Source organism: Thermobia domestica, chromosome 12 (assembly GCF_964235325.1).
Source record: "Thermobia domestica chromosome 12, izTheDome1.hap1.1, whole genome shotgun sequence".
Lineage (NCBI taxonomy): Eukaryota > Metazoa > Arthropoda > Insecta > Zygentoma > Lepismatidae > Thermobia > Thermobia domestica.
Window position 1 is genome coordinate 100864490 of NC_137465.1, and position 144179 is coordinate 101008668.

The 144179-nt window shown below is 35.7% G+C and overlaps 2 protein-coding genes across 3 annotated transcripts; one reads left to right on the forward strand and one right to left on the reverse strand.

Annotated features, from left to right (window-relative positions):
• Positions 1–19533: 19533 nt before the first annotated feature.
• LOC145666549 (uncharacterized) lies at positions 19534–93002 on the reverse strand. 2 transcript variants are annotated; one of them, XM_081733868.1, is made up of 6 exons: positions 92795–93002; positions 57965–58091; positions 47528–47697; positions 46472–47010; positions 37449–37609; positions 19534–27872 (listed from the first exon to the last, which is right to left on the reverse strand). In XM_081733868.1, the coding sequence occupies exons 2-6, from the start codon at positions 58000–58002 to the stop codon at positions 27752–27754; spliced, it is 1029 nt and encodes a 342-aa protein (XP_081589994.1). In that variant the 5' UTR covers positions 58003–58091; positions 92795–93002; the 3' UTR covers positions 19534–27751. The 2 variants fall into 2 exon arrangements, with proteins under 2 accessions (XP_081589994.1, XP_081589995.1); XM_081733869.1 differs by having other exon boundaries at positions 37449–37594; positions 92795–93000.
• Positions 93003–103536: 10534 nt separating this feature from the next.
• LOC145665760 (uncharacterized) lies at positions 103537–108265 on the forward strand. Its single transcript, XM_081732889.1, has 2 exons — positions 103537–103620; positions 107285–108265. The coding sequence occupies exon 2, from the start codon at positions 107290–107292 to the stop codon at positions 107713–107715; it is 426 nt and encodes a 141-aa protein (XP_081589015.1). The 5' UTR covers positions 103537–103620; positions 107285–107289; the 3' UTR covers positions 107716–108265.
• Positions 108266–144179: the final 35914 nt, after the last annotated feature.

Sequence of the window (144179 nt, forward strand, 5' to 3'; positions counted from 1 at the left end):
GTAAGGTGGAAGGATCTTATGGTTCATCACAAGTATTAATCTTTGTTATGGCTTTACCGCTCTCCTTCTCCTTCGGAAATTAGGTCCTCTAACATACAAAATGGATCCGCCCAGGAGGGTGATTCTATTTTTTTCGAGTACCAGCTGTGTAATTTTAGTACTTGTTGGATTCCACATTCAAAATGATTTTGTAAGTGCTCTGAAAGGGGCCAGGGTACTATGGGGTCAGGCAACTGGTCTAAGGAAACATTAATCAAAGGTTTAAGGTCCAGGATAAACCATTCCTGGCATGCTTCTCTTAAGGCGGCTGCCGTCGGCTCGCCATAAACGAACACCGTGGATCCCATTGGGATCTTGTTTTTAATTTCGCCTAACGCTTCATGTAAATAACATTCTCCTTGGTCATACTCTAGCGACTGGACTTGTTCATAAAGCCATGCGGTAATTTGTTGATCTGGGGTAAGTTGATCATGGGTGATATAGGGTTTTAAAATATAATTTATGGGATCCAACTCTAGTAGCTGTTGGCTAGTCCGTGGGGGCACTATCAAAACTGATAGTTCCTTGTATATTTGAAGTCCGGGCGCTAGTTGAAGGCCTTCCAGCGCGAAGAAATAAGCGGGAGCAATGTGAAAATTGTTCGTTTGGCTTACACTTTCATTTATTTCCGCGTCCTCGCTATCCAGTTGTAGGAATTCCTTTTCTTCCCAGAAATGTGCCATGTCAGAATATAAATTCTATAATTAAAGGGAAAACACAACATTGGACCTTGGTGCCGCCATGGTCGGGTTGCACTTAATCTACCTTATTCTATTTTTAACCTTAACTTATTTATTACCCAAATTTGTCCTTACCTCTATATACTAGCGATTAACTAGTATTGGTCAAACCTGACAAAATGTTCACCAGAAAAAGAAAAATCGGTTATTATTTCTGCTTGTTTGGTGGAACTGAAGGATTATTTTCTTTAGTCTGATTCCTTGTAGTCACTGTCGATTTTTGTGGACCCTGTGAAGTCCGGCCGAAGGTGTTTGGCCTTCCTCCATTTACTTTAGGGTTCCATTTATTCTGTATATCACGGGTGTTTGTTTGCTCTTGTGGGCGGACTGCAGGGGCTTTGTCAGTAAGGGGTGTCCCTGAAATATGAGTTTTAGCCCAACATTGAGCACGCAAGTGCTTCGGTCGTCCACATCTATAGCACTTCAAGGGGCCTCGAGTTGGAGCCTTTTCGACCGAAACAGATTGCAATTTTGAGAATTTGGGTTTTGGGGGTTGAATCTTCCTGGCTATCTGGGTCTTTACTTCTTTTTGTTGTGGCTTAGTGGTGGATGGCAAAGAGATTTGTTCTCGACGCAACTGCGAGCGTACTCGAGCTTTTTCATACCGTTCAAGAGCCAGTTTTACCTCTTCCGGGGTGTCACACCCTTTTTCAATGACATAACTAAGGGCATCAGCCGGTAAACCTCGCAATAAATGCTGGAATTTATCCTCGTCACTCATATGCGGAGAAACACGTTGGCATAGCTTCATCATGGCATAGTAATATTGCGAGTATGTTTCGGTCGGTTTCTTCATTCTATTATGAAGGCTAGCATAACTGTCGGACAATTGATCAGTGTTTCCAAAAGCAGCGCGCAACTTCTGTTCTGCGTCTTCAAATTTAGTTAGGGCTTGTAGTTCATCACAATTTATTTCATAAAAATCGCGTGCAGGACCGTACAAGTAAGCAACAAGGTACTTTATGCAATCAGTATCATTCCATTTATATAACTTCGCGGCCAATTTGAAGGTTTGAAGGAAGTCCTCCAAGGACTCTCCCGGGGTTCCGCCATAGTTATCAATTTTGATGCTAGGAACCTTAGGTGATACAGCCGTAGTATTTGCCGTAGCCATCCTGAAATTATTTCCCCTATATATATATTTTCTAAAGCGTCAAGCAGATAAGCAGTATTTATGAGGGTTTCAGTATAACTTACTTGACCTTATACACTTTACCAGATCGTTTTGGTGTTCAACCAGAAGGTTTGTCTGTTGAAAGAGTAATAACATTTGTAAATTATCATCTTCCAATTACCTTGTTCTTGGGTTTATTGTTGAACCCTTTAGTACTACTGATTAGTACTATCATTACTACCAATAGTATTTATAATTTTACGAGATCCCAATACCACTGGTTAGCGAATTCTTTACACTGTGCTTAACCTATGTTTAACCACCGTAAGGTTTTTACTTATATAATTTGGTTCTGGGTGTAACTTCTTCATGTTTCTGAAGTAAGGAGCTCCTTTTATGGGGAGTATTTTCTAATGGGTGAGGGTGACACATTATAAGCATATGCACACAGGCGGACATATTCCGCCCACTTAGTAGGCTGCTTAGCCGTGTACTTAGTTAGGAAATTTGCAATGACAGAGTTGAATTGCTCACACAGCCCGTTCGTTGACGGTTTAAATGCTGCGGTTCGAACATGTTTAATGTCAAATAAGTCATTCAATTCGGCCATTATCGTTGATAAAAAATTACTTCCTCTATCCGTCAGTACCTCTTTAGGAGGGCCAAAACGCGTGATTAACTCGTCCAACATGGCCCTAGCCACTGTCGGGGCTTTAATATTTCGTAGCGGTACTAATATTGCGAAATGGCTGAGATATTCTATCATAACTAAGATATAGCTGTAGCCTGCGCTACTATGTAGCGGGCCAAAAATATCTAAGCTCCAGCGGGAAAACAATTCCTCTTTTACCGGTAAAGGGTGAAGGAAACCTTGTTTCTTTTCTCTAGGGATGTTCACCCTCTGACATTCGTCACAAGAGCGTACGTATTCCTTAACTATTTTCCCCATGTTGGGAAAATAGTAACGTTCATTCACTTTAGAATAAGTGCGAGAAAATCCCGTATGGCCTCCGCACAGCGGAGACGAATGGGCCTCTTGTAATATGTCGGGAATAGCCTTTTCCGGTATCACTAGTTTCTTATCTTTGTTCATGACTCGATATAACACATCGTCAACTACGACATAGGGTTTTAGAGCACGATCAGTGGGGTTATCTTTCTTCTTCTGTATTAGTTCTCTAATTTTATCGTCCTCTTTTTGCATTGTTTTGATATCTATTTTGGGACATAACACTAGGTTGCACACGTCTGCACAATCTTCTTCTTGACCAAATTTGGAGGGTAACTCATCCTTTAGCGGACATCTTGACAAAAAATCGGCGGTCACGTTATTGCGGCCCCTGATGTGTTCGATTGTGAATTGATAGGGTTGTAAACGAATTGCCCAACGCATAAAACGAGAATTTAGCATCTTATTGTTTCTTAGGTAACATATACCGTGAGCATCAGTCCGCACAATAAAGGGACGGTCAGCCAATAGGAAGTGGAAATGCAAAATTGTCTTAGTAACTCCTAGCGCTTCAAGCTCAACCGTGGAGTAGTTGAGCTCCGCTGGGGACAAAGATTTTGAAAAATAGGCTATTGGGTGTTCTTTGTTATCTTCTTTAATTTGTGCAACGTATCCGCCTATTCCGTCTCGACAGGCATCCGAATAGACTATGGCGTCCTGATTCGGGTCAAAGTGGGCAAGGACCGGAGCAGATATAAGACAAGATTTCAAAGTATCCCATGCTTGTTTCTCTGTTTCTCCAAACTCGAATTTGGCATTCTTTTTAGTCAATGAAATGAGTGGTTTGGCAATAGTAGAAAACCCTTGGACAAAAGCTCTGTAGAATGAACAAAGTCCAATAAAACTACGTATTTCTTTGACTGTAGTAGGGTATGGTACCTTTGCTATAGCTTCCGTTTTTGCGGGATCTACACAAATTCCTCGTCTACCGACGATGTGACCAAGCACAGAGGCTTCTTCGTAACCAAAGTAACATTTCTTAGGGTTGAGTTTTAGGTTGGCCTCCCGGAGTCGAGATAAAATAATTCTCGTTCTTTCTATTAAATCTGAGAAAGAAGGACTAGGACAAACCAAATCGTCTAAATAACAAATTACATACTTCCACATAATGTCACCAAAGATAACGTTCATCATATTTTGAAAAAGAGCCGGGGCCGTGCTTAGTCCGAATGGTAGTCTCAAAAATTCGAATTTTCCACGGCTGCAGATGAATGCAGTCTTCTCTATATCACACGGACGGATTAATAATTGGTTATAACCATTTTGCAAATCGAGCGTATTTATGTATTTGGTACCATTCAGAAATGCTAATATATCATCTATACGCGGCACTGGCGTATAATTGGGCCTTAATATTAAGTTCAGTTTTCTGAAGTCGACACATATACGCGGGGAGCCATCTTTTTTAGTTACTATCACAATTGGTGCAGAATATGGGCTTTGACTTTCTCGGATAATATTGCTATCTAACATTCTCTGAATCTCTGCCGCGACTATCTCTCTCTGTTTTGGTGTTTCTCTATAGGGTGGATGAGAAACAGGTATATCTGTAATGACCTCTAAGGGGCACATAAATTTATCGGTAGCCGCAGTCAGACGAGACTTGTCCCAGGCTACAACGTCCCTAAATTCCATCAATAAGTCCAGTAATTGATTTCTTTCTTCTGGGTTTAAGTTTGGGCCAATATTTAGTGCTTGAGCTAATTCTTCCTTTGTTTGGGGGACTTTCTGGGGTTGTTCAGGGACTTCCACGTCATCTGTTTCATCTTTGTTAGTAAGGTGTATGATCTGATTAACGGCCTGTACGTTATCCTCCGTTTCGTCAGTTAAGGACTCGGCCTGGGGTACAAGTTTCCCTAGATAAAGGTTTTTAGACAAAGATCTGGTTCGATCTGAACTATTGAAAATAGTCAGAGTAATATTTCCATTGTCAGTAAAAACTGGACCTCTCGGGATCAAACAGGAGTGCCAATATCGAATTCCTTTGGACGGTAAGAATTCCCAAATATGCACGTTCCCGGTCGGTGCGGTAATTTCTATGTCATATGAAGCCTTGGACGGCACGCGGACATTTGTCGGAAGATGTACTTTGTAGGTAGTGTACGGATAGATATCAAAAAGTTCGTCGCCTAACCCCAAGGGGTTTGGCACGACCTTTTTCGGACTATGATCCTGGGCAGAACTCTCTAGGTCAGGGAGAGTTGCTGGATTATTTTCACTTCCTTGCGTTATCAATTGTTTTTCTAATGACTCTAACTGACCACTGTCTGATTTTTCCTCTACAGGCTCACGAGGCGCCTGGGAGGCCAGGGGTGGCTTTACAGAGTGTTGGTTCTTTGTGTTATATCTTGTCGCATAAGACGCATTCTCTTCCTTTCTCAGTATAATCTCTGTATCCGAACTATCTGTGGAACTAACTGCAGAAGTTCCACTAGGGCCTGGCTGAGGGTCAAAGTTGGATAGGTTCTTTTCCTCTGTCTCTAAGTCAGGCGAATTGGTAAGTTCCAGCTCAGGAGCACTGGAAGTCACCTTGCTTTTCTTAGTTCGTTTACGTTTTGCATTCCTACGTCTATTGACTTTCCCATTCGTTTTATTCGTAGGCTCCGAGGGAAATTTTGTAGTTTCCCTGGAACACACGAATACGCGGGACGCAATTTCTTCAGTATGAAGTTTTTGTCTCTTATCGGGTACGCTAACAACAGGATTTATGTGATTTCCGGTGACCAATTCTGGAGACGGATCCTTTCTCTTATATGAGAGGTTCCGTTTCCTATAAATTGGTTTGTTTCCATGAGGGGGGACAGAGTAAGCCGTTTGTCCAGCATTACCGTGCTGTCTTGATTGGGAATCATTAAACGATCTTTTTCCTACTGATGGTGGGTATCGTTTAACATGTTTTAAATCTAAGGTATGAATCACACCATGACGATTTCCATATGTACTTTTTGGGACTGTGAACCATAGGTCTTCAACATGATTCCCGTCTTTATCTGCTAATTCCATGTATTTGGAATGAATGGTGGTGACATACTTGTGCAGAAAATCTATCCCCAAAATAACGTCATAGGCGCAAAACTGTGGGTCAACTATAGCTACGTCTAGGAATCTTCGTTTGGTTGTTTTCAAGTGATCCTTAAAGCAACACGCTATTCTCACCACAGGAATGTAATCTGTGGGCTGAGCACCGACGCCGCGAAGTTTCACATAACCCTTCAGTCTTTCAGTTAGTGGAAATTTTGGAGGTAAGAGGGTTTTCGAAGCTATCGAAATTTCAGAGCCAGAATCTATAAGAGCTTGCGCCCAGCGGTCTCCTATTTTTATCTTGACTGTACAAAGCTGCGCCTGCCCATGGCCAAGGCCATAGGTATTTTGGTGAGTGTTCCTATACGTTTTGTAACCCGGTTCTGCTACTACTTCATCTGTGTAACAAGAACTAATCTGTACAAATTCTGGTTGGTGTTGTTCTTTAATGCTAGACCAATCCAAGCGGTCATTTTCCCATATTATGTCATAACCATTCCTTTGACTAACTAATCTTTGCGCTGTGTGAAATTTTCTAAGATATAGTAAGCACTGTTCGAGATCATCGCAATCATCCACTTCAAGCATCAGCTTATTTAGGATGTCTGGCAACAAACTCATTCTAAGTTTACTCATCAATTCACTTTCATTAACCCAACCTCGCAAAAATTTCAAATCCTTTATTAACTTATAAATGAATGCTAAAGTGCTTTCATTGGGTTGTTGTTTTCTTGTATCAACTTCATATTCTAATCTTGCAGTATACTCAATACTAGGAAAAGCCTTTTTAAGTTTTTCCTTCATCTCGCTATAGTTTAAAGGTAAAATGTTTGCTAGGTCTACTAAATAGAAGGAGAAAGCTTCCCCTTTCAGACAATAAGGAAGGTAATTTCCTATCTCTAGGGTTGACCATTCATATATGCTAGCCACTAATTCATATTCTTGCAGGAAAAGCTCCACACACTCATGTCTATTACCAGAGAAGGAGGGAATTTCAACATTTGGATAAATCTTAAAGGCTTGTGGTTTAGCATCAATAGTAGAATTTTGATTGTCACCCTCGGGAGGAGGGTTGCTAACTTTGCCTGTTACTCCTGTATCCGTAAATTTAGGTTTCTCAAAACTATATGGTATAGATGGCTCGGTAACCGGACTAGTTTTAATTTCTTGCTCAGATTTTAAATTTATGTGAGGCTTATCCTCAGGATCTACTTTTAAAAAGGGCGAAAAATTTGATTTTTGCTTATCAGAGGTCTTATTTTCACTGGATGAATGTGCAACGGGCTCATCTTTCCGATCTAAGGACCTGTCTAAAGAAACCGAGGTGTTGAAATTTTCAGAGACGGACCTATAGTCGGTATTAGTTACGCTTCTATTTTCTAACTCGGAGGTTTGTTCTGAACTAAATTCTGAGGTATAAGATCTATCTTGTTCGCTAAATGCTGATTTTTCTGTCTTTTCCCCTTCGCTAAACTCTAATTTCTCCATGGGGGCCATGGGTGTAAATACACTACTAGGTGGCGAAATGAACACTATCTGTAAGGGATTTAACTTTTCCTCTTGTTGGTACTTTTTCATTTCTTTAGTCGCAGGTGATTCACTAGGTTCATTATAGGAGCTAAATTTAGAACTAGTACTAGCTGAAGGTTGTAAACCACTATTCTTAACAGTATCAGTTAGTTTGTTAGACTCTCTTTGGGTTGGAGAGGTTGAGGGATCGTCTCTATTTTCTACTTCATCTAAACAAATTACAGACGCACCAAATTCCGCGTAATCAAAGATTTTGCCAACGTTTTCGTTTATTCTACTCTCAGACCAGGAATCGCTATTTTCTTTTTCTTCTTTCTCAATTTGCTTCTGGTGGTCGGAGCAAACTGAGGGAAAAGCATCACCACTTTTCGTCTCTTCGCCTAACCTCCTCTCAACTGGAGCAGGGGCGACGGGGTCATTTCTCTGGTCAGCGTCCTCTTTGGGAGGGTCTTGGTTCGTTGATCGGGGAGTAGAGACCGTGGGAGGATCCCAATGGTCATATCGGAGTTCTTCTTCGGAGTTCCACAAAGATTTTGACTCAGCCTCCAGGGATGACGCAGGAGAAGACTCCGGGTTGTCGTCTTGTAATTTCGCTATTTCTTCGTTTTGTAATTTCTCTAGTTCGTAACCTAACCAATCGTCTTTCAACGATTCGCCCCCATCTGAATCTGCACTACTAATATCTCCGTTTGACCACCTAACTTTACTAACTACACTGAGTACGTTATCTATACTGTCCAAATATTGCAGTTTCTCTTGGAGAGTAAGGTTATCTTCAAACATGACAGGATTGGTTTGGGTAGCTGTTGTCCGAAGAACCTTAAGTTCACGGTCTGTATCAATTCGGATCATTTTAGGAAACTTTTATTCGGTCTGAACACTAACATCTTTCTTTTGAAAATCGTCAGTCTGTATTTCCATATCAAAATTTCCAACTACATTTTCCTCAGGTAATAAATCTTCAAAGGGGACTGAGGGGTCCGCTTGAAATAAAATACCTAATTTCTCTTCTTCGTCACCTTGGCGACGAACAACTGTGACCTGTACTTTCTTGTTCCGAAGTTGTTTAGTTAAAGGTCGAATTAAGTTTCCTACTGCTGGGGACAGTTCTGGTTGTAATGAATGCTTAATCTGATCTATTAACGCTTTATCGTTAGATTGTGTCAGAGAACGCGATTCATTCTCATTATTTTCGTCAGGGTTCTCAATTTTTGTTTCCCTAGGTTCGGTTCCTATATTTGCATAAATTGGCTCTTTATTCGTGGAAGCCTTGGGTTCGTGACCAATATTTTCATAAATTGGCTCTTTACTCGCTGAAATTCGTGATTCAGTATCTAGATTAGCATACATGGTTCTAGGACCGATCTCGGCATAAACCGTTTCATCACTACCACCAGCATAAAAAGATTGAAAGGTGGGTCTTTGCATTTCTAACGGCGTTCTAGGATCTGACAGTTCGTATTTTATGGGGAAATATAGCGCTACTGGGCTATCCGGTCCTTTAGATACACCAATATCTTTATTTTCTGAACTTAACACTAAGTCACTTAATCTATTTTCCTTATCAGCTAACTTATTATTATCTAAGGGACTTTGGTTCGAGGGGACATCAGGTATTACACCTGCTGTTGTTTCTATCTCAATTGTTGCCTGAGGCCATTCCTGACCTGCAGTTATTAGTTCGGCTATCTCTAGTTCATCTTTTAAATTTACATCATTCACTAGAGTTTTCGGATCTACCCCAGGTGGGGTCTCGTCCGTATCTGAATTTACATATATCGTCCTAGGAGCTGGCATTGGTTTTTCACTTGAACCAGCACTTTGTATTTCTATCTCATTTCTAGTCGGAATAGGGCTAGACGCGGCCAGCGGCGTTAGATCGCAGCCACTCGCTGGTGCGTCTGGGGTTTGCGGACTAGCGGTCGTTGGTTCACGATATCTTGGCTGACTCCACGTATCCAAGTATCTCGGTAATGGATTCTTTTTCCAACGGCCAAATTCAGGAGGAGAATGCCCATGTACTTTTATTTTATTGCACTCAATACAATAGTAATTATTCCACCGATCTAAAATATAACGGTGCTTGCCCGTGGGCGTCTTAGGACAATGGGATTGCCCTAAATCTAATAGCTTGTCTTTTAGTTTCTGCGCGAAACTCATTTTTGATAATAAATCTGTTTTTCTTTCAAGTCAGTGGCCTCTTAAACCAGGGCAGTGGGTAATCAACCTATTTCCTCTGATATGGTAAAAATTTAATCACTGATAGCTACTTCCCTCGGAAATGCTACGTCAAAATTTCTTACGTAGTTTGCGACTTATTATTATTTCAATATCTTTATTTAACTTCCTTTGAACTTGAAATACTCAACTTCCCTTTCTTTATAAATTTTGCTTTACTTTTTTAGAACGGGAAACGGAAAGTGACTAGACAGCTGTTTTTAACAGATAATACCTATTTGTTCACTTATGAGAAGTTTTACTTTTTACTTCTATTCTTTAACTTTTTTTTTTTAAACTTCATTTTTTTTTTAACTACAAAACCTTTTGCTTTTAAATTCACAAGGGGGACTTCGATCATCCAACCATTGGTTCATGCACTTGCATTTTAATTTCAGGTATTGCATTTGCATAAAGGTGAGTTTTAGGCAGTTATTCCCAGGCAGCCGTCGGGCTTGCACCCCTAGTACAGAGGGGCCCTGCTGGACCTGGAGAATAAGATACCTGTGACCCCCAAGCTTTGCATGGGAAAGGATTTTAGACACTTATCGCCAGACAGACTAGTCGAACTTTCATCCCGTAATACGGGCGGTTCTGCTGTCTTAGAGATAAACTGCCTGTGATCCTCCCCAAATAAGTGGTAAAGGTATTAGCCACTTATCGCCGGACAAACTAGTCGAACTTTCATCCCGTAAAACGGGAGGCTCTGTTGACCAGGGATAAACTGACTGTGACCCTACCAAAGCGAGCAGAAGCATAAGCAGACTTAAAGTTTTGCAAGTACATGAGACAAGAGCTGAATTCTGTATTAACACTCGCGTCCCGATTTCCATTTCCCTTACTACACAAGAAACGTCGTGAGGTGAACTGAGTCTTGCTCTGCGGAACCTAGCAACTATTCCGCTGACTTATAACAACTTAAAGCGAGAGAAGTTGAGAATAAAAAATTTTCGTCGCCACTTCACTACATGTGAAATGCACTGTTTAGAGCGGCAAAAAAAAAAATTATATTTGTATATCAGAGTCAAAGGCTGAACGCCGCCCAGGCTAAGCACGCCACTGAACTTTACTGACTCTACATGTTACTGATACACCACTTGACTAGTCAAAAGAAAACTTTCGCGTACACGTTTCACTTTTATCTATTGAAAGCTCTTCGGTAAAAAAAAATCACTCCCGATTTGCTAAAATCGCGTTTTAGGACAACTGAGATAGTAGGTTCCCCTATAAAGTGAATGAGCACCAGAGATTTGTTTAGTGATTCAAGAACACACAGCTGGTTACCCGGCGAACACCGAACACCATAAAATGTTATATATGATGTTTTTTTGTTGTTCTGTTTTTGTTCTGAGATTGGCGTAGCAATTATGTACACTTTCTTTTGTGAAATCGTAATTGAGATCACTTCTTCACTCTCCACCCAGTATTACAAAGTTGGTTCGGAGTCCAACTCCCTTTTAGCCTCGGTTTCGAAAACGTCGTCGGCTTACTGGTTCGAAGATGATGAGAAAATGCACTAAAGTGGTAGAGCTTGGTACTAGAAATCGAAACCCAGGTAACACTTGAAGACTGTGAGTTGAATCTAACTAGGTGGGATAGCTTGACTGAATCAAAGAGACCATTTCACTTTACTTTTTATTAAAAAAAAAATAAAATAAGAATACAGATGAATTTAACAAAATCGGTTACTTGGAGTTACAACTTGGAAGTTTTTCTACATTATTCAAGTGGGAGCACAACCCCATAATACTCAATGTGTGCTAGAAGGTTTTTATGCTAAACCGCGAGTTATCGAAAATAGTAAAGTGTGAACTTTGTACATCGCAACTTGCATTGGCCCGAAAGGAAGAAATGTTAAGTCTCGAAGAGGGAATGTGGTCTCAGATTGATGGGACTTGAAAATAAAACTCATATTGATCACTAAACAATCTCAAAGTGCTCTTCCCGTGTGGAGGGGGAACTTAGAAAAAATTAGCACATACCTGATTTTTCTGACGACCGTCCCTAACCAGAGCGAAGTTCACTGTTAGCCGTCCGTCCGTAGAATCAACCGGTGCGGCAGACAAGCCTCGTTTATAAAGGCGCTTCGTCCCACGCATTTCTGCCTTTTCTGACGTAGCTCGAAGGCGACGTCACGAGCCTCATCGAGCATGGGAGAGACTTCTTCACGCGCATGCTCAATAGTGGTTAAGACTTCTAGTATTTCGATGATTTTTCTCTATCACGCCGGGATTGAAATTCCTATTTTACATTTCTTTTTACAGTTTTTGTTTTATACCTGGTTCTAACTACATAATAGATTTCATATATTTATTGCTCTCGTGATATTCCCTAACTATTGCCTCTAGGACCCAGCTCTGTGATCTGAGTAAAATCAAAGCTAGGGTCATACCACTATCCCATGCGTGTGGTTTGGTGTCAATGAGGCATCAGGTTGATAATTCAATCTGGACCTCACCTGACTCCGTTCTCCCTATTTCTCTTTCCCTTACTGCACACACACTTTGAAACGCGCGGGCGTCTCGCCCTATAATTTGGAGTCCGGCCTAGGACTTCGAGGCACAACTGTGTAACAATATATATATATATATATATATATATATATATATATATATATATATATATATATATATATATATAGAGAGAGAGAGAGAGAGAGAGGAAGTGCGAGTAATTTGGATCCCCAGTTTATTTTTAAACAGAAATTTGTCAATATACACATGTATTGAATACTATTAGAGGAAAACAATTCTTTGTTTATTTGTACAATGTTTGAACACAACAATTTCACTTACGTTGTATTAAGTTTTCAGTTATTTCTTGTTAAATAAAAAATGACGAGTTTTGCCCGTTTGCAAAATGGTCGGATAAAGTGGACCCCCAGATTGTGTATGTGTTTGTGTATTTTACAAAGTGTTGGACAGCTGCTTCATTCGGAATTGTGCACATGGAAATATACACAATAAATATGCCTGTAACTTTTTACCAAATGTACGTACCTTAAAACTATTGCTACCATTGTTTTTCTGCCTAAATTCTAGCCCAAAATCATGCATCATATTCCCCTATTCCTATTTACAAAACTTGGCCTACATTCAAGATGGCGGTTTTCAAAATGGCTGCCGTCAAGGTTCACCTTATCGTATGACTTCCCCTTAGGTATAGTATGTACCCACATTGTTGATATTGACTTTTTATTATTAACAGGCAGTTTACAAGGAATGGTACTGAACGTATTGTGCAACTGTCGACATGGATACACGACATTTCAATCTGCCATTTTGGTTAATTCCATTTCAAAAGCGCAGCTGCTTTTTTGTGTGTGATCTTTCTGTGGGACTTCTTTCCTCTGAGTGAAATTTTACGGTAGGCTTCGATATGAGCTCATTGATACTTCCCTTGTGAGTCAAATCCAAACCTGTAACCCGATATCAATAAACATTTTTTAATTGAATCAAAAAAAAGGTGGAAAACAGAAATCATCACCTTCATCAAATTCATCGCCACCGATTTGAAAACATCAGCCCATCTATCCACAAAAGAAAAAGAAAACAGCATAGGTGCTACTGGACCAGTTGAAAGTTCAAGGTTAGTCTTGTTCCTGTGTACCATTGCATTCCTTGGCAAATCGTGTAATCTATTCAAACACTTAAAACACACATTTCAACAATTTCAACAATTTCTAAAGAAAGTAAATTTCTTAAAACTAACAATGCATTGTTTTCATTTACACATTATACAGCAAACCACAAGGGTTAGGCTGGTTTAAAGTAACTACTCACAACGGAGTGTGGGTAAAATTCGTTCTCTCTCATTGGTATTAAAAAATAAGTAGTTTAGCTCGCTCCTAATTCATACCAAAGAGAGGTGGGACAAAAACACATCCTAAAAGAACAGTGCAGACTATACATGACCTGCAGTATGAAATTATTCCTCACCCACCGTATTCTCTTAACATCTGTTTCACCGATTACCATCTCTTCTCCTGGTGAGAGAAACGTGGGTCCGGTTCCCAACGGAAGCTAATAAGGTTTGGATTCCATGTTTACCTCTAGGTCTTCATCTCATATAGCCTTGCTGTTGATAAAGTTTGAGTACAAAACCTCACGACTGAAATCTCGCGTGGCCGAAACCTTCGCCACCCAAAATCTCGTAAGGCGAGAACTTTGCTGGTCGAGATTTCCTCTAGGACAAACCCTCGCCCTCCAAAATATCGCGAGATGAAGTTTAGCCATAGTGATTTCTTCTGAGTATATGAATTCCTATATGAAGTTTTGTGTGTTGTGTTCGATACTATTCTGATTTTCACTTCGGCAAAACTGCTTCGACACTGTGCTTCGTCCTTTATTTTCGTACTTCAGTGATTATATTCTTGTTTGTGGTTTCATTTTTGGTTTTAACTAGTTCGAATTGTGTTCTGTATGTACTCTTCTACATCCAAGATTCATATAGGAATTCATATAGGCCTATCTTCAAACGTTGGCAACAATGTACATCAAGACGTCACAGTACGTTCTACTCATAATTAATTTTCTAGATATTATGATTTTTGTTCCGTGCCATTTAACAAAACTTCATTTTGTGCTTAGTTGGTAACACTGCATTACATATGATGTTATTGAGCATGCCTGGGGGTACAAAGTTCGCTTATTATACTGTTGTGTAAATGCCATTTTGATTGTTTTAATCATTTTGAAGTTCTTTCTGTGTCAGTGCATCTTTTGCATTGCTATCTTCACATGATTCTAGATCCTTCTTTCCTCTGTATCTCCTATGATTCTGGGTGTCGGCCCGTAAAGCTTTGGATTTCTCACTTTTCTTCACTCCTCTATCGATTGCACATTGTTTGATTGGACAATGGTACTATCAATATAAGATGTTCCCTTGTGAGTACAGTACAAGAGACAAAAAATTATTTCAAATGGTTCAGCCGTTTTCAAAGGATGATGACACAGACAATACAATTTAAATGTGGGGAAAAACTATATAAATTGTCCCCTTAAAAACTGAATGTCCGATAATGCCGTGACGAGTTTCCACTTGTTTTTAATGAGGAATTTATATCCAGAGTTTCACCTTCTTAACTTAAGGGACTCGTAATGTATTAGATTTTTGGCATTAATTTTGAACTCACGGTGGAATTCGCACTCTTACCAAATAACTGGACTAAATTTGATTCCATGGATAATATTCCTTCTAATTTATTTTACGATCATATATCCATTCACTTTGAACCGCCAATTTTCTTCACTTCTAGCGTCTAAATTAAGCATTTTCGGATCACTATTATAAATATTTTCACCTTACAAACTCATATAGCTATATTGTTATGACGAGGTGTTGTCCGTATGAGAGTTTTGGCCCAACGAGATTTGGTCCGGGAAGTTTTCACCAGGCAAGATTTTGGTTGGCGAGATTCTGACAACACGAGATTTCTGGCGGGATGATTTGGCCCCGAGATTTTGTTCATACATATCTCTGAAAGGGACGCTAAGCTCAAATTTAACCAAGCACCTCTTTTGGTATCTTAGTTACTCCTTGGCAGAGAACTTCCCTGGTGTCCAGCAGGTACATAGTGTCATATTTCGGAAATCGAGGACAAACTGATATAAAGAATTAATCACATTAAAGTTACGTAACATACCTCTGTGAAGTAAAATAATAGAAATGACTGGTCCCATATTACTTATAATCAACAGAGTCGTGTTGATAAGTGTGCAGGGTTGTTCTACTTTGCTTTCTTCTGAAGCAATTGGATGGTCACCATGGAAATATAGAAAAAAGGCTTTCGCAAGTTTGATGCTATTCAGAAAACTTGTTTGTATTTGGTCTGTTCAGATCCTTCACAACAAGTTCCTGCACACTGATCAGAGGTAAATTTGCATGTACTAAAACGTCTTTCCGGACCTAATCTTTTCATAGTGCGTTCTAACAGTAATTTTAAGAGAACTTCTGCAGACACGTGTGTAACAAGTATTCCTGGCGAGTAACATTTATCACATTTTACTTTTTATGTGATGATTACGGCTACTATTCACCATTTTGACCTGGTCGCGAATAATGTATTGGTAAGTTGAGAGATTCATGTCCACTATTAAAACAGCAGCCTCTGGAAAGAGTTCAGGTGGCGTTAGGCTTCGAAGAACCGACTGATGGGACTTACTAATCCCAATTCTTCTCTGAAGAGAGGTACTTGAAAGTTCTCTCACAATTAATGCAGAATCCCTCCTTCCTCCTTGTCTCAGTTTCAATTCAATTGTCAACAACAGTTCCTTATGGCTTCTTTTTTCAATCATTCTCTTATTTTACGTTTCGTTAACTTCCGACTACAATCACTACAAGGACTTATGAGGCCTCCCAACATGACCTCTGGATGTACTAGACTGCGATATCATGACGTCATGAAATTTGGTTTCCTTCAAGATAGGAGGCATTGGCTTGTAGAGAATCTTCAAGATGTACTGGTGGTGTCTCCCACTTCAAGTTTGTGACTAAAAGTTCTTTAGTGACGCTTTAACCGAATAGAAGTAGAAACCGCTATAAAGAAATTAAAGAAACACAAATCTCCGGGTGTAGATGAAATTCCGGCTGAGTTAATTTTAGCTACAGGCGAAAAATTGTGGAACAAGATACACAAACTCATTCTCCTCATCCACCACAAGGAAGAATTGCCACAAGAGTGGAAAGAATCAATCATTGTTCCAATTCACAAGAAAGGCGACAAAACTGACTGTAATAATTATCGAGGCATTTCTGTCAACATCCTATAAAATCCTTTCAAATATTTTATTAGCAAGACTGACCCCATACGCAGATGAAATTATTGGAGATTATCAGTGCGGATTTAGACGAAATCGATCAACTATCGACCAAATATTTACCATTCGCCAAATACTAGAAAAAAAAGTGGGAATACAATACCCCGGTACATCAACTATTTATTGATTTTAGAAAGGTGTATGACTCGGTTAGGAGAGAAACATTATAGAACGTTCTTACAGAACTTAGAATACCGAGAAAGCTAATTAGATTAATTAAGATATGTTTGAATGAATCCCAAAGTAAAGTCCGGGTAGGAAAATTTTTGTTCACGAGCTTTCACGTCGAAAATGGCCTGAAACAAGGAGATGCGTTGTCGCCATTATTATTTAACTTCGTTCTGGAATACGCTATAAGGAAAATCAAAGATAGCAACCAGGGCCTACAGTTGAACGGTATTCACCAGGTTATGGTATATGCTGATGATGTAAATTTAATAGGGGACGATAGAAGAACAATAGAAAGAAATGCAGAGATCTTATTAAACGCTTGCAGAGACATGGGTTTAGAAGTAAATTCAGAGAAAACTAAATACATGGAAGTGTGTCGGGACCAGAATACAGCAAATTATGGATGCGTTAAAATATTAAATAATACTTTTGATAAAGTGGATAGTTTCAAATATCTAGGATCAATATTTACAAAGGAAAATCATATTCACGGAGAAATTAAATGTCGACTAAAAGCAGGGAATTCATGTTACTATTCGATTAAAAATCGCTTGTTGTCGCGAATTCTGTCGAAGAGTTTGAAGCTTAAAATATACAAAACGATAATCATGCCTGTTGTTCTGTATGGCTGCGAAACATGGTCACTTACTCTGAGGGAAGAACATAGACTGAAAGTATTTGAGAACAAGATCCTGAGACGAATATTCGGACCCAAGAAGAACGGGAATGGGGAATGACGGAAACTTCATAACGAGGAACTACATAATTTATATGGTTCACCCAACATTGTTTAGGTGGGCGGGTCATGTAGCTAGAATGGAAGAAAGTAGAAACGCTTTCAAAGTCTTGACTGAAAGACCAATCGAAAAACGACCATTAGGAAGACCTAGGCGCAGATGGGAGGACAATATTAAGATGGATCTCGCAGAAATTAGAATACAAAGTAGAAACTGGATGCAGTTAGCTAAGGATAGAAGTCAGTGGAGAGCTTTTGTGAACGCGGCATTGAACCTCCGGGTTCCATAGGCCATAGAGTTAATTTCCATGAGATTGTTCAGTTTCAATTCCCTTACAAATATGTCAATAGGCATAACCTAATTTATATATTAAACAAATAAATCATCCTTCTCTCCCTAGCCAAACTTATGGTTGTGATCGCACTCCTTGCTTAGTATGCTTTTCTAAAGAAAAAAATATGTTTTAATATACTGAAAAGTTAAAAAGCTTAGCTACAGTAATTTGTATTGGCTAGTTTGAAAACAACAACCTTCTCCATTTCACTGATTGTATAACATCTTTGGTAGTAAGACTGCAAAGGATCCGGAATGGTGTGTTGTATCTGTGCTTGTGATTCACCTTTTCCCCTTAACTGGTTATCTAAGTTAGAAGCTGCAACGAAGTGGCTGGACGAGCAAACATACAAAAGCTGCTACACATAGTAAGTACTGTACTTATTTATAGATACGTAGACTAAAGAAAGAACATAAAAATTACTTTATTATTATATTGTTTCAATTCTTATTAATATGAAAATCGTACAAGTAACCTCTATTCTATATGAAAAAAAAAAAAAAAAAATGATATTCGATCCAATGTCAAAATGCTATCGAGTTAGTAGCTTTCACTCCACTCACTCATCCACGGAGACGGAAGTTCATCCTACTTTTTACCATACATTCATGATTTCTAGCCGCAGTGATAGTCTCAGAAGAAGAGTTTATCTGTTTATTTCTATATTTGCATACGAAATCTTGATTACAAGAGCTAATATAAGTTTGGCATACATTTCAGACACTAAGTTTAAATAAATAGATTCAACATTTTAGTCTCTTCCGTTCCCCTATTTCCTTTACTGAAAAATTCTGAATTTCCTTTCACTACTACAAAGAAAATATATTAAAGCATTATTGTCAGGATTCACTCCATCGAGCTTAATTTTGTACTTTCCTTATAGTTTTATTACTTTTAATGTCATTTGGGAACATGGTCATACAAGGGATACTTTTTATCATCTCCACTTACTAATCACTTTGTACCTAGAAGCGGAAGGAAAATGAAAAAGAAAAAAATCGAAAAATTGTGAACTACAATATACGCCCAAGATGTAATGAGCATGGCTGTACTGTATGATTTTATTTCTTGTTTTCCGTAGCATAGCTTTACTTGGCCCTTAAATAATAATAATAATAATAATAATAATAATAATAATAATAATAATAATAATAATAATAATAATAATAAAAACCCTGAGGAAAATGTAAAATAAATGATTAATGTTTTCACGAATTTATTTGACAATCATTATGGTACAAAATATTGCATAAAAGGCCCACATGTAAAAATGGCCCACTTTTCATTCCAGTAATATTTCGTATTTAGTTTACACTGTACAATAGTTTCCAGATCATTGTGAAAGTACGTACACACCTTCCATCAGTTGTAATTATTTGTATGGAACTACAAAATATATGTTTAAGTACAAATTATTATACACAAATGCCTTTAGCTTTTTTCTCCCATTCTTTCAAAAAGAAAAAAAAATCAGCAGTGTAAGCTGTACAAAATGAAAGTCGGAGCAGTTTACATCAATAAAAAAAGAAGTTACCAAATTAATTCATTTAAACTTTTTTGTTTATAATTTACATTTCATTTCGAAAACATTAGTATAATCTAAGTACTTTCTTCTACAGAACTATTTCACCCACATCAGTAATTTTAATCAAATTACTGTGTATTTTACAAACAATTATTACGTTGTTAGAGTGTTTACAGAAGAACGTGATATTTAAAAAAACAAATGATCTAGAGAGAGTACTTAACGCATATATATCTACAACTAAGAACAAACTAATGAGTTAGTCTGCAGCTGCAGTATTATTGATTTTTTTTTTTTTTTTTTTTTTTTAAATATTGATCATGTGTGCCACTGATAATATAACTCTTGTTCTCTTGCACAGATCTTAGAACATCACTTGACGAAACTTTAGAAATTTCAAAAAATGATGCAAATAAATATCTTGTGAATAACAGCAGAACAGAATTCTTAAAATTAACACTTCGCCCAGATGAGAAAAATAAATACTGTGAAATGTTTACATTGGCCATAGTTTTTCTCAAAGAACTAAAAAACTTTGAGCAAAATAGGTTTTGCACAAGAACAGCAAGTCAACATTGTCAATTTAAAAAAAGAAATGAAATGAAATTTTTGAGTTTTACGTCCCACGGTTATGCCGGCTAGGCTAAAGGAGACGGTGAAGATGAGAAATGAATGAAATGATGGAATGAAGAAAGTGAGAGGAAACGGGAGAACCCCGAGGAAACCCACGCACACAGTGTTTGCCCATCACAAAGTTATTTGGCGGGAGCAGGGTTTGAACCCGGGACCCCATGCACCAGACGTGGACGCTCTACCACTGAGCCAACGCGACCCCAATTTAAAAAAGAATTAACTTCACAGTTTCAAAGTCAAATGCTGGATTTGATTTTTCTTTTAAATACATGATTAGTAGTGTACGCAACAAAAATAGTGTATACACTAGTAACAGCTAAACACAAAGCAGTTGTATTTAAATGAAAATGAGGTTCTGTACTATCGAAACAAGATGTATTACCTTAATAGTTACATTTTTAAATGGCTATATCTCAAGCAATAAAATGTTCTCTGCAATTTCAATGTCGACACTGAAAATTTAGTTCCTAGAGTTCTATAGTTTCAATGTAACTAAATTTTAAACCATGGGCAGTTAGTCCACTTTGATATTATTTAATGTTTTTGGGCTGCTGTTGAAAGCGTAACTATTCAGCTTTGATACTATTTCATTTCTGTTGACTGCTCAACTACTTTGCGTACAGCGTAGTGAACAATCTTCTCTCTCTTTTTCTAATGCTTCACTTATGACAAAAAGAGCACATTCCCCTATCTCTAACAACGTAATAATCTTTGCTGCCAACTATTCAACATTTGAAGATTCATGAAATAAAATAATAATAATAATAGCAACAGTACATTACAGCAGCAAGATTTCAATACTTTACAAAATCTTGTACTATATTACAGCATTTGAATAATATTTGTACAGTTTTTCCATTACCTTACAAAGTTAGAAGTGTTAATTCAGATTTTTTTTTAGTTTTACTTGATAAAAAAAAGAAGAAAAAAAAACGTTCTTATAAATCGAATGGCAACATCATCTGAATACAACTAAAACACAAACAGAAAGTAAAGATTACATCTACTAAAGAATGAGTGAATTGTTTCAAGACCAAAGACTTTTAAAGATAAGAGTTTTAAAGGCATTTAGAAGAATTTTATATTGCTCCAAAAAGGACTTAACGTTAAGGCAACAAAATAAAATTCACCTTGATTGATTACGATTTTTCATCCTGCCTTAGTAGTGAGTGTGTCCATATTATATGGTTGAAACAAAGAAATTCTACAGCGGAAATGGAAAATATCACACACACCAAGAAACGGTGCCTGTAAATTAATTCACCCTGCACTCCAGGATGGACACATTACAGGGTTCTGTTCTCTTTCGTTTATTCTCTACTTCTTCTCCTTCCCATCTGTTGAAGCATTTAGCAAAGGCGCTTGTACTGTGTATGATTATATTGTCACTGTTTTCCGTTAAGTAATATATGTATGGATGATGCTCTTAAATTTGGACCAAACTCTTAACTCGGCTCGTATTTGACATGAATTCTTGAAACAAAAGCATAATATAAAACTGCATGTCAAACTTAATGGTACTATTTTGAACTTTCAAATTCGACGAAATATCTAGACCGGACGTCGAATATATAACAAGTGGCAAATTTTGAGCCATATTCGAGTCCGAGACATCCGTTGTCTTCAAAATGACGTTTAAAATATCTTTATATGCAAGCAACCACTTGGTATTCCTTCTAAAATTGACGAACGTGAATTTTGTAATGAATAGTATCGTAATATTGAATTCTAAATAGTCTATTAAATTATGAAATTTTCAGCCTCGGAAAAAAAAAAGGAAGTCCATCCAGATTGGAAGTTACATTTGTAAATGGAATATGGTACTTTTGAATTCAGACTTGGTACATACAAAATAAAATAAGAACCTGGTTTTAAACATTTTCCCATTTCCTTTACCCCTGAGATGACATTAAATATTAGTTCTTTATGTAAAACTTCTTATCACACTTTCAAAGCTGTTTCAAAGCCAAGTCGGAAATATGTTTTAAACAAAAGTTCCTTATTTTCACCATTTAGGACTTACCAGTATTTATTATTTTGACAAAATGCACACTCTTCAACTTTAGAAGACATGGACAGTGAATTATATACTATCCATTACATTTTCAACGTCATTTTGAAGGCAAAGGACATATTTTAGATATAACGTGTACGAAACTTTTTTTTTTTTTTTTTTTTCAAACATTCCGAATCTTAGTCCAAAACTGTCACTTTCCGCTTTTAAAAAATCGACTTCCGTTCTGTTCTGGAAGTTCAAAATACCACTATTAATTCTGGACATGAGATTTTATACACGTACTACAAGTCGAGTTAAAGGCCAGGTGCAAATCAACAGTCTCAATCTATGTATGTACAGTATACTGATCATCGCGACTGGCATTTTAGTAAACAATATCCACTTCAATTGAAGAGTGTATATCAATTAGATTTGGGCATTCATTACAATGTAAATTATATCCAAAACTGAGATATCTGTCCAATCTTAAATTATCACAGCTAAACTCTTTCTATTATATTAATCCCTTCCTCTTCCCCATGTTTTACTGTGTTCATTAAGTAGTAATGGCTTCCCAATATTAAACTTGAATAACACACAAAATGCAACTGAATCGAAAATAATACCGCAACTTCAGAGAAAAACATTTTGACGAAAATGTGCGTTAGTTTAATCGAGACCTAAATGACATATTGAAGTGAAAGACAAAATTCCTTCAATGAATGTCGTAAGCAAAAAGAGTTTCAAATGTGAAATTATACACCTTCTGGGAATAAACGTGTGAAGTTCACGTTCTTTTGCTCGCGACCACACAATACACGTAGAATAAGGAAGTTACTTTTAATAAATATGTTTAATTTGGGAGAACGCGTTTCTTACTACATTCGTTAAGTTTCATAGACATCCGTAATCAAGCTTAGATATCAATTCTCTATCTCTCTGTCTCTTATTTATTGCTTAAGAATTTTGCGTTTTTCTTTATTCAATTGTAATTAATTATTCTCTTTAAATAATTCAAATTACTTAACCTGGTTTGGGCAGATGGTATGAACAAATGTATCCATTAACAAGTGATTATAGTTTACTCATATCACTTTAGTTACGTCGTACAAAAAGCTCACCTAATAGCTGCACGCGTAAAATTAATTTAAGATTATCTCTAGGGTAACTATTAGCTAATGCATAGCCCTATATCTTTGTTACTTTTAAAATACAAGATTAAGAAAGTTTAACGGGGTCAGATAAGAACTCAATTATTAAACAATAAGAAATTACATACGTCTATGAAATTCAGAAAGAAGAAAAAAGCACCAGATATACAGTTCATCGTTTATTCTCAGATTCGGAGCATGAAATATCTAAGAAAAATAAACAACCGCTTACATAACAACAGAATCACACCTACATTTATACTAAAGCGACAATCCGGACTAGAATGGATATGGCCGAACAAACATGTTATACATCTATTTTTTTTCTCAAACAGTTCCTGCAAGTTACATAATCCTATGTGTACAAGATATCTGCAAAACTGGTGGAAATCATTAAACCTCATCAAAACTTAGTAATAAAATTTCAATGCTAACTACTCCAAAGAAATATTAATTTTGAGATGGTTAAGAATCTTTTGAAATTTTCACGTTGCCACATAATTGAACACGCAAACAATTAATCGGAAATACACATACACATATTCTTCATATAACATTGATGGACGGTAATGTACTTCCATCTTTAAGACTCCTACCAACTACTAATCTACTCATATTAGTTCCTGAGTTCTTTTTCTTGTACGTGTCAATTATGTACAGGAACAATCGTCATATGCATACGCACAAACTACCATACAATAAACACACACATACTTTCATACAGACACACACACATACAACGATAAGTAATATAGAGTTATCTACAAGAATATGCAAATATAATGCACCAATGAAAAAATGTTCACTGAGTCGAATAAGAACTTTCGGATATATCATTAAAAGAATTTTAAAATAATAATAATAATAATAATAATAATAATAATACAAACATATACATTATTCCCCATAGAAGAACATATTTCTTTGTGCAAATTGTTGCATATTTATTGAAACAATTCACTCTTTAGATTAGTAGATAAGTGAGAATGCACTATCTTAATATAACGAATTAACGCAATGTAATAATTACACATTTGAGCTGAATAGTTACATGATACAGTTTCCTTTCTACACACAGATCATAGTAGAAAATGAAATTTGTGCTCAGTATTGCTTATAACAAGTGCAATGTCTCAGTTCAGTAAGTAGATAAATTCATCGTTTCTATATTCTCCTTCCTCAAAGCTACTCTAATGTTGCTAATACTCATCCATCTGTAGCTAATAGGAGCGACTTCATTAACTCTTTCCCTAGTCTACATGAAATTTCGCACACTCTAATTGGCCTTGGATTTTCAAGCTCATGCTTCAAAACAATAATAAAACAACGTGAAAACAAGAACATTTTTCATATTTTCCTTGCAATTTATTTATCGAAACTGCAATTCTTTACGCAAATGCAAATGAACAAAAGAAAAAAATCTTATACGTAGTCTCACCACTATCACTTTTTTCTCTTTTCTAGTCATTCGTATCATATTCTGCATTCGTAAGTTAAAAACAAATATGATACTCTACGACATAATAAAGTAAATAAGATTTTTTCAAAGCTACATAAAATACTCGACAGTATGAACTGGTTGTGTTGATATTGCATAGCTTTACGTTGCTGAGAAAAAATAATACTAATACTTTATTTTTTCTTACTTTACCTATAATATTGAATTATAATAAATACATTATCGACTAAAGAAGCCATCTTGAAAATTGTGAAGTTCTTTTAAAAGATGGGTGATTTTTATGACGATATTACTTTTGAAAAAAATATTGTAATGTTCCTTGCTTTGTATTCTCTTTTACATAGGTACTGTACACATTAAATCAGTAATATCAAAATTTCCAGTCAGTAAAACAAAATATGAGAAATGTTTCTCAAAAATATAATTATTTCATACTTTTAGTTTTTCATGAACCCTATCACCATACATGTAATAATCAAGAGAAGTGTTAAATTGTCAGAATTCTTTCAAAACATATTTGGCGATCATGAATCATACGAATTTCTTTTTACAAAAATCTTGATACATTTTCTGATAATAATATATTTACCTTAACATTATTATTATACTATTATTGACTATAGTTATACAATAGTATTCTCGATTCGTTAAATATTTTACATTATTTGTCACTGGAAATTCACTGGGAAAACAATGGAAGAGAATATAAACCATTTCTCTCATTGCAAGGAAGGAATTTAACTTAGCTGAGTGAAATATATATCCAACAAGACCTCAAGATATGTTAAAAATACGTGGTTCTTAAATCTAATGTTCCAGAAACTGACTCTCATTTAAGAAAATGTAGTAATATCGCTTGGCTAATTGTAAGTACTTTTGGGCTTTCATGTCGGTAATTCATACCAAAGATCGAACCTGGCATTTAAATATGTATTATTATTCCAGAAACTCATGAACAAGTGAAATTACAATTTCAATCCAAGGCCAATAAAAGAGTAAAACATACAAGCTTTGCCTTCATCTACCTTATTTTTTCAAATCTATCTATAACATAATTGCATGTTTGACTGCTCGTTTGGCACTTATAGACTCGCTGAACTGAACATAAATAAGAAAAATGTTACAAGAATATGTTTTATATCATCATACATTTCTGATCAGGATTTTTCGTCTTAGTAATGCTCCACAAAACATATTAAAACAATAATACCACTTAAGACTGATATAACCGCTATTAACGAGGAACAAAACTGAACGTAATTTAAATAATCTTTTGCTAACTAGACGCTTGAGATTCCACGATTCTGAACATTGTTTGTACTCACCTCAAGATAAAAATCACAAATATTTTATTCAAATATTTTACGCAACACTACAAACCAAAGTAGAAAACTGATTTAGATGGTCTTTTAATATATCAATAATGTTTATAACAAAAATTTCCGATAAATGGATTCTTTTCCAATTCACAAGCTAAAAATATTTTAGCATCTTGTTTGCTACCATACTTCAATGAAAATTTTTAACTGGCTTCTTTTCATAAGAAAAATTCCAAATTTGAAAAATTTGAAACACCAAACATATACATTAGCAAAGTATTCTAAACAACTGCATATCTTCTAAAGTTTAGCATAGTTAAGATCATGCTTTTCCTCTATGTCTTTTTCATATTCTCTGACGAAGTTTTGAAATATCAAACATTCTAAAAATTCATCGTCTATTAAGAGCCAATCAAATTTAACTTTGATACATACTGACCTACGTACAAAAACTTGAGCTAAAATATAGACATTTTAATTAAAAGATATACGACAGCAACAGTAATTGTTAGGTTTATTTCGAGTGGTTTTCTTTTGTTAGTTTAACCGTATCCCATTGAATTTTCCTTTTATACATCTCTGATGAAGTTTATCGGACAGCAAACTAAGTTAGAGATAGTATTTCGTCTACTACAGAAACTGGTAAAACAGTAACAATGAAACTTGCATTGAATTCATTTGATTGCTTACAATTTTGCATTTCTTTTCTAACTAATGAATACTTATGTACCTTTCCGTTGAGCCTTTAATGCCTTATATTTTTACTTTGCTTCATTAATATACCAGACATAAATTCGGAGTTCTCACTTAGTGAACTTTACTATGAAAACTTTGAATGCAGAAGACACTCAGGTATGTATCTACATTTTAGAATATCTTATTAAAGCAGCTTCTACACAGTACGGAACATTAAAATACCATTTTTTCTTCACTTACGAGACAGTCCTCTTACTGTGATACGAATATCATGAAGGCAAAGCTTGAGAAATACGAAAAATGCAAAAATTCAATTTCAGTTAAATTCCACTCTCGTACACCCCTCTCATTCATTCAAGCACACACACACTTGCACATTTAAAGTCATCCATTTAAAAGAAGGTATTTACATTTTCACAAAACTACTCTCTTATTTACATTTTCATACCATTTTCTGTATGTAAAAGAAAAGATAACAATCCTAAGGTTAGATTAACATTGTTGACATACAAAGCAGAAACACAACTTCTTTATTAGTAGCAAACATACTTCTTTTTTTTTTTTTTTTAATTTGCTTTGATTATGCTTGTTAAAAATAAAATATTAACAGCTTTAATTGTTTGGAATTTTCATGCTGAAAATCATTATTTGGCAAGAATAAACTTCAAAGTTAAAAAAAAAAAAAAAAAATAAGAATAAGAATAATCTGCAGGTTCCGTACACGTGACCTGTTCTACCGACAACAAGGTTCCTTATGACCATGCAACAGGATGGCAAACATAAGCCAATAATCAAGCATCAGTATCAACTTAGTACCGTATGAGCATTCAATACTTATGCTACAATACAAAATTGTTCAAATATTCGCTACCGCTATATACTTCATCCTCAAAACACACCAAAATTAAAAGTTTACATAATGTAAATCAAATGTAATATTACAAGTAGACTTAGTACTTACTACGACGACTCTAGCTGCCTATGTACACCTCTATGGGTCTCGAAAAGTGTTATAACAAACGAAAAAAAAAAAAAAAAAAAACCTAGAAGGATTAGGATTTGTTTTATAAGCAAACTACTGCACTATGCATTTGAAATAAAAAAAAATGCATACGCACGAATCCTAAACCCATCCACCCAAATGTAAACGCACACACACTCTTCTCATGATCAATGCTGCATAGTAAATTATTCCCAGCGGAGATAGCACTGTAAAGTCACAATATACACTAACATATAGCATCATGGCTTGAACTTCACTAACGGGATGTTCTTGGAAGATAAGCACTTGTCACACACCCACTCAGCGTACACTTCAGCAGTCAATAACTGATAGGCAGCTTCCGTTAGCCCGGTACACACACTGAAACACAGAATACCAAATAATTAGGTTTCTCAAGATAAACATAGAATATAACAATTGTGTTTTTAACATTAACTGCGTACGAAAAATTACGACACGCCACTGAAAACATTCTCAGATATTGCTTGTCAGGATAACTTGTGTGCTCGTTTTATGACAGAGAAAATGAACTCCAAACTAATTTCGCAAGACAGAAAAAAAAAACCTCGAAAACTAAGATCGTCATCCTACACCATTATAAACATTGTGATTACAGATTTCTCGTTATTTTCGAACAAAACCATTGCTCTCGTACCAGCATACAAAACTGAATGCTGTTTTTAGTAACTCAGTCTAATTCTTTCAAAGCTGAATTTGTATTTAAACGGGCAATGAAAACAAAAATGAAGGAATCATCATTCCTGATTTTCCTGAAACTATGAGAGAATCTGAGGAAACCCATATTTAAAAAAAAAAAAAAAAAATGTAACCACAAAGCAGTAATTAGGACTTTTTTTTTGGTCAGAAACACCAATTTCAAAAATTCTGAGAATATTACACGAATGTATTTAAAAGAGTATTATATACCCTGAAAAGAAAACACACTATTCTGCTCTCTGAATTTTGTAGTGAAGTTATAAAAAAAATTCGGACCAACGCATTCAATGGTATGGAAAGAAAATTATGAAAACCGAATTGAAATTATATCTAGTCTGGCCACAAATATTGTTAAGGTTCCAGAGTTGCAATACTGTCCATTGTGAGGAGAATGACCGAACCTGGCTGTGAAATGTGCGATGACTCATTATGAGTGTTGCGAAACCCATCCAGACTGAATGGAACGAAGTGATCACGAAAACCGGGTAACGGTGATAGAACTACACTGAATTGGAAATAAGCGACTGAAATTTTCAACTGGCTTTGAAAACTCAAAACGTATTGCTACATCTATGTATACTGGGTGTGTCAAAAGTCCGGGTCATTATAAGATACATAAAAATGGAAAGAGGCAAGTTGATGGAAATACGTGGCTTTTAATTTAAAATGGCGGATTTTAAATCACACCAGTCGTTTGGACTTCGTACTGGTAAGGCACAATAAGTTAACTGAAAAAGCAAAGTATCGAATTATGCAAACTATTCCATCGGAACGTTAAGGACACGAAAAAATTGACTCAAGAAACGTGAACGTTGGTGTGTGAGAAAACCTACTAAAACACCTTGAACCCGTTTCCCAACAATTCTGTATTATTAGTATGGTGAGGACCCAAGGACAACGCTGGACTACTGAACTGACAAATTTAATATAGGGTCTCTTACCAGTGTGGAGCCAAAATGGTTGGTGCAATTGGAAATATTTCACCATTTTAGATTGAAAATCATTTATTTTCAACAACTTTCCATTTTTTTTTTTTTTTTTTTGTATCTTTACTCATATCTGAGTTGGCCTATAGCCCGACTTTTGATAAATCCAGTATATAAAAATTGTAAACATGTTTGACATGCAACTTTCTCCGGATTTGATGATTTTTGGTACATGAATAGACCATGGATTAACTTGGCTTTTTCATTGTATTAGCTTTCTGGAAGAGCGTATTCTAACGCGAGTAGAGGGGATTCAAAAATTTATGCCAAAATTTCAATCTCACGAGCCTGTAAATTTAGAAAGATGAAACTCGGTATATAAAGTCCTCATTAAAAATAAGGAGCCACATTTCCGAGCGTTTCTGAAAATTTCCGTTTTTAAGGGGGTAAAAGTATTTTCTATCGTCTATATATAAATGTGTAATATGTTCCACCATTACTCGGGAACACTTGGAGCGATTTAAACCAAATTTGGTACACACATAAATAGCATGTAGTAAATTAATTCTTGGTTACCATTGTAAATAAAACTCCAACTGACCAAAGCAGTATATATATCTGCTGTATATATTTTCAGTAGCATAGCAGTGATGTATATATATTTTTTAAGATTATATATTTGTGCTACAGTTTCGGCTATGTAACATAGCCTTCCTTAGACACATTATGAGAGACCAATTTTGACACGTAAACTTTTAATGGGCTGTAAAAAGTAAATTTTTAATTAGTGTAGTCACTTCTTCTTTTTGCACATCTGATATAAAACTATTAATTAGGTGTTTGTCACTTACACTTTCTATTCGCTATTGCCCATCTGCTGTTCTCCATTGTACACCTGCTCCAACAGCTCGTGTTGATCCTTTTAATTCTTTCTTTCTATTTTGTCTATCATCTTTTCCCATAATTTATGTATTACAAGCAGGGTGGATTGATTTAAATCAGTCTGATTTAAATCACGATTTAAATTACTTGATTTTTACATAAAAATCGTTGATTTAAATCGAATTTCGAAATAAATTAATTTAAAGTGAAAATACGTAAAATCCAGTTTCCGTTCTGTTATTTCGATTATGGAAGTTAATAATCATAATACAATGAGATTCAAATATACAGTATAGTATGAAAACAAGTGTCATGCAGAGGATTAGGGAAAATCCCGTTTTGAACAGATAACGGAGCAATCCTGCTTTCTTCTTTTCGTAACATTGAGTTTGGGTTTTAAAATCGTTAACTATTCCAACGGGGAAATCACCATCGACATTTAAGACGAAAATTCTTTTTTGTGCGTGTCTGTCTGTTCCCAGATAATAGGGCGTATTTAGAGGGATCCTATCCCCTCTTCATTTTTTTTTTTTTTTTTTTTAATTTTATAACTTTAGGCGAAATTTATGCATTTCATGCCGCAAGCTAGTTCTGAGTTTTTAAAAATAAGCCCCTGCCAAATAGTAACTTTTGTGAAGAAAGTGTCATTTTGATAAACGTTGCTGTACTTTTTCCTTAATACTTAGCCTTTTAAGTTATATCACCTATTTTTAGGTGATAGGGTAGAATTTTCATTATTCGATTAAAAAAAGTATCAATAAGGCCTTTTACTTCGTTTTCTTCAAGACTCGAGGCATTTTAGAACACGTTACATATGCTTTCATGCGTTGAGGCATAGTGTAATGACGTCATAAATTTAAAAAGATATTTTTTGTTATGCGTATTATTATTTTTTGGCGGGTTACATTTTGCATTCAGAAGAATTTTGCACACTCGTTCAGTGCACCCCTTAATAATTTTCAATGTTTTTAGATCTCTGCGTGGAAACAGCGGGGTCCAGAGGGGCAAAAATGTTTTTTAAAAAAGGATATTTTTAACAAAAATAGCTTTTTTCATGATTTTCCCGCCTCAGATGGAGACATACGAATGGTACCGTTTGAAAGGCTGTTCTATTCTGAAGAAAATGATGTACGTACTACGCTCCTAGGATAAATAGGGATGTCTCAGGAAACTGTTACATGATATCCTGTTTTAAACGGGAATCGGGTATTTGGGGAATACTATTTTTCGCGGACTTACTCTTGCACCTACAAGATTGAAATTTTGCACATTTACTCAGCGCACCCCCTCAGTATTTTTCAGATTTGTTTCAGATCTCTGCCTTAAAACAGGCGGAGGGGTCCACAGAGGTAAAAATTTTAAAAAAAGAAGATATTTTTAACAGAAAATTCCATTTTTCGTGATTTAACCGCCTCAAATACATGATGAGATATTTGAAGGGTACCATTTGAAAATTTGTTTTATTCTGAAGAGAATAATGTACAAATCATGATCCTAGGATAAATAGGGATGTCTGAGGAAATTTTTATATTACATCCGGGTCATCTGGGGCATTGTGGGAATGTTCTTAGCTCATTGTTAAATAGTTTCCTCACCCTTACTACTCAAGATAGAAGCTTGAAATTTTGTACACACATTTAGTACACCCCTTAATATTTCCCAGTTGATTTTAAGATCTGTGCGTCAACACAGGGGAATCCAGAGGGGATCAAAATTTAAAAACGCCGATTACTCTCAAAATTTCCCGCTTCGGAAACATGATAGGGAAATGTGAATGTTACCGTTTCAAAAGCTATTCCATTCTAAAGAGAGTGATGTATGTAACATGATCCTACGATAAATAGGGATAATGCTGTAGCTGCTTGACTGAAAGTCTATAATTTACCTTCAAAAAGAACCATAATTTAAAAGGGTTAAGAAACACTGTTTCGGATTGATATAGGTTATCGATTGGGGATAATTCAAAATTCAACCCTAATACTTTAACTTAAATGGCATAATTAGCATTTAATACCAATTCCTAATGCTTTTTCTTCAGTTCGCGACTTGTATTGTACGAGGAGAAAGACCTGATTTAAATAAAAAAAAATCAAGAAAAATGATTATTTAAAAAAAAAAAGATTTTTTCCACCCTGATTACAAGTCCACTAGACCAATTCATCAACTTCTCCTTCCCATATTTCTTAATCCACTGGGCTTATTTCCACTTTCTTATCACACTCCTTTTCTTTCTAATCCTTTTATTTCTTCCCAATCTATCTCATGTCACATTTCTTTAATGTGTTTATATATTGCGTTGTTCTCTTTTTAGTCTGGGATCGTCCATATGTTGTTTTATCCTTTGTTCTAATCTCTTTCCAGTTTCCCCTATGTACTTGATATCGCACTCTTTACAATTAACCTGGCACGCTGCTCCTTCCTCTTCTGATCTTATCTCCTTTTCTTTCTTCTTTCTTTTCTCTCTCACTAAGTCTATTATCCTCTTTTTTTCCTTTCCTCTAAGTTTTAATCCCTTCCTTCCTCAACAGGTTCTTCAAGATCTTCGTTTTCTCGCTCAAACTTTCAATGCCAAACCATCTTTTTTCTTATTTCTCTTTTCTTCCTTTTTTCCTTCTACATCTTCTCTTCTGTATCCGTTTCCCTTTAGTAACCGGCACAGTACTTCTGTCTTCTTTCTTCGTTGCTATCTATCATTTCTATTCTCTTTTTCATGTTCTTTATAAAATTCTTCTTAGTTCCCCTGTCTACGTCACTCCTCTTGTGGCAGTATATCTCGGCATCGCATTCTTTCCTGTACCATCTCGTTTCGAATTTTCCTCCTATTTTCTCTATAGTCATGTCCATGAAGTTGATTTTCCTCTCTTCTTCTATCTCCATTTCTAGCCTAATCAATTTTTCTTCGTCCTCAATTATTTTAATAAATCTCTCAAACTGTCTCTTAGTTTCTTTCCATATTCCAAGGCAATCATCTATATATCTACAAAACAATATAAGCTTTTGTCCTCCTCCTCCTTTTATTTTCTGTTCCCATCTGTTCATTAAAATCTCTGCTAGCACCGAACTCAGTCTCGAACCTATGCTTAGCTCCTCTTTTATTCTCACCAATTTTTCACCAATCATGCATACACTATTCTCCCATATCAGCTTTAGGGCCTTCAACACCTCCTTTTTACATTTTCTTATAATCTTATTTTCCCTGTACTCCCTCTTGATGCTCGGAAACATTGCCTTTACATCAACACTGAACCATATGGTTCTCTCTCTTCTGTCTCCCACTCGTTCTAGAGCACGTTTTACCTCCTATGTGTTTTTCACTCTGCTACTGACCTGTCTTCTTATCTCTTTTGTAATCTGTTTTATTTCTTCTTCCATATGGAAAGGAACTAAGAGACAGTTGCAGAGATTTGTTAAAATAATTGAGGACGAAGAAAAGTTGATTAGGCTAGAAATGGAGATAGAAGAAGAGAGGAAAATCAACTTCATGGACATGACTATAGAGAAAATAGGAGAAAAATTCGAAACGAGATGGTACAGGAAAGAATGCGATGCCGGGATATACTGCCACAAGAGGAGTGACGTAGACAGGGGAACTAAGAAGAATTTTATACAGAACAGAAAAAGGGAACAGAAATGATAGATAGCAACGAAGAAAGAAGGAAAGAAGACATAGAAGTACTGTGCCGGTTACTAAAGGGGAACGGATACAGAAGAGAAGATTTAGAAGGAAAAAAGGGAAGAAAAGAGGAAGAAGCAGAGAAAGAAGAAAAAAGATGGTTTGGCATTGAAAGTTTGAGCGAGAAAACGGAGATCCTGAAGAACCTGTTGAGGAAGGAAGGGATTAAAACTTACAGAAAAGGAGAAAAGATGATAATAGACTTAGTGAGAGAGAAAAGAAAGAAGAAAGAAAAGGAGATAAGATCAGAAGAGGAAGGAGTAGTGTACCAGGTTAATTGTAAAGAGTGCGATATCAAGTACATAGGGGAAACTGGAAAGAGATTAGAACAAAGGATAAAACAACATATGGGCGATCCCGGACTAAAAAGAGAACAACGCAATATATAAACACATTAAAGAAATGGGACATGAGATAGATTGGGAAGGAATAAAAGGATTAGAAAGAAAAGGAGTGTGATAAGAAAGTGGAAATAAGCCCAGTGGATTAAGAAATATGGGAAGAAGAAGTTGATGAATTGGTCTAGTGGACTTGTAATACATGAATTATGGGAAAAGATGATAGACAAAATAGAAAGAAAGAATTAAAAGGATCAACACGAGCTGTTGGAGCAGGTGTACAATGGAGAACAGCAGATGGGCAATAGCGAATAGAACGTGTAAGTGGCAAACACCTGATTAATAGTTTCATATCAGGTGTGCAAAAAGAGAAAGTGACTACACTAATTAAAAATTTACTTTTTACAGCCCATTAAAAGTTTACGTTTTGTAAAGAGAAGTGGGCGTGTCTTGCATTCAGATTGTATATAAGCTGTCAAAATTGGTCTCTCATAATGTGTCTGAGTAAGGCTATGTTACATAGCCGAAACTGTAACACAAATATATAATCCCTATATATATATATACTGCTTTGGTTAGTTGGAGTTTTATTTGCAATGTTGAATTTTCCAAAGCTGCAATGAATAATTTACAAGTTGGTTACCATTGTATTTCCCCATGCCCTTCATATGACCTACAATCTAAAAGAGAATACTGTGAAGTAAGACTAGCATTCCTAGCGGGTGGGAAGGAGTGACATGTAAAAATAATCCAAAACGGCATATATTTTAGTGTCTGAATCATAGCTCTCGAATCCCTGAGATGAATAGTACACTCCTGATGTTATTGTAAGTCTAACTTCAGTCCCCTGTGAGGTAACCGATTTCAATGTCGAATCCATAATTTTCGGGATGATTGAGATAAATAGTAACAGTTTAAGTTCGAGTTCAGCCCCCAGTGGGGTAAATCATCCCTATCTTCTTTCGGGTAGGGGTGGAAATGGTGACATGTAAAAATAATCGAAAACAATATATATTAATTTCGAATCCATAGTTTTCGGGGTCGATGTGATGAATAGTGACACTCTCGATTCCGTTTTCGTCCAAGTTCATCCGTCATTGGCATGGGGAGTGGCGAGAAGTGTTGAAAATCAAAATGTCCAACATGCTCGAGATTATTGTCGAATTCATAGCTTTTGGAGTCAAGGAAAGAGTGTGACATGTCTGAAGTGACCTTTGGAGCATATTACCCACCTCAAACTTGGTTTCTAGCATGTCACTTTGATTAAAGGAGTGTTAGTCGTTTCAAAATTTATGCCAAAAGTAGAGAATCCTGTGGATTTTTGCCATTACATTTTCACTGAAACGCATATCCTAAGGGAAAAGGGAATTATAATATTTTCCGTATAAAGAATGGCCATTTCAGCCAGTGAAATATACACAACTGCAGTAGCATGTTGTAAAACTATTTGGGAGAAAGGCATCTATTATAGGCTTCGATAGGTTGTGTTTAGTGACAATGTTTCACTAGATCTCTGACTCTTATCACAATGTCAAGCTCCTCCGTGGCTAAGCGGTTAGCGTACGCGCCTTTGACGTGGGAGACCCGGGTTCGATTCCCGGCGGGAGCTCATGTGGTTCGGATTCCACGTTAATCAGTAGGTCCACGTCTCATATAGCCTCGCTGCTGAACGAAACGGTAAACTCACAATCAATCAATCAATCTATCACAATGCCCTTATCTATGTTCAACTACACTGAAAATATATTCTGAGGGAGTTACTATTTATTAAAATTCATGAAGTTGAAAGCGGCTTTTAACATAATTAACAGTCTCACCTGAGATTATGCTACTTCTGGTTGGTTTAACACCAAGTTTTCTTTGATCTTCTGGTGCTAACAAAGAATGAAAAGGATCGTGTCCTGAGTCACTATTTGCAATTGCGAAACTTATTGCCTCATTGTTGAAATAGGTCACTGCTATCAACATTGATATTTCGAAATTCTGCTAGTGAGTCCCCTGTACTACTTCTGTTAGAGTAAGCGAGCAAATCTCTGGACATTCACAATGACTAATTGTTGGGAAGATGTTTTTGCTTTATCTTTAGTACGGGAGATGTGTCTACACATTTTCAAAGCTCGGGATTACGAACTTCAGAGACAAAATGGCATGTTCTTTTCAGGATATGTAGTGCTCTTAGACCTACAACTCTTGTAATAACTGCAGAATTTTTAAGACTGGTGTCTTTGAGAGGAAAAAGTCAGAATTTCTGCTTCGTAACTGCTGCACAAAGGTTGGTTTTGAACACATGTTTAGATTTACTTATTTATACTGTGTAGTAATAACTACACTTCAAAACAAAACAGATTGATTGATCATATATTTGTTGAAAGGCTTTGTGATTTATCTATTTTTGAAAAATATGACGTTCGACAATGGTCTCCTTATGGTATACTCTGACCTGTTATAGACCTATCTCTGATACAAAATTAACATATTGACTATCCACAATAATTCTGGACCAGCAACCCGGGCGCCCATATTATAGTGACAGTTTACTCATTAGCAAGCTACGAAGAAATATTCCAATAGCAGATGCTTAGAGATCTAAATAAATCTTATTAGTCATTTTCTTTTCATCAGACTGCACCCTGGCGCCAAAAATGTGCGTAAGCCACATGAGCTCAAGAAGGTTCAGAAGGTAGGGTTTTTCTCAGATCCTCTCAAAGTTTCTTATGTTCAAATTTAATGAAAATCAGAGACGATTTCCACCTCTCTACCTGTCTAGGGATGGATTGTGTATCAATTTAGTATCTGAAATTTAACGAATATTTTATTTCAACATCGTTTTTTCAAGCAAACTAGTAAGATTTGTTCTTGCTAGGGAATTTTGGTTCTATACTTACATAGCTTTCTTATTAGATACTTTTACATTCCAGTATAAAAAGTAAACAAAATAAATGACAACTTTACAACTACTGTTTTTGGTATTTTATTCAATACACTTTTTTCTTAAACTAACATATTATAGAGAATACAGATTTCCTCAATTATTCGTACTAAAGCAGTACCAATGCCAATTATCACTGCAAAGTTAACTCGGACTTGATTAAAAATTACAGTCTTAAAATAACTGATAGACTTGTTTTTTAATAGACGCTAAATATTGTCATTGGCTGTATGATTTAATGGACTTTGGGCTACCAAACTTTCGAACAGTGTAAATAATTGTTCGAAATGTATACCATTCTAAGCGAATGAAATGAATGAAATACTTGTAAAGGGACTGAACACGGATGAAATAAGCATATCTCAAGAAAAGTGATAAAATTGATTAACTTTCTCGTACATTTTGACATAGAATGTTCATTAGGAAACTCCACTTTATCTTTCTAATTATTAGATTATTCAAACTACGTACCGATGGAACCAAAAATTGCATCCTGATTCACATAAAATTGCCTGATCATTGTCATGGACTTCCTTGTGACATATTCCACATGGGTAGATAGGAGGAGCATTTGGATTTTGCGGGTTGAACACCATCGGCTGATCGGGCGGGTATACCTGAAAACAGGAAGGCTACAAAATACAAGTATTATAAGAACACACATTAAAGTATCTAATACTGTATGTCACACTTATTCGATTGGCGACGGAATATTATCTCTAGAAAGGAAAGCTTTTTCACAATGGTTTAACATGATCCTTGCGACTTCTGATTTACCTCAACAGCGTACTTTTTAACAGTCACTGCTGAAAAATAGTAGTAGAATTTATCTGAATATTAAAGTTTTATATTCACAATGTTATTTTGATAGGGGGAAATGTAATGCATCTGAAACTGACAAAATAGAAATTAATTTTTCATTGTCTTTAGAGATAGTTGGCACACTTTCGAAGAAACGTTGAACGATCTGTTTATTTTTATTTTATTCTGTAGGCTAACGAAAAAAGTAGATTACAGAAATAGAAGTACAGGGCAAACCCTAAGAATACCTACTAACATGTTCTTATTCATCACAACTAACACAACCTGCACTAAGATAATAAAACAATAATTAAATTGCTTTACTATTCAAGTAAATACTTCAGGGATTGATAGATCATTCTGCAATAAAAATTTTAGGTTCATTATTAATTATATAAGAAATGTTTAAAACTTATTTTTAAATATTTCTCCAGCTGTTTATTTATTTTACATCGAAACCGCATCGGACAGGAGAGGCTCAGCTGGGAAAATTTTAAAAGTATGATTTGTACGAGCACATATCCTCCCTTGCAAAGTAAGAATCATTGTGATATATACTATACCAAAAAAAGAAAGAAAGAAAGAAAAGAAAAGAAAAGAAAAAGTGATTCTTCGTCTATAAATACTTGTAATGAGATCTGTTTTGTAGTGAACGTACCTGTGCTTTATATTGTACTCAGTAAGAACAATGTATCCTGCTTTTGTCAAGTAACAAGCATTGTACAGATATTCCAAACACGTTGTGCAAATATGCTTTTAGTAACTTTACCGGATGCTAAAATAATGGTGATAACGGAGATAGCTACCTTGTAGGAGACCTCGAAAGAAGCAAAACATGCCTTCTAACATAAGGCGGAAAATGCTTCCTTCCGAAGTTATAAGCTGCCGAATACAACGGAAAATAAAATTTAAAAGCTCAATAGCTCGAGAAGTATGGGACCTACCGTAATCGGGCCAAGAAAATACACAGCAACTAGTATTCGCTCTACGTAAATATCCAAGTTTCAGAAACCTGTGTTAAAGGCACACTAGTTGTATTGAGGAAACTGAGGTATGGGCAGACACTTTTAAGTAGCATTTTAAGCATGAAAATATTCATATAAATGCCATTTAAGTAGTTTCACTTCTCTAATCATACTCAAAACTAATCAATATCATTTTATTTTCATTAACAACCATTCGGCACATCATTTTTTAGCTTCAAAGGTGAAGTTTTTCACAAAATTGAACCAAATTTCCACATTAGAATATAATTTGATCATGTCTAAAGGATTAATTTATTAACTTCTTGTTTAAGAATAAAAAAGATCAAATACGTCATACCTTAAGTGTTCGAAAATCATGCACAAAGTTACGAATTTATTACTTTGCTACTGTGTAAAAGAGGCTGAATTTGATCTATTTTTTTCTTAGTTTTTTAAAAAATATACTTTTATATTTATATGAATGGACTGTCATAAACAAATTTTGTTTCCTTGTGGGTAATTTAGTGGTATATTTCCCACTATGTGATTCTAACATCACATACTGTCAAGATATATATTTCAATAAGTCTCGCTTTGTTAAGCTCATTATTACGTTGAAGCAGGTCCGTAGCAAGTAGTCATGGCGCCTGCTACGGTCCCGTGTGCACTGAAAGGTCCCCTCTGTTTGACTTCAGATTCATGTTTGGGGTAGTCCACTTGTAGTCGGTAAGGCCGCCATCTTGGATTATAATATGGCGACCACGTGACTACGTTTATTTATGCTTACATGGTAATATCTTATCACAAAACTGAAATACGAACTTCATTCTGGTGCCAAATTAAAGACATGGTTACATGACATGTAACATTAATGCATGTTTCAAGTGATTTAATACTGCTCCTTTATGTTGCCAACATTTTTAATAGGCGGCTATTATTGCAAAAAATAAGTAAATAAATAAATAAATAACTTTCTCAGTTTCGTTATATTCGTTTCATACCAGATTACTACGAAACTGCCAGAGATACGGAAAAACAGCTTGAAGTAAACGTTATTGAGTAGAATCTTACCTTCCAAACGGTACCTATATTATTTCTGTATCCTAAAAACTGAAGTAGTTTGATCATTTTATGTAGCCCAAGGTGCTGGATTTTGAGAACCTAGATTGCGCTAAACGAAGTGACAAGCGGAAGTATTCTTACACATTAAGATGAAAAAAACATTTGGAAAGCTAACTAGTACTGTAATAAATTATTCTGGGAATCTGCATCTCCTGGCGGAAATAGAATTTGGACATCGACTTACAATAACGCCATCAATATGGCAGCCAAGTGGTAGGGTGCTCTGGTTCCGTGGCACTGGAAAGTACCCTCTGTTTGACTTCAGTTTAATGTTTTGGGTGATCTACTTCTTTATACAAAAACCTGGTCACATGATTTAGGTGTGGTCCATTGGATTTCTTTCGCCCTCTTTATTTTGTATTTATGTTCACTTTGTCGCAAAATTTCGCGTTCGACGAAAATGTTTCATCTGAACAAAGTTGAATGAAATTAAGTTTACACAAATGCTTTCGGATTTCGGCTTAAACAAATCAGCACTGTACATTTCTTTCGTATATTGAAGGCGTCTACAGAATCGCTAAAAAAAATTCAGTTGTTGTTACCAAACAAATTTTAAAATATCTTCATTGGGTTGGGAGCTTTCCACTTCTCAAAAGAAATCATGACCTCTCTCGGTCATTAGCTTTTGGATAATGGTGCAGAAAATGTATTTTTTGAGACAAACATTTGGATCCATGTTGTTAAAGAGTATTCTCACACGTTGTTAAAGTGGAACGCACTATTCAGGAGGGTTGAGAGGTTTTAGCATTTTATGAGAAGCAATGTTGCGCTTACAGTGGTTAGCATTTCTTTAACATAGAAACACCACGATAAGTAAAGAACTGGCAGCGTCAGAGCCCTACTGAATTTATCCCTGAATTCAAATGCGTACGAGAAACGCAGAAAAAACGTGTATTCCGTAAACGATCAGTTGTCTGCTTACGATTAATCCCTCAGACATTTGTGGATAATAGTATGCAGAACAGTGACATTCAAATACTGGCATCAGTTTGTGTCTTATCTTCATCCAGTGTTACGGAACTTAACTCATGCACTCAGGGAAGCGAACTGGGAACTGTTTGTTAACACAGTGACTAAAGTAGTCTCTTTGTTGTTTGCGTTTGATTAACTCAACTATTCCCGGTGAAGAGCAGCGTTTCTATAGGACTGTCAGATGTTGCAAAACCATTTTCCCACAATATACGATGACTTTGTTACTGGTAGGTTTGTAGTGAAAGGTTCTTCTTGCAAATTCAGTTCTATTCCAATTGATCAGGGTTTGGAGCAGCATTACAACAAAAAAGCCGAAGGACATGGAGAAGATGGAGGCGAAGAAAAGCAGTTGTTCAGCATGGTATAATTAAGCATGAAAGAATTCTTACCTTTTGCGCAATATATGTGATCTTATGAACGAAGACCAATGTTTTCTACACCATGAATATTCATCAGCTACACCAAGAAATTAGAAACTCATTACTCCCATTGTGAAATTCATTCTGGGAAGAGGAAATACTTTTTGTTTGACGAAAATAATCAGGAAAACTACAAATTAAGAAATATCTTTACTGGATAGGTGGTGGATGAAGATATAACCTCGTTTCAACTGAAGTGGCCTCATCTAGGAACACGTCACCATAAAATCAAAAGTATTAATGAATCCAAATAAGAAAAGAAGGTGTAAGAAGAAAAACAGAAGACAGAAGTCGCGGCGAATGCGCTGAAGGGAAGTGCCATTGTTTTTCGATATACTGACATTGTTAGAGCCAGGAAATATGACATCAACAGTCTGCTTAAGTAAGAAATCACACCAACATAATTTTTTCTTACAAAGAAGGTTCTGGAGAAAGTCTGTTAACCAAGTTTTTCCAAGAAATGACAAAGAAATTTCTTTAACCAGTTCCACATGAAGTACTTTGTCCCCACGGGTCTTTCAGTGTTGTTATAGATTTCACGGTTCTAGCAAGAAGATTCAGCGTTAAAAAACTGAAAATAAAGATGGAGCAGTATTGGTCTCCTTTTAGCAATGAGATACTGTATTGGTCTCCTTGAGCAAACTGTCTGTTGTTTCACTGACGCTCTGGCTATTCTGCATTCAAAGTCCGAGGTCCAGCATAAGTAGTCTATCTCCAAGATATTGTGTATTGCACACTTCAGGTCACAGAAACCCAGACGGTGGAAAAAGAACTAAGTTCGAAAAAAAAATACCGTTGATCCTTACTTCCCTCAGATCTGTACATAGAGGGAAATAGATTTTCCCTTCATTTTGCTACAGAGTAACATGACCATTTGGAGCAAAGATATTGACTATCTGGGTGCGGCGTCAAGTAAATATGTAATTGCTATATATGAAAAGTCATTAAAATATGACACACAAAAATTAAATCAAAATCTGGCTTACTAGGTGAAACAGAATTCATGCTTTTACGAGTTGTAGATCACCAAGGTAATAATATACACAGATGGACAACTTCTAGAGTGAATTCTTGATGCAGTACTTAGCAAAACGGAGTTGTACGCAGAACGTCATTTTAGCATAGGTTCGAATCTTGTTTACGATTTTTTAAAACAAAGACTCTGCGTTTTATTGCAAAGGGTATGGATGTAAGAAAATTATAAATATGTCACAACTATGTAATACAGTACATTACATCATACATATTAAACCAAATTTTGATGCAGCTCTAATCGGTTAGCAACAATTAGAGCGCTGCTGTGTAGTTTAGATATGCGTAATAAATACCCAAGAGGCCTGGGTGAATAATCTGTTAATCAGATGTCCACGTGTTGAAATCCTGTTATAAGTTTTATTTATTTCGTGCACATCAAATTCTATTTCTCACCGACTTTCAATACGAAAATTCAAATCCTCATTACTTCCGTCCCCGTGTGCATTTCTACCTAAAATGTTATATTTGGGTTCAGATGACCAGCTCTAAATTGTGTCAAAATTTGGCTGAATTTCCAGCGAGTGCCAACTGACCCCGCTAAAGTACTGAACATGTTCAAAACTTCATTTTAAACGCTTTCCCCGTTTTCCCGTGATTAGACTACTTCGTTGTCACTTTTATATATTGAACGAACATCTGACTGTTGAACTCTTTTTACCTTAAAAGCGGAATTTTTGAAGACGATGGAGCATGTGCTCACGGCTTTGTTTGTTTGTTTACTTACTAAGCTTCACCTTTCTAACATAAGTGCTAACCTACCTGGAGCCAATTTGCTAAATACATTATGTTAAAAGACATCAATTCAAACGGTCAACTGTTTTGCTGTGATGACCTCGATGTAATTCTTAAATATTGAAAAAAGAGATTTTTTCTTTCTTTCTTTACAAGAGGAATTTCTAAAACGCTTTGACATGCCTAATAGTTTTTAATATGAAATTTATGTACACAGTTTCATCTTCCTAACGTAAGAAACTGTTTTTGGCACAAATTTCGGACTTCCTCTTCCCCTTTAGGATACTCATTTTAATGAAAATGTTTTGACAACAACCAAGTTCGAGGTATATATTAACTATTTTCAAAAATTTGAGCTGCTAAACCCTGTTTCACCGGTTCTTCGAGCACGGGCAATGAAATACATATAAGGTTGTTAGATCATGTGCCAAGGAGATGCTAACTACCGACCGAGAAACATGCTAAATCACAAAGAGTATCTGCACAACATACAAGAAGACGCGTTTGGTAATTTTACTTTATAATTTTTGGCTTGTTAAATAATGATTTTACTTTATAATGTAAGCTTTACAATGACATTTGCTTAATGGAGTTATCTTTTAAACTTCCTTTTTCTGCTGAAAATGTATTATATGAAACTTACAAATGGAAAACGGAATTAAATACAACTGGATTATAGAATTAAATACAATCATGTTTTTCCACAAAAGGTAAGAATGAAAAAGAGCTTTTAAAGGATTAAGTAATATTTTACTTCAACAGTTTTAATTATTACATACATATTTAATATCTTGTATTTAGTCTTATAAATGAAAGGATATAAGGCAAGTGTTAATATTATGTAGCAGGTATACTTGTGTCGCGAAAGCTTTAAAAGTAACACAAAAAATTACAATTCTATTATTAGCCCTCCTCTCTGGTCCAGTAGCTAGCGCACATGCCTTTCGTGCACGGCGTCTTGGATTCGATTCCTGGTGGGAGAACTTGAAAACATTGAACGCATTATGATGGTTCATATTCCACCCATCCAAGTTTTGTATAGCCTCGGACGCTAAACTCCAAAATAACCGATCAACCAATGTGTACAATTTATATCCAACATGTCACCCCTCGAGTTTGTATTCTCCTTCCAAGGAAGAAATGTTCCAGGACGGAACACGTGTTACAACTACTCCGCTTTATCATAAAAAAAAAATATCTGAAAGTCTACCAGTGTTGTACAACCTTTCCCTGGTTGACATATGGAAAGTAAAGGGTGAGTTAATACGGAACATGTCTAATGGACTTCCTTAATTTCGGTACATAGAGAGGTGATGTAGTCGAACCATGCTCCGGTTGCCGTACGTACTCATTTCAGGAAGGATGGACGAACCTGAAAGCCGCATTGTGACGAGGGTAGGATAAGAAAAAAATCCGTCCCCACTGGGGATCGAACCCAGGGTATTTACCGATTACACGATCGCTCTTCACTTCACATGAGGATACTTAAAAAGACAAATAATAATAATAATAATAATAATAATAATAATAATAATAATAATAATAATAATAATAATAATATCTACTTCTATTGGAATTTAACACTCATTACTGCCACTTGAGGAGTTAACATTACATATTTCTCATTAGGTATCTTGCGAGTAATTTTTGTATGTAGATACAAAAATAATTTCTCAGAAACTGTTTTACAAACCTAACGTAATCACATTTTATATATTGCTATTTTATTATTTACTGACAGTATAAAAAGAATCATTCAAATACCTATTTCAAGCAAAACTAAATTACTAGTGCATACAGTTTATACATCTTGATGTGATTGGAAAATTATTATGTTCCGTATCGTCCACCCGGAACCACGCTGTGGATCACCGGTGATCCAAGAACTACATTCTGAGAAACAATTCTCTACATTAAAAGCAAATGTGAAAATTGTGTAATGTACTGTGTTGTAGCGTATTCGAAGTTGGTCTGTCTGCTATGCGACGGAGTGATGGAAGAAGCAAGCAAACAAGAGCTGTTACTGATAGTATTGTGCTTTTGAGTAGATAACGTAAATTAAAGGAAAAACTTAACATAAGTTATTTTCTTATATGTTGTTTCAGTTTTTAAGAATATCAAAATCTTACAGATATCTTATTGTTTTAAAAGAAATAAAAAGGAAGAATAAAGAAAAAGAAAGGAACAGAAATGGGATTAGATCCGGTGTCAAAATGCAATGGAAGAATCGTTTAAAAAGCTTCATATTTCTTTACCATACATCGAGCTTTTCCAGCCATATTGTGTCGCTTCAAGTCTTAAGATAAGGGTTTTTCTGTTTGTTTCTTTACTTGCGTACGAAATTTTGATTATAGAAGCTAATGTGTTTGGCAGACAATCTATATACTGGGTTTAAATCAACAGGTTCAACATTTTACTCCCTTGAAAATAATGAATTTCCCTTCGTTACGACAAACATCCCTCCAAAGCACGATTGCTAGGATGCACTCAATCAAACTTAATTTTAATTTTATTATTTTTTTAAAACATTTTTGCCAACATTTTCATACAGTGAATGCTTTCTATCACCACTTACTACTTACTCAACTTTAGCCAAAGGCGGGAGGAAAAATGTAATAAACGCAACAAACAAACAAACAAAAAATCGTGAACTACAGCATACACGCGAAAAATGAAAACACTGGAATTCTTGACAACACGGACTACTATTATAAACATGTATACACTCACTCCAATCAAAAAATGTTAATAAGAAACTCTTTTACAGGTATTACACTTTACGTTGTTCATATTCCAAAATGTTTGGTTCAAATAGTCCATAACTCTTTCAATATAATCAAGTGACCCTTTCAGGACAAGAGGCTAACGCACGTGACAAAGTTGTTTGACTTCCTGTGAAAGTACTTACCTCGTGTACAAATCTCAGTAATGTTCGACTCCCACTTTAAGCAATAAGTAGAGTCTCATATAGTCCCGATGCTGAAACGGAATGTTAAACTCTAAACTAACGCATTAATATGACAATATGTTACTGTGGTAAATGTATTCTGAAAACACAAATCCAACTGAATATAATGACGGAAATTTTGATAACTACATGTCTAAGGAGCTATCAACATGTAGTTTTAATTTTATCACCTTAATATAAAGCAGTTTGTGGCTTTAGATACTTTAGTTTTAGTGTTATGGACTAGAACATACTAGTGCAATTTAAGGTCGCATAGAGACGATGTGACTTAGACAACAAAACTACTTGAAATGAAATGTAAAGTACACTATGTGAATGCAACGTAATTAACTAAGAATTATTACTTTAAAAAAAAAGTTATTTATAAAATTATTCTCACTGCTCTTACAAAAATCACGGACAACCTGAAGTTTGCTAGACAAATTGTGTAAACAAATCCTTCAAAACCCTCTCTGAGATAGAATGAAAATGACCACTTACCTTACCACTCGAAACAGGCATTGGCTTTGGTGCCATTCCGGGATTATTGAAATTAGGTCCGCCAGGTCCTGGCATGCCCATGTGCATGTTATTAGGGGTAGGCATATTTCCCATTCCTGGCATTCCTCCACAACTATTACCACACATTGGGTTCATATGGTTCATACTATTCATGGGAGGACCCATACCTCCCATATTATTCATCCCTCCCATCCCACTCATGGGAGACATGTCCCATTTATTGTTCATTCCACCCATAGCACTCATACTGTTCATTCCACTCATACTGTTCATGCCACTCATGTTGTTCATACCACTCATGTTGCCTAGATGATGATTCATATGATTCATAGCGTGACTTCCATGATGATGATGATGATGTTGATGTGGTTGGTGATGCTGTTGATGGTGTGGAGGATGGGGCGGCTGATGATGGCGGTGATGATGATGATGATGGTGACCGACAGTCACGGGAGATGGAGTTTGCTGTGGAGGCGTATCATCGAAAGGATTCGAGGCAACAATGGTATCGCCATATCCTGTGAAAAAAAAATAAATAAAGTTAAATTTTTAACGAAAGGAAATACATGTCAAAAGTTTACAAACAAGATATCAACGGATACCCTAACAGTGCACAAGCATTTAAACAAAATCTAAAATAACTGTTTGTATATTGCCTAGTTCCAAAACTTGAAATATCACAATTTATGTTTCAACAAAGATGTCTGCAAATATCAATTATCCATGTCTTACGCGTTCCTTAACTAGGTTTTATATTCTGAAATATTAGCTTGAAGTATAACTTATGCACTTTATTTCACAGTAGTTTCATTTGAAGTGAGTCACTGATAAACCGCTCTCGCCTCTGCTGCGAAGGGTCCCTGGTTTGATTCCAGGTCCCATCTACAAATAAAAGCTAATTACGATTAGAGGAAACTTCTGGTATGATACACATGTCTTTGGTACTGATATACTCCAACCACTTAAATACCAACAACCGAAAGCTTAAAACTAAATATATCATTCTTCATATTGTTTGATGACATGTCTACGTACCTGTAAGAGGTGGTGGAAGAAGGTCAGAGAGCACGGGTGAAGACTGAGCTGGAGCAGAAACAGCCGTTGATGTTCGCCGTTTCTTCTTTGCATTTCCTGGGCTTTCTCTCTCGCCTATCCCGGTGCCTAATGGTGGCTTAAACTCCCCTGCCAGAGTGCCAAGGGGCATCCTGAAATGATGAATATTAATTAATATAATTTCGGATAAATATATACTCTAAGACGTTTCAAATCCTTTCACTCTTAGAAAAAAGAAATCATGAAAGCTGATACGATTTTTATCTAGAATCTTCTATCTAGAAATATTTAACATCTATTTAGAAGAGATAATGAAAAAGAGTCTACATAATTAACACGGCATTTCGGTAACAGGCAGAGTGATTAAGTGTATATGGTTTGTAGATTATATGGCGTTTGTTGCGGAATCTAGGAAGAAAATAAATAAGATGTTAGAAAACTTGAGGAGGGGCTGTAAAGAATACAGGATGAAAGTAAGTCTTAGAAAAACAAAAGTCATGGTGATTGAAACAAAGCGGTCTGTGTCAAATATACGAGGAAAGAAAATAGAACAGATGACAAGTTTTCATGACTGGGTACTATTATTAATGATGATATGAAGTATGAACGTGAAATAAAACAAGGATAGGAATGACGAAAGAAGCCTTTAGGAGGAAGAAAATACTATCTCGAATAAACAGTTGAGAAAAGACACATAAAAAGCTTCGTGTGGAGTATTGTACTGTATGTGGCACAAGCATCATGGATAGGGGCACGAGTTTTTCGCACAAAGAATTTTAAAATTTCGCGTTTCGTTTTTCATATTTCGTGTTTTGTCGCATTTTCCAAATAAAATTTCGCATTTTGTAGCTCTTGTGGAAAAGATATTCCCTGATATTTTTAATATTGTTTCTTTTATTCATAGATCACTACAGAAATAACCATCAATTACCTAAAAACAAAATACACTGAATATTTCACTTGACACTGTAAATTTCACTTATAGAAAATTATATATTTTTAATCAAACTGACTAAGAAAAAACTGTATCATAAGGAACGTGCTAGAGGCTATGGTGAGAAAAAAGACAGAGGGGGACAGAAAGGAAGCTACAATTGAAGGATGATATCAAAACAGAAAAATCGTACGTGAAGACAAAGAGGTTAGCTGGAAACCGTTGAGCATGGAAAGCTTCTCAGCTGCGGCAAGTGACCTGCTAATAATGGCAGAATACCTATGATGATGAGGAAAACGAAGAATCCCCTCTCTTACATGCACAACGTGTCACGGCCGTACGGCTACGCGTGTTCCAGAGACTATGAACCACATACTGCGCGACAAATTAAATCTAAGGAAGGTATTCTAGTGCCAAGGACACTACCTAAGTGAGGCCCATCGTTGGAAAAGAAAGACCAACTCTAGAATCCTCTATGAGCTCCATTCATTCGGTAACAAGTTGGAGCTCGTCGCTACAATGGATAAAGATTAGATTTATCTATCCGAATGCGGTAAAATTCACGCCATAACTTTCACTTCGACGACCAAATCAAGTCCAGAAACTATCCATCACTGCATCGCAACTTTCTCGAAAGGACTTATAATCGTCGCCGGATACTGCTATAATGGAAGATTCACTTTTCGTCAGGTCACTGAAAGTTATAAAATCAACTCTGCATACTACCAGAAACCACTGATAATATCAGAAGGTATTCCTGGGGAGGGAGGGGGCTTTAAACAAACATGAGGTGACACTAACTGCCAAAATACTGGTAACCCAGGTTGAGTCCGTTAGGACCAAAACAAGCCTGATCACATATATTTCATTCTACGCCCAGACGAATGGAGGCCACGGTATTAACCAGTGATTTCACCAAACGTTAGCTCGATGGATTTCTGCAGATTTGGTCTCCTGAAGAGAACACTTTCCTCGCGTGGTATCGCCACTCTTCGGGTTCTGCAAAAAGCCTATAAAGATGTATTATACAAGATTCCCCTTCCTATGCATCGTAGAAGACACATATAATGGAAATTGTGGTGCAGAGCTATTGTCAAAATAGATGGTGCTGCTGTGGTTTTTTCTAAGATACGAGATCAAAGTCTGTAGTTGAACTATATGAAAACTGGGTGGAAAAAAGTCATGATTTAAAAAAAAAAAATCATTTTTGTTGCTTTTTTGATTTAAATCGATTTTTTTTATTTAAATCAAATCTTTCTCCTCGTATAACATAAGTCGCGAAGTGAAGAAAAATCATTAGGAACTAGTATTAAATGTTAATTATGCCATTTAAGTGAAAGTATTGCGGTTGAATTTTGATTTAATCCCCAATTGTTAACCTATTTTAATCCCAAACAATGTTTAAGCATTAAGGAAAAAGTACAGCAACGTTTATCAACATGATACTTTTTTTTTTCCCCACAAAGTTACTGATATTTGGCAGGGCATATTTTTAAAAAAATCGAAACTAGCTTGCGGCACGAAATATATACAAAATACATAAATTTCACCTAAAGTTATAAAATCTAAAAAGTTTGGAGAGGGGATTGGACTCCTTTAAATACGCCCTTATTATCTGGAAATAAACAGACGCGCACATAAAAGAATTTTCGTCTTAGATGTCCATGGTGATTTTTCTGTTGGAATAGTTAATGATTTAAAAACCCAATGTTACTGAGAGAAAAAAGCCGGATTCCCCCGTTACCCGTTCAAAATGGGATTTTCCCATATCATCTTCTGCGTGAAACACTCGTTTTCATACTGTACTATACATACATTTGAATTTTATTGCAATATTATTATATTTCATAATCGAAATAACAGAACAGAAACGGAATTTCATTTATTTCTGAATTTGATTTAAATCAACGATTTTTATTTTAAAAAATCAAGTGATTTAAATCACACTGATTAAAATCAATCCACCCTGTATGAAAATAATAAAAATACCGGAATGCTTAGGTGGTTAACTTGAAAACTGATAAATTGGAATTGGGTTCGAATTCTTTACGGGGACAATAGCATGGCTATCTCGAGGTATCGTGTTTTTTTCGAAACAGTATGATTCCCGGTTAAGAATTCTGACCCAAACCCAATATCGTGGCTTTCAAAATGGCAGTCGAGATGTTCTGTCATGTTTGGCATTCTTTCCCTATCACAACCACAGGCATTTAGTTCATTTTGTTTCACCTTTCCAATTTTGATAACTGTATGTGCGTATGAGTATGTGTGTATGTCACCCTTAGGAAAACAAATTACAATCTATACAGTTAGTGAACTGTGTATTGTATCACACATACAGTACACAAATAATTTCTCGCAGCTAAATAAAAACTGTCAATTTTAATAAGCAACACACGACACATTTTTTTTCGATTTTCTCGTAAACTAATCATGAGAGTTTACGGCAAAGATATGTTACTTTGTTCACTTCTGTTCACACAAGTTCTATCGATTGGTATTTGTCTTATTTTTGGACATTTTTTCTCCGTTAAGAGCTAATAATATTGTAGGATTTCTAGGTTTCCATACTTTTGTAAACAATCCACTATTAGAGGCAGAATTTTACGTCCCTGCGTTCCTCTCACATGATTATTTCTGATATGCTCATCATCGAGAACATTTTCCAGGAGAATAATGGCAAGGCAAACGGAGAGTGATGGTATTCAACAATGAGAGTCGTTTCTGTCTCATACAGTGATGGCCGCGTGCATATTCGCTGACGTGTAAGCAGGGTTTGACCAAGTGGGCCCAGCCCGAAAAAACCCGCCCGGTTTTTTCGGGTTGGACCCACCTAAAAAAAAAAAACACTTTAAAACCCACCTGGGTTTTTGAGCTTTTTGTTAGTATATTATTGGTACAACTAAGGTGATCACATTGAAAGTGACTTTTATCAGATTTTGGACTTTCCTTGGGCGAATTAGATGCTTTCATGTGAAAGTATACAACAACATTCAACGTTAGACCTACATAAAGTTCTGAATGCAATGAATGAATAAAAAAAAAAGCTTACCTTAGCTCAACGGCGCCGACTTCCCAAAATTTATGTGGGTGCATATCAATGGTGGGATGTATTAACCTATATGTTTTCAGGGAACTCTCGATATTTGATTGATTTATTCTTAGTTAAAATCTTTTATGGACACTGTCTTAAAGGGCTGTGCTGTGATAAAGTAAAATATACTTGTACTATAAGGATAAGTTGGGACTCCCCTATCTCAGTCGATAACACGGCTATTTTAAACACAGGAGTAACGGGTCCAAACTAAAATTCTTGTGGGTGCAGCGCACCCACAAGATTATTTGTGTGGGTGCCAGAGCCCCAAAGCACCTACGTAGTCGGCGCGCATGCCTTAGCTTGAGATAATTATAGAACAAATTAATGTATGGGTTGTGTTTGTAGCCTATTTGAAGTGAATTATGCAATTTTATATTTTAGAAAATACTTTCCGTGAATAGTGTGCTCGGCGACGCCGGGGGACATTATCTCAGACATTTGACGAGTTTAAGGCCATAGGTGCCTGTATCAGCAGTAAATATGTAAATACATTAGTAGAACTATTAGTTATTTCATATATTTGATGGTAAAACAAGTATTCTTCAGTTACATTTGATTTTCCAACAACATTAGTTTAGTTCAGTCATTAGTTGCTACTCTTCAAATAAGCATTCTGTAGAATCAACGCCAGCAATAGCGTAGAAATTCTTCTCAAATTTAAGAAGCTTAATGCTCGGAGTTCGAAGACTATGCAACGCTACTACTTCAAGTGCTAAATTTAAAGTTCCGTACTAAACCCTGTTCGGCCTAAGCTCTAAACTGCGATAAACAAAGCCACGTGAAACTAAATCTCGCTAATTTGCTGTTGGCCTACCGACGCCTGTACTCCTCCGCAAAATAGTACATATGATTTGATTATTACTTTTACCATGAATCTCCATATAAAATTGCTACATTATTATAAATGACAAGAATATAATACGGGTTATCTAATAAAACTGTAATCGAGTGTGGTTAATAAAACAATAGAAATAAACACTAAACATGTGCAGTAATTTGATGTACGGTGACAGTGTTTAAATTTAACTGTTCACTCATCACCCTTATGGTTAAACGACGGTCTGATCTCACAAGAGCCGTCACATGTTTAATGTTTTCGTCAGTTTCTGAAGTTGAAGATCTCCCTGAGCAAGGTTTATCTTCAACGTGTTCTCGGCCTTCCAAAAATGATTTGTGCCAGCGGAAAACTTGTGCTCTTGATAAGCAATGTAGCCAATAGGCCTGTTTCAATTTTTCAAAAGTCACCAAGTTTAACACAAAACTTTATTGCACAACGTTACTCTAAATTCCGATATTCCATTTCTATAACATACAACAAAAACACAACTTCACTTATGGCGCTGTCAAAAACAATGTGTTAACTGTACGGAGTTGTAACTCGGACTGAGGAAGTGGAAGGGATAAACAAATCGGTCTAGCACAGGCCGGTAGTCACAACGTTGCCAGATCGCTCGCAGTGTTGCCAGTCTCATTACTTTTCTCACACACCTTGTAAATAAGGCTTAATTCCTCCTCCAAACCATTGTTTAGCGTCGTTTTTGGCATTACATTTAAGGTTTCTCTCATCGGGGTTATGGAGTACACTCTAGACTAAAATAGGAATTTTCGACACCAGCTTCCCTGCTCTTTGAATCACAATCCCAATACTGTTTGAGACATTTGTGTGCGTATGTGTGTGGAAAAGGAGCTATTGCTGAAGTAACTACATAATTTTTTCTCGCTTCACGGAACGGCAATTCGATCCTGCACCCTTTAAGTGTTCCAGCAAACACTTCAAATGAATGAGGATCAACTGAACGAAGTCACGTACAAGGACTCGTGTCAATTTACTAGAGAATTGGACAAGAGATGTGATATTCTCATGATATTGTTGCCCATCACCTTCAATTGATGGTACGGTTTAAAAACTTGATACAAAGGTACCACATATGCCCGAAACAAAATGGACTTAGTTCAGCGCTCCTTCGCTTCACATCAATATTGCTTGTAAATAATACCACGATCAATGAGTGTTTTACGTTCTCCAAGTGCAGCAGCAATCCAGCTAAAATGACCCGATCAGTGACGGCGTACTTCTTCAACACAACGCTCGCCCGCACTGATCTGACTAAAGCTATTTCACAACTCGATTTGGAAGTTCTATCGCACCCATCATATTCTTTCGATTGTAATCGTTTCCGGTAGCTGTCCAAATGGGGACGCGGCACAAGTCCTAAAAATCATTTCGCGACACTAGACCTAAACGGCACTGGTCCTAAACGGCACGAGACCTAAAAAATCTCTTGTGGCGCTACCATCGCGTCCGTGCCCAGAATACTTATCAATCTGTTAGTCAAAGGATATACTGTTTCATATTATAGAACCAGATTCTAGCTTAGTTCTTACAAGTAATTTGTATAGTACATATTCTATCGTTCAGAAATAATAAAATAAATAAATAAAGCCTATTGTCCTTTCTTGCTCTTTGCACGTTAGCATTTGTATGGTCACAAACTTTTAACTGCCAATCAAATGCGATTCCCAAATCTTCCATAATGTCTGTTGTTTTTTTTTTTGTTTGTTTGTTTGTTTGTTTTTTTCTATTTCCACACCATTGACTTCGCATTTACTAACATAATATGGTGTTTGAGTTATATACGTCATAAATTTTGCTTTCTTTGTACTGATTCGAAGTAAATTATTTTTACACATATATTTATTGTATTGAACTCTTTCTGTAGCAAATAGTGTCATAGTCGTAATTAACTATTCTTTACTCATTACCATTATTAATAATAGTTTTAGTGTCAGTATCATAGCTGTTGCCGTTGGAATTATTATTATTAGTAGTAGTAATAATACTAATAATAATAAATTTCAGATATGCTACATTTTTGAGACGTGAGCCTTGAAAAAATTAAACTACGCCAACATGTTAAAATAATTAAAAGAACCTAATTAATCATCCATTTTATACTCTCATTTGCTTAACTGGACGAACCGAGACCTAAAGGAAAAAGAGTTTATTGCCCAAATCTTATAAGCAATGGGAAATTTTAATATTATAGAAATTGACCCTCCTTCCCTCTTAGAAGTGTAATTTTCAAGACGCTGAAACATGTATTTTATTACTTTTAATTAAAAGTTCAAATACCCAGTTTCGCGCATCCAACCTAAGCAAATCCTTCCTTACTTTATAAATATTTTCTGAATAAGTAATGGGAAATTCGAACATTAAAGAAAGTGCCCCCTTTGTTCTTTTCCTTTTGTGTTAAATTTTCTTTTTTTTTTTTTTTCTTTTTTTTTCAGTGGAAAGTTTATATGCCAGGTTTCACTTTACTAGTTTAAGAAATCTGCGGGATACACTACTCTTCTTTTTTTTTTTTTTTTTTTAAATCTTACCCCATCCTTTTTACGATACGTATTTCCAAAAATTCTTTCTTATATCCTACTTTCGTAAGAAAATGATTTTTTTAAATTAAAATGTAACGACTCTATTTGTAGTAGTATGCCCAGAAAGCCACTAATCTTAACTCATTTATATAAGAGTATAGAAGATAAACACAGTCAAACAAATGAACTTCCATGAACAGTTTCCGATTTCTTATGACTAACTTATTCGTACATTTCCCACAAGCTGCGATTTTAAATTCACGCACTGTCAAGACCCAGGTTTCAGAAAGGTAACAAATTGGAAATATAATAATATGTATTTATGTACGTGTGTAATATGTATATATTTACTGTCTTATTGAAGCTTTCGTAATGTAAAAATACACTTTTGGTTTGTTTGCTTTTAATATGAAAAAAGCCTGCTCTCCTAGAAAAGTTTGCAGACAACACCCCTAAAAGCTTACTATGTATTGGTTTCTGAAAACGTTATGTGTTGCATATTACATTAGTAATTTAGCGTTATTTGTTGATTTTTTCTTGCTTATACATATGAACTCTATTAAAATACACTGTGAGATATAGTAATTGTATTGCATAATAAAAGTCCTTTGTTCAGTTTTAAATTTACTGCGTTCTTAACGTATGCAAAAAATAAAATGAAATCTTTGAGTTTTGTGTCCCATGGTTATGCCGGTTAAAGGAGACGGTGATTATGAGAAATAAATGAAATGGTGGAGTGAAGAAATTGGGAGGAAACGGGAGAACCCCGAAAAAAACCCACGAGCACGGTGTTTGTCCACCACAAAGTCCACACGACGCGAGCTGGGATCGAAACCAGGGACCTGGAGCACCGGAGGTGAACGCTCTACCATTGAGCCAACGCGCCCCCCTTAATGTATGCAGTCGGTATTTACTGTTCACTTGTGAAATATCTAGTAGGTTTTTGTTCTAATTAAGTAAACTTTTGTGAGCTTTTGTCCTACCTTCAGAAAGTTAGAGTAGGCTTTTGTCCTACTCTTAATAAAATATACTCCACAGAATATATCTTGCAAATTCTGAATGCTTGCTTGGTTTCAGAAAAGCCTGGTAAAATATGCTTTTTAAACGTTTTTTATTTAATTCTTTTTTAGGATTTTATCATGGGATTCTCCTATATCATGGAATTCTCCTATCTCCACTTGAAAGAAACCAATTATATATTTAATTCTTAGAATGAAATAGGCTATGTTATGTAATTCATGTATAACTGCATAACAGATAATGATAATAATAATTTTAGTAGTGCAAATATAGCTGTTACCGTTGGAATTAGCCACGTTCGTAACATTATTGCCAACTAGTTACTGCATCGTCGCAATTTCGTGTGGTGGTGGCGAATTTCAGAACTAAGGCAAGTGAATGAAAAAGGTACAAGACCTAAAAATCATTTCGCGGCACTACACCTAAACGGCCCAAGACCTAAAAATCATTTCGCGGCATTAGTCCTAAACGGCAAAAGACCTAAAATTTAAGTCCAGTGCCTCCATTTTTAGGACTTATGCCGTTAGGTCTTGTGCCGTTTAGGACTTATGAATGTTACCCGCCCAAATATCTGCGAAACATTTACTTCATCAACGTAGAACTGAAAACGTAAGTCATGAATTGATCAAGACAAGACTACGTGATGTGTACCTCGAGACATTGACATGTTAGTGAAATGTTAGCAAGAACTCGCGAACAATGAAAATAATATATCATGGATAGGTTTGTTTACAGATCAGAAGCCGAATGAAGTGAACTGAAAAGCCTATCATATAATATAACTGTTATGTTAGAAAATTTTCAGAAATGATATGAAGAACATGGGAGTAAAATAAATGTTATAAAGACAAAAGGAATGGTGATTGGAACGAAACAGTCGGTATCACACAGCTGTAGGAGGGAAAAAATAGACCAAGTTATCTGGAAAATATTATTAGAGGACATAAGTACAAACGTGAAATAAAGATGAAATGAAATATTTCAGTTTAATGTCCCATGATTATATTTGTTAGACTGAGAGAGACATCATTAAGGCAAGTGAATGGTGATGGAAGAATTGGTAGAATAAGAATGTGAAAGGAAACGGAAGTATTCCGAGAAAACGCTTACGGACACGATGTTGTCCACCACAAACTTACTTACCCTGGGATCCAACCAGCGACCTTAAGCACCAGAGGCTTTACGACTGGGTCACCGTGGCCTTCCAAAAAACGTGTAATAAAAACAAGAATGCGAATTGGCGAAAGAAATATTTAGAAAAAAAATATTTTATGCGGTTTTGAATAATAAAAGAGTTTAAAAAAAGATTCAGAAAGTGTCTGGTGTGGAATATGGTACTCTATGAGGAATACATAAGGATACTAACACGAAAGTGACGATAAAATATGGGAGGTTTTTGAAGTACATGCAAAGAATGGACAAAAGAACAATCTTAAGTATAATTAAGAGAAAGAAAAGAAATCAGTTGAAACACTGGCTGAGAAGAAACTGTATTATGATGGATATGATGGAAGGAAAACGACTGGAGGAAGAAAAACGCTACAACTGATAGACAATATTAAAGCAGGAGAGTGGAAGTGTTACGTGAAGATGAAGAGGTTAGCTGAGACTGTAGTTTCTCAGTTTGCAAAAAGTAATCTGTCAATAATGACAAAATGCTATTTTGATGATGATACATTTCGAGTCAAAAGAAAAATAATGATTACAAAATGAAATACGAAAAATTAATTTGCAAATGAAGTATGATTTTTAAATTAACAACTTAGAAATTTCCAACTGAAAAGGAATTCACAAAGCATCACAGTTCTAAATAACATGGTATATTTGTTCTACGCTTCTTATAATCGAAGAATAATGTCTATGATGCTCGTACTCAAAAAGAACCAATAACAAATTGAAAAATCAACATTGTATTCCAGTCTACTAAAGTTGAAGTATTTGCATTTTAATTTTCACTCTTATGCTACACAGGTAAATTTCACTATATTCAACTTACCTGACATACGGAGCCATTCCACCGATATTATGACTCATGACCGTTTTACCTTTCCATCATATTTTTTATATCTCTGTCCTTCATTCTTAATTTAAGGGTGCAAGCCGAATTCCATACGTTGAGAAACCTGAAACATAAACTCAAGTTCAATTTTCTTTTCTTCCAATTTACAGAAATACAGGTCAGTACGCATGAAAATATATACGACTAATACAACTACATAACAACACTACAATACAACATGAAAAGAACATGGAAAAAAGATTTCAAACATAGAATATATTTACGAACACGTTGATGCTAGTGGTCTACTAATCCACGCTTAATTGCATGAATGGAGAACATGCCCGCGACCGTTCGGTGTATTTGATGGGCGGGTTCCGTGAGAATGTAGCGCACCCAGCCTGCATGAATCCGACTCTTCCCTCCCAGTAGGATCGTCCAAGCAATACGGGACTACCTCTCTTTTACATGTTGAGGTACCACTTACACGTTGAGATACTCAGTATCTCTTCCCAGACCCAACAGCACGTGTAAGTCGCCATTTGGGAGAAGGGCCGTGGCCACTGCTCTCCCCCGGTAGGGCCGTCCGAAGGATATCTCATTTTTTACCGTGTTGAGGTACCACGTACGCTACCTGACCCAATGGGACGCGTTAGTTTCCCATTTGGGAGTCAGCGGGAGACCCATAGGAATCCCTCGTCCCCCGGCAGGGTTGGGGGAGGAAGAAGACTCAGGGAGTCTTTTCCTCAGCGGAATGCATGCATTCCTTGTCAATTGTCTGCCTGTGCATAGGAGCTCGTCATCCGGATCCCTCCCTGTTGGAGTTCGTTGGTGCACGATATTTACACTATTTACAAGGTTTCACTCCTGCTGCAGACGTTCGTCAATTCCATTATGTTCCAGTGGGAGAACTCCACGCCTCTGTCTCAGAAGCTCGCAGTATCTTTCTTTATAAAAGTTAGACACTGCGCTGGTAAGCCTTCCCAGGTCGCCGCATAATGCTTCAGTACGCAGGGTAGTGGTGTATGGCAGGTTCACCGCATGACGTGGTAGCGTGTATGTAGCAACCTTGCGCGCTCACCGGTTGAACCTGCTGAACAAGCGCGCACTCGAGGACAGTGTGTTCAGTCCGGGAGCTTCCCCACACTTACACTGTGGCGCTCTAGCTAAGCCCAGAGAGTGGAGCTTAGCATTATACGGGCCGTGTCCTGTTACAAAGTGTACTAGACCTTTCCCTGGGCGCATGTACCCCATTTGCAGCCTTTCAGCCACATCCGGGAGCACGTCATGGGTTCTCCTTCCCTTTTCAGAATCATCCCATTCTGCCTGCCACCTGCTCACTACTCGGGCTTTTGTCTCTGCCTTGGTTAGGCACAGACGGCTGAGTATATCCACTGTCTTCTCAGAAAGTTTCTTCCTAATCCAGTAGTTAGCAGCTCGTTCAAGGATCCTCAGATGCACCGGGACTATTCCCAGAATTGCACATAGTGCGTTTCCAGGAGTCGTCCTGTATGCTCCACTCAACCGCATAAGGATCGAGCACACCTTTCGGATATTGTCATCGCGCACGACAACCCTATGGGCTCTCGTGCTAGCGCAATAGGCCAATACTGAGGTCCACAAGCTGTCATTGTACACTTTGACGTGGCCGGGTTGGAGCTGGAACTTACTTCCTCCTAGAGAGAGGATCCTCTGTGCTAATCTACTTGCTCGGTTGCAGGAATACTCGATATGCTTCTGCATATTGAGTGATTCATCTAGAATCACTCCGAGATATTTTGTGTGCCTAACCCTTTTGATGGTCTGCCTGCCAAGTTTAAGGATTGGGTCCCGAAGCAGCCTTTCCCCAAACAGCATATAGACCGTTTTGTTGACTGAAATATTCAACTTATTCCTGCTGCACCAGGCATCGACGCGCGCTAAAATTGCATTCCCCTTTGCCTCTATTTCTCTGCAGGAGTCTCCTCCCGTGAGTACGAGCAAGCCGTCCGCGAATGCCACGAGATCGATTGTCTCCGGCATTCCCAGTAACTCCGTTAGGAGTGGTTCAGTCGCTACATCCCAGAATGTTGGTCCGCACACAGATCCCTGGGGACAGCCCTTGGTGCAGGTTTTGGAGATGTGGACATCTCCAGTCTGGAACCATATGTTCCTGTTCCGGCAGCAATCGAGGAACATCTCGTACGAATTTCTAGGGCATCGCATCTCCCTGAGGCGTCCGAAAAGGGTTGGCCACCAGAGATTATCGAAAGCCCCAAAAATGTCAACAAAAATACCAATGGTATATTTCGCTAGAGACTCCTTGATCACCCTGAGCGCATGGTTAACTGCGTCCTCAGTTGATTTCCGCGGACGGAAACCATACTGATTGGCAACCTTCCCAGTTCTCTGGCGGTGCACAGTTAACCTGCGGATAAGCAACTTTTCTTGTACTTTGCCCAACACATTCAGTAGGGAAATATTTACGAACAGTACATATACTCAATGTCTAGAAATGACTATAATATATTATTTGTTAATCATCTCAGTCCTTTGGTAACTCTGGAAAATTTTTAGGCCACCAGTGCGATCTCCTATAGTGTTACTGGTTGTAAGTCATTAGTCCAAAAGCTTCTAAGGAAGACTAGCTAACACAATTTCTTTAATCCCACAATGCACTGCTTGAGGCACCGGTCAGACAAACTGCTCTGTTGGTGATATGATGAACAAGCTAGTCATCACAGCTTTTTGTAAATAGACTGGTGTCAGAAGACGCCTGGAATTACTCACTATCATCGGATAAAACGGAATCTAATCAAAGACTCGACCACCAAAAACATTTAGCTCTGTTTTTTGGCGAGCACGAATTCCGTGACTTTTCCAGGTCACGATTTACAAACTTCCAGGTCCAATTTATAAAGTTAAAAAAGGAACTATATTTTTCCCGACATAGGGTTTTTTCATCTACTATGCATGTACACTCATGTCCAAAATGATTGTCGCATATCTACAACTGTCTTCTTGTAAGAATATAATTTGATAATGATTTTACAGGATACTTTTAACACTGATACTATGTGTATAATCGGGAAATATATATTTGTGGTAAATATCATAGGAAAATAATTATAAATACGAAAATTAGAATAAGTAAAACAAAATATTGCTAACTGGACAAGAAAGATTTATTTTCGTTTTATTGTTCTTATTTACTGCTATTTTGACATGAAATTTGCCACATACATGTCTTTGCCGATTATACATATACTATCATCATAAGAAATACAGGACGAATTTGTTATCAAATTATATTCCTACAACATACTTATAGACATTCGACAATAATTTTGAACATGAGTGTACATGTAAATAGTATGTGTGAGTAGATTTTGCAAAATAAATTAATTTATTTTATAAAATATCCCTACCAATAGCCGAATAAACCAAGAGGATAAATAGGTTTTGAGAAGTAAAAATTCGAATTTAACATTACCTAACTTTTCCAGGCAAGGTAACAGCACTGGTAGTCGTCGCCACTTTAAGGGGGATAGGGGAAATTACTCTTCTGACTTTACTGAGAGCACCATAAATCTTTAGGAGCTGTATCATAGTTGAAAACACGCACTGATATTTCGTCTACATGACAGTGCAAAAGCCGAATAAATATATATATATATAACCCTTGCATTGCACTAGAAGTCGCCACCCACAAATCGAAATGGTTTAGTAGTCGTCATGGATTATATCACAAGTTGCATAACTTGACACAGCTTATTCCAAAGTTAGGTGTACATTGCTTTAAACAGTTAAGAATGAAAATAAAAAGTCTTTACATATTTCTTTTTTTTAGCAATTATAGATTTATATAATTGCACTATAAAGTATAACAAAAGAAAACATTTCCAGGGTGGCCACTCATTTGGAATTTCAAAATTCCCTAACTTTTCCAGAAAATTTCTAGAGAGATCTAAAATTGGTATATCAATGTTTTTCAAAGCTTAAACAGAAGCTACAAGTGAAATGCAATGTGGACTAGAGGATCATTATTAAAAAAAGAATCACAAAAAACACTAGCGAAGATAAATAGTCTAATTTTAATCACTTACTTGCCTAATTTTCAATTCTCCTGTGTGTTTCCACTCCACTGTAACCAACTGCTGCACAAAACGAGATGAGGAATGTCTATCCTTATCGCTTTCCAACCTTAAGCTTAATACTAGTCAGAAAAGTACACACACTTACAGTCCACTACTAAAACACAAATTACTGGAACGAACACTACTTTACTGAAATGTTTTAAAACCTCAAATCACAGACTTGCAGTTCACTAAAATCAAACTGAAGTTAAGACCACATCCACTTAAATGTTTTAAGACCTCAAACCAATAATCTCATCATCAATTGCAGACAGTTTCTCCTTGACATCATTCAACAACTTCATTTTCTTCGCCTCGAGTTCAATAACTTTATCCTTAATGGCATTTCTCTTCTTCTGTTTCTTTTCTTCCTCTTCTTGATTCCTCAAAGACTCAACATATACTCCATGAGCATTGCGGGCAGCATGGACAACCCTCTTTGTAATTGGAAACTTATCAATACCACCCACAGCTGAAATTTTATCATGTACCTGCCTGCGTGCAATTAGACTCAACTCGCTTTGATTTTCAATTAAACATTCTTTGTTGATTGAAAATCCCCTCTCCACACTAGCATTTCCATGAGATAAAATGAGGAGAAATTTCACAAAATCAGTCATATGTATTGAGCATGCGCCTAAATGCAGCATCTCCATCCAATGTTCATCTAATCTTTTACTTTTCCTGTCATAATTCCTCATTGCTTCCAATACAAGAGGATGTTTAGCAAAAACTTTGAATTCACCTTGGATTTCATCAGCTAATGTTCCTGAAATCCAATTTTTGGATACTACAATTTCTAGGCAATTGGACAATCTCTTTGCAGCTACAGTGTCATCCATAACAAACACACTTGGATCCAGGAAAGAAATTGCTCTTGTCAGGTTGAATTTTAGAGGTGACCTGTCCATTATTTTCAGTATGAATTTCTGACATCCTGCGCAAGTCTTGTCGAAATTTAAGTCTGTCTATCCGATACGGTATTGGTTTTTCGTATAGCATCCTTTGATGTGTACCCAATGTTTACAAACTTGGCTGGCTTTAAGTTTTCGCTATTATTGAAATCAATCTTAACCAATGGCCGGTCTTCCAAAACACTATCTTTCACAGAACGACCTGCAACAAACAATACTATGGCCTGGAGCGAGTTGTAAAGGAAAGGAGCTAATGGAGCTTCTCCCTAAAATTCACGCAGGAAAGGTTCAACAGTTTTTGCTAATGTTGTGAAAAAGCCAAGTTTTGCACCAAGCAGGTTATCATTTGTGAAATGTCTTACAGCATCAAAGCTTTTGCACTGTGGTACTTTCTTCTCATCAACAGCCCACTGTATGTATTTCTTTACGTTCGGTAATATTTCCATCGCCCGGCAAGCAACGTCTGAATTTTCTGTCCATCTAATGCTGCAAAATTTTTTTCGGAAACACAGAAGACCCTGTGCATCTTATGTAATCTGCACGACGAGCTGGAACGTCTTTGAATAAATTATAAGACGCCCTTAGGAATTCTTCTAATTTCCAACCCGTTCCTTGCATGGCAGCTTTAAAAGCACAATTCATCAAGAAGAATTGGATCTGGATCGAACTAAACAAGTGTGTTAATTACAAAATGGTCACGATTTCGCTCCAGCTCAATTCATAGGCAGCACTAAATGACAAAAGAATATGAAGAAAGTATGCGCAGCCCAAACCAGCAGAGGTAGATAAACGAAACCTGGAACGAAGGAGAAATCTGGGGGCGAAGCCCCCAGCGACCAAAGCTATTTTGTATATAAATAAACCGTCTAAATGGCTAGGAATACAGCAGAACGTAAATTTTCCCCCGAGTAAAAATTCCATGTTTTTCATCAAAATTCCCTGACTTTTCCAGAATTAAAAAATTCCCTGACTTTTCCCGGTTTTCCAGGTGAGTGGCCAACCTGATTTCAACTAATTTTTCTTGTTTGAGCTCTAAGTCTAATAAAACCTAAATACTTCATTGACCATCAACATTTATGGCAGTCAAGACAAATGCCAAGTTAACTGTTTCATTTTTTCGTTTTCTATGGAACTCTATGATAAAATCGTCTTCCTCTACTGTAGCCGAATGTATCCCATTTCTTTACTATATTCTAGTCCTCGCCTTCATATTTTTTCTCTTACTTTCTTCTTGCTTGATTTTTTTTATCCTCTTCTTTCTTCGGCCCTCTTCATTTTGTTCTCATTCAGCCCTATTCTTCTGCTCAGCTTTTCGTTCATGAAACCTTCTCCGTAACTGGTGGGAAGTAATCACGCTAGGAGGATTTTCTATTAGTCTTCCTCTTTTCTATTTCTTCGATGAAGCTGATTCAGGGAAGAATAGGGGTCCTTTAAAAGGACTTAGAACTTTAAAATATCCTGAATGTTTTGGATTTGTAGATGCTTTTGGAGCTGAAGAGGTAACCTCGCCGAAATCAATGGTGATAGTTTCACAGGCGTTGACTTCCAATAGTTCAGTCAATAAAGGAAAAATATAGGCTTTTGTCGGGACTAATTAGTAACAAGCTAAAACTTTGCCAGTTATTACATCATAAGAATAGTATTTCCTCAAAAGTCAACAACCCTCCCCCTCTTGCTTTTCCCCCCACGGCGCTAAACATGCAAGTTTGCATACCTACATTAAAATGTCAATAACTAGATTATGCCAGCTCGTATCAATATGATTTTTGGAAATTAGCTTCCTCCCATTACGTTCTTTAAATTATGTCCTCATATGTTTTTAGCTGAAGTAAGTATATATGGAGCCATTGAAATAAATTGCTGAAAAAGTAGATTTTTCAACATAATGTCCAACATTTCTTCTTCTACCTAATGACATCGAATATCTGGCAACATTCACCAACACCGTCCTAACAAAGGTTGGGATTGGGTTGTCCTTTTGGTAGTGGTGAGATACGACTCATGTTTTGAAACGGGCAATACATCACTTGGCATCCAAACAGTCCATATACAAAGCGCTGGCTAGGACAGTCGTCGCCAGACCATCGATCACGAGCTACAGGTAGGTCGCAGGGAGATTTTGATTGTCTCACGGAAAACTGCCTACGTTTACTTGACTACACTGTATCGCCAACTGACTGTTGTGTAATGTAATTGCAGTTTATTAACACGCTGATTTTCATGTTATATTATTTCCTGTAATGGTGAGTACAGGTAAGAAACAAAAGATCTACTATTTTCATTCTGAATGGGAGGAGGATTATTTCTTTACAAAGGTGAAAGGTAAATTATGTATGTTCATTGTATAATGTAAGTGTATTCGTTGAAAACAAAGGAATATTGAACGGCGCTACAGGACTATTCATTTCACTGGCGAGAAGTCGTTTCCTACATACTCTACTCTGAGGAAAAGAAAGTTGCCTGGTTAGATTGGAGTTTTAGCATCCTTTCAGCAACAAGGTTGTATGAGACATGAATCTACCTACAGCTTAACACTAGAACGGCTGAAGTACAAAATTACCTAGAACGGCGGCGACCGGTCATTTTGACCGCTATCGAAAATCTGGAATGTAATGATAAAATACAATATACTTTTACTTTAATTTCTACTTTACAATGTAGAACCACACTCTGGTAGAATTATGGAGCGATTTATATGTTCGTAAGCAAATTTATTTCTCACATTTTGTTATAATCGATGTGCCATAATGCTATACGTAAGTAATATTTGTACATCAAGAGGAATGAAAGTAAATCACACAGGACTATTTTTGCTTAATTCAAGCATTCACTCATTGTCATAAGAGAAACTACACTCACTTCCATAATAAAAACAAAATATTCGTGAAAAAGAAATTACAAGATATAATGAAACCAGCTTATTAGATATAAATGTTGGTGAATGAATGTTTAAATACGTGAGTAGTCTGGAGTCAAGCATTACAAATATTACACTCACTGCCATAATATAAACCAAATATTCATACACCATCACTGCTCTCATTGTTACATCAACAAACTATAATCGTTGATATCATTTGTACAAAATACTGTATTCCTGAAACAGAAGTTACACGATATAATGAAAATAGCTTTACAGATATAAAATATTGGTGGATGAATATCTAAAGATGTCAGATATGTGGATAGAAACATTATTGACAATGTTTGCACGTTACTTGTTTTACAATTTGTCCGACGCATTTGCCGCACACAAACTTCTTGCAGGTTCTGTATCGTGTTATTATTTTGTTTCCCTTACATGATCCAACTTGACAATGATACCGTTTACTGGACTGTCCTTCTTGAACTTGTACACATTCCCGTCCAGGTTTAACATTTCTTCCTTTCCTGCTTGCAAGGTATTTCGAACTGAATTCTTCTGCATCCTTCAGTATGAAATCACGCCGACTAATCTTTTCCGTTGTCACCTCACGGTACAAAACACAGGCATTTATGGCAGCCAAATCAATCAAGCATGTTGCAGAAAATTTGAAGAGGCCAACGCCCGAGGGAGATTTGGTGGAATTAGAACGACAGCATGTATTATTCGGCATGCATGTATTATTCTTTACCTACACCATTTAGATATTTTAATCAAAGGTGTTATAAACTAGCCAACTATTTAATTATTTTATATAGGTTAGAAGAAGAAGTTATATATATTTTTAAGAAGTTATTATTATATAAATGTTTTGTATCTTAGAACGTTGATTCTGTAACGATAGCAACGATATAACATATAGTAGTAAGATGGCTGTAAGCAGCCTAGATTTAACTATACAATAAATACATACGAATAAGCAACATTTGCAGTTTTTGTGCTAATTTAATACGTGTGCAACTCACTTATTCGAACTAGGGCTCAACGATTACGTTGTATAATGGTGCCTTCACACCGGGAATAGCTAAAAACTGGTAAGAAGTTTAGTAAACCAAGTTTAGCAGAAAACACAAGTGAGTGCTACAAAATTGTTTTATGCATTGTGTACTGTTTGAAAGTATAGTTAAACTACATACATCATTGAGTCGATTAATAATTACACCATCTTGAGAAGTGGAAAGTTAATATATAGAAACACTAAGATGGATTTATCAGATAGTGAAGTTAACGATATTAGGACTAATCAAAGTGAAACTGGTACATCTGAGAATTTGGCAGATGTACTCAAACAAATATCTCGTCAAATGAACGACTTGCAACAGCAGCTGGATGACAAAATGGATGCTTTGCAGCATAAAATTAAAGAACAATTTGAGGATAAAATGAACAAGTCTCAACAACAATTGGATGACAAAATGGATGCTTTGCAGCATAAAATTGAAGAGCAAATGAACAATTCTCAACAACAGTTGGATGACAAAATGAATGCTTTGCAGCATAAAATTGAAGACCAATTTGATGACAAAATGAACCGACTTCAACACAAACTAGAAGATAATATATATCAGCGGCTGGAACAGTTACAGCAGAGAAACGACCATAAATGGGAACAGTTACATCAGCAGCAGAACCAAATGAATGTACAAATTAATGCCAGATTTGAGAAATGCGAACAGAAAATGGAAAAGGTAACTGAAACTTATACCGAAGTACAAAATACCGTCGAAGTTATAGAATCGGTTGTAAACGAACATTCTAATAGGATTAAAGGACTTCAAGAGGAGTTTCATACTTTCCAGGAAAAGTATATTTTTGCTAAGGAGATGGAGCACGATGATGGACCTAGGAATATTAATCGACCTCCTGATAATGGGACAGAACCAATACCTCATTCCCAAGCAATTTTTGAAGATAGCGGATCATCGGTTGATAGTGAAGCGAGCACCGAATCAGGAAGAAGAACGAAGCATCCTACACGGAGGAGTAAGAACTCTCACGGTAACTGTAAGTGTTCTAAATCTTATAGTACTGATACGCCTTTGCGATTCAGTGAAATAAAATCCTTAACAAAATTCAGTGGTGTACCTGAGGATATCCCGGCTAGGGTATTTATAGAAAAATTCGAGGATGAGTGCGAATTAATGGGAATTAAAGAGTCGAAATTCATGAAACTTCTTCCTCATGTTTTATTGTCCCCATGTTTGACTTGGTACAAAGCAATCCGAGATAACATTAATGGGTATTCTGATTTTAAAGAGGCGTTATTGGCAAACTATGAAAACGACTTCATGTTAGCAAATAGGGACGCATTGCTAAGAACGAAATCATTTGACCCTAAGATACATAAAAATGTTACTGAATTTGTAGTGGCCACATATAATGAATTAAAAGCACTCAACCCAAACCAACCAGAATCACGTATAATAGCTTCTGTCCGTATTTTATTACCACTTAGATTACAACAAATGTTGATGACCGCTCAATGTGTCAATTTTAATCATTTAATCATTTTAGTTCAGAGCTACGAAAGTCAATTTCTAGCACAAAGAAATAGCAGAAATCCAGAAAAAAGTCAGGTTACATCTAGACGTAATAATATTAATTATGCGCACATTCGAAATTTAAATATTCAAAATAAAGATAGTGTTAATTCTCAAGGAAATAGTGTCCGTTATTTTGGTACTAGAACAAATAATCAAAATAGTACCGGCAATTCAACTCAACCTAATTATAGATATGGTAACGGTAACAGAAGTTACCGGAATTATAATAGGAATTCTAATAGAAATGGCAATACGAATCAGCGTAATTGGTCACAAAATAGACTCCTAGATGGACAAGTTTACAGTAACAGAAACTCAAATTCAGGATCTTTATGTAATCGATCGGAACATACTCAAGAGTGCGGAATACAATGTACTTTATTGGAATCTACTAATCCTTTTAATTTAAACTAGATGGTGCTAATGTGGCTTGGATTGAATCCACATCAGCGTTAAGCGTATCTAATCAATCAATTGAGAATGAAACTAAATAGCTATCAATTTGATATTCTAGATTGTACTTAGGATTTTGTTAATGTTTATGCTATCCTTATATGTTAATTTAATATTTGTGTGTTAACCAATATTTCATTTCAATCCGTTGTGATTCAATGTTAAATCACATCATCTTATAATTTAATTAACATCAATTTTGTTGATTTTTCCTATCATAATTTCATTTTATTTTTCTTCTGAATTCTATATTATCTATGTCATATTTTACCTATGTAATGAATATATGTGACACCTAATTATCAAATGCAGGAAATATATTTTGTAACATCCTTATTTATAATGAGTTTCAATATTCAGAGAGTCTCGACCATGTTACTTTAAAAAAAAAAAAAATTATGCTTGGACCAAAAACAAATTTTTAATTGTTCATAATTTTTGGAATAGACCCTCCTCTACGATGTTATAAAGAATTTGAAGTATAATTAATTATAAAAGAATATTATTGATATAAAGAATAAACAAAAAGGAATATAAAGATATGTATTTATATGTATTGTGAATTTTGTATATACGAGGGCTATCCAATAATTAATGTATACTTTGTAAAGTTGTCATACGGTCCAGAATTCTTTCTAGAAGTGCTAAATCACTTCGAGAAGTCCTGTCGGGAGCCATTAAAGATAGAACGACAGCATGTATTATTCGGCATGCATGTATTATTCTTTACCTGCACCATTTAGATATTTTAATCAAAGGTGTTATAAACTAGCCAACTATTTAATTATTTTATATAGGTTAGAAGAAGAAGTTATATATATTTTTAAGAAGTTATTATTATATAAATGTTTTGTATCTTAGAATGTTGATTCTGTAACGATAGCAACGATATAACATATAGTAGTAAGATGGCTGTAAGCAGCCTAGATTTAACTATACAATAAATACATACGAATAAGCAACATTTGCAGTTTTTATGCTAATTTAATACGTGTGCAACTCACTTATTCGAACTAGGGCTCAACGATTACGTTGTATAATATCTTCTGGCCATTTGGTCTACATCTACACCTAGGGTTGCCAGACGTCCCAGTTTTCCGGGACAATCCCGGTTTTTAATGAAGGAATTAACTGTCCCGAAAAAGGCTTTCGGGACGCCTATTTGTCCCGGTTTTGTCCTTCAGATTAAAAAAAAAAACCTTGGAAGAACTAGTATGTCTCACCTAAAAACGGAAGGATTTTGGAAGATTTGTGTAGGCAAATAGTTTCACTAAACAAATAATAAGGAGTTTGAAAATCACATCCATTCTTTTGTTCTATGGATCGTTTAGCTTCGAGAGGAAAAAAAAAATATTCAAGAGGAGGCATATATTATGGCAATAAATTCTTGAATATCAATTTTTCCCGGTGACGGGCTTTAACTACTAGTTATTTTATACTTCAATAGGCAGCGCAGAACTCCTTCATTGTTAGACCTTTAATCAACAATAGCGATACTGCTCTCAAGCGCTGCATGTTAACCACATTTAAACTGCCTACTTCGTCCTGTCTGCCGTCTTCTAAGGTACAATTTTACAATCAAGCGTTTCATCCAATTCAGTGGGTATACCATACATATCTTTACAAGTAAAGTGAAGCGAATTGAATTTCTTTGTCAGAAAGTCAACGTTCTTGTTTCATATTCTGGTGTCTGGTGCATAAAGTGTTTCCAACATGCTCAAACGCAAGTATTCTTTTCAGGACAAATATTCAGTGGAATAGTCATTTATATAACGAGAAACAAATGACCATGAAGTGGAGTGTAAAATGTGTAAGTGCTACATTAAGACAGTATTTTTCTTTCTAAATCCTAAATTTGTATTTCTTTTAGGGTAGTGTTTGACTCAGGTAATGACACAACACAGAAGAAGTATCTCTTCAATCATAAATGGAAGAATGTGTCGCAATTGGCACAATGCTTAGGAAATGAAATCTTTGAATTTTACGTTACACGCTTATGCCGGTTAGGCTAAAGGAGACAGTGATGATGAGCAATGAATGAAGATGGTTATAATGATTTTTATTTCCAACAAAATATGGAAGCATTCATTTTTATTTTCTGCAGCTCTGTTATAGCAGTGAAGCTTATAAGTGCATTTTAGTTATCAATTTTCATTTATCTTCCTTTTCTGTTACAATGACTCATTGTTCTTTCTCAAGCTTTACCGTGAGAACCACCTTTGTAACACGTTCTCATCTAAACTGCTGCTACGTCATGAGAACGTCATAGCCAATGAGACGTGCTATAGCAGACGAACTTTTGCTTGCGTACGAAATCTATGGGCGGAGCTGAGTGATGTGAGCAGTAAGAGCGGGAGAACTGACATTCATTGTGTTAGCAATGGCCTGCTCATTAACTGTACTTGTATTGCGGTGAAACAAAATTGAACAATTATAAGTTGTTACTGTAATTTTTATCCTAATTTGTACCTAATTGATCGTAAGTATGAAATTGTAAGAAAAGGACAACATTTAAGAGGAAATACAGAAAATCGGATCAGTGTGCATTTTCTTCATACGTATCCTTAAATTTCATAATTTGTGCGTAGTTCGTCAGTCAGTTTCATCAATGTCCATCTTAATATAATCTTTGATATAGTAGTTGTTGTAGTTGTTTCGGTGTGATTGGAACAAAACTTCGTTTTGTTTCAATAGCATCGTGACTCGCAGGGAAACAACATTTATGTATGGATAGTTCTTGCTTGTTATAAGGTTGAATTTTGGCGGAGCTGTCTGTTCATGGGTGTTGAGTGGATACCAGGTTCGATCCTCGGGATTACTTATCGCGATAATTTCTCTTGCCACTACAAAAACTATTATAAAATGGTGCGGGATGAGTGAGATAGAACCAAGACCTTTATTTCGAGAATTTAAACTTCTTCAAATCTTTTGAATTTCTATATATTGTACAGGCACAAGTATACTTTGTGGTGTCCAAGTTTTCCTATGTACCTATAGAATACTTAGGCCCATCTCAATTAGAGCATGTTTCGTAGTTATTGAATTTTTCTTATATATATGCCTTGACGTACTGATTCTTTCATTTTATGAAATTTTTTTGTGCATTTTTTTTCGTTTAGAGCCTTGTGATTTTTTTTTTTCCTCTGTGAAGGTGATATAGAGTTGTATACGTGTGTGTGTTTTCATATCTGTGAAACATGTCTAGTGATGACGGAGATATTAGAACATTACTATTATCAATACAACGCGAGTTGAAACAAGAAATAGTGCAATCTAATGAAAACACAAGAAAGGAATTATCCGAAATGAAGCAGTCATTTTCGAATGAATTAGTGCAGTCATTGGCAGAAGTGAAGAATAGTGTTGCCATAGTGGAGAATACTTTGAGTGAAAAGGTGAACGAGGTGCGTGCAGATGTTAAAAATGAATCAGCAAAAGTGAATGAACAGCTGAGTCAATTTAGTTCAAGAGTAGATGCCATTTGCAACGATTTAAGTGATTTGCGCAGTGAAGTTCAAGCACAAAAGAATGAATGTCGTAACAATATAATGGATTGTAAGGAATTGGTGACGCGAGAAATAGCTAGTGTAAAAGCAGAAATTAATAAGGTGCGCGATGAAGTTACAACGAAATTAGAAAGTGAAGTTTCACTCTTGGATAGTTCTATTATAACAGTGCGCGCGGAATTGATTGAGAAAACCAATGCAAGCGATTTAAGGTGCATGCGTATGAATAGTGATATACAGCAAAACATTGATAAATTAACTGAAAATTTACAAAGTACAAGGTTATCAGCTACCTGTGCCGAACGCATGATTAATAATGTAAGACGTGAAGTGGAACAAATAAGGGAAGTGTCGAGTGCAAATGAGAATAAGTTAGTGCAAGTTGTGAACACCTACGATAGTACGTTGCAGGAGTTGCAAAGAAATGATTGTTTACAAAGTGAACGTACGCAACAGTGTTTAAAATTGTGTGCGCAAAATAGTGAGCGTTATGATAGTTTAGCAAGGGAAGCTCAATCGCTTAAAAGGGAAGAAAGGCAAACGCATTTCAGTGACATGGCGGTGAGTGGTAATTACAATAGAAACGGTAATAACGATGTTCTAGTTAACGTAAAAAGGGAAAAGATATCTAGTGACGAATTTTGCAGTAGTGCGTCCGACAGTGATGAAATGAATTCAGGGTGCAAGGATAATACAAGGGTAAGTACTCCGCATAAGCGTCCCAGAGTTAACAGTTACAGTGATGAACGTAGTTATAAGGGGAAATTGAAGCTATCAGATATAAATCAACTCACTACCTTTTCCGGTAATTTAATGATTGAAAGTGCAAGCCAGTTTCTTGAAGATTTTAATAAGCAAATGGAATTCGCGGATATTCCCCAGAGTGATTATTTAAAGGTATTACCAATGATATTAAAGGGAAGTGCGAAAAAGTGGTTTGCATTAAATGGAAAGGGGTTTACGTCATTTCAGCAGTTCGTAATAGCATTTTGCCAAGCATTTGAATCTCCTATCATTAAAGCAACGCGCTTACGTAATTTAAGATCTATTCCGTTTGATCCCAAGAAATATTCTAGTGTTGTTGAGTTTGTAAATGAACGTTACCATCAAATACAATCGTTGGAAGAGTTCGAGGATCCAACCATAACATTATCACATATTGTTAGTTTGTTGCCTAAAAGATACCAACTTGCCATGATGGGAGGTATTCCCAATAATATCCATCAATTCATCGCCAGTGTTCAATCGATCGAGGGATTATCAAACTTAACAGGAATTTACGATAACTCTCGTAAACCAAGGCAAATTAGTGGTGCCAACGTAAATGTGAATCATACGAAGGTAGTGCAAGGCGCAAATGACGGCAATTGGGAAAATAAACCGGTGGAAGCTCAGTTTTGGAACAATAATAATAATAATAATAATAGGAAACGATTTTACAAAAGGAAACGTAGTGGAAATTTACGCAGGTATAATAACGGTAATCGAAATTTCAACCAAGGCCCAAATAATAATAATCAGCGTCAATACCAAGATCAAGATAATAGTGACCATAGTAATACAGATAGATCTGAAAATTTCAATAGTGGACAACCGGTTAATCAGAATGGTGAGAGTAATTTTCCGAATGCCAATGCCAAGCGTGGACAGAGTGTAAATAACGTCTCAACTATTGATATGAATAGCCGACCAGTGTTTTCGAATATGCAACAATCGTTTGTACAACGAGGTCCCTCACAACAACGAACTGTGCCTTTAAACTAGAAGGGCCCTCTCTCTTTACGTCAAGGGGAGAGGAAGTTATTTGTTTTTCGAACCGTGTTAGTTTCCCGGATTTGTGTAATAGTGAAAACATTAAAAGTGAAGATGACATAATGATATTAGAGGACAATGAAGAAATCATTACGTGTGAATTAGGTCAAAACACTATGCGTGTTAAAATTTTGTTGAATGAAAAGCCGAAAATTTGTTTAGTAGATACGGGATGTGATTTATGCTTAGTTCGTAATGATGTTTTTCGAGATGTTACCCAGTGTATTTCTAATGTACGGCTGCAAAAGGGTGAAAACATTGTGTTGTGCGATTTTTTAGGAAAACGAAAACGTGCTGTTAAAGGGAAGGCAGTATTACCAGTACAGATTAACAATGTAGAAGTGTTGGTAGAATTTCTGGTTTTGAATGAGCTCCATGAAGATGTTATTTTAGGTGCTAATCTTCTAGAAAGGTTGAATAGTATTATAGATTTTCGCAATAATAAACTACGAGTTGAATATGACGGTGCATATAGTGTGGTCCCTTTTATACAACGAAATAGTGAAAGTGATGTTACTGTGAACGCACAGGAAGTAAAATGTAACTTCGTGCCTATTATTATTATGTCCGATATAAAGGATCTTAGTGAATTTTATGAGAAAACAGTAAAGGTTTTCAGAAGTAGTTGTGACTCACTTAATTATGAAGGTGAATTGTGAAGAATTCCCTTCAGATTTGTATTTTACAGAAGAAGAAATCAAAGATGCTGTCGCTCGTGCTACGTTGTTCAACGATAGTGAAAAAGCTCAATTGTACGAGTTATTAATGAAACATCGTAAAGTATTTGCGCATTTTCCAGGAAAGTGTCGTTATTTTCAGTATCATTTGGAAGTTGATACCAGTGAACCAATCATTGCTAAACTATATGATATACCTCAAAAATACAAGGAAGGTGTGCGGCAAGAAATACGCAAATTACTAAAGTGGGGTATCATTAGGCCCAGTTCGTCATGTCATCTGCTACCTATTCATGTAGTTCTGAAGAAATCTGGACAGTTGCGAATTGTGGTCGACTGTCGTGCTTTAAATGTTCATGTGAAAAATCCAGCGTTGCGTTCAGAGAAGTTGTCTGATTTGTTCGCTAAATTTAACAGTAAAACAGTGCTTGGAACTCTCGATTTTACCTCATCGTATAACCAGTGTGGAATCACAGAAAATTCAATGCAATATCTAGCGTTTTTATTCGAGGGAACTTTGTATGAGTATACAAGAATGGTTTTCGGGGTGAAAAATGGATCATCCGTTCTACAATTATGTCTAAATAAGGTGTTTCCGTTCGACTTGCAGGAACGTTTAATTCGATATGTGGCAATTAGTGCAGAAACAGTTCCTGAATTTTTGTCTATACTCGATCGAGTGTTAGCATTGTTAAATGATGCGAATATGACGCTTAATCTGACTAAGTGTATTTTTGGCGTTAATGAAATTAATTACTTAGGTTATTATGTGTCATCCAAGGGTATTCGGCGAGATCCAAAATCTGTAGAGGCTATTGCTAACCTACCAGTGCCAAGGAATTTAAAAATGCTTCGTTCATTTTTAGGTGCGGTACAGTGGCATTCTCGCACTATTAAAAACCACGCAATAATTGCTCAGCCTCTTTACGAACTTTTAAAGAAAGAAAAAAGGTGGAAATGGGAACAAATCCATCAGAGTGCATTTGAATTGTTAAAACAGGAAATTATGAAGGAAGTAATGTTACACCATCCTCAATTTGATCAACCATTTTACGTAGAATGCGATGCTTCAGCCCGTGGGCTTGCTTTTATAGTTTACCAGAATATGAACGGTGAAAAGTGCGTTTTAGAATATGCTAGCCGAACCTTAACCAAGTGTGAGAAGAATTATGCTACAGTAGAACTTGAGTGTTTATGTTTAGTATGGGGTATGCGGAAGTTTCACGTTTGGTTCAAAGGAGCGAAAGTTTACATTCATAGTGATCACAAAGGTTTGACGCATTTGAAACGTATGCGTAATTGGAATGCACGTTTAATGCGTTGGGCCCTAGAATTACAACAATATGACTATGAAGTAATATATATCAGTGGAAAATCTAATGTATTGAGTGATTGTTTATCACGAATGTTTCCAACAGAAGAGGAAGTTATAGTGAACGCTAACCCTATACAAGCAATACAGTCTGAAGTGTATGATTTAGATCCCGCTGTTGTCGCAAAATTACAATGGGGGTGTGATGTTTATCGACCCATAATTAAACATTTACGTGGTGAAGGTGATGTGGAAAATTTGTCAGTTCGAAGTAGTTCAAGAAATTGGAAGAATAACTATACGTTAGAGAATGGACTGTTGATGGTTCGAGATTTTCATTTTCCAGACAAACTAAAGTTATGTGTTCCACCGAGTTTGGTAAACCACATTTTAATTGGTTTTCATGATCATTATGGCCATTTCGGATTTCTAAAGGTGTTTAACATCATATCTAGAATGTTTTATTGGAAGAACATGAGAAGTGATATCAAATCGTACATTAACGACTGTGAAGTGTGTATGCGTACAAAAGCAAACAACCAACCTGTGCAGTGTTTAATGCAAAGTGTACCAGCTAAGAACGTGAGATATCTGATTTCAGTGGATCTTTTAGGACCATTACCTCGTGGTAAACATGGCGAAACGTATCTTCTTACGGTATGCGATGTGTATTCTCGATACTTAGTGGCTTATCCTTTACGGAAGGCAACTAGTGCTACAGTGGCTCGATGCATTACTGAGTTATACTTTATGCATATGGGAATATGTTTAAATATCCTAGTTGATAATGGACCACAGTTTGTTGGAAAACAGTTTGTGCAAGCAATGGAATCATATAATGTTAAAATCCATTACACTACACCTTACCATGCTTCCAGCAATGTTATTGAACGTTTCCATAGAGATCTAGAACGTATCTTACGTGTGTTGTGTCGTGAATCTCATTCATTGTGGCCAGAGTATGTAGTTCAAGCTTGTTTGTTATTAAACTACACCATTAGTGCTAGTTTAGGAGTTGCTCCAGCAGAATTACATTTGAATGTTAAACCCGAAGAATTTACGTTATCTCATTTTGGTATTACGCCGAAGAATGAAGAAGTAGACGAACAAGAAGGTATCGATTGGAATGGTAAACTGATTATGTCCAATTTAAGACGAAAGAAGATCATTGAAAAGCGTAATGCTAAATTAAATGCAAATCAAGGTACAAGAAGAGTGTTAGTTGAAGGTGATCTTATTTTTCTTCGCCAATACAATTTAAGTAGTCTGTTGGATAAACGAATAGCGAAGTTGTGTAATGTATTTCGTGGGCCTTATGTTTGCTGGAGAAAGATAAGTGATAATGTTTTCGAAGTAATTGATCCATCGAATGGGAAATACCTTGGATTCCAAAATGTATCACGAATGAAACTCTGGAGACCTACCCCAGCAACTCGCAAGAAGTGGCTAGAATTGCTAAAAAAGTATGTTGATGAACAACGTTTCAGTGACATTATCGAACGAGCTGAAAGGGAGGCTAAGGGTAGCTCTGAAACCATGGAAGAAGAAGAAGCAGAAAATCAGCTTTGTGACGCTGACTATAGTGAAGTGAAGGTTAACTCTAGTTTTGTAGATGATAGCATAATATGGTATTTGCGTAATGGATATATTAGTGAAGAGAAGTTGTTTACACTTTTAGAGAAATTTTACTATTAAAATTTATGGTTTTTGGAGGAAGGAAGGAAAGGGGCTGGCTTTTGGTCCAGCGAGTGAAAGAGGTAGTCCTTGTTGGATTTGGTATGTGTAGGACTGCTGACTGCTAGTCATTTCCAAAACCATAATTATTTAAGGTATTCTTTCCTTGGAAAAAGGGAACCATTAGAGCATTATATACTTAAGTCCCGACCACGTCTTCCTGCCACGGTATACTGTGTGCATTTGTTTTTTGTCTTCGATACTACATCGTCTAAGGGGATTTCGTATTCATTATTTTTTTTTCTTTCTTCACAACTAATGTGTCTTACGTGGTCGTTGATTTCTTCAGGGAGGTTTCTCAAGTTGATATATATATATATTTGGGGAGGTTAGTTTATCTTCCAAACCACACTTCTATGTGGATACGGCTTGGCGGACCGTAGGATATTTGGACGCTTCGATATGTCATCCCATCATTCGGTTTCATATCGATACTTCCCCATTCTTCTGTCAATTTTTTTCATAGTGTATATCCTTTATTTGCAAACCATCGTTATATTGTTCTTATGTATACTCATATCTTCGTAATATGCTCAAAATCAGCAATCTAATATCTTATATATTCCAATATTCTTCATATATTTTCATTCAGAACTACGCATATTTGTTACCATGAAAAGGGAGTTTGTTGATGATGATGTGTTACATTGGTCTGATTTCTTGTATTTGTGTAAGATGTAAAACAATTTCATGCTTTGTTAACCATCCTTAAGCTTATCCTTTCATACAAATCCTTGAGTTATTTTACCCTATAATCACCTATACATCTATATATCTATTTTTAAACGAAGAACTCAAAGAAAGTTATAGAAGAACATTTTATTTGTTTCTATAAGGAAGAACTTTAATTTTCCTCATCGTTATATAATTTCGCATATAATTATACTTATTATGCAGAAGAATTTCCGCATGGACAATATTATTATGTATATCTTTGAAACTAACAATTCAATATTAAGTTATCACTACTATACGTATGAAGCAGGCCACGCATATTTTTGTTAAACTATCCTATTCTGGAAGCCACATATCCAGAATATAAGGAAATGGAGATAAGTCATTTTGCCTCCATTTGTTACTTATACTTCACCGAGAACATCAAGAACATCCACCGTGGGAAGCGTTTTGTCAGTAGGGGAAGAGGGCAAAACCGACCGTCCACCGAGGGAATCCTAGCTCCATTCGTATGGGAAGAGAATGGGAGCAGAAGATACTGAAACTTACGGATGGATGAAGTGCGAGGACTCATTATTTGGAACATTAGTGACTCGACTTCGGAAGTGATGCAGGATTGAACGAACAGTGTTATGACTGAGTAAACATTTATTACGAAAGTTTTACAAATTTTGAATATATATATAGTGATATTTTTATATACATATAGACTATAACCATATATATATGTGTGTGTTGTTGATGTGTGTGTATTAATATTTCAGTTAATCTTTAGCAGTGACTATTCTGTTAACCCTCGAATGTTCAAGGTGATTGAGTGAAATTTTAATGGTGTGTTTATAGTGTATAGTTTTTTTTTCATGCATTTTAGTGATCCAGGGTTCTGAATGAAAACGAATCAAGACTGAACTTTGTCATTCAACCTGTTGGGAGCCATTTATAATGATTTTTATTTCCAACAAAATATGGAAGCATTCATTTTTATTTTCTGCAGCTCTGTTATAGCAGTGAAGCTTATAAGTGCATTTTAGTTATCAATTTTCATTTATCTTCCTTTTCTGTTACAATGACTCATTGTTCTTTCTCAAGCTTTACCGTGAGAACCACCTTTGTAACACGTTCTCATCTAAACTGCTGCTACGTCATGAGAACGTCATAGCCAATGAGACGTGCTATAGCAGACGAACTTTTGCTTGCGTACGAAATCTATGGGCGGAGCTGAGTGATGTGAGCAGTAAGAGCGGGAGAACTGACATTCATTGTGTTAGCAATGGCCTGCTCATTAACTGTACTTGTATTGCGGTGAAACAAAATTGAACAATTATAAATTGTTACTGTAATTTTTATCCTAATTTGTACCTAATTGATCGTAAGTATGAAATTGTAAGAAAAGGACAACATTTAAGAGGAAATACAGAAAATCGGATCAGTGTGCATTTTCTTCATACGTATCCTTAAATTTCATAATTTGTGCGTAGTTCGTCAGTCAGTTTCATCAATGTCCATCTTAATATAATCTTTGATATAGTAGTTGTTGTAGTTGTTTCGGTGTGATTGGAACAAAACTTCGTTTTGTTTCAATAGCATCGTGACTCGCAGGGAAACAACATTTATGTATGGATAGTTCTTGCTTGTTATAAGGTTGAATTTTGGCGGAGCTGTCTGTTCATGGGTGTTGAGTGGATACCAGGTTCGATCCTCGGGATTACTTATCGCGATAATTTCTCTTGCCACTACAAAAACTATTATATGGTGGAATGAAGAAAGTGGGAGAACCCCGAGAAAACCCACGAGCACGGTGTTTGTCCACCACAAAGTCCACACGGCGTGAGCTGGGATCGAACCGGTCCTAGACAATTTGCCGCACCATTTCTCCAGAAAGAACAAATCTTCGAAGTCACGATTTTAAGTATGTTACAACATCGTAAATAACGAAGGGGAGGAAAAGAGCCCTCATACTCAGAAAGGCCTGAACACCACAAATACAATCTCATTGGGTCTGTTTTTTCTTTAAATAATAATCTATTATGTTAATGAAAGATAAAGGAAACACACCTGCAGAGGAAAAATGGTAATTCTTTTTATAGAATTCAATATCGAGCTTCAATCTCACTATATCAGTTCGTACCACTGCAAACTAGCTGTTTTATCTTTATTTCTTGTTTTTCCTTCTACATTTGTTAAAGATTTAAAAAATGTTTCCACTTTCAATGATAAGGACTCGTTTCTGACAAAAACAAGACTAGTTTTCATATTAAAACTGTGATAACTAACTAAATCGAACAGGAGTTTGTTACTGTTCGAGAATTGAGTTCTTGTATTTGACAACAATCAAGCAATTTATCCTGGGATTTGTCTGGCCATTTGCTTTAGCACTTTCCATGTCATCTTAAACCAATGCGACCTAAATATGATTTATGAAAGTATTCAAATAGAAAGTCAGCTTAGTAAATTTAACTACCATCATTATGAAGTCTATTCCAACAAGAAAAATTTATTTTAAATAATATTGTTATGACAGACTTTGCCGCCCTTCGAAACTTGTCGCCCCGTGCAAATGCACGTATTGTACATATGGTAGAGCCGGCCCTGATTTGTGTTAACTGTGTATAGAATGAACTGGAAAATTGTAAGTAGTAACCCTGACCTATTCATAGCCTGAGATTACTGTCCCGGTTTATCGTTTACAAAATCTGGCAACCCTATCTACACCACACTTGGTGCTGCTGTAAAACTTTACAGTTTCTGGTGGCATTTAACCAGCTGTCTCCACTTGAACAGAGGAATGCATTGAGCTCAATATAATGAAATTTTTAGTAGATTTTCCCTGATACACAGTTAAGGTACAATTATCATGTTTCAGAACTACAATATTGTGTACATTTGCTTGTCGACTTTTCATTTCATGTGGAATTTCTTTTCTCACACGTTTCACAGTACCTACGATACTAGTTTTCTTGGCTTTCAATTTCTGGGCAAGTGACAGGGATGGTAAAAAAATAAATAAAAAAAAGTCTGTCGTTACGTTTTTCAACTTGCCTTCAAACGACTCGACTAAACGAAGAACATCTTCAGCAACAGACACATCTCTCGGTCTCATTTCACTTTTACCCAAGAACGGAAGAGCATCTAGTACATACTTTGACTACACATCAACTACCAAGCAAAACTTTACTCCAAATTTGTCTAGCTTATTGGCCATGTATTGTGTGAAAGGACACCGTGCTTTTGTTGAAAAAAGCTGCTCGTCAATGGTAACATCCTGCTCTGCTTTAACACACCTTATAAAGCGATTCCACACCTTAGATATAGCAGCGAATTTGTCTCCCTTTAGTCTTTCAGATCTTGTGCTCTTTTTGTCAAATCTTACGAAACGTTTTATTTCTTTGAATCTATTCCGTGACATTGTTTCCCGAAAAAAATATGCTCCCCATGTTGTACTCCACAGAAAGTTCACTTACTCTTCACTGCAACCAAGTGCTCCTCGAACATACAAAATTGCCAGGAAAGCCTCTATTTCTTCAATAGAAATAGACCACTCGTCTGTGTTGAGGCATCTTTTTGCTTCCACTTCAGTCATTTCCTTTATATGACGAAGCGAAAGCGCTGGAGAAAGAGTTGCATACAATATTCCGCACAGCATAGTTTCTCGGGAGGACATTCTGTTGCTGATTTCTGCCTACTGCAGGTTTTCCTGGTTCTATTACTGTCCACTTTATCCCTCCCTGAACTTCAATAATATCACCCACTAACAAGTTTTCTTCTGGTAGTTTTAGTTTCCTTCCCCTACCTCTGTCTAAAGAAGAGGCCGGTGGTTTACTGCTGCATCCTGCTACTGGTTAAAGTATGGTGTTGCCATCTTCCTCACTCTCACTTGTTTCAGGTGAACTGTTTACAACTTGACGCAGAAGACGGTCACTGTCATCAGAGAATGTAGAGAATTCAAAATCAGAAAGGCCACAATCTGATTCATTTTTACTAATGTCACGCAGTTCTTCCAAAAGTTGCTCCGGTGTAAGTCCCTTGCTGTTCGACATCACTAAAAGCCGACACATTCGCTGATAAGAATACACAGAACGTGAGGCATTCACATTGCACACCTGACAGGAGTGCGACGTTACCACATCATCAGTCATTGCATCTTGAAAAAAAAAAAAAAAAAAAAAAAAAAACGTACTTTGAATAGGTAAAATGTACCCGGTCAGAACGACCGCTCTCTGCCGTCCTAGGTATTTTGTTTAATAAAATTGTTATTTCTCATTCTATGTTTGTTTCAAAAATATATTTTTTATTGTTCATACTGAAAGACGAAGTCATTAAAAAAAATAAGCGCCTTCCAACAAAAAAAATAAAAATGGTATGATATGTAAAAACTCTAAAACGGTCAAAATGACCGCTTCAGCCGTTCTAGCGTTAACGTGATTCAAATCACATGATCTCACGCCGGGAATCGACCACGAGTTTCCCATGCCAAAGGTGCGTACGCTACCCAAACAGCAACGAGGGAGCTCACTGTGAGGAAAGGAGAGAATGGGTAAAGATCCAGTTACCACAACAACGATCTATTTTTTCAGGAACAACGGACAAGAACAAACCTTCGACGGAGGCATCACACCACACCGCAAAAATAACTGCTCAAAAGAAAATATCATCCAAGGATGGCAAAATAACAAATGAATTCTTTTAAGAAACTAGCCATGCATTCATTGCTCTATAACTTTAAAAATGAAAGCGAGATCATTACGATGAAACGAAAAATTAAGATTATGGCTAGTGACGGTGTTTCACAACTAAAGAGAAAATGAAATATATCAGTTTAACCCAGGGTCTGAAAAAACCGGACTTTTTTGAAAAAGCCCAACCCACCTGGGCCCATATGGGTTTTTTCGGGTATTTTTGTGTTTAATCGGGTTTTTTCGAAATATTTCAATGTCTTTGGGGTAAAAGTGTTAAAATGTTATTTATATTTCAAGATTGTCATTGTCACAACTTGCAACAATTTTCTACTTACTGCTGTTTTGAAAAAAAAAATGTCCGCCATTTTGAAATTTTACATTCGATCGCCGAGAAAATCTATACAGCAAATTTAGCATATCTCGTGCTTCCACCGTCAAAATTTCAACTTAAAAGACTGAAAATTGCGCTTCGCAGCGTGGATATTCGCTGGTTTGAAAAAATAGCCGCCATTTTGATATTTTACGTTGGTATGCCGCCAAAATATATACAGGAAATTTAGTGTCTCGTGCTTGTACTCTGAAAATTTTAACTTAAAAGGCCGAAAGTTGTACCCTGTAGTGTGTGTGCTAGAGGCAGACAAACGAGTTGAGTTGATTTTGTGTTTAACGTCCCTTTTAGCAGCGAGGCTATATGAGACGGGACCTACTGATTAACGTGGAATCCGAACCACATGAGCTTCCTCCGGAAGCAAACCTGGGTCCCACGCCGAAGACGCGTACACTAACCGCATAGCCATGAAGGAGCTCGGCAGACAAACCAACAAATGTAGATCAAATCATCCAGAAGCCTGACTGACGTTCGCCAAATATGAATATCAAAAGGGGTCTATTAATTTAAAACAAAGATACATGTTGTGTGAAATAAATAAATGTTTTAAAATGTCTTATATGAAATTAACATCTTCCAGCGTAAATAAACCTGCCATATTTTCTCCATGAGAATACGGGACACCTCAGATTCCCCTCCCCCCTCAACTTTCCAACACAATGCAATAAACTGTAGTCTGGTTATGAACAAAAGTATAATAGGCTGCGATGACTCAGTGATAGTGTGTTCACCTCTAGTGCATGGGGTTCCTAGTTCGATCCCAGCTCGCGCCAAGTGAGCTTTGTGGTGGACAAACACCTTGTGGGTGGGTTTTCTCGGGATTATCACGTTTCCTTCCACTTTCTTCATTTCGTCATTTCATTCATTTCTCATCATCACCGTCACCTTAAGCATAACAGGCATAACGTGAGACTAAAAGATTTTTTTTAATGTTCCGGAGAGTATCCGAGATTCCATCAAGTGCAATGGAAAAAGTAGCATTGCAAATTTCGCTCGCTATCAAATCGAACAGGGTAGTGTAATAACTTCCTCGAAACTGTTACATGCAACAGCGTACTGTTCATTCACTAATTACAGGATTCCCAGCCAATGTCAGAATTTTTTGTTTTTACTTTTCGAATAAGCTGATATTGATAGCAGAAATGGAACGGAGTAAAAATACAGGACATTTCAGTGTCCCGATTAAATTTACGGAGACGCGGGCCCAAAAACGGGACTGTCCCGTTTTTTACGGGACGTATGGTAAGCTTAAGCGTAAAATAAATAGTTTTATTGTTGAAGTATTCATTTCCGATCCTTCTGCGTTCAATTCGGGAATTTCCCGAGCACTTCTTTCACGGCGTGTACACTCATGTCCAAAATGATTGTCGCATATCTATAACTGTCTTCTTCTAAGAATATAATTTGATAATGATTTTGCAGGGTACTTTTATTATTGATACTATATGTATAATCGGGAAATGAATATTTGTAGTAAATTTCATAGGAAAAGACTTATAAATACGAAAATTAGAATGAGTAAAACAAAATGTTGCTAAGTGGACAAGAAAGTTTTATTTTCATTTTATTGTTCTTATTTACTGCTCTTTTGACATGAAATTTTCCACATACATGTCTCTGCCGATTATACACATACTGACATTATAAGAAAAAACGGGCGAACTCGTTATCAAATTATATTCCTACAACAACATATTTATAGATATGCGACAATAATTTTTGACATGAGTTTACATCAAAACTTCCACTAGTACGGAAATTTGAACTCAGCACTTGAAATAGTAAGCATTACATAGTCTTCGGAACTCCGAGCATTAAGCTTCTTAAATTTGACAAGAATATTTACGCCACTGCTGGTGTTGATTCTACAGAATGCTTATTTGAAAAGTAAGAACAAATGACTGAACTAAACTGTTATTGTTGGAAAACCAAATTTTGTGTTTTACATCAAAGGTAAGAAATAATACTAATGTATTTACATATGTACTATTAGTACCGGCACCTATGATCTTAAACCCGTCAAACGTATGAGTGATAATGTTCCTTGGTGTCGCCAAGTCGACGAGCACACTATTCACGGAAAATATTTTCTAAAGTACAAAATTGCTTATTTTACTTCAAATAGGCTATAAGCATAATCCATACATTAATCTGTTCTATAACTATCTCAAGCTAACGTAAGTTTTTTTTTTTTTTTTAATTCATTTAGTGCATTCAGAACTTTATAAAGATCTTACGTTGAATGTTGTTATATACCTTAACGTGAAAGCCTCTAATTCGCCCAAGAAAAGTCTAAATCTGATAAAAATCACTTACAATGTGATCATCTTAGTTGTATCAATAATATACTAACGAATAGGTCAAAAACCCAGGTGGGTTTTAAAGTGGTTTTTTTCAGGTGGGTCCAACCCGAAAAACCTACCGGGTTTTTTTTCGGGCTGGGCCCATTTGGGCAAACCCTGGTTTAACCTCCCACGATTATGCCCTTTTAGGCTAAGGGAAACGATGATTAAGGCAAGTGAATGATTATGAAAGGATAGGTGGAATAAGAAAGTGGGAGGAAACGGGAGTACCCCGAGAAAACCCACGGACATTATGTCTAGCACACACTTGCTTAGCCAGGGATCGAACTAGGGACCCCACAAACAGAGGTAAGCGCTCTGCTACTAAACCACCGTGCCCCCCCCCCACACACACACACAACTCAAGGGAGATTTGAATATTTATCATTTTTCACTGTAAACATGATGAATCAACAAATGTCACTGATTCTGCTCAATTGTCTGTTTATATGAAAAAGAGCTTCGAAGATTTCACGAGAAGAATTTTTGTACGTCATTCATCTTAAAAGATCTACTAGGGACAAGATAGGATTTTCAGAGATCAAAAGCCACATTCTGTGAGCAATTTCCCCATACAAAAATGTGGCAAAGGATTCATACCATTATGTCTCTGCGATAAAAGCTTTCCTTTGTTTGTCAATTACTACTCCATTATTCGCCATCAAGCATTGTGTTCATATTTACAGATGATAAGCTCAAGAAACTTATAGTAAAGACTGTAAATAAAGTAAGGTCTCAAGCTCTTCCAGGAAGGTTGTTTAAAACATTGAATGATCCGAATTGTTAATAAGGTGACCTACTCCTTCAGAGTGAAGGTGGTTGAGTAAAGAGAGGGTTGTTCAGCGATCCAATCATCTTCTCCCTTCAATACACGAGTTTTCAAAAAAAACATAGTGAGTCCTATCCTGAACTTGATTATATCCGACCGCAGTATTTTACATTTTTAGCTGATACAACAAAATTTTAATAAACTCAATTTCCGACTGAAAGGCAGAGACGAGGGCTTGGGAGAAATGATACACGATGTTCAGACGTCTTCAAGAAAGTTAGAGTTGTGGGAAAAGAATATCATTTGGAATGATGTCACACACTTTTCTTGATTGAAAGACTCACGATTTTCTATAACCCTGCCGTCACAAAAATAATTCAGAAATTCTATCAGACTTAAGGGAGCAATTTGAGAAACGCTTTCATAATATCAAGAAAACTAGACTTCTGATATAGTTCACCCGAATCCCTTTTATGGACATTAATGCTGAAGAACCTTCGACCTTTATCATGCAACACTTTAACGAAGATGATCAGGCAGTAGAAATGGAAGTTACTACTTTTCAAAATGACCTGCCTTCAAAGTCTATCTCAGACCCAAAATCTGTTTGCCACCGGTTTCCAAGGAAAAGTAACCCTTTTTGTTTCGAGTTGCACTTCGAATGATAATGCTGTTCAGTTTTATTTATTTAGTTTGAGTTTAACGTCCCACAATTATGCACCGAGACTAAAGGAGACAGTTAAGTCGAAATGAGTGATTATAATAGAATGGCAAAAGTAAGATTAACAGGAGAACTCCAAGAAAAAACCATGTACACGGTCTTTTTTTTAACTACGAAGCCCACTTCGTAGAAATTGGATCGAACCACAGACTTCATGCACGGGAGGAGGGCGCTCTACCACTGAATCACCACGGCCTTGCGTTTTTCAGCTCTATCTATATGTATGGGTCCTCATTTTCGACTATAAAGTTCATAAAAAACAAGTCCAAAAACAGATTAGTAACAAGCATGTGGACACCTGGATTCGAATTGATGTGATTAACTACTCACCTAACATTTAAAAAATTGTAGCTGAAAATAACTGTCATATTTCTAATAAACGCTCTTTTGTAAGTATACTGAAATAAATTAATTTCTATGTTTCATGTCCCTTTTTATCATCATCATCCTCAGACCTTGGAGGTTCACCACATAGGCCTACTTGGGCTTTATGAGTGGGGAGTCTGGAGTGCAGTGAAGAAACAGTTGTTAATAAAGAAATGAATTAAAATTAGCAATGCCTTCGACGTTCATTCCACTGATTATTGGCTCCGCCTCCAGCTTCCGGTTCAAATTATTTCCTACCCGAACTCCGCATGCAAGCTCCCACCGATAAACAAAGAATTTATTCGGGCAAGAAACCTAGTAAAAGATGGACAACAGCTTTTTCTAAGCGGTTTGAGTTAAATTTTACCCAGAAAACGCTATATTCTAGTCATAATGTCCATGTTCTACAATAAACCTGCACCGAGGCATGCAATGGCGCTTAAGGTATTACTATTGAAGGTACTAAGACTGGATTTTGTCTAAAAGGCAAAATGTAAGTAAGGAATCTCTAGTGATTCTCATATTCTTAATCTGCATCATGAATTCAAACATTCTCTATCTTTCTTGGAAGTGGTAGCGGATCTCTAGGGAAGTCACATCGGTAAAAATTAAGTTTTTATCGCTTCAAACTAAGGGAAGAAATTTAACACACCAACTTCTGCATACAAGAATTAGATCAAACAGTAAGTGTTCTTACCTTGGTTTGAAGCAATAAAAGCTTAACTTTTACCAATGTGACTTCCCTTTAGAGCCACCATTGTTTGGAAGAATAAAAACCACACAGTTTGAAAGCTAAAAGCCCGAAATCACATTGCCCGTTAATTTTAATTGTCTCCCTCTCTCTCTCTCTATTATATATATATATTTGCACTTATAAATCGTATGTATAGGAGGGAAAGGTCCGAGAAATACTCTCTAGATACTAATTTTGGGTCTAGTTCGTTAATTGGTATCCTGAGGCGGATTATTACGAACGTAGTTCGGTGATGTTTGTGTGTTACATTGTTACTTTTAAATTGTGAAACATAGTTAAATATTTGTTATAAGGGGGGCTGCTTTCCTCAACGTTTAAACTATTTACTTCATGTTAGGATATGTCTCACTATATCATGGATCTCTAGTGTTTCTCTTGCTCCCCTACTTGTTAAGTATGTCTTGTTGTTTAGTGAATACACACTTCAAGAGAATAACTTTCTCGTGTGTCTTTCGTTACCTTGTTCGTGTAAAAAGAAATTCAATATAAAAATTAGTTCTGGCGTTTATTCATTGATTTGTATTGTTTTGCTTTAGTCCACTCAGGTTTTTCTTTTTCTTTTTCAATTTAGCAGGTGCCCAGAGAGAATGTGATTTGGGCAAGGTTCTAGAACACAGGCCCCCCTTTATATTTACTTGTAATAAAGACAGAAAACAACGTGCCCTGCGAGGCCCTGACCTGCCTTCACTCGCTAACGCTAGCTCGGTAATACTATATGAATTAAATATTGAACTTTGGTACAGAAAGGAACCAACCTAGCTACTAACCTATATGGGGGGACCCGTCTTCTAGAACCCCTGTGATTTGTCATCATTGATAGTGATTTAGTAGGATTATCATTCTTATATGATGACTCGTGGTTTTGACACGTTCGCTGCGGCAGTGTAAAACCGAGTTTGGATCTCAGTGCTATGCGACTCACCGTGTGTCTTGTTGAAGGTTTGCACCTGGATGCTAGTAATGTTTAAAAATCTGTACAAACGAAATACAGAAACGCACACAGGTAATACAATGCATACAATAGCACCCACAGAAATGAAATATCGCACGAGCCACCGGTGACTCCTAACGCAGCGAACGTAGCACTGTGATTGATCCGGGAAGTACTGCTGCTATCCGATGTGTCTTGGGTGTCTGTGTACAATGATGGTTTGAGATAGTCGGTCATGGGATATAATTAGCATATGGTTTTGCTTTTTTTTGTTTTCGAAGATCGATGTTATAATTTTGTGAGTAATTTTTTAATGTTTTTGTTGTTTTATTCATAACGCGATGAGTTGAAATTGGTCATATATGGATACTGAAATAGTGTTGTTTTAATTGTATTTTTGGAAGGAGACCGATGAAAATTAAAGTAGTAATGGTTACTTCATAGTCGTGTTAAGAGCCTTTTGGGCAAAAGTCTACTTTGAGCAGAACATTCATAGGAATCGACTTACAATAAACAGCAACACCAGAAATTACACTCTATTAATTTTAACAAAATGGGTCCAAACTTTCCTAACCCTACTCTACTTTGCCTTACGTGAACAATGCCACATCCTGTGACAATATAACTTGTTCTGCTCAAAGTGCACTCTTATCGCCTTTTGTATTGTGCTACCTGGAATTAGCTCGTTTCTTTTTTAAATTCCGTTCCGGCAAAAGTGTATTTTGAGCAGAACCGATAGGAACCGATTCCATGGCACCTAACCTATTATGGGCAAGTCCTTGCTTTGACTCGGACAGTGACTTCAATCGGTTCTTATAGGTTGTCACTTTCTGGAACTGTTTGTGCCTCTGGTGCGAAACCCGTGGTTGTATGATAGATTGGTAGTAGTTCATATTTTTTCCACTAGGTGTCTGTCAATAGTCATATGGTAGTTTGCTACTGTGATATGATATCACCTGTTCTAATTTATCTACTTGTAATCAGTGTGTGTCAGCTGTTAGGTTTGTGCGGTTGTATAATACGTGAAACCTCTTAGTTCAAGTTTCCTTTCATACAGTTAGTAAATGCGATTGAAAAACCGTTTAATGAATTTGATACAAAGAATTTGAACCTGTCTTTTTTGAGTAAGTTTGTATTAGATTCGAATATTATTCTCGCTTTGTAGCATTGTGTGGTTTAATTGAATTAGATGGTTGTGATCCAAGGCTGAAGTGATTTTCAACGTATGGTAAAGTGGACGCATATTAGTTTTTCTCGTTTGTAATAACAGGAACTGTGCTCGCGTTAATAAATCGACGTCTGTGCGGAAAGGAACATTTTTCAGTAAAGTGAACTTTAATATTGGGCAAGTGTTCTTGTTGTCTTATTTATTTCGTGTGTAGAATCAGTAATCATGAGTTTATTATTCATGTGTGTTCTGGTACGGGGAAAACGCTAAGTACTAAAACTCTCCGATTGGCTAACGTTTTGACGGGAGGTTTGCTTAGAAACTCTAGATAAAGAGTCAGGTGGTTTAATAGGTGAAGCATGTTTGCACGTAGAGGTCGGCGAACACGCTGGACCTCTATATCATCAGAGGTGAATGTTTTTTATTTGTTAATTGATATTTTTATTCCTGATTTGTTTTGCATTTGTGCATTTTTTTTAAAATTACGAAATGTGTTTTTATAAGGTTTATTTTATCCAGCTATATTTTTAGAGGGGTTTGGGGGCGGTAGGGCCCCATGTACTTCTGAATACAAGCTGTCCACATTTTACATTTTCTTCTTTTTGAAATTTTTAGCTGAGAATTAAATATCGTGATTGAAGATTTTGGATAATTTGGATTAGGTTAGTTTAAAAACTGGTTTTTAACTTTATTTAAAGTAGATTTGTGGCTGGTTTTGATCCATATTTTGGAGAACTTGTGAATTACGGATGTTTAAGAATCGATTCATCTGAACCGGTTTCCAGAGTAGTTTCTCCGGAGTAGTCTAGGAGTGAGTTCTGGGGGAGAGTAACAGGTTGTCTGTTTCGAGGAACTGATTCCTACACTGCTCTGATGAATTCAATCGCTCTTGAGAAATGATTCCTAAACTGCCCCGGGAACCTGGTCCGATGAATCGGTTGCAGCCACTGCCCGAGTCAAAGTAAAGATTGCCCTACAAATAGCTGTGATTCTATTCCTCCAATGCCACATCCTGTGACAAAATCACCTGTTCTGCTCAAAGTGAACTCTTACCTTCGGATGGTATTTATTATCTCCCCCAACCCGTTTCATGGTTCCAGAACCGAGTACCTTGTTTTTGTCTAAATTGTGATAAAGGTAGAAGTACAAGGGCCCTAGGGGCTTCTAAGTCCCTTCGTTAGCTGTCCCTAGCTCAACTATATTTTGTACAGTAACACACTGTAAATCTTATATGTGCAAGATTGGAGGAGATATTAAATATCAGCCCTTACCTTCTTTCCTTTTGACTTTAAAGTTTGAAGACTTCCTTTCAGAAATCAATTAAACCATCACTGAAGTTTATTTATTTTAGCGAAACACCAAGTAACAAACATATCACGTACGGTAGTTATAGTACTGACTACACTATTTTCATACAGCAAATTCTCACAAGTAAGGTGACAAGTGAAAAAACATCTCTTTAAGTGATAAGTATTGTGAAAGTAATGACATGGAAAGCACTTTAGGAGCATTGCTTAGTACGGAAGTAAAAATATACTATGAATCCATTAACGTTATGGGTACTAGAAGCTGTCAAAATTAAAAGAGGCTAAACTATCACATTAAGACAAATTTCTATCACGCGAAATTCATCTGAAATAACTGTCAATAATCTCAAAACACGGTTTGATGAAAGTTCAACAGTACTTCTACAAGTTTTGCTCATATTTTTATCATTTCAAGTTCTTTGACTGGAAAAGTAATTTATTATACGCACATTTTATGCGAAAACAGTTCATTTGCCTCGAGTTGTCTTGAAACACAAAACAAAACTACTACGGTAAAATTCAAATTATCACATAAATTCTAACAAATATATGATTTAAAGATTGAATTACTCGAAAAACCACAATTTTCAATACTTATTATGGTTCAATTAGTCAATCATAATATAATTTTGTAAACTATTCATTTGTCTTGTTGTTTCTTTTAGCCTCCGATACAAAGAATGAGAACTTGCACCTCTTATTTGTTATCGCTCTCCTCAAAAGCAAAAGGATATTGCATACCTGATCTTTCCTATATGCTCTGCATAGCACTTCAGCATATCTCGACTAAAACCAGTATCATATACTTGTGATACTGCCCTTAACCACAACGAAATAATTAATTAGTGTCTAATTCACAACAAAGTATTAACTCCATCAATCACACAACTAACGCCATTAGGCTACCTCACGCTTGTTTCTTCGCGTAATTTTACAATAGTCCTGTAGGTGGTGCGTTAACAAAACAAACGACTATCATACTGCGTATTAAACTTTATATGGAAAGAGTTTGGTAAATGCTAATAAGTGGCCTTTAGTGGTCATTCCGTACCAGTCTTCGACAGATTCTGCGTATTGCAGCGCAACGCAAAAATGTAATTAAAAAAATAATTTTAACTGCTACGCAGATTATCGCAAACTCAATCATAAATTTGCTTGCGTGGACACAAACTGTTAGGAAATGTGCCAGTTTGTTATATGAACAATACATTTCATTGGAAATGAAATGAAATCTTTCACTTTAAAGTCCCACGATTAATATGCCTGTTAGGCTAGTTTTAGACGGAAGCATTTATCGTAGCATTTCTCGTAGCAAAAATCGTATCATCGATATCCTACCGTGTAAAGTAGCAAATGCTATAGCATTTCCCATGCCATGGCATATCCTATGGCATTTCTTGCCGATAGAACCTGCTCTATTTCGTAGCATTTTCCCCAGCATTTCTTCTCCGATTGCAGCGCCGTGGTGTGTTAAAAGGAAGCGAAAATTGACTTGTAGTAAAGAAAAATGAGTTTAGGGATACTATTATTATGTTGATTAAAAAATATGAGGAACATCCTTATTTGTACAAAGTTAAAAGCGTGCAGTTTCAGTATACGGATCCACACAGAAATTCAATTAAAAAAAAACAAAAACTTTCTCGTTTCACTTATTGTACCTTCAGCAATCATTTCTGAGGTGTGCTCTTGCATTCTCCGGTGCAGGTTCACTTTAACAGGTCTTCTGCAAGACAACTGGCAAGGTGTAGTTTTACTATACGGATCCATAGTATAAGTAGTAGTAGTAGTAGTAGGAGGAGGAGGAGGAGGAGGAGGAGTAAGTAGTAGTAGTAGTAGTAGGAGGAGGAGGAGGAGGAGGAGGAGTAAGTAGTAGTAGTAGTAGTAGTAGTAGTAGTAGTAGTAAGAGTAATAGTAGTAGAAGTAAGTAATAGTAGGAGTAGGAGGAGTAAGTAGTAGTAAGTGTAATAGTAGTAGAAGTAAGTAGTAGTAGTAGGAGGAGTAGGAGGAGTAAGTAGTAGTAAGAGTACCGTACTTAGTAATTGTAACAGTAGGAGTAGGTGTAGTAATTGTAAGAGTAGTAGTAGTAGTAGGAATAGAAGTAGGAACGGATAGTAGTAGTAGTTGAAGTAGGAGTAGGAGTAGTAGTGGTAGTAGTAGTAGTATTGGGAACGGGTTAGAAGCCCCGAAAGGGTTGGTTGGGTTCTGTTCTTGATACAAAATGGGAAATTATAGACTTGCCAAAATTTCATGGCAGCTTATTGAAGATTACGTGCAATTCGGGTTCGACTTTTAATTTCTATATTTCCACGTAAATACGCATCACAGATGTAAGTGCACACCATACTTCCATTACTTATATACTACTCTATTAAAATATTAGAAATTTCTCCTGTAAATTTTATAATTTATGGATCTGTATAGTATAACTGCACCGTTAAAAGTATTTTGTATCAAAATAAGCATATGCGAAAAAGGGCTTTAAGAAATAGTGACTGAAATATCTGTTTTTAGTTTTGGAGTCATAATTGCGCTCTTCTCCAGTGATTTGTTTGCTACGTCACGACAGAATGCTTATCAAAATGCTACCGTGTAAAAGCACAATATACTTTTGATGCCATAGAATATTATACGAGATTTTTGGCAGCATATCTGCTACGAGAAATGCTACGATAAATGCTTTCGTCTAAGACTAGCCTAGCATTTTCCCCAGCAGTTCTGGTCCGATTGCAGCGCCATGGTGTGTTAAAAGGAAGCGATGTGTGGGAAATTGAATTGTAGTAAAGAAAATGAGTTGGAGTAGGGATACTATTATTATGTTGATTAAAAAATATGAAGAACATCCTTGTTTGTACAAAGTTAATAGCGTGCAGTTTCACTATACGGATACACACATAAATTCATTTAAAAAACTTTCTCGTTTCAATTATTGGTGTGCTCTTGCATTCTCCGGTGCAGGTTCACTTTAACAGGTGGTGACGTGTAGTTTTACTATACAGATCCATAGTATAAGTAGTAGTAATAGTAGTAGGAGGAGGAGGAGTAAGTAGTAGTAGGTGTATTAATAGTAGTAGTAGTAAGTAGTAGTAGTTGTAGTAGTAAGAGTAATAGTAGTAGAGGTAAGTAGTAGTAGTAGGAGGAGGAGGAGGAGGAGGAGGAGAAGTAGTAGTAATAGTAGTAGTAGGAGTACTCAGTAATAGTAACAGTAGCAGTAGATGTAGTAATAGTAAGAGTAGTAGGAGTAGCAACGGGTAGCAGTAGTAGTTGGAATAGGAGTAGTAGTGGTAGCAGCAGCAGCAGCAGTAGTAGTAGTAGTAGTGGTAGTAGTAGCAGCAGCAGTGGGAATGGGTTAGAAGCCCCGATGGGGATGATTGGGTTCTGTTTACGATACAAAATGGGGAAATTACAGACTTGCCAAAATTTTATGGCAGCTTATTGAAAATTACGTGCATTTCTGGTTCGACTTTAATTTCTATATTTCCACATAAATACGCATCTCAGATGTAAGTGCACACCATATTTTCATTACTTATACACTACTCTATTAAAACATTAGAAATTTCTTCTGTAAATTTTAAAATCTATGGATCTGTATAGTATAACTGCACCGTTAAATGTCCTTTGTATCATAATAACCATATGCGAAAAAGGACTTTAGAAGAAATAGTGACTGAAATATTTGTTTTTAGGTTTGGAGCCATAATTGCGCTCTTCTCCAGTGATTTGTTTGCTGCGTCACGACGAAATGCTTATCAAAATGCTACCGTGTAAAAGCACAATATACTTTTGATGCCATAGAATATTATACGAGATTTTTGGCAGCACATCTGCTACGAGAAATGCTACGATAAATGCTTCCGTCTAAAACTGGCCTTAAACTGAGGGACACTATGATTAAAGCAAGTGAATGAGGATGTAAGGCAGGGCCGTACTGGCCAGGCGGGAAACCGGGGAATTTCCCGGTGAGCCCTAGACAGTGAATTTTTTAGTGGGCCCTCCGCCTCGTATCGTAAGTTACGGTACATGAACAAATACGCAAGGACTAGTTCAGGAGAGTAATACTCCCGGAAGTAGGAACGAAAAACACAGTTCTGATTGGTTGGCGTTATCTATGTCTTGCCACGTTGCATTCAAATAGCAGAATTCAGACGTTTGTTGTTGTCGGTCCTCGTGGTCGAGTGAACTAGCGCTATATGCTGGTAACGATAATCTCTTTTGGCGTGAGTTCAAACCCTGCCCGAGGAAAGTTTTTTTTAACATTTTTTTTACACTTTTATAACACTTTTTAAATCAAAATAATACGACAATAATACTCAAAAATGTGATTTACTTACTTTCGTGCAGATAAGTAGTAGTAGTAGTAGGAACGGGTTAGAAGCCCCGCAGGGCTCGTTTTGTTGCCCTTGTATTCCATGATATAAGGCTCGTTTTGTTCCCCTTTACTAAATGATATAGATTTTGTGACCAACTTAAAACAACTGACTAGGATAGCGCGTAAAACAGCTGGCTAGAGTAGCGCGCGAAAAAACGTACTTCCGGGAGTATTACTCTCCCGAGCGGGTCGTAATACGCACACGTCACGCACTCCTCGCATATGATAGTAAGGAAACGAAGGACGATAACACGTCGAGCACCAGGAATACAGTCAACTAATCCCAGACCAGCATTGCCAGCCCATGATGTTGCGAAAACAGCCTCTCAGATTTTTCGTAATTCAACCCTTGAAAGATTCCTGATTCTCCACTCTGCTTTATACTTTTGTTAATATTGAAGTATTCAGCTAAATTGAAATCTCAAATAATGCCATAACTTGAAATTAAATAATAATTTACATTTTACAGCACCGTTGTTTTCCATATAGAAAATATACAGGGCCGGATTAAAACCATTGGGGGCCCTGGAGCGGCAAATACAAGCGGACCCACCAAAACTTTTATGATGGGCTCTCTCTCAACATGTTCAAAAGGATCCATAAATTATATAGGAGTGATTCATGTCGTTTTTGTTAACTTTTATGGTAAAAAGTTTTCCAGTAATTTTTAAAATTTTTGGGAGCCCCTTGCTCACGGTCAATCAGAGCCGTAGCTAGAGATTTCGGTGCCCGGGACAAGGTAGAATTCGGCGCTCCCTTCCCCAACACCCACTTCACCTACCTTTGTTCATCTACATATATATAAGGGCCATATAGGGTGAATGTGCCACTAGTCAGCCCCTCACCGGTAGTCAGCCATTTACGCATTTTTGAAACAAAAATAAGAAAACGTTACGTTTTGACCCTTATCAATATGAACCTTAGCTTTTAAACATGCATCCTGTACACAGCCGATCACATGTCACACCTAAATGTCACCTAGTGTCGCAGCAATAGGTGGACAAAGAAGACGCTATGTTGTAATGCGTGAATCTGCTACGTAAAAAATAACAGACGAGACTTTTTGTTACAAGTGTGTATTTGTTATCTAATGTAAAAATAATAAATATTCTTTTTATTTTTTAATTTGTATATATTAAGGAAATGAAAACAGAAAAAATATTTTTGTAGATTTTGAGCATTTCGTTTGTATAGGGGGGGCCGAGTACTGGAATTGAAAAATGAGTGATTTTCTAATAATCAGCCCCCGGGGCTGAGTACTGGAATTATCGCATGTGTGTGCAATTTCGTCCATCACATGCCCAGACCAAGTATTCACTTCCCTTCTGTTAATAATATACAGCATGACTCACAAATCTTTGTTTTTCCAGTAGTCAGCCCCGGTAGAAATGCAAAGGCCGAGTACTGGTGCCTCGAAAGCCAAAAGTCATCCCTGTTGGTAAATTTACTGCAATTTTAAATACCAATATCCAAATGTGCTAAAACCAGGTTCACACTTACTCATTTCATGTAAGTAAATATAAATGAATGAAAAAGGAAGAAAAATGGAAGTTCAGAAATGAAAACGGTGGTCAATTCACCAGTACTTAGAAGAGTCTCTCTACAATGCACTGAGGGCTGTAGAAAATGGAATGACTATACGTGAAGCTAGCAGAACATTCAATGTTTCTTCCAACACACTGCAAGATAGGATTCATGGTAGAGTACATGAAAAGAAAAGGAAAATGGGACCAGATCCAGTGTTAACACTACCAGAAGAAAATAAACTAGTTCAGTGAATTACTGAAATAGCCAAAGTCGGATTTGGGCAAAATAAAATGGATATATTGAATACAGTATACAACATTGTAAAAAGTGACATAGAAAGAAACCTTTCAAAGAGAGCTATCTAGGAGAGAAATGGTATAAATTGTTCTTACGAGGAAACTCAGAATTAGTTTGCAGAGTTCCCGAAGGCAAGAGCAATAGTCACCGAAGAATTTATTTGGAAGTGGTTTAAAGAACTCGAGGGGTACCTCCAAAGCATTAACGCATCCGATATTCTTCAAGATCCCACCCGAATCTTTAATCGTGATGAAACTAGTTTTAGCCTTTGCCTCGAAACTGGTAAAGTTATCGCATCGTAAGGTTTGAAAAATGTTTATGAAGTCCGATGTGCAATTGACAAAGAAACAAACACTGTTCTATTTTTCTCTGCAAATGGCGAAACTGTATTTCCAATGGTTATTTTCCCGTATATTAGACCAGCGCGTGACATCATAGAAAGTATGCCAAAGGTCTGGTTTTGGGGAAGATCAGAAACGGACCTGGATGAGGATTGATACTTTTTATGAGTATATTGCAAATGGTATAAACAAATGGCTGGAAGAAATAACGTTAAAAGACCAATAATTTTATTTGCTGAAGGGCATCGCACACATCCAACTATGGAACTTAATGTGTTTTGCATCGAAAACTGAATAATTCTATATGCCTTACCACCTAATACAATACACATTCTTCAGCCAGCAGATGTTAGTGTCTTCAAACCCCTCAAGGTAGAATGGAAGAAGACAGTTCATGGCTGGCAAAGCCAACCCAAAAACATAAAAATATGTGTAACAAAATCTCACTTCTCTTCACTCATGTCAACGGTAGTAAACAGTTTTTTTCTCTCCGATTCAATTAGAAATGGTTTCAGGAAATGTCGCTTGTGCTCTTTCAATGCAAATGCTGTAGACTACTTTAAATGCATTAAAAATAGCTTAGTGAAAAGACGTTTGGAAAAAGATTGCAGTGTGTCGGCTGACATTAATTCACAACACTTTCAATCAGCTCAGTCAGCGATTTCATATGTAAGAGAAAACTGGAAGAGAAAGGTGTAGATGTTGAAACAGTGTTAAGTGATATCGAGGAAGAAGCTTTGACTTTTTCATAATAATTCTATTGAAAGAATGGGGAATTTATCAACTGTTAGTAATATCAAAGAAAAGCAGCGCCGAATTTCAACTCTGCTCATCTGAGAGTTGATTTCCTCGCAGATTCCTTCTCTATTTCCTTGTCAAGCAGATCGTACTGAAATATTGGTCCATAATGTAATGGAAGATGGTACGATGTTTTGAAAAATGGTGCATTACTTCAAGTTCAGAGCACCAACGTTAATATTAAGAACACAGTCATAGAGAAAGCTCCCGAAAAGAGTTCAAATAACAGTAGACAAGTCTCACCAAATTTTGAAAATAATTTATATTGGTCAGGACCAATTGTGTAGACTTCAAAGAGGAAACGAAGCAAAATAAATTACGAAGTGCCATATCGTCAGATGAATGGAGATATATAATGATAGCCAAGATCTTAGAACGGAAGAAAGCAATTGAAGCCAAACAAAAAAGAAAAAAAGGAAGAGCAAAGAAGAAAATTCCAACTTCGTGGAATTTTTGTGAAAAGACAACTACTACAATTTTATTATTATTATTATTATTATTATTATTATTATTATTATTATTATTATTATTATTATTATTATTATTATTATTATTATTATTATTATTATTATTACTTGTGAGAAGTAAATGTTTTATTTGCGTTTTCTAACTTAATAAAGGTGTTCAAACAATAATGGTGATAAACTGATGGCTGAGACATATTTCTACTCTAGTTCTATGTGAAATATTCCTAACTTCGTAGAATTTTTATGAAGACATAATTCAATTTTATTTCTTTTTCTTTCTTTCTTTTTCTTTTTCTTTTTTTTGCGTTTTCATTAACTTTTAACTGGAGTGATCAAATGATATTGTGATATACTAGTCATGAAATTTAGCTATGATCTAACAACTTTAGTTCTATTTGAAATGTTTTAGCTTCATGGTTGCATATATTTTTACGAAGGGTCCGCTCAATACAATTTTGTTCCTGTTTTTCCAAGAAATAAATCATGTTTTTTTTTGTTAGACAATAATAATACAATCTGTTATATTTGTAGTGTCATGTAGCAAAATAAAAAACGCTCCATGATATTACATCTGTTTTTATCATTAGTTTCGAATTGTTTTTAGGAAATTTGTAAATATTATTAAAATCCTAAAAATTACATTAACAACATTCCTTTCATTGTAAACTAGACTAAATGATGAATACATATATCATGAAGAAGTCTCATTCTGTTCAAAATTAAAATCAAAAATGACATTCAAACTTAAAATTTGTTAGGAGGCTGAGTACTGGCACATTCACCCTACATAGTCGACCACGTAGGGGTACCCTAGACGAACTGTACCTGTGGAATACAGTAGTAGGGGCGACGTTGGCCCGAATGAGTCACAATGACGTCATAGGTCAAAGGTCAATGACCTTGGCCTGGGGTCAATGACATAGGGGTACTTAGGACCACCTCCTCTAAAATTTGGCAGGGGTACCATGGCCCACCCCCTAAATTTTGGTAGGGGTACATAGGGCCATCCCCCTTAAATTTTGGAAATTGCCAAATCTAAAAATTTGGTGTGGTAGCCTAGGACCATAGTATGTGCTTCTATCAGTATTGGGGGTCTATGTCGTTCCCTTTCATGGGTAAAAAATTGCCAAAAACTCCAATTTCGGAGGTTTTTTACCTAATTGATCGCCTTTGATGAGGTGTTATCACCTTATATAGTTATATGGGCGTATACAAGGGTCCATTATCTTTCATAAGACATGGGTATATTAATGCACAGATTGAAAATTTTGGGAGGGGTACCTTGGCCCACCCCTTAAATTTTGGAAATTGCTCAATCTAAACATTTGGTATAATAGTATAGAACCCTAGTATGTATCACTATAAATTTGGGTGGTCCACCTTGTTCCCTTTCATGGGTACAAAATTGCCAAATTTTAGTACAACCACGTGTTTGATTTTTGGCTCATTTTATCCCCTTGGATGAGGTGTTATCACTTCATATAGTTATATGGGTGTATACAGGTGTCCATTCCCTTTCATAAGACATGGGTATATTGGTGCACCCCTTTAAACATTTCGTATTATAGTATAGGACCACAATATGTATTATGATAAATTTGGATGGTCCACCTCAGTAGTCATGTCTAGATTTCTCGTAGACAATAGATTTTATTGCCCCCTTAATTGCTTTATTACCTAACGACTTTCGATGTCAATATGGCCGTGTCGGCCTTGGGGAGACCGGCCCCGTCCTTGGGGGAGGTTTCTGGGGGAAGTGGTTTTATTACTTGTGCAATAGAGGTTGTTTGGAAAAGTGGAATGACCTCCTTTCTTGTTGAAACATGCTCCTATACGATTCTTGAATCGAAATTTTAATCAAATTAGAATTAAAACCATGATTTAGATAATTAGAGCATTGGTATACGTCATTGAACGCGATCCAACACGATTTTTGATTAAGGATACGGCTTTGAATGCTGTTCTTAGCTTTAAATATGATTTAATACGTTTATTGAATCGAAATTATAATCAAATTAGAATTAAAACTACGATTTAGATAATTAGAGCAATGGTATACGTCATTGAACGCGATCCATAGCTTCAAACATGAAACAACACGGTTTTTGATTGAGGATACGAGTTTGAACGGTGTTCCTAGCTTTAAACATGATTTAATACGTTTCTTGAATTGAAATTATAATTAAATTAGAATTAAAACTATGATTTAGATAATTAGAACTTCAGTATATGGCTTAAAAACGCGGTCCATAGTTCCCACAAGGTTTTTCCCCATTAATTTAATTATGATCTGACTTGTAAAGCTCGTAACTAATTGAACAGTCTTATTTGAACTAGAAAATTATGAATAATGAATATGATTACACCCTTTAAGCTCCAATGTTTAGCAACGATTTTTAATGGTGCTTTGTTTTACGGAGTAAAGTATTAAGATGGGAGGGAAAAAGGAAGGAAAGGAAGAAATATTTATTTATTTTCATTTATTTTTCTTGTTGCGAACTGCACTTCTTTCGTTTAGCTTGCGTGGTTCTTAAATGACAGACTTAACTTTGCCATTTTCAGCCGCGCTCAGTACGAAATTTGCAGACTGATGTGTTCTTTCTTCAACTGCTATTGCAATACTGAGGGTGAAGAATGAAGTTCAGTTTCTCACACCCTATGCAAACAACCTTGCGATATGATTGGCCAGGAAAAACCAGTTTGCTCCGCCTGCAATGTTTAACCATTGGGGACCAATCATTCCCTCTAGTTTGAGTGAACGGGAGAACCCACCCGTCCCCGCCTCTCTTTCCATCATCAATGTCTTGTGTGAACAAGTTTCTACCCGCTCCCCACCCTTCCCCCGCATCTCTTGACCGCATTCTGTGTGATCAGGTTTCTACCCTGCGACAAGTGACACACATTTTTTCCCCACCCCTCACTGCCACTCTTTGGCTGCATCCTGTGTGAACATGCTTATACCTTCTCTCCCCCCAACGGCGATAACTGACACATTTTTCCTCACAAAGGGTGTTTTTCAAACCAGTTCTGGTGGATGGTTTGCGGACAACAACCTCTTCCCCGCCCACTAACCTGTTGGACAAACAAGTAGGATGTCCTTGTACTCATTGCCAATAACCTGATGAATAAATGGTTGTCCTTCATTTTGACTACTGCAAAACAACACACACACAAAAAAGAACCTGTAGAATTACAACATACAATAATTGTCCTGTTCTTTTCGGCAAGATACAAGTTATTGAAACAGTTGTTGAAATGATAGCTATCTAGCTTACTGAATAAAGCCGGAATTTTAAAATTTAGGAACATTGTTGCCTGAACCCAACTAACGAATTTTATTGCTTGGTAAACAACTATTTGCTGTGAAAAATACGACAATTTGGCGTCTTTAAGGTATGAATTGAGACATGCTGGCGATGTTTTTCAAACTTTAGGCATTGTGTGAAAATTCCTTGGTATTACCTCTATAGAAAAGAAATATTTCCTTCGATTCGGCAAGAGACCGACAAAGGAATTCTTTTCTGATTCTTTGCAGAGCGAGGCAATGCTGTATTACAAGGCAAATTCATTTACTTTATTTTTTCTCCCCCTATTCCATTCCCCTTATGTTAATGAATAAATAAAAAAATATATTATATAAATGGAGTACACATTTCCTGTATTAACAATTTTGCTCGTGAAGGCTTCTGCCTTGCTTCTGCATTGTTTCTTTAAAGTGATTTTCTGGATTTTTCTGTGTTTGTTCAAAGAAGAAGATAATATATTCAAGTAAGTTTTATATCATTATAATTGATTAGATATATTTGCATAAGTATCGAATGGTGGGACTCCTCCTAGAAAATTAACACATATTGTTTTTTCTTATGAAAATAATTAACACGGTGTAGAAATGAGCTATGAGTTTGCCAATATGTTTCAATTTGTGGGGAGCATAACGCCCCGAACCTTAGGGATTCACGTCTGACTTATATTCCCTTACGTGTTTACCGAAAACCGAGGGGAAGCATACATGGGTGCATAGCCCCCCAAACCTGAGGGATCCGCGTGTGACTTATAACAGCTTCTGTGTTTACCGAAAACCGAGGGGAAGCATACATGGGTGCATAGCCCCCCAAACCTTAGGGATCCGCGTGTGACTTATAACGCCTTATGTGTTTACCGAAAACCGAGGGGAAGCATACATGGGTGCATAACCCCCCAAACCTTAGGGATCCGCGTGTGACTTATAACGCCTTATGTGTTTATCGAAAACCGAGGGGAAGCATACATGGGTGCATAGCCCCCCCAAACCTGAGGGAACCGCGTTTGACTTATATTGCTTTTCGTGTTTACCAAACAGTGGGTTTACCAACACCGGAAAAGCTAGCTTCCTGAACGGTCACCACAAAGGAACGAAATATATATATATATATATATTTTTTTTTAAATTGTTTGAAGACTATGTTTGAGTTTTGATTCCGTTTTGGCTGCGTTTTTGGACAAGTTAACCACAGGAAAGAGTGAAGAATGGAATTAGCATTATTATATTATAGTTAAGAATATGTGGGGGACACGAAAAATATCTTGGCAGTGTTAATCTTTTTAGAGAAAAAATGCGTGGTGACATCCCTTAAGAAAACGCCAATGAGATACTTTATAGTTTTAGAAATGGGTGGTGACATCCCTTAAGAACCGCCAATGACGGTTGGACTTATAGTTTTAGAAACGTGTGGTGACATCCCTTAAGAACCGCCAATGACGGTTGGACTTATAGTTTTAGAAACGTGTGGTGACATCCGTTAAGAACCGTCAATGAGATACTTTATAGTTTTAGAAATGCGTGGTGACATCCCTTAAGAATCGCCATTGACGGACGGACGGACTTATAGTTTTAGAAATGTATGGGGACATCCCTTAAGAACCGCCACTGATGGACTTTACGGCAAAATCAAGTGTGCAATTTCTTTGATTCTTTATAACTGAAATTGTGATTAAACAGAATTGCGTACTGTCCAGTATGTTGATGGTAGATTTTATATAAATACATTGTGTCTGAATGATTTGTCATGAATCTGTATTCATATTGGATTGTCTTTTCGGAAAATAAGCAATTTACACATAAAGAACACTTTTAGAACACATACATATTCAATATTTACTACAGATAATATTCAAAATATATTGTTTAGTGTAAAATAATTAAGTTCAACAGAAAAGATAGACATTTGTCTTGCTTGTATCCCTAATATTTAGAAAATCAGTCAGTATTAAGTGTACAGATGTATTCACAAAGTGTTCAGAAGTGAACAAAAAGTGTTTAGATCCGCGAAAAAGTGTTTCAATGTGTTTTCACACTGAAAAATGTACTTATATAAAGAGTTCTTAGTTGTAGTGGATGCAATTTCCAAGATACATGTGAATATTGCAATTTTTACGTAAATGTGTAGACTTTTCTTTCCCACAGTTAGACTCGAAAGAAAAGAACTACGTTCATTGATTCAATTTTGGATCATAGCAACGGCCTTTTCCCTTTGAATTCGTGTTAGAATAGCTTGACTATCACGAAACGTAGTGAATACTCAAATGGATCTTTTTCCAAGACATGACGAATAAACGAATATAATTGAGTGAGAAGTGTTGGGAATATGAACTTGCGTATTTTAAACATGTGTTGCAGTATTCAGAATCTTAATCATATGGTAGTCACATGGTTTTTGTACATACTAACTCTATATTAAGCAAGGTAATGAGTGAGAAAAATAAATATTGGCTTTGTAAAAATGAAATGAAATACGAAATATTTTGTTAGGGATGCAGAAAGAGAATCCAATGCAGTGTGAACGCGCTCTTTTGCGTGGAGGAAAAGGGGGGCTATACCCGGAGTGAATTCCCCCTCACAACTTTTCAATTACTGAATGCCGTCTTTTGCAGTGAGAGATTTCGGTTTTATCCCGTCTTTTTTTTTTTGGCACTAGGATTTCAATGTAAACGTATGCAGCAGTACTAGTAGAGGGGGTTATCCCCCTGAAAGACTGGGGTTCATCCCCCTGAAATGATGTGGTACCGCACCACTTAAGTAAATATTTGCTCTGTCACTGAAAGACTAGGCTTTATATTCCTTATTTAACCCAATAGTTTTACTTATACTTTGATAGAATATTAAGACCAACAGAATATACAAGCATGTGCTATGGTTTATTACACATTGAAAACATATATACTATACTCACCTAAGAAATATACGGAACTTTGTCACACACGCGTCAGCACTGCGGAACTTTCAACGCACAACTAATTTTTAATTATGACTTTTGCCGATAGGTGTCACTAGTAGTTCTATTAAAATAGTATTAAATCACTATTGCTAATGTACTGGTTTTGATTTTTTTTCTTGGAAAACATATTGGTAGTATTAGTATAAAAAGTATAAGGAATCCGCAGAAATAGTGTTTGTTCAGTTGGTATGACCTAGGATTGAACTACAGACCCCCTAAACATATAAAGTGAACACCTTACCACTTTTAAATAAATAAATAATTTTGTATGAATTCCGTTTTATAACATGTTGTTGGAGTGGAGTCATATAAGTTTTTTTTTTATCGGGATTGAGATATAGGATTTTACAAGTGCAAGAGTTTTTGCGGGTGAATTAGATTTATCTTTTATACGATGATGAAAGATTGATTTGATTTTATATTTCCGATCTTTAAACATTTTATTCTGTGAGATCAGACAATTTTCAGCAAGCATACTATTCGTGAAAAGAGGGAAATTAGGTATCACGCAAGACATTTGTTTGGTGTAAATGAGAAAATCATTATTATTATTTTTGACTGAATGCCACGTCGGTAATTGGACCAGAACCGTTTGCTTTGAATGCGTTTTCGGGTACGTCCGCGTCGCGACACCTTTATACCGGGAATCGGGCCCGGGGCCGCTCACATTGAACGCAAAAGCGAAAGCAAGTACGCTACGCGGAACCATCCGCATTAAAGCCAAAACGCGTTAGCGACTACGTTGTGAGGGAACACTAGTTCCCCTACCGGGAATTGAACCCGGTGGTGCTTGCACTGAATGCAAGAGCGTTAGCAATTATATTGTGAGGGGAACAATAGTTCCCCTACCGGGAATTGAACCCGGTGGTGCTCGCACTGAATGCAAGAACGTTACCGATTATATTGTGAGGGAACACTAGATTTGATCTTAAGTTATTGGTACGTTCAGCTTTGGGTTTTACACAGCACAGATAGTTTGCTTGTACAGATTTATTGAGAATTCGAAAATGTATAAAGTACTTTGCCAGAATTCTACATAGCTTTTGCAAACTATAGGCTAAAAGAAACTGATTTTGTACGTGGATAGAATAACAGAATTTTTATTTCTATTAAGTATAATTTGCACTATTTTGGTAAAATTATGTTGTACTAATAACATTTTTTTTATTATTTTCCAGAAGAAATGGAGTCCCAACACCAACCATCAACATCATCATCCGCTTCTTCCTCCTCCCTTAACCATATCGAGTGGTTTGAAAAAATACATAATTTATTAGATGTAGCAGAGGGAAAGAAAAGGAGAAGAGATGAGGGGACATCACAAAGGACGAAAAAGACGCGCTACTCACCAGTGGTAGAAGTGGTTCAAAAAAGAAAAGAAACTACACCAGTGGAAGAAGTAACAGTGCCACTAACTCAAGAAAGAAAAGAACTTCGACCAGTGGAAGAAGTAGCAGTGGAAATAGTGGGGGAGCGGGGTAATAGCGGGGCAGCGAATGAAGCTGATATATATTTGAACGATGGGGAAGATTGGGTTATAGTGAAGGCAGGGGAAAAGTGGGATCGATTAGAGAAGGCAAGAAAATTGAAAGAAAAATTTTTGAAATAAATAAGTTGTATATATATTTGTAAATAAATTGTGTGTTTTTGTTGAATGGGTGCTGGGAAATTTGTGTTTTCTTTCCTCTGAATTTTTAAAACCTTTCCAACTTTTTAACAGTGCTGAGGTATTTTGATAATAGTCTCAATAACTAATGTGCAAACATATAAGGTTTCTTCTTCCTTTATATATACTTGAAATTAATGCAGGTTCTATTTTGATGAATGGTTGAATTTTGAGTTTATTTTTCAGCAAGAAGTCTCTATTTTTTTCTAAATTCTTAGAACATTCCTTGTAAGAATTAATCTGTTGTCACATGACCTATCTTCGGGAATCGAATCCTTGACGAGTGATATTAGAAAATGTTTTCGTACAAATAAAAATATTAAATGTCCAACACTGATGTACTATTCAGTTAGCCAAGACGATCATACTAACCACTTGGTCATGAAACAATTTTAGTTGGTACAGTAGAAAACAAACTGTACACGGAACTATACTGTACAAACCTTGAAGATTTCAAAACAATTGAAAAGAGAGAAAGAAAATTGCTTATTTGATTTTTCACTAGTAATATTTCTCTTTGTCTTGTGGTAAACTAATCAAAGTTTAAACTTGGATAGGCTAAAGGAGACAGTAATTATGAGAAATGAATGAATGATTTAATGTTGTTTCGTCTTGAAAAACTCCAAGAGAGTTCACTACAAGTCTAACTGGTGGTACTACCACTGACCCACTGATGTCTTATATTGAAATTTGAAATCATATTCTTTACTAATTAAATAAATAATTAGTGGTCTCTCTTCGCTATGTATTGAAATGATTTCCCCTTGACTGTGTATTAAAATGAAATGTGATACCTCACAATTATTTTGTTTAGGATAAAGCAATTGGTAAAATGAAGAAACTCTGAGGGGAACGCTTGGAAAAGTTACAGACACAATATGTTCAGTCATAATTTTAGTTGGTCAACCCGGAATCTCAACCATCTAAGGCGAAGTTTGGTTCCACAATTAGTTTGAAAATATGTATTCGTGAGGATAGAACAGTAAGCAAGTGTATGTCAAGTCTCATTTTAACATTTAATTGGTGTAAACCTCCCTTGGTTTTGAATTTGTGAGCGTAATGTGAAAACAATCTTATTTTATTTGACATCACATTTGCGTGGCACGATTAAGGAAAACTTTACGTAAGATAGTCATGATACGTATGAATTTGTTTGGAGTTTGCCATCATCAAAGCTATTTTCTTTGTAGTCCTTAGACAGTAAACTGATAGACTTTGAAGTTCTTTTAAACATTCTACTTGGGAATCGAATCCTCTTATTACTTATTCTTTTGAGTATTTCTTGTATTGGATTATCGGCTTTGCGGTATGTATTTTGACTTACCAATTACATTTTTAACGAATCGCTTGTTCAAGCTCTGCTTTTGTGTTATTTCGTTTTTATTAAAACTCAGCTTTTGAATTCTTCCGTGTTATTTATAATAACACTAAAGTCTATGACTATATTAAGAGCTACTTGTGAAATAAATGGAAAATGATATTAGAAAACTATAAGTACGAATAAAATTTAGATGTCAAAGACATGTACGCTATCCGCTTAACCATACAAACTTTTGTTTCATCTCGTCTCATCTCATAGGCAAGATAGAACAAAGAGAAAAACTATTCTTATTACTTTTAGTAGTGAGGTTATATGAGACATGAAATCGATACATTGATCATTTAGTGTAATCTCCTTTCCTTATGCTCTGTAAGCTAAGAGAAATGAATAATGCTGACAATCAAAACAAAACAAAATGTACATTTAGAGGAAGAGAGAGAGAGAGGTCCAGAGATGGAGGGAGAGAGATGTACAGAGAGGGAAGGAGGGAGAGAGAGGAAGAGAAGGATAGAGAGAGAGAAGTTCAGAGAGAGGTACAGAGATGGAGATAGGGAGAGAGATGAAGGGAGAGAGAGGAAGAGAAGGATAGAGAGAGGTACAGAGATGGTGGGAGAGAGAGAAGTTCAGAGATGGAGAGAAAGGTACAGATAGGAAGATAGGGAGAGAGAGATGAAGAGAAAGATAGAGAGAGAGAGGTACAGAGATGGTGGGAGAGAGAGAAGTTCAGAGATGGAGAGAAAGGTACAGATAGGAAGATAGGGAGAGAGAGATGAAGAGAAAGATAGAGAGAGGTACAGAGATGGAGATAGGGAGAGAAATAGGATGTACACTACAAGAACTTTGTATTCAATAATCTTCATGGTTTTGCGAAATATGTTCCTATCTTTCTTTACAACGATTTGATAGTTCACATCATTTTATTTCTTCAGACTCAACTGAATTCCTCATAAGCAATACGAAGCTAGAACTAACCTAATGATGGATTTGTCAACAATTTCATAGTTCTCACTGTAATTTTTCGTATTATTTTAGAGTGCATATGCGTAGCAGACTCCTTGTTAAAATTGTTTGAACACTAAATAATGATAAGTAAGCACTTCAAAATTAGACCTGATATATAGCTGAGGCTATTAAATACCAACAAGTTGAATGGGCTCAAGTCAGAAAGTATACTTGAACTGAAATCTTTATTTCTAGTGGGTATGAAGAACACCTCTTAAGACATGTGGGTGAATAAATGAAGGAAAACATGGGTGTTGGGAATCGAATCACAAACTACCACATCAGAGATGTGTACCCTATTACATATAAAGCTATTTGATTGTACAACAGATAAATAAATAGGTGATATACCACACTTTATCCGTAAAATAAATTCCAAATTCATGAAACGTAAGAAGGAAAGGGGGCAGAGGCTGATGTTGGAAACTTTTATAATTTGCTCAGTTTACTATAAATATTATTAGGAATTAGATTTTTTTCTTTCTTTGTTTGAGCTTATCAGTATTTAAGGACATGTTAGCTATGAAGGTCTCAGTATCTATTTATCTATAAAAAGTGTACTGCGCTGTGATCAATATCGTTACTCGGAGATTTATCAACTGAATATGAGAATTTGTATAAGTTTGTAGCAAAATAGCTGATTTGGACAGCGAGTACATCTGCAACATATATTCGCAACCTACACTAAACAATGCTGACAAACATTCTCGTTCTCCTTAAACAATGAAATAAATGAAATCTTTGAGTATTACGTACCACATTTATGTCGGTTAGGCTAAAGGAAATGAATAAAACTATGAGGGAAAACGGGGAAAATTCCCAAGAAAAGTTACGAACACAATATTGTCCGGCACAAAGTTCACTTCTCAGATCCTTAAACAATTTATTACTCCCATTTGATCTTTCCTATGACCAATATTATTTTAGATATTGTTTGTTGTACTTATCTGCCCACATACTTTTCTGCATTAGTAGAGCAACTACCCACATCCGGTTGACAACTCTGATGAATTTTACGCTGGAACCAAGTCAAAAGCAATACCGAATGCAAATAGAAATGGGGAGTAAACCGCTAAGGCTTCAATGGGTAATAGGACGACTGTGGACAAAGTAGGAAACTCAGCATGAGAGAGAGAGACTGGTCAAAAGTAAGAAAATGATAATTAGATACAGCTTAAGATAATCAATATTGGAAAATAACAAGAGCAAAGGACTACTTAAGAATCGGAAAATCTAGTAAACATTGTTAAAATCTTCCCTTTAACTTTTAAAGGGATTATTTATGGATCAAATCAAACTGTCACATTGCGTTGGAATCCAATAGTCTAATTAAAACAAACACATGCAAAGGATCTATTGGTGTTCAGGTATCGTGATTTCTAATTATTAATTTAAATGTTAGTATATAGAAATTCAAGCAAGCGCGGGTAAACGGGATGGGTGACTTTGTCAGTTATAAGAAAACTGTTGCAAAGATGTGATATTCAAGCAAGCGCGGGTAAATGGCATGGGTGACTTTGTCAGTTATAAGAAAACTGTTGCAAAGATGAAATATTCAAGTTAATTTGAATATAAGAATCACTTCATAATCATAAAAGAATAGCAACTAAAACTAATGGGGTGGAAACTATGAGTTTCAGGTCTACTTTAAACTTGTTCAAACCTGTTTTCATTGGTTAATCCAGATAATACAATACATCCTACGGCGAAACGTATAAATACCAGGGTTAACAAAGGTACATATAATAATCTTGTACCGTTGTAGTCGATGAAAAAGATTTCTTCTTCGTATAGTGGACAGTGAAAATATTTGTGCCTAGTGTTTTAGAAAATACATAAAAACAATATTTTCAAACTGTTGAAAATTTAAACTGAAAATGTCTAATGCTGAAAACGTATGGTTTTGTTTCTGCGATAACATTCGCATAACCACGCAGTGCTTAATAAATGCGTTTCAAGTGTGGGAATCTAAAAGAAGAGGTATGCTTCTTTGCAGTGGATGTGCACGCGGATTAAAAGACGCAATAAACCATGACTGTATTCTGTTAGATAAAAATATATTGAAAACAAAAGTACTAAGTATTGTTATGGATATTGATACACAGGATGAAATTTGGCATGAGTTTCAAAAGATGCACGGCAATACTTTTAATAAATTAGAACAGTTTTTTCATATATATGATGATGCCATTCATAATGATACATTTCTTAATCAACTGATAGAAATATTCTTGCAGAAAGATTTTAAGAAATTCTTAATTTGGAATAAAAACCATAGTGATAGTGATAGTGTTTGTGATTGAAAAATATGAAGAAATAATAGACGTATGGATAAAATGTTACTCCTCTGTAGGCATATTACACATACAAAGTGTAAAAAGGATTTGGTATGACTTGATTTCTTCTGTGAGCGTAAAACTGATAACAAATAAATCTAACTGCTGTAATTCTCTAAGAAACTTGACAATAGTTACTGCATAGTTCGGTATAGTGCGATAATTTTAAAGATATGTTTTGATAATGATGAAAAGAATGTGGTAAATGCTGCAAAGAACTGATTAACACCAATACAAAATGAAAACTATGTACAACCCAATTTAAAATAATGAAAGATACGCTTCTGCTAGAATTATTTGGGAAATAAGTGTTTATAAGTCTTGATGAGTTGTTAGCATGTGTTAAAAGTTTCATAATGTAAGAATGAATAGATAATTTTTACTAAATAAGTGATAGTAAGATATTCACTATAATACATGTAAGATCCTACAAACAATAACCACAAAAACATTGGGTTACAAACGTTTATGTATGTTAGTTATCAATTGGTTCTCATACAAGGTGTAAATTTTGTTTGCTTGCATGAATTCACGGGTATATTATACTCTTAACTCATTTGTTCTTCTCATAAATAATAATTATCTGGTGTTCAGAGGCTAGTTTGTTTTCGAACTTCTTCGCATCAGTAATAGTGCACCCATGTTAATGGTCAATACTAACATTGGGATCAATGCACAAATCCATAGCGTGTTTTAATACTAGCTCAGGATGATTCTTTAGTTTGTACATGTAGTTACAACGTTGATCAGTCTTACCCATTCCAAGGATGACAATATACAATGTTTCTCCAATGGGATGGAACACTTTTTCCGAAGCGCTGCATAATCTTCTTATTTGACCGAACCACGGGTTCAACCTTTTCCCTTGCATGGATCTCCCTTCTTTCCAAAAATGTTCATTACTATTTAAAACATTTTCAACTATATGGAACAATACATCGGGATTCAATTCCTTTTTAGGATGTCATGTTATGTACATCGTTTGTTTAATTTTGACGCGAACTTTCAATAGTAATACCGATAAAAATATCATCATCATTGACGTCATTTAGTGTATGTTCTTGTACAAATTCGAATAATAAACGAACATATGTTTGCGGTTCTTCGATACCACTAGTGTGCATACATTCAATGGTAACTTCCTTTCCACGCAGACCAAAATAAGGATAGTGCCTAGTTTTACTATTAACAATGCGAAAGCATTCCCGACTGCCTGTACCATACAATGTAGAACATATACTATGTTCTGGTGCAAAACTCGTGCTAACCTCCCGAAAAAACACCCATTAACTCGTCGGAATCATCAGCAGTTAAGCCAGTAGTCTTCCCTACACACACAAATTCACTAATTTTTTCACACGTAGCTTTCAGCATATTGTCTTGACGAAAGAAGCCTACACAGTACAGATCAATAATATCTTTTGCGGACTTGCAACTTTTCAACACAATAGTCGGTACACAGCCAAAATGCGGGAATGCTGCCTGCAGTAAGTTTACATGTGTTTACCCTCAGACCCGTAGCATAGCGTTGCGTTAACACCAAGTAAAACAAAATCTTTTGTTTTGCAGTAAGTGTGATCGTTATGTCCATTTTCCGTGCAATGAAGTGTAGATTGTTTCATGCATGGGTTCATCCTAATGTTATCTTCCATTAATTCTATTCCTTCATATACATGATACTCTTTCATGTATTTTTCTTTGTCTCCTTTGATTTGACATGAGGTAAAAATCTTAAAGCTTCCTGATATATTTAAATGACTAAGCTCAGAACCAACAGTTCAAATTCCCATACTTCAATCATTTGCAGAATTTTATATCCAGTCTTTAACGCTTTATGAAGTTCTGGGGTACAATATGTATCTGTTAAGACATGTTGAGTGTCACAATGTGTGCATTCAATGATACCTTCTTCCTTACATGTGCAACATAAGCCAAACATAAGTCAACCGTTACACGTATATGTCCACTGTTACATGCATATTTCTTTACTTTGTGTATATGTTCTGTATCATGAAACATTACAAGTGGATATAGTACTGTAACATTCAAATACTGAATTGTCATCCATTAAATCTGTATGAATAAAATCATACTTTCTCACACTATATTTTCATAAGATCATGTATATAATTAATGTTATTCTTAAGTTAATATTATATTCAATCAAAATAAAAAAAGTGCAGTTAGTCTGACGTATCAAATTAAATATTTTTTTTATATTTAAAATACACAGAATCTAATTCAATACGTAAACAAATATTGTAATGGGAAAAAAAACTTTTAAAATATTCATACTATTTTTCTGCGCATTTGTTTCGCGCATCCCCTACCTTTGCACTATAAATCCTGCGCATGCGTGTACTTGTACTAACACAAATAAAGTGGATGATACGTTGTTAAGATGTACAGTCAAAAGGTAGATGTTTCAGCAGTTGCAAAGCGAGAAATAAATAAAGACCTGCATAATGTTAAACAATTAAGAACATATTCTTCTTTTCATAATAAGAAAAGGAAAGGTGAAATTGAAACCAATCTTTCCTTATCGCAAAGTAAACATGTAAAGTACATTTCACCACGTGAAAAACGTTTTGAACTTGAAAAACAAAAGAAAATTATTGTTGTACATCCAAATGATCCTGACATTCCTGAAGAAGACGCTGAAAAATATAGGATTATTTATCCAACACAAGAAATTAGCATAGACGATACTGTGTATAGACGAAATTTCAGATACCCAAATGAAATACCGTTTGAAGAGGAAGTAGTAGTGGTAGATCAAAATACAATTTCTAATGACATTCTGATATTCAATGATGTGAAGTGTGGTTGTACTCCTAATGAAGTAAATGAAGTTTGTGTAAAACAGTTACTAGAAAAATATAAACTTTCTGAACCATTACTTTGTGAAAGTTGTGCAATTCGTAGTGAGAAAGAAACTGAGCATAAATGTGTAAGTGAAAGTGATGAAGAATTAAATACTACTGTGTGGAATTTCCTAATTAAGAAATCAACACGCGAAGAAATATTAAAACAATATCTAAAAATTCATGTGAAATACATAGACGTAAACATTATTCCGCATCTTATAAACAAATTTAACTATACATATCAGCAGATTACATTTAATGATTATCACATTTCTGATTTAAGAGAAACATATCTTGAACACGATAAAAATGTGTATCAACAATCCATACTGTGAATACCAATGTCGTTTCCTAAATACATACAATTATTGTGAATATCGGTGTTCTTCTTTTTCTATAGATGAACAGTGTTTGTTATTATGTATTGACCGTTGGAAACCACAGCGAGAACTTTTGTGTTACGGGTGTTTTCAAAATCGCGCAAATTTAAATGAACATGAGTGTATTACTTTAGACTATGATATGTTATGCTATAATGCATGGCGTAGAATGGTAAGCACACAAAGTTTTGATGACTTATATAAAGATTTTGCAACAGTACATTGTGATACTGAAATTGATGATTGGACATTTACATATACATTATATAACATTTTGTTAAACAAAGATAACATTCAGTTAATTACAGAGTTATTCTTACAAAAAGATTTACATTATAATATGCACAAAAAGTAATAATGGAAAATAAAAACTTTTCTGCTAATCAATTACAAAATAATAATAATAACAATGTGTATAAATTAACAAAAAGAAGTGATAAAAGACTTTCAGCAAAAAATTGGCCAATATGTAATTGTACATATACTAATATAAATATAGATTGTATTAAACAATATATCAAGGAATGTTAAAATCACAAATGTATCTGTATGTAAACTATGTATATCTATATCTTATTGTAATTTGTAAATAAAATTTTATCACTGTATATTACTTGTTTTCATTTATATTATTTCCTTAGATGTATGATTTTAAAACTTTCTTTTGTGTAAATGCGTTTTACATTATCGTACTTAAAATTATTTCATACAACTAAAAACTTTAACATGTGCATATGAAACTTTAACATATGCATATAACAAAAATCCGTATGTTATGATCCACGTGCCTAAAATTTGTTTGTACACTTTTATATTGCATGCATGTGAAAAACTTCACATTTTCATTTTGACAAGTTGTATTTTCATTTTGACAACTTAAATTTTTAATTTTGAAAATTACATTTTCATTTTGACAACTTGCATTTTTAATTTTGAAAATTACATTTTCATTTTTTCACAAGTTGCATTTTAGTTTTGACAACTTGCATTTTCATTTTGACAACTTGCATTTTCATTTTGACAACTTGCATTTTTATTTTGACAAGTTGCATTTTAGTTTTGACAACTTGCATTTTTATTTTGACAAGTTGCATTTTAGTTTTGACAACTTGCATTTTTATTTTGACAAGTTGCATTTTAGTTTTGACAACTTGCATTTTCATTTTGACAACTTGCATTTTTATTTTGACAAGTTGCATTTTAGTTTTGACAACTTGCATTTTTATTTTGACAAGTTGCATTTTAGTTTTGACAACTTGCATTTTTATTTTGACAAGTTGCATTTTAGTTTTGACAACTTGCATTTTCATTTTGACAACTTGCATTTTTATTTGACAAGTTGCATTTTAGTTTTGACAACTTGCATTTTCATTTTGACAAGTTGCATTTTTATTTTGACAAGTTTCATTTTAGTTTTCGTAAGTTACATTTTTTAATTTTAATTTTGTTCAATCACTTCATATTTTTACGGATCGTATGTTATACATACTCTGAACAAATTTATTTGTGAACGTTTTAAAATTGGTGTTAATTATTTGTTTTTGAAAAACACTTTTCGACATTTATACCACATGTATGTGAAAAACTTTTTGCATGTTATGATTTGCGTTTGTAAAAAAACATTTTCTGCATGTTATGATGCTTGTATGAAAAACACTTTCTGCATGTTATGATTCGCGTTTGTAAAACATTTTCTGCATGTTATGATTCGCGTTTGTAAAACATTTTCTGCATGTTATGATTCGCATTTGTAAAACAATTTCTGCATGTCATGATTCGCATTTGTAAAAACATTTTCTGCATGTTATGATTCGCATTTGTAAAAACATTTTCTGCATGTTATGATTCGCGTTTGTAAAACACTTTCTGCATGTTGTGATTCACTTAGTAAAAACATTTTCTGCATGTTATGATTCGCGTTTGTAAAACATTTTCTGCATGTTATGATGTTTGTATGTAAAACATTTTCTGCATGTTATGATTCGCATTTGTAAAACAATTTCTGCATGTCATGATTCGCATTTGTAAAAACATTTTCTGCATGTTATGATTCGCATTTGTAAAACACTTTCTGCATGTTATGAATCGCGTTTGTAAAATTAGTTTCTGCATTTTTATATTACATGTATGTATGTAAAAAGTTGTTGCATTTTTAATCATACTATAATATTAGTTCATAGTATACATATTTAAATTCATTATTAGATCAGTTTCTGTTTTTATATGTATTCTTTTTTCCCATTGCAAAGTCGGTGTTAATTTTTTGTTGTTGTTGTTGTATTATTTAATATCTCGTAATTATTTAATCGAACACTTTGTGTGAACGTATTAAGAATGCGATGAACAATCTTCTTATTTCGTTTTACTTACCGTAATACTCTTACATCAACATAGTTATGTAGTGTTAAATAATTACTATGTAAAATACTAAGGGCAGTTAAGTGTGAACTTAGAAAATCCTTTCTCATTGCAAAGTCAGTGTTAATTTTTTTTATTGTAAATATATTAAAAAGTTTCTGTGGAACTCTGAACAATCTATGATTGTGAATATAATAAAAATTCTTGCAGAAACTCTGCTTACTTTTCTTAACACAATACTCATAAAGTGTAATTCATCAAATATTTGTTGCACAAATTCGTTCTTATTTATTTATGTGGATCTTTCGTTACATAAACTCTTCTTATTCAGGGTATGTTTTGTTTGTTACACAAACTTTGAGGATCTATGTTTCAAATCGCAAACTTGTAAAATACTCACCAAACTTTTAAATACTTCAAAGTATTAGTAAAATCAAGAAAAATATAAAACACTCATCAAATACCAATTTTAAACGATAGAGACCATAAATGAGTTTCACCTTGTAAAATGTCAATGATAGCTTTTATTTAGGAAAGTTTCTTTTATTAAATAAAAATCAAGAAATGAAATTCGTATATATTTATTTGGAGATAAAGATATATACAAGCAAACAAGTATAGAAAATAATATACATGTACAAACACACACACACACACACACACACACACACACACAGAAATAATATATACAGATTATATTACATACAAAAAAGAAATCACTTTGTCGCGTTTCTATCTTTTTCTAATAAAATGGTCACTAGTCCTTCAATATAATTTGGGTTCTTTAATAAGTTGTCATAGGTTTCATGAAATAAATGTTCACTTCTTTTGTTAGCAGAATGCAATTTCACATAATTTGAATACACATTGTCTCTCACATTTTTGCTTGCCATAATTTTCCATGCTTCTGCTTCGAGAGTTAATATATTCACAAGAAGGCACCTGTGCCCGAACTGGTTGAAAAAATTTAGGGTACAACCAGGGCATAGTAAAACTGTATCTGGTTCCCACTTTAAAATACTATCTTTAACACAGGTTTCACTTACAAAGTTACTATTACACTCGCACTGGTACTGCACACGCAAATCCAATGGAACCTTTTGGGGTGAAGATGTAAAGTCCAACGGTGAAACACTTGGTGATGGCGTGCTGGGTTTGCACTCTTCTATCTCGTTGAATAACTTACAAATTTCTTCCTCCTCTTCCTCATTAAATAAATCAGGAGATGTTGATCTTCCTTCTTGTTCTTCTTCTGCAAGTGTCCACTTTATCGTTGGAACTTGAAACTTTTGCTCCTGTGTTCCTGGTACTGGTACTGGTGAAGTTGTTCTTGATCCAACGGGCGAAGTTGGAATTAATATTGGCTCTTCTCTTAAATCAATGATTTCTTCCTCTATAATAACATCTGGAGAAGCCGGTGAGCAAATTTCTTCCTCTATAATGACATCTGGAGAAGCCGGTGAGCAAGTTTCTTCCTCTATAATGACATCTGGAGAAGCCGGTGAAAAATAGCAAGTTTCTTCATCAATAAACAAGTCCGGAGATTCTCTATGCAATTTAAACTTTTTGTTGGGAGATTCAACATAGTCAAATGTAGAATCCCAATCTACTTCGTTGCAAAGTTGAATTTCTCGCTGTACTATAATGGCAGACGAATCCATGATGATACTATGTCAGTCTTCTCATCATACCCAGTATATAAGGAAAACTTATGTCGACGTCATATCACGTGGTACTTTAAAACACGCCCATTACATCATTTAAAATATTTTCAAATGTACTTCCCCAATTCTCTATACAACTTTCAATAGGTATAAGGGACGGAGAAAACATATACTTACATTTCATTTATGTTCTCATGTATCATTTATTGATCAAACATTCTTTTGAAACAACATTGTCAATATTATTAACATTGTACCACGTTCATTCACATCTTACAACAGTATTCCCTCAATAATGTTATTCATATCCTGTACTATTCACTTAAAATGTTATCTACGTACAAAGAAAAGTGTCAACACAATTCATACTGCAAAACTTCTTTTGTGTTTTCATTCGGTATCATATCAATGTGACAATCTTCTATTGCATTCAGTACCGCTTCATGTTTCAACAGGATCAACAGTTCTTTTGTATTTCCGTTCATTGTCGCGTCATGTACCACAATTCGTGGTGCCAAACTTCTTTTGTATTCTTCGTCAACAATGTTTTATTACTGTGTTATTATCTACCGTAACCTTAATCTTCTTTGTATTCACCATCAACATTGTTTTGTGTTCACCTAACGCATTACCAAACTTCTTTTTATTACTCTGTTGGCACTCTGTGATGTTTACCTGTCACGACCTCAATCCTCTTTGTATTCTTCGCCGACAATGTTTTTTATTGTCATTTCACATACCAATAAACTTGTTTTTATTACTCTGTCGGTATTCTGTGATGTTTATCTACCGCAACATTATTCTCCTTTGTATTCACCATCGACATTGTTTTGTGTTCAACTACCCTGACGCCAAACTTCTTTTCTATTACTCTGTCGGCACTCTGTGATGTTTACCTGCCACGACCTTAATCTTCTTTGTATTCGCCGTCAACAATATCTTGTGTTCAACTACCATGACGCCAAACTTGTTTTTATTACCAATTAGCATAGGGGCATGATTGAACATGTTTACCTGCCACGATCTCAATCTTCTTTGTATTCGCCGCGCAAAACTTCTTTTTATTACCAATTAGCAAAGGGGCATGATTCAACATGTTTACCTGCCACAACGTCAATCCTCTTTGTATTCTTCGCCGACAATGTCTTGTATTCACCTACCCTGGCGCCAAACTTCTTTTATTACTCTGTCGGCACTCTGTGATGTATACTAAACGTGTCGTCGGTTTTCCTTTGTATTTGTCTTCATGTTTTAACACGCACCTGTTACCCAACAACGCCATCTTTCCCTCTTGCCCAACCAGTTTCCAAAAAGCGCGCGAAAAGTTCAGTTCATGTCTTAAGTTCATCAGCGAAAGACGTACAAGCACCACGCTCTGTATATGTATCAGCAATGCCTATCGTACCGAAGTATACATACATATTCTATACACGAAATTTCTAGTATGCTCACACAGTGTTCGAGAAAATAAAGATACGATCCGTCAAATTAAGAAGTCCCGCATGAATAAAGTTTATTCCCTCCAATTTATAACAACGAGTATTATTATAAATAATACGAAAGAACAAAAAATACAAGTTGCTATGCAAATGGTCAAATTAATTAATATAATCACAATCAGAGATTGTTCTATGGAGTATGCTTTAGCATACGCTCCAATAAATAAGGAGCTTGTAGGGCAAGCAATCCGTAAAATAAGATGTTCCAATTAATTTATTAAAAGAATTAATTAATATAATCACAATCAGAGATTGTTCTATGGAGTATGCTTTAGCATACGTTCCAATAAATAAGGAGCTTGCTCAGCAAGCGAACCAGTACAATTGTTCCGACTAACTTATTAAGAAAATACAAATAAAAGAATAATTAATTTGATCATAGCATAGCTGTTAGAAACAACCCTATCAAAATCATGTCCTTCAACCTCTTTTCTAGAAACTACTCCATCCCTCCTAACACTCAACCTTTTCCAGGAACCCGTCTAACCACCTAACAAACAGGGTAATAAAACAACCTCCCCCTAAAACCTCCCCAAGGCCGACACGGCCATATTGACATCGAAAGTCGTTAGGTAATAAAGCAATTAAGGGGGCAATAAAATCTATTGTCTACGAGAAATCTAGACATGACTACTCACCTCGTTCCCTTTTAGGGGTAAAAAATTGCCAAAATATAAACGTAAGCAATACGTTGTACCACGTGTTTGGTTTTTTGGTTCACATTACCCCTTTGAGGATGTCTCATTACCTTATATGGTTATATAGCCATGTATAGGGGTCCATTACCTATCATAAGACATGGGTATATTGGTGCGCTCCTTTAAATTTTTGGGAGGGTACCTAGGCTCACCCCTTCAGTTTTGGAAATTCTCTAATTTAACCATTTGGTGTCATAGTACAGAACCTCAATATGTATCATGATAAATTTTATGGTCCAACTCTTTATCTTTCATGGGTACAAATTGCCAAATTTTAGTACAACAACGTGTTTGGTTCTTCGTCCATTTTATCCCCTTAGATGAGGCCCTCTTACCTTATATGGTTAAATGGTCATGTTTAGGTGTTCATTTCCTATGATAAGACATGGGTATATTGGTGCACCCCTTTAAATTTTTTGGGAGGGGTACTTTGGCCCACCCGTTAAATTTTGGAAATTTTCCGATTTAAGCATTCGGTATTATAGTACAGGACCTCAATATGTATCATGATAAATTTGGATGGTCCACCTCGTTCCCTCTTATGGGTAAAAGATTGTCGAAAATTAGTACGACCACGTGTTTGGTTTTGACCTAAGTTATCCCCTTTGATGAGATCCTATGATTATATAAGGGTCAATTATCTTACATAAGACATACGTATATTAGTGCATCCTTTTTAAAATTTCGGAGGGGCCCACCCCTTAAATTTTGGAAATTGTTTAATATAAGCATTTGGTATTGTAGTAAATCAATACGTATCACTATAAATATGGGTGATCCATCACGTAACCTTTATGGGTAAAGAACTATCAAAAATCAAATTTCGGAGGTTATTGACCCCCTTTGATGGGGTCTTATTACCTTATATGATTATATGGGCATGTATAGGGGTTTCTTCTATTCCTTATGATATAGATACATTGGCGCATCCGTTGAAAAATTTGAAGGAGTACACTGACCCGCTACCTTAAATTTTGAAGATTGTCAAATGTAAACTTTTTAAATAGTACTATAGGACCGTAATTCGTATTAGTATAAATTTGGGTATTCCATTTTTGTTCCCTTTCATGGATAAAAAATATTAAAAATTCAAATTACGGAGGTTATTGACCTCCTTTGATGCGGCTTTATTACCTTATATGAATGTATGAATGTGTTCAGGGGTCTATTTTCTTTTATAAGGCATGAGAACATTGATTAAAATTTGGCAGAGGTACAGTGGCTCACCCTTAAAGTTAGGAAATTGTCCAATTTGGTATAATAATATAGGTTCTTATAAATTTCGTTTCCTTTCATGGGTAAAAAAATTGTCAAAAATGTAAATGAGCCCTTTGATAAGGATGAATGGGTACAGAGGTTTATTACCTTTATATTTTTATATTTCTTTTTAAATTTTATTGGGGTACATAGAATCATTTCTTAAATTTGGGAATTATCAAATAACAAGAAGGTGTCCCTCTTAAGGACAAATATTCAAATTTTAAAGGTTATTGACCTATTTTATCTTTCTTAATACGGTTTTATTATTGAATGAGTACATGATTTATTACTTTTTTCATAAGACACAGATATATTTCTGTACCAATCTTAAATTTTGGGAGGGATACCTTTCTTATTGTCAAATCAATAAATTTGTAATTGTTCTTAAAATTGGATGGTTTCTCATTCTTTGGGTAACTCATTGTCAAATATTAATATGATAACGTGGTCAGTTATTGACCTGTGATGTGATTAGGAATCCAGGACATTGGTACATTAAAACTTTGTAGGATAATTTGAGAATTGTCAAAATAAAATTACGTCATTAGTTTTGATTATTTCCGCCAAATATAAACGTAAGCAATAGAATGTACCACGTGATTGACCTTGATGAGGTAGTGAACAGGGATTCATTTCATTTGTTGTGGTACTTCTTAAGTTTGAGTACACACTTCTAGAAAACAGTTGGTTCTACTATGGTAAACAATTGACGGACATTATTGACCTTATTGAACATATAATGATATGGTTAATTTTAAGACAGGTGTATCGAGAGAAGTATTCTTTAAATTTTTGAATTGTGATAAACAGAATTTTAACATAAGGCGCGAAATTTGAAACAATACTTTGAACTTTAATCACAGCTCATAGTCTAAGATAATTGGTGTTGGTTAATTTGACCTTGAGCTTTAGAAATCTGACGGCTAACCTTATTGCACCTTATGACTAATAGTCTGAAGGCAATACATGCTACAACACTGAAATTTAGTCACAAGGTGATGTAATCTGACACTGGCAAAGTTATTGTTGATGCAATTTGATTGGATGATCACTATCTTTCGTACAATCTGATTGGTTGATGAATTTCAAATCTTTGCTGCATTCAGTTTTAAGTTTTGTTTAACACTAGCAGCGTTCACCCCGCTTCGCTGGGGTCACCCCGGAACGCAATAAACTTTGTTACTTAGATAATTTTTACTTTTTCGCTTTCAAGTGATATGATAAAAACCATAGAAGATTGGAGTAAATGTTAACATTATATCGCCTGTCATTTATGTTAACCCGCCGAGTGACACGGTCATGTGGGTTGCATATAAATACGGTTAGATTTAGCTATGATGAGCTAACAAAGGATTTGTACGTTATGGACACTTGAATGGTCAATTATCTCAAGACACTGGTAATTGAAAATTAAAGTGATATGATAAAAACCATCTAGGGTCCAAATCTTAATAACCCCCCAAAAATGAAAGAAATTGGTTCAGCCGTATTAGCGTGATGAGCTAACAAAGGATTTGTACGTTCTCTTTTATATATATAGATTTAAAAATCTTCGTTTCGCTCAAAATTTTGCACTCATTGATAAATATGATCAAAACCGTTTATTTGTTAATCGAATAGTTAAAAACCGGATAAAGTTTGACGGTAAACCGTGAAACGTAGAAGTTTGTTTGAAAATGTTTTTCTTTGGATTTTTTCAAAATTTGTTTGAAATTTTTTCGTTTTCCAAATTTTGTTTCAAAATTTTTAGTTTGAAATTGTTTGTTTGAATTTTTCTTGTTTCAAATCTTGTTTGAAAAATTTCTCGTTTCAAAATTTTGTTTGAAATTTTTTGGTAAAATTTTTGTTTCAAAAGTTTTTGTTTGAAATTTTTAGTTTCCGAATTTTTTTCGTTTCAAAATTTTTTCAGTTTTGTTTCAAAATTTTTGTTCGAAATTTTTGTTTGTAAACTTTTTGTTTGAAATTTTTGTTTGGAAATTTTTGGTTTGACATTTTTTAAGTTTGTGCACTCATTAGTAAAGAACCGGAACTGTTTAGATCAAAAACATCTGGCAACACTGTTTATCACGATGCAATAGTACATGTCAGAACATGGGGTTGTACTAGAAATGAAAAAACACAAATCATTGAAATGGATCATTTTATTACACTGTACTGATTAATCACATACATCCATACCAGATAAAAGATCTGTATATTGTCAATACAATGTATTTTGAACTTGCACTAGTTTGTCTTTAGCGTATAATTTTAATTCCAGCTGAAGTTTTTACGGTCTATTGCAATGTCAATTGGTGGAAACTCAATGTCCATTTGATCTCAAATAAACTGTTTATCAGTACAGGTATGCACCCACGAACGATGTTGACAACCATTACAACATCTAGATACATGTTGTACAATATGCATGATACATTTCTCAAAAAAGTACTTTTTTAGGAATATACTTGTTCTGTTGCATACTTCCACTGCATGTTTTACACACTGGAATACATTGATGAATTTGTTCCATTCCGTTTGCGTTAGATAGACAATGTTGCGAGGGACATGCAATGTACTTTTTTTTTACGTAACAGCACCATCTTCTTCTCGAGGACTGTACGCATCATCACTTCATGATTTGAGCCTAATGATTTGACTATGGTCACATTTAGCTCCTCATGAAAATAATCATTCATTTGGTCGATTCGTGAACCTAATATTTGCCATTCTTCACAGGTCAGTTGTACATCAAATTGTTCTGCTTTGCCCAATCGAATCACAGGTTCAAATGTTGTAGCACTGATACCATGTTTTGTTTGAAATATATTTATTGGATAATAGCTTGCGAAGAGGAATTCTTTATCGTAAGAAGTACATATCTTTCCTGCTGAAACACACTTGCTCAAATGATTTCATGGGCTGACACTATATTTGCTGATTTCATAGAGTTATTGCTGACATCATTGGAAAGGAATGTGCTGACGTTTGAATTCATGATTTCATCACAGTTGCTGACGTCATCCTGACCAACCAAATTCATAGAGCGCATTCAGCATACAGCTACGTCTGACCTCAAAGGAATGTGCTGACGTTTGAATTCATGATTTCATCACAATTGCTGACGAAACCAAATTCACTGATCCGGCTGTGTACTAAATTAAAATTGATGACTTCGACCCAAGAATCCTTTGTAACATAAAAATACAGATCCAGTATTTAAGTAACGTAACAGTTCTTCTTGTTTTGATGCTTCCATGGTAAATATCTTGCTGGTAAATTTATATTATCATTTTCAAGCTTCACTACGATTCTTAATCCAAACTTTGTAGGGATTATTTGGCTAGCTAAGATTTTATAAGGAACATTCTGTTGTAAATCAGTAATCTTGGTAAACGATTTCTTCACATAACGTGTGTTTAGAAACTGCAGACAAGTAGCCATGATGACGTTATCATGAATACTAACTCGAACGATGATGCAAAACTGATGACGTTCATTATCATGTTCTGATGTGTACTATTTCATCGTGATAAACAGTGTTGCCAGATGTTTTTGTTCTAAACAGTTCCGGTTCTTTACTAATGAGTGCACAAACTTAAAAAATGTCAAACCAAAATTTTCCAAACAAAAATTTCAAACAAAAAGTTTACAAACAAATTTCGAAAAAAATTTGATACGAAAAAATTTGGAAACGAAAAATTTCAAAAAAAAAAGTTTCAAACAAAAATGTTACCAAAAAATTCAAACAAAATTTTGAAGCGAAAAATTTTCAAACAAACAATTTCAAACTAAAAATTTTGAAACAAAATTTGGAAAACGAAAAAATTTCAAACAAATTTTGAAAAAAAAATCCCAAGAAAAAAATTTCAAACAAATTTCTACGTTTCACGGTTAACCGTCAAACTTTATCCGGTTTTTAACTATTCGATTAACAAATAAACGGTTTTGATCATATTTATCAATGAGCGAAATGTTGGGCGAAACGAAGATTTTTAAATGTTAAACAAAACTTAAAACTGAATGCAGCAGAAATTTGAAATTCATCAACCAATCAGATTGCACGAAAGATAGTGATCAGCCAATCATATTGCACGAAAGATAGTGATCATCCAATCAAATTGCATCAACAATAACTTTGCCAGTGTCAGATTACATCACCTTGTGACTAAATTTCAGTGTTGTAGCATGTATTGCCTTCAGACTATGAGTCATAAGGTGCAATAAGGTTAGCCGTCAGATTTCTAAAGCTCAAGGTCAAATCAACCAACACCAATTATCTTAGACTATGAGCTGTGATTAAAGTTCAAAGTATTGTTTCAAATTTCGCGCCTTATGTTAAAATTCTGTTTATCACAATTCAAAAATTTAAAGAATACTTCTCTCGATACACCTGTCTTAAAATTAACCATATCATTATATGTTCAATAAGGTCAATAATGTCCGTCAATTGTTTACCTTAGTAGAACTAACTGTTTTCTAGAAGTGTGTACTCAAACTTAAGAAGTACCACAACAAATGAAATGAATCCCTGTTCACTACCTCATCAAGGTCAATCACGTGGTACATTCTATTGCTTACGATTATATTTGGCGGAAATAATCAAAACTAATGACGTAATTTTATTTCGACAATTCTCAAATTATCCTACAAAGTTTCAATGTACCTATGTCCTGGATTCCTAATCACACCACAGGTCAATAACTGACCACGTTATCATACTAATATTTGACAATGATTTACCCAAAGAATGAGATACCATCCAATTTTAAGAACAATTACCATTTATTGATTTGAAAATAAGAAATTTATCCCTCCCAAAATTTAAGATTGGTACACAAATACACCTGTCTTATGAAAAAAGTAATAAATCATCTACTCATTCAATAATAAAACCGTAATAGAAAAGATAAAATAGGTCAATAACCTTTAAAATTTGAATATTTGTCCTTAAGGGGGACACCTAATTGTTATTTGATAATTCCCAAATTTAAGAAATGATTCTATGTACCCCAATAAAATTTAAAAAGAAATATAAAAATATAAAGGTAATAAACCTCTGTACCCATTCATCCTTATCAAAGGACTCATTTACATTTTTGACATTTTTTACCCATGAAAGGAAACGAAATTTATAAGAACCTATATTATTATACCAAATTGGGCAATTTCCTAACTTTAAGGGTGAGCCACTGTACCTCTGCCAAATTTTAATCAATGTTCTCATGCCTTATAAAAGAAAATAGACCCGTGAACACATTCATACATTCATATAAGGTAATAAAGCCGCATCAAAGGAGGTCAATAACCTCCGTAATTTGAATTTTTAATATTTTTTATCCATAAAAGCGAACAAAAATGGACCACCCAAATTTATACTAATACGTATTAGGGTCCTATAGTACTATTTAAAATGTTTACATTTGACAATCTTCAAAACTAAAGGTAGCGGGTCAGTGTACTCCTTCAAATTTTTCAACGGATGCACCAATGTATCTATATCATAAGGAATAGAAGAAACCCCTATACATGCCCATATAATCATATAAGGTAATAAGACCTCATCAAAGGGAGTCAATAACCTTCAATTTGATTTTTGGTAGTTCTTTACCCATAAAAGGTAGCGTGATGGATCACCCATATTTATAGTGATACGTATTGATTTACTACAATACCAAATGCTTATATTAAACAATTTCCAAAATTTAAGGGGTGGGCCCCTCCGAAATTTTAAAAAGGATGCACTAATATACGTATGTCTTATGTAAGATAATTGACCCTTATATAATCATAGGATCTCATCAAAGGGGATAACTTAGGTCAAAACCAAACACGTGGTCGTACTAATTTTCGACAATCTTTTACCCATAAGAGGGAACGAGGTGGACCATCCAAATTTATCATGATACATATTGAGGTCCTGTACTATAATACCGAATGCTTAAATCGGAAAATTTCCAAAATTTAACGGGTGGGCCAAGGTACCCCTCCCAAAAAATTTAAAGGGGTGCACCAATATACCCATGTCTTATCATAGGAAATGAACATCTATATATGACCATATAACCATATAAGGTAATAGGACCTCATCTAAGGGGATATAATGGACGAAAAACCAAACACGTGGTTGTACTAAAATTTGGCAATTTGTACCCCTAAAAGAACGAGGTGGAACCTACAAATTTATCATGATACATATTAGGGTCCTATACTATGATACCAAGTGTTGAAATTGAGCAATTTCTAAAATTAAAGGGGTGGGCTAAGGTACCCCTCCCAAAATTTTAAAGGGGTGCATCAATATACCCATGTCTTATGGTAGGTATTGGACCCCTATACATGACCATATAACCATATAAAGTAATCCATATAAAGATCCATCAGTAAATAGCCATGTGGATTTCTTGTTGCGTCTGCATAACTTTCTTGTAGAAACAGTGGATGCTCAGGCATGATTTGATAACTCATATGCTTGATTTGTGACTTGACACGGGGATTTTTAAACAACACCAAATACGAACAATTTAAACTCATATAACTCATTTCTATTTGCTTTACTTTGATTAAATAAATTTTGTGTTATAAAAATCACACTAATATTTCGATGATGCGATCCATTCGTGAACATATCAACAATATCACTATTCACTTCTCGCATATGTTCATCAATAATAATCAAATGTGGTCCATCTTGAGGCTTTCATTCGTGGAAGTCCTTCGTGAAATTCTACTGGAACCGGCATTTTTGCATACACGTCTTGCCATTCTGCATAATACCAGTATATCTTACGAAATTTCGCATTGATCATAGTTGGGAGATGTGACAGTAATCGCTTCACAAAATACTTTCTTCCACACCCACTAGGTCCTGCGAGAATACAGGTAAATGGATTCCACTGTGTATTCATGATGAACACTAACATCTTGTTTCAAATATCATGCGTATTTAAAGTGACTTCAAATTTTTTTGTTTTAGTTTGTAAATTCTTGCACTCACTGGTAAATGTTGGCGAAAAACGAAAAACCGTTTATCTGTTTATTGAATAGTTGAAACCCGTTTATTTGTTAATCGAATAGTTTAAAACCGTTTATTTGTTAATCAAACAGTTAAACACCGGATAAAGGTTAATGGTTAACCGTGATAGTTGGTCACTGTTTGATTTTAAATTCTATTTGAAAACTTTTTCGTTTGAAATTTTTGTTTTGAAATTTTTGTTTCAAAAATTTTATTTGAAATTTTTTTTGTTTCAAATTTTGGTTACAATTTTTTGTTTCAAATTTATAGTTTGAAATTTTTTTCGTTTCAAAAATATTGCTTCAAACTTTTTGTTTTGAAAATTCTTTAGTTTGAAATTTTTTTCGTTTCAAAATTTTTGTTTGAAAATTTTCCGTTTCAAAATTTTTCTTTGAAAATTTTTCATTTGAAATTTTTTTTTTGTAATTTTTCTTCAAATTTTTTTGAAAATTTTTCTTTTTAAATTTTTGTTTTCAAACTTTTTTAGTTTCAAGACTTTTGTTTAAAAATTTTTGTTTCAATTTTTGTCTTGAAAACTTTGGTTTGATTTTTTTAGTTTGAAAGTTGAAAAAAGTTTTAAATGCCATGAATCTTGTTCAACGTTTCCACTTAATTCCTAGAGAATATTTACCAGGGAAATCGTCGCGCATCAAAACCACATCATCGATCACGTGACCGTACTAGTATTTGACACCCTAATGGTCCTTCCAAATTGAAAGGGGATACCCGTCCATACCTTATAACCTTATCAAAGAGGATAAATTGAGTCAATAACCGAGCACGTGGTTGTACTATTTTGTACGCATGAAAGGACCACCAAAATTTATCCTGATACATATTGAGGTCCTGTACTATGCTTAAATTGGACAATTTCCAAAATTGAAGGGGTGGACCCCCTGCCAAATTTTAAAAAGGTTGCATCAATATACCCATGTCTTATGATAGAAAATGAACCCCTGTAATCATATAAGGTAATAGGGCCTCATCAAAGGGGATAACTTAGGTCAAAAACCAAACGCATGGTACAACGTATTGCTTACGTTTATATTTTGGCAATTTTGTACGCCTAAAAGGGAACGAGGTGGACCATCCAAATTTATAGTGATCTATATGAGGGTAGTATACTATCATACCAAATGTATAAATTTGGCAATTTATAAAATTTAAGGGGTGGGCCAAGGTACCCCTCCGAAAATTTTAAAGGGGTGCATTTATATACCCATGTCTTATGAAAGGTAATAGACCCCTCTATACGCCCATATAAACATGTAAGGTAATAGGACCTCATCAAAGGGGATAACTTAGATCAAAACCAAACACGTGGTACTACGTATTGCTTACGTTTATATTTTGGCAATTTGGAACCCCTGACTATCCAAATTTATCATAATACATATTAGCGTCCTATACTATAATACGAAATGTTTAAATTTGGAAATTTCTAAAGTCCATGGGGTGGGCCAAGGTACCGCTCCCAAATTTTTAAATGGGTGAACCGATATACCCGTGTCTTATGAAAGGTAATGGACACCTGTATACGCCCATATAACCATATGAGATAATAGAACCTCATCAACGGGGATAAAATGAGCCAAAAATCAAACACGTGGTTGTACTAAAATTTGGCAATTTTGTACCCATGAAAAGGAACGAGGTGGACCACCCAAATTTATAGTGATACATACTAGGGTTCTGTACTATTATACCAAATGTTTAAATTGGGAAATTTCCAAAATTTAAGGGGTGGATCAAGCTACCCGTCCCAAAATTTTCAAGGGGTGCATTAATATACCCATATCTTATGAAAGGTAATGGACCCCTGTATACGACCATATATCTATATAAGGTAAATAACACCTCATCAAAGGCGATAAATTAGGTTTAAAAAACTTCCGAAATTTGAATTTTTGGCAATTTTTTATCCATGAAATTGAACGACATAGACCCCCAATACTGATAGAGGTACATACAATGGTCCTAGGCTACCATACCCAATTTTTAGATTTGGCAATTTCCAAAATTTAAGGGGGATGGTCCTATGTACCCCTGCCAAAATTTAGAGGGGGTGGTTCTAAGCACCCCTATGTCATTGACCCCGGGCCAAGGTCATTGATCTTTGACCTTTGCCGTCCCATAGGTCGGGGTCGAAGTCCAAAACGCAATCAGGTGGGGCAAGTACTACTTACGGTTAACACTGAGGGCTGATTGGTCCAGCCACACCTCGGGCGAGGCTAAAATTTTATCAAAAAAAGTTGAAAGTAGAACTCCGAAGATCAATTCTACTATGATAAGGCATTAACATCGTAAACAGCAACTGCATAGACACAATGTATGCTATATCAAAAAATGAAATAAATGTTCTGAACTTTGTTCTTGCAAAGGAGAAAAAATAACGATGTAGATTAGGAATACTGTTCTTTTTTAATTTTCGGTAAAGTTTGTTAACACACAAAAAGAAATAAGGAGGATATGTAGGCGAGAAAAATTATTCCCACTAGAAATAAATTACATATACACTGTACTTTTTTTCGACAAAATCAGCCCATAATATTTTCGAGAATGTATTTTCTAAACAATTTTCCAGTAAAGGTTAACCGTAGGAGGGCATAAAATTTATGTCTATAAATATAGTATTTTTTGGGAAAATTCCATACAAATAGCGTAAAACTTATTATCTACTTATTCCTAGTGTGTTATCAACCTATTGCGTACAATTGTATGGGATATACATACTTATCTAGTACATATAATGGAAGCTGTACGTCTCAAAATCGCGCACCAAACTTTGCAAGCTGCTCATTACAAGCATTTTTTTTTCATCTATTACGGTTTATGCCAAGGTGAAGCTGGATGGATATAGTCGAGGTGCGTCCGTAGGAACGGGCGAATTTGCATTGGTTATACGTGTAAGCGAATTAGGGATTCACTCGAGCAGACGGTTCTACGAAATAGAAAAGTTATAGGTAAAATACGATGTGAAGCCCTACATTTTTCGTGAAGGAATGAGATTGTGCATATAAGTAATTACCATTAATGACAGCTATTGAAATGAATTTTATAAGATTGCAAGCATATTATAAATGTATACGCGGCTGGTGGACAGCTAAGAAATCAAGAATGCAGAAGACATTATATCATAAGTGGAAAAAATGGATGGTAACGCTCCTTAACTTTACCTATGCTAACTGGGAAATATAGGCAAACATCAACAGAAAAAACATTAGAATAACATTTTCACGATGAAATATGTATAACTGTTGAATCAATTTTCTCCATCAGTGATGCTTCCAGATTTTTTTGTCCCAAGGGGAGAAATGGTTCTCGGGGAGAAATCCCCCTCGGCTGATCCCTGAAATATCACTGGTCCCCTGAAATCAGTTCTTAAGCAATCTAAAATCTACTACCAATATTGTAACACCAAGTATCACTCGCTTATTTTATTTCAGGTAGAAGTTGTTAGTCCACTCTTTGATCTTGTATTCAATATTTGTACTAGCGGAAGCAAACTATCCTGCAATCTTCTTTCAGGAATTGGTATATATTTTTAAATTGGTTGCCATCAAAATATGTCATTTACTATCGCTGAATCAGCCCAACAAATTCAGTAAACTTATTAACATACTGAAATATTTTGTCAGCAAGAAGCATATGCATTTTATACAACAGAAACTGCTACGGGCTAACAAAGGGTGCGTTGAAGCACCCCTAGCCATTCCCTTGACTTACGGAGAGGCTGCGAGCTTGTTTGGCCCTGCGGGAGAACTCTGCAACGCAAATTATCACGTGTCCCGTACGTAGCCCCTAAGCAGCCCGCAGAATAACTATGCATACGGCCCTAATTCTGCTTGTAGACGATCCAAGAAAGCTTGAACAAGACCATTCAATACCTCCAATTTACACGTTCAAAGGAGTATTGTTCAAGACACTTGAACGAGAGTCTCGAATTGCCTTCAAACAACTTTTACACGGTCATAGAGGTATTGAATCATGTTTTATATACTTATTGATAGGTGGCATTCCAAAACAAGTGACTGAAACTATGAAAATAAATGAAAGCGGAGCTGCGTACTGATGTAGTTCAGACCTACATATGAATAGCTAAAATATTAGCATATCTTTCCTAACTTTCTGCAAACATTTGTAATTCCATAGATTACCGGTATATTAAATCATTTAGAAAACAGGTCAATTGATTTTGTGGCAGCCCCCTTCGAATTTTCACTAAGTATTTTAAGAGTAAAGTGCTGTTTAGATATAAAATCCATGTACTAAGCTTTTTAAAAATCTGATTCTTCAAATGGCGTACTGATGGCAGAATCACACTCAAAAAAAATCGAACTGTTTCCTAAAATTGTATCACGAGGCAATGACTGCATTTAGATGTTATTTATGCTATGGCATCGAAGACTGTTTAGCAGTAGCGGTTCGTGATCTGTAGAAGTACCGGTTACAATGTTGCAATATCAAAGGTATGTAGTTACGCGCAAGTGTTCCCCTCTCCCCAGCATTCTTGTTCTTATCAAAAAATATTCAGGAAATATGAAGAGGAAAGTCCTTATAAGCTCCATTTGTTTATTTATTGATTGAAATGTATTCTCTAATATTGATTTAATATATAAGTTATTTCCTTTTCTTCAAACAACCACTATCAATGTACGTTTATACACTATGTATATACAAAAACTTCTACGTTCATGTTATTGAACAAGAGATAAATCGAATATATAGTATGTGCTGTAAGCCATAAATGATATTGTTAACCCAAAAAGAAGAAGAAAAGCAAGAAAATTGCATATATTCATGCACTCAGTTAAACAAAATTATTTAATTAAGTAAACTATGCATTATTTTAAAATGGGAGGTCTTTCTTCGTTCTTTTCGAGCTTCAAATTTTTCTATGACTTCATTGAAATCTGAAATGCTGCTCGCCAAGTTTTTCTGAATAGAAAGCATCGCTACTGCAAATATTATCCGCTTTATTTTCTTTAAGGTACAGAAACATCTCTCTCCTCCGACAATATGCATTTTGTTAGCATTTCTTTGTATGAATATAAGGGACAAAGAGTTCATTTTCAGTAACTACGTATTTTTGTCTGCTGTTTTATTATAAAGAAACATGAAATATATGTTTTTTTCCTTCGAAAATGAAAAAAATAATAGTTTAACATTCCAGCAATTTAGGCTAAAGAAGACAGATGAGTATTGAAAGTGAATAATTTGAGATTAATTTTTTATGCTCTCCGCCGGAAATCGAACACGGGATCATGTGCACGAGCGACACACAGCTAGGATTAGACCAGTGGTAAGACATTCTCTTCTTCGAGTCTCGACCCTTCCCCCCCCCCAGAATAGCATATTTTTTATTTTAAAAATAAAATCTATCCCAAGATTTTTTACCTTTGTATTATAAACTAACTAACTAACTCTATGGCCTATGGAACCCGGAGGTTCAATGCCGCGTTCACAAAAGCTCTCCACTGACTTCTATCCTTAGCTAACTGCATCCAGTTTGTACTTTGTATTCCAATTTCTGCGAGATCCATCTTAATATTGTCCTCCCATCTGCGCCTAGGTCTTCCTAATGGTCGTAAAATCTATTGACTTCGAACGACCGCCCTCCCCTAAATATTCAGCTTGGATCCGTCCCTGCTACCACCAGACGCGTATTTGCTCTTTGCGAGTTTCTATTTGGTGACTAACTTCTTTCTTCCAAGCGTCTATATCTCACTCAACCTATCAATTAAGTCAAGCGCTGCCAAACGGAGGAATTCGTAACTACTACAGAAGCAGACTATATACCAGTTGCGAACGAAGTAGCAACTGGAAGAGCGTAATACGGGAGGATAGCAGCGATGCAAGAATAAATCCACTTCCTCATGTTAAAAGATAGGAGCTCTCTGTCATATGCTCAATGTTACTGCTTGCAGTGGCAACGCTTGCTGCCACTGGATTTGTATATCACTCTCTTTCTTTCAGTTTTTTTTTAAATTTTTTTAAAGAAATGCATCAATACTGTTTTGCGCTCAAGAGCAAAGGTTTATTTTTTTACTGATACACTACTTTAATACTTAAAATTATCTTTAGTATTAAAGAAATATCCGGTTGCACAACCATGCAACATATAGTACCAGCCGCCACTGCTGTTTAGGGAAAAGACTGAAAACGCACCAAAACCTAAGGAAGCAACGATAACATATTTTTTTTCAGCCACTGGACTAACCGCCCATATCTGCATCACACTTTCTTCACAAACCTATCCCATATTTGTTAGTGGTTAAAAATAAAACGTCAAACAAATAGTAATTTTACTGTTAAAATGTGTGAGTGCGTATGAAAGAGGACTGTTTGGGATAATAATTTCCACTGTCGGAACATGCCTGTATAATGTAGGGAACAAGTGTTTTATGTTTAGAAGTTTAATGTTACCAGTATAAAATCATTACAAGGGCTATAGTTAAGTTCAAATGAATAAATACGATGTGAAGGGTTTGTTGCGCTATTCTTATTCTTATGTTTCTTGCAGTATAACCTCTGTCGATGGCGCGCCTGCTCCCTACGGTCGTACTCTCGCGTGGGCCCCTTTCTATGGTCCTGCCCTGGATCTGTTAAATAGCATTCTCGATTTTAGTGATTTTTTTTCACTTTCGTATATGTGGCATATGTCTAGCCCTTTGGGGATCTTATCGTACATTTTGTACGATACGCATTTTTCATGGTACATTGCGTTATTTCTCTTCTATTTGAGCTTTTTCGTCCGGGTTTTTTTGTTTTTCAAGTCCAGATACATTGTAGAAGACATTACGTATGGTTTCAGACCGTCCTGCGTCCAGACATAGGAGGTGATGACGTCATAAGTCTAAAAGTTATATTTTCGTGTAATACTTTTGGGGGGGTTATGTAAAGTATTTTTGGCGGACTTATTTTTGCACGTAGAAGATTGAAGTTTTGCACAAACATTCAGTCCACCGAGTAGTATTTACCAGATTTTTTGTTCCGATGTCAGTGCTAAAACAGGGGGGGAACCAGAGGGGCAAAGGGGTGAAAAAGGGATATTTTTATCCCCAAAATCCGGTTTCTCGTAATTTTCCCGCCTCACATACATGATGGGGACACGTGAGTCATACCGTCTGAAAGGCAGTTCCATTCTGAAGAGAATGACGGTTGAATCATTATCCTAGGGTAATTAGGGACGTCTCAGGGATTTTTTGAAAAATACACTTCTATATAGGGAAAAATGTGACATGGTGGGTATATTTTTTTTTGGCGGGCTTACTTTTGCACCTAGAAGATTGAAATTGTGCACAAACATTCAGTCCACAGAGTAGTATATACCAGATTTTTTTCAGATTTCTTCGTTAAAACAGGAAGGTACAGAGGGGCTAAACTTTGAAAAAGGGAAATTTTTACCAAAAAATCCCTTTTACGGGATTTTCCCGCCTTAGATACATGATGGGGACAAGTGAATGGTACCACCTGAAAGGCAGTTCTATTCTGAAAAGAATGATGGGCGAAACATGACCCTAGGGTGATTAGGGATGTCTTTGAGAATGTTTAAAAATTTCCCTCTGTATACGAGAATATGGGACGTTGTCGGTATATTTTTTTTGGCGGACTTACTTTTGCACCTGGAAAATTGGAATTGTGCATAAACATTCAGCCCACCGAGTAGTATTTACCAGATTTTTTTTAGATCTCTGCGTTAAAACAGGGGGGTCCAGGGAGGCTAAAAGTTGAAAAAAAGGATATTTAGACCCAAAAAATCCCGTTTTTCCTCATTTTCCCGCCTTAGATACATGATGGAGACACACGAATCATACCGCCTAAAAGGCAGTTCTATTCTGAAGAGAATGATGGGCGAAATATGACCCTAGGGTAATTAGGGATGTCTCAGGAAATTTTTTACCTGAAATCATGGTTTGTTACGGTAATTTGGGGCATGGTGGGAATTCCTGATAAAATTTCTCCCGTCCTTGGTATTCACGATAGAAACTTGAAATTTGGCACACACATTCAGTATACCAAGTACTATTTATCAGATTTTTTTAGATGGCTAGGTTTACACAGGGCCGCTCCAGAGGGACCCAAAGTGCGAGAAAAAATTTTCCCTCCAAATTTTCTCTTTGACATAATTTTTCCCGCTCCTGATATATGGTATGAGCATGCAAGTGGTATCAAATGAAAGCCAGCTCTATTCTAAAGAGAATGAGGTATGAACCATGATCCTAGGATAAATAGTGACGATGCATTAACTGCTTGCCTGAAAGTCTAAAAAATAGCCCAAAAAGCCAAGATCCCAAAAGGGCTAGATGCGTATTTGTACCTTACGGGAAAGTCCTCGTAAAATTAACCTGCACGCATGAAAGCAAACAAAATCTTAAAAAATAACTTCTGAAATGCTACGTGTGAATTCCGTAATGAAATAATTGCAATCCCATAATACGATAACATGTAATCATTTCCACGGTACTTCAGTTTGCGAGCATATAATCAGTCTATACGCAATTATTTTTTAATTATCCCAGATTAATAACAGTTTAAAACATCTGATTAAAGCAAGAAAAGTCAGATATATGTTTTTTTTTTATTTGATGGACTCTTCTTTCTTAATCTACGCCCGATATTCTCGTACATTAAATTCTCAAGTTAATACTTACATCACTGCCACAAAATTTAACAATTGTTACGGCCATGCAAGCACTGTAACTACACAAATTGTGTATGTTATCAACAAAAATACTAACGCTATCTTCCAGCGCAGATATTACACTTCGTTTATTATTATAAGCACATTTTGAACATCAGATAATTATGGCAGAGAGTAATGAAAAGATATTTATCCAGCGACTGCTGTTTTGTCACGACGCGATCATAGTTCTTTCGTATTTTCCTGTACTCAAGTCGAGCGGTGATTGGCTATTGAACGTTCTTGAATTGGATTGTTTAGAGCAGGACCGAAACGAAATTTCTTGAACGAAACTATTGGATTCAAGACAAAAATGACGTCAATGCGGACGTTTTTTTTTTTGTTTTTTTTAATCAAATAGTCTTGAATGGTCTTGAACAAGACTCTTGTTCAAGGTTTATTGGATCGTCTATAAGCAGTATAAGAAAATCAGCTTTTGTCGTTATGCTATGATAAATTTTTATCAAGTTGCTTGGACAGACCATTACAATAGACAAAAGAGATCATTAGTTTTTTTTTTTAACAAATAAGAGTTTTTTCAAGAGGCTTATATTAGTTTCGTTAAACTTGAAAAAACTACCTTTCGTTGTATACAAATCCACTTGGTGAACAATTACGGAAATTTACCATACAACTATTGTAACGTGTCATACAATCGATAACAAATGAAATTTCAATGCATTAGAAACTATGTGCTTTTAAAATGTTCGAAATGGATACAGCATTAATTTCCAGTAATAAATTAATTGTAAACTTTTGAAATTTTATTCTGTATGTAACCAAACAAATAGCATTTTAAATTTCGATTCTTTTACGGTAAAAATGTTTTGTGAAATGTAACGGAAATTCAGAAGAAGCCTTTTCTGGGAATTTCTCAATATTGATCAAAGGAGATGAAGAGTATGTTTAATGTTTCTCTTTAAAATCCAAATGTAGTTTGGCTACTACATGTTTGAAATTATATTAATTACTTAATTTCATAATGAATGAACGTTCTGAATTTAATGTCACTTATTAATTAACATATTGAAAATACACAATCATACACGCGCACACACACATTTTATATATATATATATATATATATATATATATATATATATATATATATATATATATATATATATATATATATATATATATATATATATATATATATACTAGCTGAACCTGGGCTCTCTACACAGCGCATCATTCGCATATGAGCATAAATCTCCTTCTCATTCCTCACAACATATGTACATGTCCCTTTACAGACACAAGTGAAAGACGTCTTGATTTTAAAAAATCGGCAAGGGGTATCATAAAGGGGAGATTTTTCGATTATTTTTTCTCAATATCTTGCACGTTTGCAAGATTTGAGCCTACTTCCGGTTGGAGTTTCTAATTCATGTGTGACCAGTGTTTTCTTTTTTCTTGCATGCAGTATGTAATAAGCAAATACATTACATATACAATCAATTATAATGTCAGTTATATATGGTGTTCATTGGGCAAAACACTCAAAAAATAAAGATTTATCTTATACTCGAGAAATGGTTATCCTTCCTTTTTCACTATTATTTGGTCATGGAACAAACGTCTGAGACATATACAACCCCAATATACAACATTGTGGTATTGGAATGTATAACGCATAGGATATGATGCTTTAGTTTTTTTTTTAATTTCGACGCTTCCAGTGTATCCTAAAAAATTAATAAAGAAACAATGGCCATATATATACTTTTTTTAAATATTCAATTAGAACAGGACAATCTACGCAAAATTTCTAATGATCAGTGAAAACGTCATCTTTCTAGAGCCTGTAGTTTCCGAGATCTAATTGTGGAAAGGATCGGCCACAAACATATAAACATAGTTTAGAAGAACTCGGAAGATGGAAGCAAAATTCACATGCATTGATTTTAGAGAAGGCTTATTAAAATACAAAGGCTTTGAACAATAATTTTATATCATAAACTTTATGAAAAAGATATAGTTAACTAATTTAGACTATTTAAAGTACAAATAATCAAAATGTTTGTCTCTGTTAAACGTGAAATCACACATAACCGTAAATGAAACATTTGAAAGCCAACGTTATAGGTTGGAGCTCAGGCGCTTTTAATTGCTATTGCAGCATTTTGATAGATAGATATAATATATATGTGTACCGGGTGAGGCATTAAAAACTGTTTTTGAAAATATCTGGAAAACTACAAATCGGATTTTAAAAAGGTTGTAACAAAAATTCTTCGTCCCAAATGAGGACATCCAATGATACCACACTCGACCCCCTGCCCCCACCTCCCGGGGGCGGGAAGGGGTCAACTTTGAAATCTTAAATAGGAACCCCCATTTCTTATTGCATATTCTGATTCTCCGTAAAAAAAATACGTAACTTTTGTATTGAACATTTTTTTTCGTTGCATGATAGATGCAAGGGCGCCGATTTCTCTGTAAATTTGGGGAGGCCACTCAGACGCAGAAGGTATATATATGAGGATGTTAAGACAAATTGCATTCAAATTATTGCAAATATTGTATATTCATAAATACACTAGGAGGCAAACATGAGGTTTGAGGGAGCCGGGCCTCCCAGGATCGGCGCCCTTGGATAGATGGCGCTGTAATCGACAAAAATCAAAATGGCTTACAAACACTTGAAAAATGAGGCATTTAAAACTATTTTTGGAAATATCTGGAAAACTACAAATCAGCTTTTTAAAAAGTTGTAACAAAGGTTGTTGGTCTCGAAGGGGGCATCCAACGATACCACAGTCGACCCCCTACTCCTACCCCTCGGTGGCGGGAGCGGGGTCAACTTTGAAATCTTAAATAGTTACTCCGTTTTTTATTCCAGATTCCGATTCTCCATATAAAAACACATAACTTTTGTATTAAAATATTCTTTTTATTGCGTGATAGAAAGCGCAGAAATCGACAAAAAATCAGAATTGATAAAAACTGTTAGGAATGGATCGAGTCGAACTACGAGTTCTGAGCCGAGTCACTGTTTATAAACTCGAGTTTCGAGTCGAATCGAATTTGATAAATAGCTCACTCATTCAGCTCGTTTGAACTCGTTTTGAAATCATGGCCTGATTAGACTGCAAAGCGAAAGTCATGAAAAATGTAAGCAGTACTATGGAATACTTTTTGTGCTGCTCACGAGAGGGGACACTGGTCGCCTCTAGTCTCGTCTCGATAACAAGACGACAAGGAATTCTTATAACGACCTTAGTTCGCCTCGGTTCAACTGAACCGATGTCTCGAGCCAGCTCGCTTGAGGTGAGCCATCGGCTCGGTTGGGATGAGCCATTTCGTCCGTTCGGTTCAACTAAGTCTAGAGCTCGAGCAGGCTCGGTTGGGTGAACTGTTGGCTCGGCTTATTTTTCGATTTGGCTCGTTAGTGAATGAGATGTGAGCCGAGTTGCTCGAGCGGTTGATAGGCCTAAGCCCGGGCCGAGCAGTTTTGAACATGTTTAGCAGGCACCTTATAACTTTTAACAGTTTTTGGCTCGAGCGGAATACTTCCTCCTCTGGATCTCAAACCTAGAACCTTCTGAACGATGCCCTTGCCTCCTAAGCTTCACGACTACCGAGGTCGGCAGACAACTAGTTTCTAGTATTGAGATACAAACCGCCAATCTTCCATATTTATACACGGTGTTATAATAATAATAATAATAATAATAATAATAATAATAATAATAATAATAATAATAATAATAATAATAATAATAATAATATGTAGTAGTATCATTGATAATAATTGTATTGTCTATATAGGATATTTGAAGAGCGTACTTGAAATTACACAGAGGATCTGGCTCATTTTGGGTCGACTCGACTCGAAACTCGACCCGAATTCGAGTCGAATTAGAAGAATTTTTTCGAGTCGAGCTCAAATATGTCTGTTTCGAGTTGAGCTCAAAGATGTCTATTTCTAGTCGAGTCGAGTTTCACAGAAAACTCGCTCGAACTTGCTCGTGCCCATCCCTAAACACCGCTGACAAGTGATAAGAAAGTGTTCGAAATGGTGACTACTTTCTGCAATACATTCTTTATCATTCAAATTACCGTCTATGAAACAAGGACTGCGATCATGCGTCGCAATCGATGGTCAGACTCTCCCTGTACCGTACATGTAAACTTGCAATGCATGTTGCAAACATTTGTTTCAGTAAACAATGGAGATGTGTGAAAAGCAAGGAGACTCTATTAAAACAAGCACCTCGGTGGTGAGGGTCCATGACATTTGGTGCGAGACGTTTAGGTGCGGCCGTTTGGGCGCGAAACGTTTGGACGCAAAACCTTTTATACAAATAGGTTTCCTACCTACATATCAGGGACGTGTAGTGCATATTACCGCTGTTACCGGCGGTAACGGTATAAATATGACAGTTTTCCGTGGTTTTCACATGTCTCTAAATTTCATCATCAACATGGGAAGATGTTTACATACGTATTTTCCTTTTCTTTCTTTCTTTTTTTTTTTAAAAAAAAAAAAAAGTTCAGACGGCCTATGCCGCATTTACAATGTGAATGAACACAACATGCCAGCGCCAAATAGGAACATACTGTTGTTGATACCGCAGATTTCAGAGGTAACGCGAACCCCGATAGCGGTCATTCACTCTAGAACAGAGATGTGCGTCTACGCGTAAAAAACGATAGTTTACGTTTACGTGTCAACTATGCGTAGACAATGTAAACAACGTAGACTATGTAGAATATGTCAACAACAAGTAATTTAATATGGCATCGTGGACAATAAAGGAGCTTTATTTTGTCGTTACCTTGCGAAATTGCGTACAAAATAAAATGCCTAGACCAGCGAATAGTAACTTTCGAATACTTAGTTTCGTCTTGATGAAGGAAAATGAAAAATATTATGCATTTTGTAAAACATGCAAGAAAAAATTGGCAAATACAGCAGATTCAAGACTGAAAGCCCACAGGTGAGAATTAGTTTTGTAAATTTCATTATAAAAGCAGTGCTCGAAGTGGAAAATCTAAGGAAGTGGTATGTGCAGAGCAGAGTAAACATACAGATTAAGTCGTTTCCCTAATCTTTCGCTGCACCGAAGCAAAACAACTGAATGAGGAAATATGAACAAACGAGCAACGAAATTCTTCCTTACATTTGATAATGGTTGTCTACATAGTCTACACGGGAAAAGGTGTAATGTAGATTACGTATAGATTACAGTAGACAATCGCGTAGACGTAAAATTATAGTTTACGGCACATCACTGCTCTAGAAGTACCTTTCAGCGTGCCAGCCAGAAGCATCCTGCGCGCTCGTATTTGAACGTTCGGAATGGCCCTTATGTTACCGTTCGGATGAGTGGAACAGG

Coding starts and splice junctions, on each gene's coding strand:
- LOC145665760 (XM_081732889.1), top strand. CDS start 107,290: ATGGAGTCCCAACACCAACCATCAACATCATCATCCGCTTCTTCCTCC.
- LOC145666549 (XM_081733868.1), bottom strand. CDS start 58,002: ATGAGTCATAATATCGGTGGAATGGCTCCGTATGTCAG. Junction 47,011..47,527: donor TCTTCCACCACCTCTTACAG/GTACGTAGACAT, acceptor TTTTTTTCACAG/GATATGGCGATACCATTGTT. Junction 37,610..46,471: donor TGCCTGTTTCGAGTGGTAAG/GTAAGTGGTCAT, acceptor TGTATTTTGTAG/CCTTCCTGTTTTCAGGTATA.